This window comes from Mus musculus, chromosome 6, assembly GCF_000001635.26.
Source record: "Mus musculus strain C57BL/6J chromosome 6, GRCm38.p6 C57BL/6J".
Classification (NCBI taxonomy): Eukaryota; Metazoa; Chordata; class Mammalia; order Rodentia; family Muridae; genus Mus; species Mus musculus.
In genome coordinates, this window is record NC_000072.6 from 86013684 (window position 1) to 86157052 (window position 143369).

The 143369-nt window shown below is 47.4% G+C and overlaps 2 protein-coding genes and 1 pseudogene across 8 annotated transcripts; all 3 read left to right on the forward strand.

The window, feature by feature from the left end:
• Positions 1-2810: 2810 nt before the first annotated feature.
• Positions 2811-7313, forward strand: Figla (folliculogenesis specific basic helix-loop-helix). 2 transcript variants are annotated; one of them, XM_017321595.1, is made up of 4 exons: positions 2811-3337; positions 3610-3774; positions 4896-5048; positions 6975-7250. In XM_017321595.1, the coding sequence occupies exons 2-4, from the start codon at positions 3643-3645 to the stop codon at positions 7191-7193; spliced, it is 504 nt and encodes a 167-aa protein (XP_017177084.1). In that variant the 5' UTR covers positions 2811-3337; positions 3610-3642; the 3' UTR covers positions 7194-7250. The 2 variants fall into 2 exon arrangements, with proteins under 2 accessions (XP_017177084.1, NP_036143.1); NM_012013.2 differs by lacking the exon at positions 2811-3337 and having other exon boundaries at positions 3508-3774; positions 6975-7313.
• Positions 7314-14997: 7684 nt separating this feature from the next.
• Positions 14998-110726, forward strand: Add2 (adducin 2 (beta)). 6 transcript variants are annotated; one of them, NM_001271857.1, is made up of 16 exons: positions 14998-15263; positions 69029-69130; positions 72145-72361; positions 73221-73359; positions 79141-79292; positions 79719-79799; positions 83003-83152; positions 84893-85036; positions 87472-87570; positions 90799-90975; positions 92364-92621; positions 93672-93791; positions 94214-94303; positions 96026-96179; positions 97137-97262; positions 104794-110726. In NM_001271857.1, the coding sequence occupies exons 3-16, from the start codon at positions 72179-72181 to the stop codon at positions 105096-105098; spliced, it is 2178 nt and encodes a 725-aa protein (NP_001258786.1). In that variant the 5' UTR covers positions 14998-15263; positions 69029-69130; positions 72145-72178; the 3' UTR covers positions 105099-110726. The 6 variants fall into 6 exon arrangements, with proteins under 6 accessions (NP_001258786.1, NP_001258787.1, NP_001258789.1 ...); NM_001271858.1 differs by having other exon boundaries at positions 69032-69130; NM_013458.5 differs by lacking the exon at positions 14998-15263 and adding an exon at positions 64365-64431.
• Positions 110727-112390: 1664 nt separating this feature from the next.
• Positions 112391-134565, forward strand: Gm19596 (annotated as a pseudogene).
• The last annotated feature ends 8804 nt before the right edge of the window (positions 134566-143369 follow it).

Genomic DNA, 143369 nt, shown 5'->3' on the forward strand with positions numbered 1-143369 from the left:
GGGTCCACGCCCCAGAGGGATGCTTGTGGATTCACTCTGCAGCATGAGGCTGAGGGCTGCAGAGTCTACTTCCCAGCTGCTTCTCGCCTCACTCCTCCGTGTGCCCCAGCAGTTGTGCCCATTACTGTTTGGAGGTGTGCACTGTTGTGGGCTCGGGTGCATGTGTGCCTAGCACATAGCTGTGGAGGTCAGAAGACAAACTTGGATGATATTTTTCAGGCACCTTCCAATTTCTGAGACAAGGTCTCTCAATGGCTAGAAACTTTGCCATATGGGCCAGGTTAGACACGGTGCCTGGCTTCTCCGTGGAACTCAGAGATCCAGACTCAAGTCTTCAGGCTCCTGAAGTTGAGCACTTTACTGACTGAACCTTCTCCTCAGCCCCCCATTGCCTTCTCCTCAGCCCTCCATTGCTTTCTGAGCCTCCTCAAAGCCCTGCATGTCTTGTAGTCTTCCCTCTCAGATCTTCTGCAGATCTCAGGACTGCAGTCTCGGTCCCCCTCACCACTGTCTGTGCACCTTCCATTGCACCTCTGGAAAACTCACCCCAGCAGTCACACCCTCAGCCATGGCTCTCCCAGCTCTGAGAGCCTTCTACACAGGTGCTCTGGCCAGCTTCTGTCTGGCCCTGTCCATCTGTCTGGACAACAGCAGAGCCCCTACATTATCTGCTTTAGAAATCATCTTTGCTATCAGAGAGTCAATTTACCTCATAGGGCTGTGCCACACAAGGGGATGGGTCAGCTCCATCTTAGTCTCTGTGGCTGGGAGAGACAGCTTCTCATGTCTGCTTCCTCCTCTGTGGGATGGCAGTAGCTAGAGGAGACCCTCGTGGGGCTGCTGTGGGAACGGGAGCCACTGCATAGGACCCTGTCTGGGCTCCATCAGTGTGATTCCCAACTTGGGAGTTGGAAGCAGAAGAACTGGAAGCCATCCTTCATGACAGCAAGTTCAAGGCCAGCCTGGACTACATGAGACCCTCTCTCTAAAAGACAAGTCACTATATAGGATGGACTTAGAACCAAGTTTTCCACATAGACCCCACCATGCACGTGTCCTGTGCTCACTGTGTAGAAGATGGGCTGACTCCCTACTCACTGCACACAGAGTTCTCTCAGCCTGGCCCTCAGCAGATGGGGAGACGATGCTGTGGAGCTTTACTCTGTGCACACAGCTTAGTCCAGGCGTCTCTGGTCCTTGTCCTGTGCTGTGGCTCCCAGCCCTGCCTGAGTGGCAGCTCCTCTGTGGTCAAAGCACACAGGGCCCTGCACTGGCATTTCCTTGTGACTCATGGCTCTGAAGGCCCACTGGAGAACAAGAAGGGTTTGACCTGAGGGTCCTTGTGAGGAAATGATCTCAACTGTTTCCTGGGGAGGAGACAGGACCAGCGCCTGCGTGTCTGTTCCCTTCTCTGTCTCTGCAGAGATGCACTTTTGACCCACTGTGAAGCTGCTGGTGTGGCCCAGACAATCACCCCAGCTTGCATCTGGTGAAGGTGCAGGGAGGGCAGCCGGGGAGAGGAGAAGGTGACTCTTTACTGCGTGCCTTCTAACTCCCAACGGAATGAGCAGCTCCCCTTATTTTACTCCATTTTTATTCCCCATCCCCAAGGTGTGGGTTGACCTGCTTGTGACTCTAGTATTCTGGAATCTGAGGCAGGAGGATGACTTGTGTCCAGAAATTTAGACCTACTGTAGGCAGTACAGGATGAAATCTCAGATAAAAAACCATAAAATAACAACAACAACAACAACAACAACAACAACAATAATAAACAGTTACAATGGGGTTTGGAAAATGTAATGAAAGTGGTAAGCCAGGAAAGTAAGAAGTCGCAGCATGTAGCACGTGTGCAGCCTGAACAAGGGGAACTTCAGGTTCGGGCTCTCTGCTATTATGCTGGCAACTTTGCCTGCAGCCTGCTAGTTCAGGCTGGGGATGGAACCTAGGACGTAGCTATGTGTGTGGAAATATTTGCATGCATTCAGGAACTCAGACCCATGAAACCAGAACCCTGGGCTCAGGCACCTCAGGAAACCAACCTCCTTGGTGATTCCAGCTTGTGAGATAACCTGAAGTGTTGCAACGAGCCAGTGTTCACAGTCAGCCCCTGGCAGGTGTTAGAGGGTTCCTCTGAGAGTCCAGCATGCTCAGCCCACAGCACTTTAGGCAGTGTAGGCAGGGCGAGAGGCATTTTCTCTCCTCATCCTCTGCACTTTCACTAAGTGCACCAAAGTTAAAGTCCCTTGTCCACGGACTTCCGCCCATCCCAGGGGCCTGGCGGTCAGGACTTGTGAGGTGAGCCAGGGGAAAGGATCTTCTACTATGGTCTTTCGTGTACCGACCTAGTCCTGCCCTTTCATCTTGCATGTGGAGGAGGCTGAGAAAATGCTGAACCTGTTGATCAAAAATCTTTGAAGGACCCACTGGCCCCTTCGTGGTACCACCCTTTCCTCTCTTCCTGTCCTAGAGTCCAGTGTCCCGGATGTTAATGGTGTAAGACCTCTTGATGGTTCAGAGTCGTATGGGAGCACTCTGCCTCCCATATCTTCGCCTGGCCCCAGGTGAGTCAGGTTAAGTCATTTCAGCACTATCTGCTCGAGGCTGACACCCCTCCTCCTGGTTTCAGATGCCCCATCTAGCCTCCACACGGGTGAAAGACCCTCGGATCAGAAATCTCTGTAGGACCCACCCAGGGCTGACCCTTCACAGGCCCCCTCCTCCACCCCCAAATCTGCTCCTCCCCGAGTCCTGCCTCATGCTCCAGGAACAAAGCCCGTAGACCATGGTAGCCCTTCATGTGCTCCGTCACTCACCCAGAGCTTAAGGTGTGACAGAGAGTAGGCTTTTTTTTTTTTCCTTTCCATTATTTATTTGGCCCGAATGTGTGTGTGTGTGGGGTTGCATGCGCCTCAGCACATGGGAGAGAAGTCAGGGGATTCCTGGGAGTCGATCCTCGCCGCCCACCATGGGGGCTCCGGGAGGGAATTCAGAGGCAACTTTCCAGGCTCAGGTGCCTCAAGCTTTTTGATTGCAGACGTCCACGTGCCAGCCCTGGTGCCTCCTACCCTCATTCAGGCCTTGCAGGCCAGAGTGTAAGACCCTTTCATCATGGCCTCTCCAGGGGCTTTTCACCACCACCTGCTCCCGGCAACCCCACCCTGGCCCCTCTTCGCGCAACCAAACCATGAGCAAAGGTGTACAGCCTTCTTGACCTCAGTTGCCTTGGCAACTCCAGAGCCTCCTTCCTCCTCCTCTTACCCTCTCAGGGCCCAGACCCTCTACAAGCTCCTTCCATCCAAGGCTCCGCCTCCTCCGCAACCCACCTCGCACTCAGGTGCGTCAAGTGTGTCACAGTTAAGCTCCTTGCGCATGGGCCTCTCTCCCCCACCTCATGGCCTCCTCATGCCCCGCCCCTCCTCAGCTCATGCCCCGCCCCTCCACCTCGTGCCCTCGCATGCCCCGCCCCCTCTACCTCGTGCCCTCGCATGCCCCGCCCCCTCCGAGGCTTGGAACACCTGAGGCGCCCAGGTGCCTCTGCTGCCCGTGGTCTTGACCACCATGGATACAGCACCTGCATCCCCAGAGCCCTTCCTGGTCACTCCGCAGGCTGAGGTGCTGGAGGAGCTGATTCAGGCCCAGATGGGGCCCCTGCCCCGGCTCGCCGCCATCTGTAGGCTCAAGCGCCTGCCCTCAGGCGGCTACTCCACCACGGATGACCTGCATCTGGTGTTGGAGCGCAGGCGTGTGGCCAACGCCAAAGAGCGTGAACGGGTGAGGACCCAGGGCCACCTTATTGCCACTGCCATGCTCGTGGGTGCTCAATATCCGACAACTGTGCATTTCCTCTCTGCCCTCCTGGGTGACTTCGTTTTCTCGAGGCTTGGTCCAGGTCCCCAGTGGCCTTGTTACAACTGACAACTGCACCTCCATGTGGCTGCGCATTAAGGGCCATGAGAGTGGCTGTCTCTCCAGCAGGCCCTCCTGGACGGTGCAATTTTTTAAAAAATTATTTTAAGTTATGTTACGTGTGTGTGTGTGTGTGCTGTGTGGATACGTATGCACCTGAGTACGGGGGCTGGAGAGGGCCTTGGAGCTGGAGTTACAGTCAGCTGTGAGCTGGCTGATATCGGTGGTAGAAGCTGACTGAGCTCAGGTCTTCTGCAAGAACAATACAGCCTCTGGGTTACTGAACCACCTCTCCAGCCCTCATGGGAGCTACTTAAAGATCTATCTGTCTGTCTGTCTTAAGGGGGAGCACGATTGTGAAGTATGGAGGACAATTTCATGGAGTGGATTCTTTCCTTCAATCTTATATGGAATTTGGTGGTCAAACTCAAGGTGTTAGATTTTTACAGCGATCATTTTTACCCACAGAGCCTTCTTCCCCTACCCCCATAAATTGTAAAGGATGTAATGTCTCTTAATCTTCCCCCATTGCCGAACTAGGGTTTATGGTGGGCTGTGGTTAGAGTGTCCTCTGCTGATGGGTTTTAGTATCTCGGTCGTAATCTTTGGGTCTGGCTGTAGCAAAGGTGACCCTGGAACAGGACATGAAGAGGGAGAGAGAAGAGCACCTTTAGGCCTAGTACTTACTCCCAAAGCTCTCAGCCAAGCACCTCAGGAATAAGGGTCTGGAAACGCAGCAGGGAAAAGACCTGGTGGGGCGGAGACTTAATGGAAGTTGAGGAGAGAATGGCTAAGAATGGAGAAGAACTTTTTGCTAGTAGGCACTGGAAGAACCCTGTCGTGATGTCAAGGCTGCTCTACATGTTTTTAAACTTTCATTTAAAGAGCACAGTGGACAACGTGCACCCTCACCACCCTCTTCTGTGGTTTGGAGAAATGTCTTGGAAGCTAATGGATCAGTGAATCACCACGTCTTTGTTTTCTAGATAAAAAATCTCAACCGTGGCTTTGCCAAGCTGAAGGCTCTGGTGCCGTTTCTACCACAGAGCAGGAAGCCCAGTAAAGTTGATATCCTTAAAGGTGCCACAGAATACATACAGATACTCGGCTGTGTTCTGGAAGAAGCGAAGGTCTCAGAGGTAAATGGTTAAGAATTTAAAATAAGGCTGGGTGTGAGGTCTTACACCCAGGAGCCTGAGGCAGGGGCACTGCTATTAGTTCAAAGCTTTTCTATAATACAGAGGGAGACCTTGTCTCAAAAAAAAAAAAAAAGTAATTTAGAACAGTGGTGACCACCATTTTCTCAGCTATTTCTATATCCCAGGTGCCATGCTAGGCAATTTACAGAAAATGATTAACGTTTGTTTTATTTGATCCCAACTTGGGGAACTCAAAATATAGATCATAGTCACTGAGATCAGAAGTGTCAGGACTGTGACCTCCCCAGCACTGACCAGGACCCTTGCCTGCAGACTGCTGGTTCCTTAAGGACTCTGGTGGCTGGGACACCAGGAGAGGCTCCCATCAAAGCTCTCTGTGGTGGCTATTTCCTGCCAGATTAGCCACTAGACAGGATAGAAAGGGGCTGTGTGAGTATCTGCTGATCATGCTTAATAAGCCACGAGGCAGCAGAGTGCCACTAATATCAGAAGGGTCAGTCAGTGCGGAAACACCCAAGGCAGAAGGGGGCTCTGGTTGGTTTCTGGTCTGTCTCATGGACAGACCTGCAGGTGGATCTGTCAGAAGGGAAGGTAAGGTGTGCTGAGACAGAGGGCTCTACCTCGAAGCCTGAAGTGATGCTATTAGCCATAGGAAAGCCGCCAGGGAAGAAAAGAACCCAGGAGCTCAAGCTAGGACCATAAAACTAAGGGGAGAATTAAAAAAAAAAACCCAGGGGGTGGTGAACATCAAAGATACTACAGAGACTGGGGAGGTGATGGTGGGGGAGAAGCCAGGCCTAGCCCTTGGAAGGTGGAAAGGAAGGAAGCTGCACTCCAGCTCTTGGAGGTAGGGGGGGCCATGGGCAGGAAGTATTTGGGTTCAAGCAAACTCCAAGTCCATCTATCCTGGCAGTTTGAGAATGGAAAGAGGAGGTCAGAGGGTTAAAGAAAGCAAACAAGATAGAGTGGAAACGTTTTCTAAGTGCAGAAGAAGTGGGGAGGCTTATAGATGGGAGGAACATTCTGGAAACAAGTGTAGTAGAATTAGAAGGTTTTGGTGGGGGAGTTTTTGGGGTGTCTGCTGGGAAGGAAGGTGCTTTGACACTGTGGGCATGGATTATTCTCTTGGCCACAGTGGAGAAAGCACAGGACAGTGTTTGTGCCCTGTACTGGTTAGTTTTTTGTTATTGCGCAAGCCAGAGTTATCTGAGAGGAGGGACTGTCATTTAAGAAAGTGCTCCCATAAGATCAGCCTGTAGGGAAGTCTGTGAGGGCATTTTCTTGATTTATGTGGGAGGCTCAGCCCACTGTGAATAGTGCCCCCCCCCCAGGCAAGTGTTCTCAGGCTGAGCGTACCAGTTAGGCAATGATCCTCTGTGGCTTCTGCTTCAGTTCCTGCCCCGAATTACTTCAGAGATGGAGTGTGACTTGAAAGTTATAGACTTTTTCCTGCCTTTAATTGTGGCATTTTATCATACAGCAATTGAAACCCTGACAGGCACACATAGCTGGCTATCTTAATTTTTACTGGTGTGTCCTGTTTTGTTTTGAGACAAGCTAGCCTCAAACTTGTGATTTTTTTCTTCTTCCTCAGCCCCTGGCATGCTGGGATAACAGGCATAAGCCAAGACTAACTCTAACTCTCCCTTGCATGGTAACTGCATTGCTGAAATGCTGTGTTTTGTGTTGCATTCCTTGCAAACTATGGGTTTTGTCCATATGCTTTGCCCTTGCACAGCACTGGAGGTTAGAGAACCCAGTGGGCCTCTTCTCTCAGTGCGAACATTTTCTTTTTACACCTGAAATGAACCCTTCAAATTTAGGAGTTTAGAATCTGTTGATTTAAATCTTAAAATTATTTCTGACTGACATGTTATACTGTTTGACCGTCACTACACTCTCTAGAAACAAAGCCCTGAGGAGCAGACCCACAGTGGCAGACCCTCTGACCCTCATGTGTCCTCGACTAGAGAGCTCTTGGGAAATGCTACCCAACCTACCAGCTGTGCGAGTGGCTTGAAGAAAGAAGAGGAGGGGCCTTGGGCGTATGCTGGCCATAGTGAGCCATTGTACAGCTACCATCAGAGCACAGTACCTGAGACTAGGAGTTACTTCACTCATTAGGAGTCTGATGAAAGAGTCCTTCTAAAATAGTCATGTATAAGTTGAAAAGTTCAAAAAGCATTGCCAAGATGAGTATTTTTCATGTAAAATATAATTAAAATGAGATGATATGGGAAAGGAGTTTGCTTGCTTGGAGATGATTGTGTTCCTCAATCAATCAGTAGGCACATGGGGAGAGGGGTTTCCCACAGAGCTACACATCCCACACGGAAGGCTTGTTCCTCCTTTTGTTAAAGATTTACGTGTGCAGTGCCCACAGAGACCAGAAGAGGGCATCAGATACCCTTGAGCTAGGATTACAGGGGAGGTTAGCAGTCCAAAGTGAGTGCTGAAATCTGAGCTTGGGTCATCTGGAAGGGGAGCAAATGCTTTTAACTGCTGAGCAGTCTCTCCAGCCCCTGTAGCTTATTTCTTTTGCGCTCTTATTTAACCTATCAGAAGGCTTTCTGGATTCATGCCCCTTCAGGTGAAACTGATAGGTTGTTTTGTTTTTGCTGTCTGTGCTATAGATGGTCTAACCCATGCCCTGTAGTAAATATTGCTGCAATAAGAAAGGCTTATCACTGATTGAGTCGAGACAACCAGCACCTGCACGTTGCTCAGTGATGTGCAGGGGTGCAGTGGGTGCCTTGGGAAGCAGCGAAATGGCAGTTAAAAGTGAGCCTGGAGGCAGACTGCTGAGGTTCAAATGCTTGTTGTCATTTGCTAGCAGCACAACCTTGCATCAGCTACTGAACTGATCCCTAGTTGCTCTATATGTAGAACAGAAGTAATGACTGTATCTATCTTGTATATAAACTAACGGGGTTTCAGGAGATGTAATGTGTCTGGCACTGTACTTGGCAGGTTAGTATCCACTTAACATGGTCTTTGCTTGCTCCACCAAGCCACAGGAAGCTCAGCTCTCTATAGGAAGAGCCAGTGCTCTGCTCTAAAAGTGCCCTGTGCCTCCTGTCTACTCAGTGACCATGACTTCCATTCTGATTGGCTTTCTAAAGACTTCCTGGGTGGATGGATGCTTAGCCTTGGTGTTCCTAGTATGGCCACTTGAAATAACATTCTCTTGGAGCTGGAGAGGTTGTTCCGTGGTTAGAGCACTGGTTGCTCTCCCAGAGGACCTGGGTTCAGGACCCAGCATCCACATGGTGATTCACAATCGCACGCAACTCCAAGGGGATCTGATGCTGTCTTAAGGTCTTTATAGGTGCTGCGTGCATACAATAGCCATGTATAACTTGCAGGCAAACACTCATACACAGACAATAAAATTAACACCCTCTTGCAAGTCCATGATAGCAGATGATTCCTGTTGTCCTGTAAGAGTAGGATGGTTGTGGTTGAGAGGGAGGGAAGAGGGAAGGCTATCCCCCTGTCTATGCTAACAAGCACAGTGCTCCCCAGGTGCATACAGGTAGATACAGGGTACCAAGGCAAGACTTGAACTTATGTTCAGTTCTCCTTGGACCTTGTGAGGTGGGTGACATTCTGATTTTCGTGCCGTTCTTCTAGTCCTTTGGGCCTGGGTCAGACAAGAGTTTGGGGAGTGACGGAGCAGGCTGGGCTCAGCAGGACCACAGCAAATGTATATGCATGAGGTCCTTATTTTCTAAGAATAACAGGTCCGGAATTTTCTTCAGAAAAAGGAACAAGACTTATTTTTCTGGGTTTATTCATTGGTTTTTGTTTGGTTTTCTTTGAGATGAGATCTTCTAGGGTAGCCCCGGCTAGCTTCAGACTCTCTATCCAGCTGTCTCAGCCTCCTGAGTTCTGAAATTTCAGATGCATGCCATCACACCCAGCACTGTTAGGCCTTCTAAGCTAACCAAGAGCATGCCACTTCTATGAACGAAGACCATGCCTGATGTTCACTGGGCTTCTGGCTTCTGTCAGAATTGACTTCTAAGCAGGCTTGTAAGTAGCGCTGATTTTGTGTTAGGTACATTCTTAGGATTCATTCCTCTTATTTTAAGAACTTATTGTCCACTGGTATTTAAAAAGAGGCGTTTGTTTGTAGACAGGATTGCATGCAGCCCAGGTTGGCCTTGAACTTTTGATAGCCTTCCTTCGAGGCATGGGCATTGCAGATGTACCAGCGCATCCAACTTATGCAGTGCAAGAGGTCAAACTGGGGGCATGGTAGGCAGGCGCTGTACTGTGGGCTCCCTGCATCCTGTCTGTCTCCACCCCGAATGCTGGCTGCTGGGCATGCTAAATCAGGTCCTCATGTTTGCCAAGCAAGCACTCTTGCCTACTGGATCACCTTCTCAGCCCCTAAAGCTAGCCTTGATTTGACAACAGGATGCTTAGAAGGTTTCCGTCTATGTTATTCAAAGAGGTGACTATACTAAGTTCTAGAATATTGCCTGGGTAGCTTGACTGAACACTTTCTGGCAGCTATCAAGGTTCTCTACTGGGAAGTATTCTTTCAGGGGGCTCAGAATGTAGGTTGTGGCCTTGCCACCACGCCTAGCACTGTTAGATCTTTTAAGCTAACCACGAGCATGTCACTTCTGTGAACTTTTGCTTTGTGTAGGTAGCACTCCTCTCCTTGCCTTTAGAGAGAATCTGGAGAGTGGAATCCCTGAGGCTGACAGTGATGGCATTTGAGGGGATTTAGAGCCTGGGTTAGAAAGGGCCGTGCAAGCTCAGCAACATTCCTGGAAAGCAGGATCCAGAATGAGCATGTGAGCATCTGCTGAGGTGGGGGTAAGGGTAGCGGTGGACAGCATTTCTAGCTTCTGGGACTAGAGCAGATTTCCATACACTAAAGCCACTCGTGTGCGGACAGAGCAGGGCAGGAGCCATGAAAAGCCATGCACCTGGTCTTAGTAAGAATTGGGTTGATTTCAAGGTTCGAGAGAGATTTATTTGCAGGGTTTCTGGTGTGTGGAAGTTGGCATCACACTGATGGCAGTGTGGCAGCTGTCTTGCTGCTGTTTGCCATTTGTGATAGTGGTTGAGAATCTTAACAGCATACATGGCTACAAGTCATATTCAGACTTGGCCCACGAAACTATGGAGATGGTATCTCAGGAAAATTCCCACTTTCAATTTTGGTGTGCAGTGGCAAATTGCTATAACAGTGGATGGTTGTGTCTGAGGTAAACTGGGACAAATTCAGGAAGCACCCACAGTAGAACAGGAGCAAGCCCTGAGAGATTCGTGTCAAGCAGGTGACTGCTGTGAGACAAGTGACTGGGATACAGTGTAGAAGGTGCCTCTTGGAGCCTCTCTGATGTTCAGGGTGAGAAGCTGAATGCCCCGAAGATGGCTGCTGGACACCAAGTCAGGGAACAGTGGATGTGGACTCTGCAGTGGTTATCTGTTCTCATATGAGTGATAAGCTTTAGAGCAACCTTAGAGCAACAGTTTCACAGTTTCTGTGGGTCACTGATGAGTGTGGATGTGGTGTCACCTGGTCCTCTGCTTCTAGGTCTCATGGCATTAGCCAGGGACAACTCTCATGCGAAGGCTCCACGAGAAAGGATCTGACTTTACACACACATGGTTGTTGGCAGAATTAATTTCCTCTAGGACTTTCGGAGCAAGGGTTTCTGCTAATAACTGGTGATGGTCTGATGTTACCTCCATGCCTGATGCCAGGCAGGCCTTCGCAATATGTCTACTTAACAAAAGTGCACATGCTGGGAAGGCAACCAAGAGAGTCTGCCACAAGAGAAGACTCTTATGACTAATGCCGTAGATGGTGTCTGTAGTGGTTGGTATTCAATGTGACACAAGTTGGGGTCATTTGGGAAAAGGTACCCTCAGTTGAGAAAAGCCCCTACCAGATTGGTCTGTGCCCCCCACCCTTTTTGATTAATAAGTAATGTAGGAGGACCCAGCTCACTGGGCTTGATGCCACATCTGCGCAGGTGGTCTGGAGTGGTATAAGAAAGCAGGCTGAGCAAGCCATGGGGAGCAAACAGGTAAGCAGTGCTCTTCCGTGGCCTTTGCCTCCAGCTTCCTATTTTGAGTTCCTGCCCTGACTTCCCTAGATGGTAGACTACAAGCTGTAAGATGAAACAAACCCTTTCCTTCTCAGGTGGCTTTTGGTCAAGGCGTTTTATACAGCAATAGAAACCCTAAGACAGTGTACTGCTGGCTAGTTTTGTGTGTCAACTTGACATAAGCTAGAGTTATCAGAGAGGAAGGAGACTCAGCTGAGGAAATGCCCCTGTGAGATCCAGCTGTAAGGCATTTTCTCAATTAGTGATCAGTGGGGGAAGGGCTCAGCCCATGGTGGGTGGTGTCATCCCCGGGCTGGTAGCCCTGGGTTCTATAAACAGACTGGGCAAGCCATCTGAAGCAAGCCAGTAAGCAGCACCCCTTCATGGTTCCTGCCTCCAGGTTCCTGCCCAGTTTGAGTTCCTGTCCTGACTTTCTTCAATGATGAGCCACAATATGGAAGTGTAAGCCAAATAAACCCTTTTCTCGCCAACTTGCTTTTTAGTCATGGTGTTTCTTCGAAGCAATAGAAACTCTGAGACCGACAACATTCCACCATCTTAGCTGAAAAGTTAGGTTAGAGGCAAATCAGTATTGCCAACAGCTCATGATGAATCCCAGGAGGACAGGAACCCTTGAGGCTATCTTAGAAGCTCCATAACAAAGTGCTGGGCACCTGCTGCCTGCTGTCTCCCTTCCCTCTAGCCACTTGCTGACAGAGATGCTCAAAAGACTTAGAGTTGAAAAATTATCTTACTGCAAATCTGAAAATTAGAAAATCAACTTTTAAAGTGCATCTGTCCCCCTGGGGTTACCTAGCTGCAGTGTCCAGTTCTGATTGGGGTTTCCAGAGCTCTTCTGTCCCTGCTCAAGAAGGGCCAGGCATTGTTGGGCTTTCATGGTGACAGCTGACACCACCTCCAATATTTATGTGTGATTGGGTTTCAACATGAGTTTGGAAATTGAACAAAAATGCCTGCAACATCAGTGGGATCTCACAGGCTGCCAGTGCAAAATTGATGTATTTCCTGCTTCCTATCAGATATTTGAACAAGTCCCAAAGCCTTAGGAGAAGAGGGCCACATATTTTTTTTTTCTGCTTTGAAAATGCTGTGGTGGGTTAGGAGGAGGATCACTTTCTGAGTGAGTTAAGGAGAGCTAGTCTCTCCACTTTGTTCTGCCACTTCTGCCTTTGGAAGAGGTGTGGCCTTGCATTTGATATGCGGCTCAGGCTTGTCTCAAATGTGTGGTTTCAATCCTTCAGCAATCCACATGCCTCTGCCCCTGGAGTGCTTGGATCACAGACGTGATCTACAACAGCTAGCTTCTAGTTCTGCTTCAGAACACCCGTTCTTGTTCCTCTGGAAAGTAGAGGCCATCACAAGCTCAGGGGCCAGGGTGCTTAGCTTAGAACCCTGGCTCTGCCATGTACTAGCTGTGTGGTCTTGGATAAATTACCTATCTACTCTGTCTCAGTTTCTCCAGTGAAGAGGAGATGATAATTCTGCCCATCTCTTGGAGGTCTTTTGAGGACTGGGTGAGGAAAATGTTGCATGAAGCCTTTGGATAGTGCTGGGGTCCGAGGAGGGTCTGCTGTTAGTTTGGGGGGGACCAGTGCCCTAAAGGGAGACACTTGAATGTAATAGAGTTGGCTTGAGAGGCTTTAGGAAATGGTCCTTGATTCCCTGTGGAGATTCTGTTGAGGAAGGCAGCCTGGTAGGAAAGGAGCCTGCCTTACCTACCACTTCATGGAATTCTAAAAGGGGGCTCCCAGCTTCCCTGGAGTTCTGACAGGGAACACTGCTTCATACTTGGTTGTGGAACTTTAGACATAGGTACCAGAGAGGCAAGAGTTCACCCCTGTGACTTGCTCTGTTGTCAGATTTCGGCACAGAGTAAGAGAGACCATGACTGCATCTGAGGAAGACACAGAAACGTGTGAGAAGCTGTGGAGGTGGAGGAGGTGTGGGGATCATGGTGTGGGTTTTGGGAGAACTGCAAAGAATCAGTCATCCTGGCATCTGAGCGGCATGCCTGTGGGCTGTTCTGGGCTTGTGGTGGTGGATCTTTGCACAGCGCAGCAGTAGCGGCTTTTGTTGAGAGACTATTCATGTTAATAGTCTCTGCCCACCCCACCTCTCTACTACTGAGTATTTGGACCTTATGTATCTCAAGCAAGCACTCTACCACTGGACGAGCCCTAGAATGGCCATTCTCACAAGCCTGTATACAAAGGAACTACCAGAGTACTTGTTTAAGCTATTTGAAGGACATAGCTTGGTGAACGTTCTGTTTCACTGTAGTACTATGATAAGCACCGTGACCAAAAGCAACCCAGGAAGGAGGAAAGGGTTTGTTTAACCTACACTTCCAGGTCACAGTCTATGAGAGAAGTAAAGGGAGGAACTCAAGCAGGAACTTGAAGGAGAAACCATGGAGAAAGGTTGCTGAATGGGTCAGTCAGGCTCATACTTAATAGCTGGCTTTCTTCTGCAGGTCAGGGTCACCTGTTTAGGGAATTGTGCTGGCTACAGTGGGCTGGGCCTTCCCATACCAATTAACAATCAAGACAATCACCCCACAGACATGCCCACAGGCCAGTCTGATCTGAGCAATTCTTCAACTCTAGATGACTCTAGACTAGTGGTTCTCAACCTGTGGGTTGTAGCCCTCATGGGGGTTGCATATCAGATATTTACATATGACTCATAACAATAGCAACATTATAGTTACAAAATGATTTCATGGTTGGGGGTCATGTAGCATTAGGATGCTTAGAATCATTGCTTTAGATCGGGTCAAAACTCACTAGGACAGTGGGTAGGTGAGATGCTTGCCAGGCAAGCATGAGAACCTGAGACCTGATCCCCAGCGGGATGTGAAAACCAAGCATAGCAGCACACGTTTCTATGTCTGTTCTACTGGTTGACCAGTCAGCCTAGCCAAGATGGCAATTTCCATAATCAATGAAAGATGCTGTAAAATAAGGTGGAATGCGATAGGAACACCTGAGATCAACTTCTCGCTTCTGTACATGCATGTACTCATGTGCACATGCACACATGCCCCCACCAATGTGTACACACATGTCCATTCCTGGACCACTTTCAGAGATTTGGGTACTGTCTGACTGTGTTGGAATCCAAAGGGTTGCTGTTGGGAATGTCAGGAGAGCAGGGCTCTTCTTCAGTGGCTAGAGGTTTTTCTGGAGGCTGAACGTTTTGACAGGCGTATTTCTCAGAGCTTTGGGAGTGACTAACATGGAGTTGGAGGAAACAGGATGGAGGTGTAAGGCCCTGACTGCCTGCAACATCCTGCTTTCCAAGGGCTTTGAAGAATCCTGTCCCAACCATTAGAAAAGGCCCAGGTGACAAATACATTAGATCAGGTCATTTTCCAGGAGAGAACAGGCTCGCAGAGTTATCCTCAAGGTCACAAGGCTGGGGAGTGACAGATCTGAAGATGAATCCTGATTCCCTACTCAGCCACTGGGGTCTCTCCAGGGGAGTAGGGGATAGGGTAGAGAAGTACAAGGGGCCAGAGGAAGCAGAGGCTGTCTAGGTTACAGCAGTGCGCCCCCAGCCTAGTTAAAGATGGGGTCAGAATTAGAATCAGGATCAATCTATCTGGTTTGGAGTTTAGTCATCCAGTTGTCACTAGCTAGCAGCACTGAAAGTTACCTCTCAAAGGCAAGATGTCCTGAGACCCTAAATCAAAATAAAATACACCCCGAGTGTAAACTCAGAGCAGAGTGTGTCTTACTGGGGTTTCTCCTGAGGGACAGGTCCTGCCTTTGGCCCAGGCTGCTGCAGGGCGCGGGCGGGGACGCTGCAGCAAGCCGGGCTCTGGAGGGGGCGCTGCGCACTCGCCCGGCCCTTTGTCATCACGCACTGCTGGGAGCTCACACTTCTTCCAGCCTCCCGCGGGCTCTGGACTTGACTCTGACTGCAGCGCCCGCCTCGGGGACGCGGATCTAGGGCCTTTGTCCCGAGCTGTGGGATGCGCGGGAAGCGCCACGCAGCGGAAGAGCTGTGAGTCCAGGAAGCGGATCCCAGAGTCGAGGAGCGCTGCCCAGCCTTGCTGGGTGAATTTGGGGATGGATGCGAGACCGCAGAGTACGAGGTAGGGCACCAAAGAAGGAACAGGGTGGGCGCCACGGCAGGCGGATCCCCGGGGTGCTGGAGCCACAGAATGACAGCGAGCTCAGCTTCAGCCTGGGAGTGGCTGCGCCCGCGCAGGAGCGGACGCCTGGGTACACCTGCGGCTCTGCGGATCTGTCACATTGAGCTCTGGAGATGGGCCTGCGCGCGGACATGGGCATTCAGGGTCTGTGATGCCTGCTACACCGAGAAGGTGTAGCCTTCTCGGAGAGACGGCCGGGCCGCCGCCCTGCGGGATCCACGCGGGATGTGCGCCTGCCCAGCTAGGCGCTCTGGGGTCCAGATTCATAGGATGCGCCTGCCTGGCTGAATGCAGTGGGGCTGGCAGGGCAGATGGCGCAGGATGGGAGATTGATACCTGGGCACCCAGGGCTTGCGTTTTTATGTTATCCCAAAGCTTTGGGGGTGGAGTAGGGGAGGCCGCTGTCCCTGAGGAGGTACTACCAGCGAGTTCATCTTTAGCGCCCACCTTTTCTTTCTCTTGTGTCTCCTCCCCTCCCCTTCTGCACCCCAGGGAGGAGCAGAGAAGGCCATTCTGGGTCCCGGGTCCAGAAGGCAGGGGTCCAGCAGTTACTTGTTTTGAAATCACAACCACAGCCTGCCAGGTGTTGGGGGAAGGGAGAGGATAGCAGGGCAGGGCAGGGCAGGGCAGGGCAGGCTGCTTTAGGATGCCAGTCAGGCCTGCAACCGGCCTATTGTCTGGCTCTTCAGACACCTTTCCTTTCTACCCTCCATCTCCATCCTCTGCCAGAAGTGAATAGATAAACATACAGAAAACAAGCCTCACCCACACTCTGTCAAATTCTTTAAAAAAAAAAAATTGTCTTTATGACACACATTGCCACCTCTTCATGCCCACTCCTCCTCTGGCAGTTCGTAAGGAAGAACCAAGTGCTTCAAATAAGCTTATAAATAATAGAAATCAAATCTCAGGTTTCTGTGTTAAGATTTCGGACTAATGGGTAAGAAAGGGCTAGTCCTACATCCTTCCTAGAGCAAAGGACAGGAAGAGAGTAGTTTTGACTGCATTGGAGCTGGCTGAGCCTGTCATGTGTTTAACTTGTGCCTTGAACTGTCATTGCATGGGTGGTTTTTAAGTTATGTTTCCCTCATGAAAAGAATACCTGGCCCAACACTTGGAATAAAGGTGCTTGAAATGAGTATGGAAGCAGAAAACAATCAACATGTTAGACTTGCAATGCCCCTTCCTGCTAGCATGTGGATAACATGTCGGAGATTGTAGCTGGTGGTAGAGGGTAGGTCTGTTGAGTAGTTTTGCTCTCTTCAAATCGTTACTTTGTGGTGCTGGAGATGGGACCCTTGAACACACTACGCAGTTGCTGTACCACTGAGCGCCCCCACAGTATGCCTACCTTTTGTCCTTTGTTATGTAAAGTGGACAGATGTTCTTAGTACCTGTGGACCAGGACCTTGCCTAGCTCCCTCTGTCCTCCCTACCTAAGGTACAAGGAGTGACAAACTCTTTACTGTGAAAGAAGCACAATACTTTTTGAAAACCCACAGGCTAATCATTTTCTGATCCAAAATCTACAACAGTTTCGTTGCCAGCCCATGTTCTCTTTTTGTCATCCAGTCACCCAGTCTCATTAGAAGCGAGCTTATCCCCAATACATTACCAAACCATGTACGGGTGCTGTTAGTTCACAGGTTCTGGGCCCGGGGTAAAACCCACTTCAAACATTACTATATTGTTGGAGACAGCAAAACTCAGCTTCTTAAAATTTTTTTTTTTCTTGGATAAGTTCTCAACATGTATGTATCCTAGGCTGGCCTCAAACTCACCATCCTCCTGCCTCAGTTTTCTGATTGATGGGATGTCAGGCTTGCACCACAAGGCTCAGATAAACTGCAGCTCTTTTAAAAGTGTACAGATGGTCAAGTGTGTATGTGTGTATGTTGGCAGAGGATTTGTGTTAAGGTTTTAAATATATATGTGACATGGAAAAGTATATTTATTTAACTCCTACCTTGTTTCACAAGGGATTTGAGTCAGTTTACAAGGATTCATAAAATATAACAAGGTAACCTAGTGTAGAGAAAGGAAACAGGATAGAATTAAAGGCAGCTGAGGAACCTTCCAGAAACCTGGGGAAGGTAGCCAACCAGCCCAGATGTCTGTGTTTTATTTGTAAACATTTGTTTATTCAGTGAATATTCATAAGAAGCTACTAGATGCCTGGTTTGATAAGAACTTTGGAAACAAAGAGGTATGACATAGATGGCCAAGGACTCCACCCTGTTAGCATTTCACAACAAAAGCAAGAAGACACAGAGGAACCTCTCAAATGCATCATTACACGTTGTGATAAGCACTGTCCTAGAAAAACAGAACTCACCATTCAACCAGAATATAAAAAGGACAACTTCCATAGGGAAGCAGGGGAGCAGGGCGGCTCTGTACTCTGGGACAGGAAGACCCCATTTTCAGACACGGCACTTGGGACGAAGCTTTCCATTCTCTCCTTGTCAGGCACAGGGTGAGCTTGGTAGGCTTGATCTGACCTCATGATCTCCCCTGCCCCTGGTGTTCTGTGGTTATTCACATGTCCAGGGATCTGTGTAGTGTCTAAAATGAATCACTTTATCCTAGTGATGATTTTAGCTAATGATTAATAAGAAATGTGTTCCAGGTTGTTTTGGGGCTGGGCTTTGGTTTTGTCAGAGCAGGGCACAGGCCTGATGAGTCAGAGCATGGGTGAAGGGAGGGGAACTTGAGTAGAATGCACAGGGGAGAAAGAGGCTGCTCTGCACAGGGCATAGGTTGGCCAGGCTCAGAGGATCAGCTCCCGATGACTACTGCCAGTGAGAGAGTTATGCCAAGTGCACCTCCCATGACCAGCTTGGAAGCACTTGTTAGTAGCTACGGCTGCAGTAAGAGTGTGATATAGAGGTTGTACCTGTTGATTTTTCAAATAAATGGACTAGATTTCCATTACTGCAGATGGACTGACTTCTGTTAACTGCCTTCTACTCAGGCAAGTGGGTGTGGTGGTGGAAGTAGAGCCCAACTACCTGGTGGTAGAACTTACTATCGTAAGAATTTAGGCCAGTTAATTTGCCTCTTTGTTCTCCAGAACACTCTGATAACAACTAGGGACGAAGTATGATGTTGTTTTCCTAAGAATGGATGAGATTTACACATGGCAGTCTTGGGACACAGATTGACATTCTTTATACTAACGTGACTATTTTTGTTACTGTAAAATGAACTGGCAGCCAGTTTATGTAGGCACTCCAGGGGTGGCTTGGTAGCAGAATTTTAAATTATATCTGATTATCTTCAAGTGGCTGTGTGTTCTGGGGCTATTAGCATTGTTTTGCAGGCGTGCTGAGAGCCATGCCTGAGCTGCTGTTGCCACAGTCAAGTGCAGAAAATGACAGTGAGGACAGAAATGACCAGAGGCATCAGTTTTCCATTGTTTTGCTTTTTTGAGACCTTTTGCAGCATTAATGCCTAGAGTTACCTTGTGGCCCAAGTTAACCTCAACCTGTCCCTCAGTCTGGGATTAGAGGCTTGAGCCACCATGCCCACCTTTCCATTGTTAAAACCAGCAGAACAGTGCTCTAGTTCTCACCAAGGCGCTAGTACTCAAAATCCTATCCGATGGTGTGTGAGATGACTTAAAATGGACTGTTGTACTGTTTGTTTTCTTTTGTTGAGACACAGTTCCCCTGCACTGCTTCCCAAATGCAGGGACTACAGGCATGGACCATCACACCTGGCTTGTTTTGGCATTAAAATTTTTGTTGCATATATTTAGTGTGCCCATGTGATGTATGTGTCAGTGTCATAGGTGCCACAGTGTACACGTCTAGGACAGAAAACAGATAGTGAGAGTCAGTTCTCTTTTTTCCAACACGTGGGCCCAAGGATGGACTTCAGACCATCACACTCGTTGCTTGGTGAGTGCCCTTACCCATTGCGCTGCTTCAAAAGCCCTGTTGGCATTTTAGCAACTTAAGACTTATGAGAATATATGTATGTTCAAGTTATACTTTACTGAAAGTGCCAGAGTTCCACTGGGCAGTACCTCAAGTCTGTGAGAAGTATTGTTTCCCTTCGAGATGAATTGCTGTCCTATTGAAGCCTCCTGAACTATGCTCTAGGGCCCAGCCAGGATTGTCGAGGTATAATTCTGAATCTCTAAAAGAGATCGCAATGCTTGTGTTCAGCCTGTCTACTGAAGGGTTAGCCTGAAAGAGTTTAAGGCTGTAGCACCAAAAATGACTGTTGTCTTCAACCACCACAGCCAAGCCCCTCACACTCAAATGGCACCCATGGAATGACAAGGCCAGTTACCCTGGGCTTGATTCTAAAGGAACCACATGGGAATGGCATGCAGATGTCACTGAGTGCACTGCAAACAACACACAAAGCTCAGTGGTATCAATTAAAGCTAATTTACTGACAACCTCATTCTTACCTATCTCGTCTTTAAAGTCATCATTTTAGTTATATTAAGTTACAGGTGATGTTGCCGTGAGTTGCTCTATTTAATGGAGTGAATCACTAGTGAGTCAAAATAGTTGCTGTGTTTGCCTCCTGAGATGCCCTTTGATTTTTGACCATACACTAGTATGTGTCTTTGTGGGGTCACTATGGTATTCCTATATGTGCTACTGTGTGTTCTGGCGAAACAAAGGTAATTATTGCTTCCACCCTCTCATGACTTCACATTTGCTGCCCTCTAGCCCTGTCTTTCAGCTACTTGTGAAACTTGGAGTAGGTAATTGCAAGCTGTCAGTCATCCCTTATGGTGCCATGGAAACCAGAACTTCCTCCTTTTATCAATTGTGCTTGAAGTACCTGTTCCTAACCTCCTTCTAACCCTCTCCAGTCCACACATTCCAGCCTCTGAAAGTCACTATTGTGCATTCTAATTGTCTTTTTGAAGAGGCACCCAGGCCTGGGGAAGTGGCTCAGTTGACAGAGTGCTTGCCTAACATGCATGGAACCTTATGTTTGATCATCAGGTGTGCAGTGGTACATGCCTGTTATCTCAACACTGGGCAGATAAAGGCAGAAGGGTCAGTAGTTCAAGGCCACCCTCAGCTATATAGTGAGTCAGAGACTGAGGCCATTTTAGGCTACATGAGGCACTGTCTCAAAATAACAAGACCAAAGCAGAAGGAAAAAATGGAGACATCCATGTGAGACCCTTGAGAGAGAACAAGCAAGGCTTTTCCAAGTCTGTCTTATTTTATTCAACATAATGCCTTTAGTTCTGTCCATTTAGCAGCAGCAGACGGGTTGTCTATTTTTCACAGCTGAATAATACCCCAGAGTGTGTGTGCACAGCATTTTTTTTTTTTTTTTTAGCCAGTCATCTGTGGTTGGGCATCTAGGTTAGTGCCATATGTTGGCCATTGTGATATGTGGTAGATATAAGTGTGAAGTGTCTTAGGAAATGAAGGATACGCCACTGCTATTTTCTTTGGATCTGAACTTAGAGCAAGATATCTGGGTCACATGGTAGCGGCACAATTTTTTAAATATAGTCATTTATTTATGTGTGTGCGCCGGCATGAGTTTATGTACACCACATATGTACAAGTGCCCTGGGAGACAAGAAGAGGATATTGGATTTCTGACCTGGTCCTTGGGTCAGTCAACAGAGTCTGCAAGAGAGAGAGAGTGGGGACTGAGGGGCAAGAGACGTGAAGAATGGAGACAAGACAGTCTGATCAAGTCTCGTTTATTTAAGGGCAACTATGGGTATATATACATTTGCTGGGGAGTGCAGCTGGAAACACTTAACCATAAGTCCAGGATGTATAGGAGAAAAGCAAGATGTTATCAGAGTGTGTTCAGCTGTGGTGGGCTTCTTGCAAAAATATGCTAGGAAAACAAGTGTCTCATCAGGGTGGAAAAGTACCACCTGTAAGTAAATAGCCCGAGATGGCTTGCAGAGATGATAGCCGCTTTCTGCTAAGAGTCGGCTCCCAGCAGATTTCCTGGAACTGGAGTTAAGGCAGGTGTGAGCTGCCTAATGTGGGTGCTGGAAACCAAACCTGGGTCCTCCACAAGACTGTCAAGTGCTCTCTCTCCAGCGCCAGTTCCTCTATACAAAATACTTCAGTGTGAGGTTGGTTGCGTCTGGATGCAGAACAGTGGGCTAGTGGGTCATCTTGGACAACACACACAGTGCTACCAACAAGCAGGGCTGGTAGTGTGCTGTGTAGGGCACTGGATGCCAAGCCAGGGGTACTATGTTGGGCACTGGCCACCCAGCTGGGGTTTCCTGGCAGGAGGCTCTCAGGACTAAGTCTGGGACAACTCCAGACCCAAAACTTGGGATTTTCATGTCTTCAGTATAGACAGAATCTATCCTGAGTGTCCTTGTTCTATTGTATGCTTTGCTTTGTCTTCAATTTCACTGTGTGATAATGAAACAAAGACCCTGCCTTAAATAATTATTTCCCCAGTATGGTACTTGTTATTTTAAATTTTAGAACTTTCTTCTTCCATGTCATTTTTTGGGGGTTGTTTTTAGTTTTGTTAGCCCAGGCTGGCTTTGAGCTAGCACACTTTCCATCTTAGCCTTCTGAATGCTAAGATGACAGGGGTGAGCCACCACACCTGACTCTCCCAGGTCATTTTGATTTTTGATTTTTGTTCCATGCTTAGCAGTGAACCCTAGCCTCACCCATGCTCAGTACATACACTAGCTCCATGCTTAGCAATGAACCCCGGGCCTCACCCATGCTCAGTACATATACTTGCACTGAGCTGTACCTTTGCTTTTGTTTATTTCAAACAACACAATTGGATTTTTCTTAGCCAATATTAATAAACATTAATATTTATTGTACATGACAAATTTGTTGTTCTAAGCTTTTGCTTTACATTAAAAAATTGTAGACTCATTTCCTTGCTAATTTTAAGATCTTCTTGTTCTTGGACTCAAAGAGGTTGCATCTCTGTGGCTGTTTTGCTAACTAGTCTTATTTGAAATTTATATATATACATATATATAGAATAAAATTATATATAATGATATATCTTTCTGTCTGTTCTTTACCAGATAATGGAAGTCTTCCTACTTTAATTTCTTTCCTGCTTCCCTCACACTCACTTAACCTCTCACCGAAGGCATTTCTTGCCTTTAAGTTAGTTCATACCTGTTTGATTTTTAATATTAAATTAATTTATTTTTTTACTTATTCACTTTGTATCCTGCTCACTTCTACCCTCCCAATCACCCCTCCCACCAATCTGTTTGATTTTTAATGCCTATGCATCTATTTGGATTGGGCTCCTAACTGTTCACAGTGGTTAAATTCTGAGTTATACAGGTTTCTATGCTTGCTTGCTTTTGGATTTTTACCCCAGAGAATGTCCTGTCTTTTTGGTTCTTGCTTGTATAAAAATTAATGTTCTTTTCACACAATACTTTTGTAATTCCTCATCAAACTCTTTTCATCTTAATACATATTACTCTTCATCTTCTCAGATTCTAGAAACTTTCAAGTTATGGAAGATATATATTTGCTGTCTGTATTAAAAAAGAAAGAAACAACTCAGGGTGGGGAGATAGGTTGATGGAAAAAGCATTTCTCACATAAACATGAGAGTTGGAGTTCAGATCCTGAGAACCCACAGAAATGCCAGGTGGGTGTGACCCACCTGCAAATCCAGACCTGGGAAAGGGATTGAAAGCACAAGCTAGCCAGTTAGGTTACCTGCATCAGAGAACTCTGGTTTCAGCTGGAAGACCAGGCCTCCGTTAACAAGGTGGAGAGCCATGGAAAAAGATTCCCAAATTAGCCTTGTGCACACATACCTGCACACACATGTGTGTCCACACACTTGAAAACACTCACATACACCACATACTCACATGCAAAAGGAAAAACAAGCCACTGCTAGAAAGCCCAGGAAATTGTTAGCTCTTTTCCCCATGCAATGACTAATTGGCTGATTGTTTTTGCATTGCACACACTAGGCAAACATTCTACCACTGCTATAGCCCTAGTTCTTCAATGATGTTTATTTATTTATTCTACAAGAGATTTAAAAATCGGAAAACGTGGGAGCTGGAGAGCTGGCTTAGTAGTTGAGAGTTTATACTGCTCTTGCAGAAGATCCAAGTTCAGTTCCCAGCACCTACATAAGGTGATTGCCATCCTCAGGGAATCTGACACCCTCTGCTGGCCTCCAAGGACATGGTTCATACATGCACAGACACACACTCATATACTTAATTATAAAATAAAATAAACTTCAGAAAAAAGAAAACACAGGAAAATACATGGACTAAGGTACAACTTAATGGAGTCCTAAAATGAATGCCTGATTGACCACTGTGCAGACCATCAGTAACAAAGGGCGATGAGCTTTTCCCATTTCCTCCTCCTGCCCAGAGGTAGCCACTCCCCGCATTTATAGGAATACTTACTTGATTTCATTGGGATCCTCAGTCAGAGCAGGTCAAACTTGCTGCTCTTAAGCTTTCACGGTTGCACCATTTTGTCTTCCTGAACTGGAGACCTGTGGCATCATTGGAATGGCTCCTTCCTATATTGTGGCATGAGGTTATCAGTCTCTGGTCCTTGGGCATGCTAGGCAAGTGCTTTCATCCTGAGATGTTTCTCCAGTTCCATGGTTTTTGTGAATGGTACATGTGTGTGTTCAATCATACCAAGGCCAGGAGTCAACCTGAGCTGCTGTTGTGCATCAGCTTCTCATCTTGTCTTTTGAGACAAGATGTGTTACTGGCCTGGTGATCACCAAGTAGGCTACGCTAACTGGCCAGTGAGCCTCAGGGATCATCTTCCTGTCTCTGGCTCCTGAGTGCAGGGATTACAAACATGTTCGGCTACACCCAGCTTTCATATGGGTTCTAGGGGTTCAACCCAAGTTCTGCTGCTTACATGGGACAGGGGATGGGTCTAGATGAGTACTATAGCAATCTACAGGTTCAGTGCTCTGTGTGGCATGGACAGAGGGTCAAGGGGGAAGGGAGAAGTCAATGAAACTCTTCAAGCTCTTTGGAGTGGAGTGGTGGACCCAGGTTTTGATAATCAGAGTTACAACATGCTGGGTTGTAACCTAGTAGCTGTGAGCAAGGTTAGTGATGATCACTTCAGCTGGGGAAGCCGAAAAGAGCAGTATTCATTAACAAATGCTCCTTGGTGCAGGAGTAAATGTGGCTGACATGCTGGGTCTGACACGGGCCTTTGTCCCATAAGCTTCATGCTTCCCACCACATTTAGAACGTGTCTAACCCCAAAGCAAATCCATGTAATAACCGGGATGGTCTTAACCTGGGCCCAGCCTGGAAATGGCTAGAAAACCTTACCACGTTAGGTAGCAAATCCCTGTGGCTTTTCTCAATGGCAGCTCTGAGGACTAGCTCTGTGACACCTTGCACCCCATCTCTTGTGCTCACAGAGGCCAGTCATCTTGGGCCTTGCATGAAGAGGAAACAGTTCAACTGAGAAGAGGGGACATGTTGCAGCTTGGACAGAGAGATCATAGAGAGGGTTCCTTCCTCTTCCATGGTCACTGGTCCACAGGGAAGACTCCGCTCCCAGAAGTGACTCTATGTCTAGCTCCCAAGAAACCTAGCTAGACTCTAGTTTCTATGCCAACAAGATCACCTCCATCACTCTCAGCATGCTGGCTGAGGTCTCTTGGGTCTTGTTGAATCATGCTGTTCTTAGCTGGAGCATGGGACACTTGGGATATTTCCCCCCCAGTCTCACCCCCATCTCCAGCTCAGCCTCCCTAGGTCCACAATTGATCTTTTGAAACAGAAATGCAATCTCTTCATTCCGATGTCCAGGGTGTATACCTGACTGCCTTCCTCCACCTCCACACCCCCACCTCCACCTTTCCCCAGTTCTGCTCTCTCCCTAACAGCCCCTCCCTCACTTTGTGTCTAGCAAGTTCTCTTAGAGAGTCAGTAAAATAGACAAACTTCTGGCAAGGCTGATTAAGACAAAGAGGTGCAAATTCAGAATGCTGGAGGCAGCATATGGAACAATAGGGAAAAGATTTAAAATAGCAGGCAAGTTATCTAATCCTCTCTGTTCTAGCTCTTGACAAAATGGACAATTTTCACAAAAAAAATGTGAGCTACCAATATTGACTTAAGAAATAGAATGTGGTGTCCCTGGATGGGAGGAACCCTGCTGCAGAGATGTCAGCCCCCACAGTTCCTGCCGTGCTTCCTGGTAACCCGAAGGGATGGGAATTTGTTCCTATTTTTACATCCCTTTGGCAATTTTCTGTGGTGCTCAGAAAGGGGGAGTTAAATGCCTATGCTCAATTGTGAATCTTTTTATTGAAGGGATAAAATCCATTTGAATGTCACCAATAAATTGTTTCTCTTGAAGGACAGAATTCTTAAGCATTGAAGTATATGGAGACTTCATGAAGATAATTTCATTTAACCGTAGGCGTGTTTTTCCACTTGTTATTTTATGAGTGTAATTTTCAGCACTCTTTATTCAGCATGGGGCCCCAGAAAGAACTGGATTTTGATTTGAAAAATCTACAGGGATCTGGGCGTATAGGCAGAGGACTCTGTATCCTACCACAGAGAGGCTTGCATGTCCCTGCTCCTGCTGCTCTCGATCACAGAGGCCAGGAAATGGAAGCAGCCCAGATGTCCATCAACAGAGGAGTGGAGAGTGAAGTGTGGTGCATACATACAGTGGTGTGTTACTCAGCAGTGATGGCCCAAACTCAGGAAGGCAAAAGTGTTTCCCCCATCTGTGGGTCCCAGCCTTTAATGCCCACATGTATATATGGAAACAATTCTGAATGTAAGTAACATCTAAAAAACCCAGAAAGGAGATCAAGATCGATGAGGAAGAATGGGACAGGGCAGTGGGACACATGGACCATGAAAGAGGAAGAGTTAGTGAGTGTGTGTGTGTGTGTGTGTGTGTGTGTACAAGCGGGACACAGTAGCAGGGGCTAGAAGAGGTGGAGAAGGAGACCCACAAAAGCACTTGGCTCAACAATATCACATGGTGTCTATAATCTTGTATGATTATTTAGAAAAAATTAAAAAACATTTTAAATATCTGAAGCTGGGAATGGTAGCACATGCGTTTAATCCCAGAACTCAGAAGGCAGATGCCAGTAGTTCTCTGTGAGTTCAAGGACAACCTGGTATACATAGTAAGTTCTAGACCAGTAAGAGCTACACAGTGAAACTGTGTCAAAAAAAAAAAAAAAAAAAAAAAAAAAAAAAAAAAAAAAAAAAAGGAAAGGAAAGGAAAAGGACACTACAGGGAAAGGCTCCAGGACCCTCCATGTGGCTGGGCTTTCGTCCACACTGTGTCCTGTACCCTTTATTTAGAATCTTCTCTCCTGGCAGCACATTTCTCCTCTTTCTCTTTCCAACACCCTCACATGTGCTAAATCAGCTGCATATGTTGCCATAGCTACTCTACACAGCAATGCCTTAACCCTTCCATGCCAGATTTGCTTTCTGTTACTTTAAAACTAGACATTTTCTTCCTTTTTCACCTGTCCTCTCTCCATCAGGCTGGCCTCAAACTCCCAATCCTTCTACCTCCTGAGGACTGGGATTACAGGCATACCTTCCTATACCTGACACGTCATGCATACACAAGTGAGACAGGAGTGATGGCGTTGTAATATGGACCAGCTGTCCCTGCTTACCCCAGGTCCTTAAGGAAACTGTTAGATGTGTTTTTAAGTCTGCTGTTAGTATCTTAAAACAATCCATATATACTTCTACTTTTGAATTGCCCTCTTTACACAGTTACATAGTGGCTTTTTTGGATGTCTAGAGTGAAGTTTTTAATCTGTGTCTCTCCTCAGATCCATAATGCTACAAGCAAGTCCTTAGGATATTTTCTTAACTAGTTACTGATGGGGGAGGGCCCAGACCATTGGGTTGGTAGTCCTGGAGTCTATAAATCCAATGTGAGCAAGCCAGTAAGTAGCCCTCTTCCATGGTCTCTGCATCAGCTCCTGCCTCCAGGTTCCTGCTCTGCTTGGGTTCCTGCCCTGACTTCCTTCAGTGATGGCTACAAAATGGAAGTGTAACCCTTTCCTCCCCAGCTTGCTTTTGGTCATGGTGTTTTATCACAATAGCAACCCCAAGTAGGACAGCATATTAAAACTGCTTTGTAATTTTATAACACTCTAGTCATAGACATCTAAAGTGTTATTTATTTATTTATTTATTTATTTATTTTATTAATGGCAATAAACCTGGCTAGAATGTAGGGAAGGAGGAGCCTGCATTCACTGCTGGTTGGGAGTGCAAACTAGAGTAGCCATTAGTAAAACCTCAAAAACTGAAAAATAGAAGTACCATAAGACCCAGCTATACCCACCTGAGGTGTAAACTTGGGGGACTCTGTATCCTAGCACAGGACACTTGCTCATCAATGGTCAATTCCATTCTATTTGAAGTAGCTAGGAAATGGAAGCAGCCTAGCTGTCCAGCCGTTGATAAATGGATGCTGAAAATGTGGTACATAGACCCAGCTCTAAGGAAAATGGCATCATGAAACTTTCAAGAAAATGAATGGCTCTGACAGTGTTCTATTAACGGAGATGTCACAGACTCAGAGAAGAATCACATGCTTTCTCTCATATGCAGATCCTACCTTTAACATTTGTGTGCATGTGAGAGTGTGCAGACTATGATGCTGGACAGGAGAATGGGAGAGGGAAGCTTGAGGTGTTGAAGACGAATGGATGGGCAAGGAGCAAAAGGTCACATGTGACATGAAAATGAAAAGGAGGCTACCAGGGTGACAGGGCAGACGGAAAAGAAAAGAGCAGAGATGTCCATCAACTTGTTTGGAAATTTCCTATAATGAAATGAAATATGTTGTATGCCAACAAAAGAAAATAACTTTAAGAGGCAGGTGGATTTCTGAGTTCGAGGCCAGCCTGGTCTACAAAGTGAGTTCCAGGACAGCCAGGGCTACACAGAGAAAGCCTGTCTTGAAGAAAATAACTTTAGCTGGGTATGGCTGCTTTGTGCCTACCTTTATTCCCAGCATTTGGAAGGTAGATGTAGACAGATCATTTTTGATTTCAGAGGACAGCCTGGTCTACATAGTTCCATGCCAGCCAAGGCTATGCATACCCTGTCTTAAAAAATATTTTAAAATCTGGCTCTCTAATACATTAGCCAGGTTCTTAAGGCTGGACACAGGTTTTGTAATTCCACTACACAGTTTTAGTTGGCCAAAGTCTCACACAGAGAGACTGTCTGTTCTAAAGACTGTATTTGTTACACTCTGTTCCAGGCTGTGGACATATCAGGATTGAGAATATCAAGGAACTGAAACTCCACATGACATGTCTACTATATTTATGGATGAAATGGCATAATATCTAGGACTTGTTTCAAAGCAATATTTTGTGTGGGGTGAGAAGTGACTTACAATGGACAGTGGGTTGTTGGGGCTGGATAGATCCCATCACCTACAGTGCAGTTCATAGGACATCAGAACAGAGGGCATCACGGGACACTCCAGGGTAAACTGCCATCTTCTGAAGAACTGACAGGCCTTTAGGGTCCAGCTAAGGAACAACTGCTTAGAGTAGTTCTTTAATCTTGTCTATTTTCTAAAAATTTAAAATGTCTAATGTCTTCTTTCATTTTCTGTTTTATCAACATGAGCTTTCGACATTGAACTGTGATATTCAGCATTGCCAACTTTAGACAAAATGAGAAAACAACTCGAGAATGTCATCAGAGGATAAATTTATTAAGTTGATTTATAATGAGACAAAATCCATAGCTTCTGCAACTGGGGCATGCAGCAACAATTAAGTCAGTGACATGGGGGATCAAGAGCCGCAGCCTATGCAGAGAAGCTCTGCCTCTGCTGGGGACTTGGGTCCTGGGGGTATTACCGAGGAACAGAGGCATCCTGAGAAAGACCCAGGCAGGGAAATGAGCTGGACTTGGGGCAGACTTACTGCTTCAGGGCAAAGAAGCTGCTGTCTGTCTGTCTGTCTGTCTGTCTTGGTCATGCATCTCTGTTTGAGATTCTCCAGCACTTCTCATCTGCTGGGATCTTCTTTTTCAAATGTGATTTTGACTTTGAGAAAGGAAGATTATATCCCCACTCTGTAACTCCCGTGTCGCAGGGTTTCTGCTTCTCTTTTATAGCTATACCAGTAAAGTCCTGGAGGAGGCATTTGGATGGGGCGACCAGAATGTGACCTACCTTGTCAGGATGTCAGTCATTTGATTCTACCAATGAAAGGGCCCAGGTGGCTGTGGATTTGGCATGTGGATCTGTGAGTGCCACTCAAGGTGGATCACATGAGTCCTGGACTTGAGGCCGGGCTGCCAGCCCCACTCTATAGCACTTGCTGATTCTGGTTCTTCAGAGGTGGGTGCAGCTGCTGTGGGCCCAGATGCTTGTAGTCCTAAGGCAGTTTGTTCCTCTGCTCTATTGCTAACAGTTGCTTCTGTATCACAGAAACGCACTTTGTAATTTACATAGCTGGGCTTAATATGCCGACATCAGATTTTATCTTCTTTGGGTGTGTAGTTCTGAGAACTTTTTCAAATATACAGGATCACGTAACTGCCACTTCAATTAAGCTTCAGGGATTCTCCTGTCTCCTCCTCCCATATCATCAACACTAGAATTACATGCATAACTACCGTATCCAGCTTTATGTAGGTCCAGGGGATCCAAACTCAGGCCTTGTGTGTGTGGCCAGCTCTGCATATACTGTGTTATCACCTCAGTCCACTCATAGTTATTAATTGTTCTGAGATATGCCTTTAGAAGGAATACCACAATTTCTTAGAGATGCACCCATTAAAGGTCACATGGCCTGGGCAGAGGGGTGTGTGCCTATAATTCCAGCACTTGTAATGCTAAGGTAGGAAAATAGATAGTTCATTTCAGACCAGCTTGGGCTATGCAGTGAGAGACTCTCAAAAAAAAAAAAAAAAGGCATTTGGGTGATCTTTTTTAGATTTTATTTATTTATTTATTTATTTATACACTGTAGCTGTCTTTAGACACTTTTTCTTCTCTCTCTGGCCCTACTTGTTCCGGCCCAAAGATTTATTTATTTATTATATTTACATATTATATGTAAGTACACTGTAGCTGTCTTCAGACACCCCAGAAGAGGGCATCAGATCTCATTACAGATAGTTGTGAGTCACCATGTGGTTGCTGGGATTTGAACTCAAGGCCTTCAGAAGAGCAGTCAGTGCTCTTAACCGCTGAGCCATCTCTCCAGCCCTTGGGTGATCTTTATTTTTGAGGTAGGAATGAAGCTGTTGTGGGTATGCACGGGAAACTGAGATTTCAGCTATCTGAGTCAACACCTTGATGGAGGTATGCATATCCAACTCTTACTGACAAATGCTTTCCAAAATGACTGTGCCATCTGACATTCCTACCAGACACTACTAGTAGTGTTCTCTCTCTCTCTCTCTCTTTTTCTCTTTCTCTCTCTCAATGTGGCTAAAGCCACATTAAAATTCATGCCCTAAAGATCAGCAATGCTGAGTGTCTTTCTGAATGTTTAAGCAGGACCCTCTCCATAGGTCACTGGCTCTACCATTCTCAGGCAAGCAGGTGTGTTTCTTAGTTTCAGAGGGGCGGTGTGAGCTTGGCAGGAGGTGCCAGAGGAGTACATAGAGAGTGGCCTCAGAGGAAAGTGGCATTCAGACTAAGTCAAGAGCTGACCCAGGGTCTTTGGTCCCGTCCTCTGTGCAGGCTGCTGGAGGCCGGGCCCTCACTCTGGCAATGCATTCTGCTCTTTTAGTTCCCTCCAAGTTCTGTTTTCTATCATTTTAGTTGAGTAGGTATCTTTAGAAATATGTATCATTGCTGGGTATGGTAGTACACACTTCAAAGCCCATCTTTGGATTTGAGCCATTTGTAACTCCAGCTACAGGGGATTGGATTTCATCTTCTGACTTCTGAGGCCACCAGGCACACATGTGGTACATATACATATGTGTAGAAATTCACACTCATAAAAATAAATATTAAGAAAAAGGTATAGAAGGCATCCTGGCCTGAGAGCAGTCCTTAATTGACCTTTTGATTTTTGAAGAGAGTAGAACAGAGGCATGCAGGAAAGATGTCCAAGAAAATGAACATTTACAATTGCTTGGGATGTGCTAACAACAATAAGTGACTTGTCACTGTGGTCTGGCTGTGTACATCCATCAGCCAGTGGGTGGGTGTGCACTGGACACCTGCATGCCGTTGTTGCCCCCGGTGTGGAGTTGTCTGGCAGAATAAGGCTTGATGCTAGAGTCAGGAGAGAGAGAGCTGAGTCTGGAAACAGCAGATAAACAGTGCCGGCAGGCATTTGTTCTGCAGAAGAGAGAGTGAAGCAGAACAGGGGAGTGACAATGAAAAGCTGTTCTTGGCTAAGTAGCCAGGATGCCCCATGCTAAGGGTATGAGGGGCCAACTCAGGTGGGTAGAGGAACAGGGGTGGCCACAGACACTTTTATTCTATCATTTGGGTGACTTCTTAGGCTTAGAATGGGGTGAGGAAGGTGTGGGGCTCTGGGGACATAGGCAGGGGGAACTGACCCTTTAGAAGAGTCTATGCTGGATGCATGGTAATGCAGTATCAGAAAGGGACAGAGGGGCTTCTGGAACCTCCTCTCTGCAGTTGGGGACAAGGGTCAACTAGCTGCTCATGGAAAGGTCAGGAGGAAGGTGAGAAGAATGGCCATTAGAGGCACTGTGCCTGGGGGGTTGACCCAGCTAAAGAAGAAGATGGGAAGAATAGAGCATGGACAGCCAAGGAATAGGACACCGGCCTTCCTGTTGACTGGTCTTACAGATGATGTGAGACTCAGGTTGGGTGAGAGGCTGTGCCTGCATATGGGGGGAGAAGAAAGCGGGCTGAGTGGAGTGCACTGGACACATGTGGAGATGGGAGGCAATGTGGGGTGGCTCACTCTGTGCCTGTCAAAGCCATCAGGATGACCAGCAGGAACTGTTGTCAATAGAAAATGAGAGCAACAGCTAGGAAATGGTGAAGAAAATCACAGGAGAGGGACAGTGTCAGTCAGTGTTGTGATAAAACACTATGGCCAAGGCTACTTATAAAAGAAAGAGTTTACTTGGATTAGAGTTCATGACCAGTGATCAGAGGCTGCAGACAGCAGGCATGTGGTTGGAATAGTAGCTAAGAGCTTGCACCTTGAGTTGCAAGCAGGATGTAGAACTTACTGGGAATGGCTAGAAACCTCAAGGCCCACACCCAGTGACATACTTCCTCCAGCAAGGCCACACTTCTTAAACCTTTTCAGGCAGCACTAGCAACTGGGGCTAAGTATTCAGACATCACAGCCTATGGGGGTGGCATCTCACTCAAACACCATAGTCTCATATATACTAAGCTGGCTTCAAGTTTGTTATATAGCTAAGAATTACCATTAATTTCTGATCGTCCTGCCTCCACTTCCTGAGTGCTGGGAGTCAAATCCAGAACTTTGTAAGTGCTAAGCAGTCTCTCTACCAACTGAGTTACATCCCCAGTGTGCAATAAAGTGTTGAAGGGAGCAGACATAGAGGGATGTGGCTCTCTGGTGCAAAGGAGATCTTCAAGGAACCCAGGCAGCTCCCAGGTCCCTAGGATTGGGTGAGAGCATGGGCAGTTGTTTGCTGGGAAGATCAGGCCTTTAACTTGCTGATTCATACATCCCCAGAAGGGGCTTTGTGTAGCTGCATTAGGGAGCACGGACAGGTGTGATGGATGTGATGTTCAGCTTAGCAACCATGCACCAGAGTCTTAGTTACTTCTCTACTGCTGTAAAGAGACACCACAACCAAGGCAACATATAAAAGAAAGCATTTACTTGGAGGCTTGCTTACAGATCCAGAGGGTGGGCCTATGACCTTTGTGGCAGGGAGCATGGCAGCAGGCAGGTCTAGAGATGAGGAAGAGGAAGAGGAAGTGGATGAGGAAGCAGGAGCAGAGGACACTAGCTGGGTTTGGCATCAACTTTTGAAACCTCAAAGCTCACCACCAGTGACACACCTACTCCAGCAAGGCCACACCACCCAATCCTTCCCGAACAGTCCACTAATGAGGGACCAAATATTTAAATATATGAGCCATTCTCATCAGTCCACCGTGGAGAGTAACTAAGGGGTCGTTCTGGGCTCGATGCTTGTTCAAAGCTTGATAAAAGGTGGCTGGTGAACAGTATCCAGTTTTGCTTACCTTAATTGTCTCCAAGGATCTCCTTGTGATTCTTGTGAAGTGCAGGAGAGGAGGAAAGGCAGATACCTGTCCTCGAGGCACCTGTGTTTCCCTGTAATTTGGGAGAGAAGCCTCCCGTGTCTCCTATTTCCAGCTCTCCTCTGCTGAGCCTTGTTCTGCCCACTGGTGGCCCTTAATGAAACGCATAGGGAATGATAGGCCCTGATGGGAAGAATGCACTCACTACCTGCCACTCAAGCCTTGCAGCATCAGCGCAGAGCATTCTGGAGAGAGGAAGCACTCCATTGGAAATTGTGGGGATTTACAACATGACAGCCAAAAATCTCCCCCAAATCTCCTTGTACCTCCTGGTGACCTGCGGCCTTCACTCTTCCACAAGTGACAGGTGCACTCTTCTTTCCTCCGAATCTTCCTCTTACCCCACTCCCACCCACCTTCTGGGTGTCCCTGGCTTCATTTGGTACTAAAGTCATGGTCTGGGAGCTCCAGGCTCTCCCACCACCCCGCCCACTGCTATGGATGAGTGGCCCTGGCAGCAGGCCTGCCCGCCCGCCCTTCTGGGCCAGACCCTTCCCTCACCTCAGACGCACCACCACAGCAGCTCTTCCTCCCATCAGGGCAGCACCCCCTTTTCCTGTTCTCTGTGACCCACCTGCACGGACTTGTCTTTTCTGTGCCATCGAGGCTGCTCCGATCAAGGGTACCGTGATGATGATGTCCACGCTTACAAACATGATGAAAATTCTCAGCTTTATTTTACTAGACCAGTTGGCAGCACTGGCACAGCTGCCCTCTTTCTAGAATATTCTCTCGTGTGGCTACCAGGAACACCTGCTCCCTGTGTTCCCCTTTACCTCACTGGACATCCCTCTTCTGTGCCACAAGGAAGTTTAAATGTGAGTGAGCTACAGGGCTATGCCTAGTACCAGGGCTTCCCTGCCAGGAGCTCACCCAGGCCTTGGCTTTAGGCTCTATCTACAAGGCCATGGAGTTCACAGTCTTTGTCTCCTTTGAAGGCTAGCCCACTCCCACTGTTGCCTATAGATTATATGGGGGAGATTGTTCTAATGCAGATTCTGATTTCATAAGTCTAAGCATGGCTTAATTCTCCACGTCCCCTGAAGCTCTCAAAAGGCTTGATATAGTGCTTTTTTTTTTTTTTTTTTTTTTTTTGCTTTCTTCACACAGCATTTCATACAGGGCTGCTGCGCTGTGTGCTAGCCTCTTCCCAGACCTCTCTACACTGATGTCTTCCAGGCATCTCAGAACAAACCCAACACTGTCCTAGTAGAGTACATGGCTAACTTCTCAGCCAGTTTCTCTTGTGTTTTCTCCTGTCATCCTCCTAGTTGCTAGGACCGGAAAGGATGGGGCTGCTCTTGGTTTCTGTTTCTTTTCATTTCATCCAACCTACCAGCAGTGCTGTGGCCTCAGTCCTCCCAAACATACCCTGAGTCCTCCCACTCAGCCAGCAGTGCTGTGGCCTCCACCCTCCCACTCAGCCCCATGATGGCATCAGGGCCTGGTGCTCTCAGGAGGAACCTCCCACACGCTGGGCTCCGCTCACACCATGTGCTTACATTTATATGCATTGAAAATATAATCATCACAGCACAGCTCCTTACCGGGAACATCTTATTTTTTTGGAAAAAAAAAAAAGTGTCCATGCTGGGTAAATGAAAATGAATAAACACTGAAGCTAAGGAGCTTCGTTTAGACTTTCACGTTTATAACTTTAAAAAACAAATTTAGCCTGAAAACTTGGGAGAGAAAACTGGGGGGGGGGGAGGATGGTAGGGGGAGGAGGGTAAAGTTGCTTGCTGCCCGAGTTCAGTTTCCTGAATCCTATGGTGGAAGAAGAGAACTGAGTCCCTAGAGTTGTCATCCAATCGTCATGTGTGCAGAGATGCATGTGTGTTCCTCATCCCCTAAATCTTAAAAAAATAATAATAACCCAGCTCACTGTTTTTTTTTCCTTACACATAGCAGTCAGTACTATTGGAGTACTTAGGGAATTTAGGGAGATAGTATGTTATTGTAAGCATTCTGTATCCTTGCTGGGCACAAATTATATTGCAAATGCCCACAGGTACATGACCGAGGGGTTTGAGCAAGGCAGAACTGATGGTTTCTTTGACTTTTGAGAAGGACTGTGTGCATTTAAGGCTTGAGAGCTATTTGTGTGATAATTACTGTGACTCACCCAATGGAGGAGTGGGGAGCAGGGGTGTGGTGGAAGTGATACACCTGAGCCCCAGAACATTGTTCCTTCCCCCAGTTTCCCTCCCTCATACAGATGAGTTTGGGAGAGGTCTTCTCTGTGCTGCTCAGCAAGATTACAATTTCCTGGTTTGCTCTCTATTGCCGTGATACCAGAGTCAAAAGCAACTCAGGTTGGAAGGGACTTAGTTCATCTTGCATGTTGCAAACCATCATAGAGGGAAGCCAAGGTAGGAACTGAAGTGGAAGCCATGGAGGAACATTGTTTACTGGCCTCCTCAGCTTGATTTCTTATACAACCCAGGACACCTGCCAAGGGTGGGTCTGCTTGTAGCTGGCTGGAACCTCCCATGTCAATCAATTAGCAATTATTAAATGGCTCACAGACAAGTCCGCAGGTCAGTCTGGTGGAGGCAGTTCCTTAATTGCAATTCCCCCTTCTTAGATATGTCTACATTTGTGCCATGTTGACAACTGAAGCTAATTATGACACAGAGTATGTTAGTAAATGGTTAGTCTCAAACCAAAGCAACCACTATGGTCACAGTGCATGACCTAATTACAACAGCAAGAAACACATCAATGAACTTGGGTTATTCACATTGCAGAACTTGCTTTAAAGGAAATCATTAGTAAACCTCTTCATAAAATCCAGGTAGCTTGCAAATATATAAAAAATGATTTGATTTAGGAGTTACTATGGCCACATTGTATCTTGAGAGTGTATGTGCCTTATTTCTAAGTACAGACACATATTTAAAAGTTTCAGATGGACGTGGAGTCTTGGTGGACACATTAAGCTAGTATGCCAAGTTACAGTGGTTCTAAAACTTCAATTTTTTGCTAAGGATTTGTTTGCATATCCTAGGAAGGTGTGCTATTCCCTTAGTTCAGGGTGGAGATGGGAGTGTCAAGAACCTGGTTGGGACATTGGGACACATTGGTTGAACACTGTTCCCCAGAGAGGATGGGAGTAGTAAAAGGCTCAGAGGTCATCAGAATGTGAAAGAGCACACTTGACCCGTCTCTGCCATTCTGCTATAGCAGACACAGCTAAGGGAGACCTGTGTCTGCTCTTCAGACCCCAGAGCTGCTGTACTGGAAATAGTTAATCTGTGTTATACTCTATGTTAGCTAAGGTTTGTCTCCAGGCATGTGGAACAGAAACTCAGCCACCGAGCCTTAGCTAAACAGGGGTTTCTTCTCTGACCTAGGAGGCTAGAACTTAGGAAATAGGTCCATCACCTCACAACGGCACTAACATGCCATGCCAATCTCTGTCTTGATTAGCATGTAATGGCCTTTCCTCCCACCCCCCACCCCCATCAAACTAAGCCCTGCCCAACCTTTTAACTGCCTTCCAGATAAGGAAGAGAGGCCGTGTGAGAGAACGCCAGTGGTATTCCCATCAGACTTCTGTTTGTACATTATTGAACCAGTACTATAGCAAGTAGTTACTTCCAGCTTTAGGGTATGTGGCGTAAGCAGTTTCTAAATGGGCACCTTTGTCTCTGGTCTGACAAGACAGATTCTGCTGGAGAGGCAGAGCCAAGGAGAACACCTCTGAGGTAACAGCACACAGGCAGGTATTTCCCTGGCCAGCAGAAGTGGATGCTAACAGCCCCCCTTCTCAGGAACACACATCCTCCTGGCTTATAGATTCCCAGTGTCAGGTGCCAGGTCTGACCCTGCCAAACATTTTAACTGAACACGACTCGGGCAGTCTGAGTGCTTCTCTGAGAGCTCTCTGAATTATTCAATGTGTGCTTATGCTCTGAAGCATTTCTAATGTGGGCTAATGGAATTTGGAATTTGTCTCTCCACATACACACACATATGCACCTCCCCCCCCCTCCCCCCCCCCCCCCCGCCACACACACCAAAGGTCCTAAACATGTTCCACCATGTTGAGCATAGTCTGCTCAGAATACATCTGAGGAGCTGGGCTGTGTATTCAGGATAGCATTTAAGGCAGTGAAAAGACACCAATGTCACCTGCTCAGACAACAGTCACCACAGAGTGTCTTCAGATCTTGCTAATGAGGGGATCTTCAGCAGTCAGTCACCCCCAGAGGGGCTGAGGAGCAAATCCTTGTTCCCGGCAGGAAACACCCTGTCTTGTATCTAGGGTGGCCCGCCACAAGAGCCTGTTGTGATAAGGGCAGGTGACAGGAAGCTCCCTGACTTTTGGGTCCTCTCCTTTGTTTAAAAACAAAAACAAAACAAAAACAAAAACAAAGAAAAAAACACACAAAAAACCAAACCTCAGGCCAGGCAGGAGGACTTCAGTGAGTCCAGTATACCCCGTTTTACTCTGAACAGCCATAGAGTCAAGGATCATATGGAGAAATCAGAGCTTCCAAGAGAGGCTCCTTTTTATCAGTGTTTGACCAAGTGACACTTTAAACTCTCCCCTAGAGACTCAGAGTAAAGGCAGGGCTTGGGCCCACTCTGATAAGATCATTATGTCATCAAGCAAGATCAGAAATACTCTTTACACATGAAACATAATGCCATTGTCCATGGCTGCTGGGATTAAACATAAGCTCTTCCGAGATCCAGGGACAAGGAAAGCAGTCGTTTACCTGTCAGGAATATCATGTTAGGGTTTTTAAAGAGCCACCCAATCTCACGTTGTTATGCACTTCCAAGGAAGCAAAGGGCCCCCAGACTCCCCTCTAAAGGAAGCTGCTGCACAGAGCTGTCTCCGCCTGTCTGGATAGTTACTATAGCAACACTGAACAGAGTACCACCGAACACAAAGGAAACACCATCACTGAGCAGTAGTTCAAAAATGCCATTCTGAATTCTGAGTCATTCCTAAGCCACTGACCCACAGATACTGACCGGGAGCCCAAGCTGTGTGCAGAAGATGGACAGGGGAGGGCGTGGTTCAGCAGGAGACAAAGGCAGGATGAGAGCGAGTTGCCCAAGTAAGTCCTCCTAAAGACTCTGCTCACAGCTATGGGCAGTGGTTGGGAGCCCAGGGGGCGGGGCCTGGCCTGGCCTGCTAGTGAAGGTGCCTTAGAGCAGGGCTCCAGTGAGGAATGAGGATGCTAAAGGCTATTGGCAAGTGTCCTAGGGGAATCACCCACCAATAGAGACCTGACTGCGGGGTCTTGGCCTCCTGGCTGCTGGTCACCGTCCTTCTTCTCTGAAGGTGACAGCCAAGCCACCTGAGTCAGAATCTGTATTGTCTCTGGTTACTGGTGGTGTGACTGGACACTGTTCTCAGCTCTCAAGCTCTGTCTTCCCGGTGGCCTACTTCCTCACAGGGAGGATGAAGATTAATGGTGCCGACCTCATTCCCAGGCTTGTGAGTGTCGGCGGCAGCTGAGCCCTGCCAATGCATATTCTCCATAAACTCCAGAGGGAAGGAGGCTGAGCTGAGTGAGGGGCTGCTGCTGCAACCAGGGTGCCCACCAAAGTCACCTCTGCAACATGTTCCTCTCACCAAGGGCTGCAGAACATGCTGGAGAGGCTTATTAATTCTGCCCCAAAGATCAGAGAGAATGCTTCAAGAGGGAGGGCACTGAAAGAGGCCCATAGAAACCTGGATGAATGTCTCTCCCTTCCCAAAGACGCCTTTCAAGTGCAAAAGCCTTTATTCTAATTGGTGAGATGTGACAGGTGACTGTCATACCTGCCTGCTCACTAGCTTGTTATAATTTGACAAGAGAGTGTGTCTTATTTACAGCTTTCCTCCCAACGATTATATTTTGTATAGCCTGTAGTTTGCACCACAATGAATTGAGATTAAATAGACCTTTCTTAACAACAATCAACAAGAGAGACTTGCACGATATATACAGTCTCTGTATGGAAAGTGTCTGTTGTGCTTTCTCATAGAAGGAGTGGCAAACGGTAACAGCTGCTCTCCCTGGGGGACTGGAAGGCTGTCTGACTGCCCTTCCCTCACCCCCGTATGAGGCTTTGTGCTAGGACTCAGAAATAAAGCCCTTCCCTCACATAAGACACAGGTCTTTAGTTCTGTTCTTTGTGGAGCAAAGAGAATACAAGAACAAACCCCACAGCCTTACATACAACAGGGGTAGGAGTGTGGTGTGAAGTCTCATGCAGTTCACCTTGAAATTTGGGATTTTTTAAATTTAATCAATTAATTTTGAGACAAGGTCTCACTGCATAACCCTGACTGGCATGGGACTTGCTATGTAAACCAGCCTGGCCTTAGACTCACAGACACCCATCTGTCTCTGCCTCCTGAGTGAATTAAAGACATACACCACCATGCCCGGCTCCCTCCTAGCTCTTAAGCAAGAGATGTTTATCCCAATTTGGATGTAAGATGTGAGGAACAGGCTCCAAGGCTTATTTAGGTTCCTGCTGATAATGCTTCATGCTAGCCGCTGAGCAGTGCTGGACACACAAGATATGGGTGAGGGCAGGGCCGAGGCTGACCCCACTCACTTGGCTCTGCTTGTCACCGCTGCCAGCCTCTCCAGGCTCCTTGCTCTGCGGGTATTCCCCTAGCTTTCTGTTCTAGTTTCCTTTCTTTTGCTGTGATAAAACACTGACCAAAAGCATCTTAGGGGAGGAAAAGATTTACTTGCCTTACCCCATCCCTGAAGAAAGTCGAGGCGGAACTTGAATTCTGCTTGCTGCCTCAGTCTTGGACTCTTAGCTTGCTTTCTTTATGCAGTCCGGAACCATCCACCCCAGGAATAGTGCCACTCATAGCGGGCTGGGCCCTCCTGCATCCATGAATGATCAAAACCATCCCCCACAGACATGCCCAGAAGCCAGTCTGGTCTGGGGAATTCCTCAGTAGAGGTTTTCCTCTCAGATGACTCTGGGCTGTGCCAAGTTGCAAATCAATGCTGCCCAGGCACCTTCCTTCCCATGCTGATGTCTACCTGGCTCTAACCCAGCACAGGGCCTTTGCACATGCTGGGGCTTTGGTCAGTACTTTCCTCTGCTTCCTACTTACTCTACCTACAAGATCAGCTCACCTTCCCCTGGCTCAAGAAAGCCATCTACCTGCTTTCCTGAAAAAGCCTGGTTCTCCAACTGACAACGCTTTAATCGCTAGATATCCCATATACGATGATACTGGGACAAGGCCTGGGTGCATACCAGGACGCATTATTGACTTCATGTTTATGTACTCTGTGGTGTCTGCACAATGATGTAATCACCTAGAGACATGCTGTTCAGACCATGTCCCCACCACAGGATCCAGGCGTGGTGGTGGCACATGCCTATTGACCCCAGCCCACTAGAGGATCATGGGTTTGAGGCCAACCTGAGTTAAATCCTGAGACCCTCCCCCAAAACCCCAAAGCAAAGGCAGTGAGATGGATCAGCAGGCAAAGACATTTGCCACCAAGCCTTGATATCTGTGTTTGAGCCCCAAGACTGACATGGTAGAACAAGAGAGCCAACTCCTATAAGTTGTCCTCTGACTGCTACACATGCACAGAGGCTCATATTCACAGCACATCCATGTATACATGTGCCAGTACACACACACACACACACACACACACACACACACACACACAAACACAGACAGACAGGAGCACACACGGAGAGGAGGAAAGAGGGGGAGGGAGAGAGAATAAGGAACATACCTACCTACCTGTCTTGTTGACAGTTGTATAACTCTGTGTTGGTGTTCTAATCACTGTTGCCCAAATTAAATGGACTCCCACATCTGCTGGGAGGTTGCTTACAACTATGATAGCTTTGCCAGCTGATTTTCCCCCTCTCAGTAAGTAACTGCCAACATCTGGTAACGGCTCATTTCTTTAAAATCAATGTTCTGTTGTAGATTAAACAAGCATCTCTGACAATTATGTTATGTTTAAAAGAAAATCCTTCTTGGTGCATTTCTGATCCTATGAACTGTTCAACAGCAGTGTTAAGGCTTTTCCTCAGCTTTCACCACCGTCAGCCACCAGGGCTTCATAGTTACCTCAAGTAGCTTTGCTGGGACTGTTAAGTGTGTTTTAATTCTCAATGCTCCATAACTTATGAGCGTGAATATTATGATCCTAAAAGGCCAAATTAGGAGTTGTTTGATGTATTTTTAATACCCCAAAGATGTACAAAGCAGGTCACTCTTGTTATGTCTCATAGGTATTTATTTAGTTAAGACTTTCTCATCAGAAAAACAAGAATCTTCCTGTCTCATTGGAAAAAATGATCTGAATACTTTACTTTGGAACAGCCAATAATTTTATACTAAAAAAATCAGAGCTAGGGGCTGGCAAGATGGCTCAAAGGGTAAAGGCACCTGCTGCCAAGGCTGATGACCTGAGTTCAAAGGGACCCACTTGGCGGAAGGAGAAAGCTAACCCTGCAAGTTGATCTCTGACCTCCACATGTGCACCATGGCACACATGCACCTGCACACACACATATACACACTAAGTGAATAAATGTATTCATTTGTGCATATAAAAGAGAACTGCTCAAAAAAAACAAAAAAACCCAAGTTCTAGAATCCATCACCCAAAGTAGATGTGCCATTTAAAGCCAAGATACTGATTTGCTTGGCAAATTAAAACTTACTCTGAAGAGCCTTGCAAACCTTCTGAGAATCCTCCTTTATCTTTAAGTGCTATGCAAACACAGCTTCTTGGGGCTGACACTCTGGGTTGTTTTTATTTCAACCCTGCAAACCATTCAGAGAGTTAATAGCTTTTTTTTTTTTTTTTTTTTTTTTTTTAATGTCACATACCTACTGAAGCCATTTTCTTCTCATGTCAGCTCCAGGATTTTGAAGCCACTGTCCCCCTTGTGAATGGCTGATCCATGTGTGTGAAGTAGCTGCCTCTGTCATATGCACATGTACTGGCTAGTTTTGTGTCAACTTGACACAGGCTGGAGTTATCACAGAGAAAGGAGCTTCAGTTGGGGAAATGCCTCCACAGGATCCAGCTGCAAGGCATTTTCTCAATTAGTGATCAAGGGGAGGTGGGGAGGTCCCCTTGTGGGTGGGACCATCTCTGGGCTGGTAGTCTTGGTTCTATAAGAGAACAGGCTGAGCAAGCCAGGGGAAGCAAGCTAGTAAGTAACATCTCTCCATGGCCTCTGCATCAGCTCCTGCTTCCTGACCTGCTTGAGTTCCAGTCCTGACTTCCTTTGGTAATCAACAGCAATGTGGAAGTGTAAGCTGAATAAACCCTTTCCTTCCCCAACTGCTTCTTGGTCATGATGTTTGTGCAGGAATAGAAAGCCTGACTAAGACAGCACCTGAGGGTGTACATCCAGCAAGATGGAGCCCAAATACACCTGCAGTCTCTCTGGCACACAGCCTTCCACGAGTTAGACATTCTAGAGCAACTCGTGGTTACATACAAACCCGAACCTCACTGTCACAAAGACTGTCAAAGGATAGTTCTGAATGGTTTGCTGGATGGAGGTCTCATTCTTGTCCTAAGGTGTGACTTTGCTGTGATGTTTTGCTCGGCTGAGCCACACGTCAGTAGAGCCACACCCTTGATTCTTGTTGGACTGTGCTGCCCACAGCCGTCATAGCATTCAGGAGTTTGCTTCTTAAAATATTTTAAAGGTTTATTTGTTTCACTTTTTACATATAACTGTTTTGCCTACCTGCATGTATGTGCCATGTGTGTGCTTGTTGGACTTCCTGGAGCTGGGTTATTGATAGTTGTGAGTTATCATATGGGATCTGGGAATTGAACCAGGGTCCTCTGCAAGAGCAACACGTGCTCATAGTCTCTGAGCCATCTCTCCAGCCCTGGCAGTGTGCTGCTTTATCGCACTGTTGCCATGCCTGTGAGAAAAGAGAACGTGTGTTCCCCATGTGGGCCGAGTTCAAGGAAGGTATAGTAGCCAACCTAAACAATAGTGCATGGGTTGAATATAGTGTTTTGGTCTAGCTGCAGCCAAGAACCTCTAGAGCAGTTCAGGGGATGTGTGGGATGCACAGATATTGTTAGCCAGGTTTCCTCAGACATGAGGCTGCAGTATATTTACAGCCTGGAAAAAGTCGAAGCTGGGGCGACACAGGTGGTGTCATGTGCTTGCCTGTTTTAGCTTCTGCAGCTGGACAGAGATCTCTGCGTTCCTGTTTTATGTCTGCTTCTTTGTTCCTATGTTGCTAAAATGTGTTCGTAATTTGGTACCTTACCTTGAGGCAGCAGGTCCCATCCCATCCACAGCTGGAGGGAGATGTGAAGGCTTGCACTTCCCAGCTCCCTTCCTCTTCTGGCCTGTGCATCTCACTGTGAGTAATTACTCTTGCTAGCTGTGACCCCACTAAGGCCTCTCTCTGATCAGGGGTAGCAGTTTCATGCCACCCTGGGATCTCCATGGTGCTTGGGCTCAGCAAGTGAGAGTGGGGATAAAGATTTATTTATCGATCCATTCACTTTTAGTGCATGTATGCGCATCATATGTGTGCAAAGCCCATGGGGGGCAGGTCAGAGGAGGCATTAGATCCTCTGGAATGGTTATGAGCTGTCCTGTAGGTGCTGGAAACCAAACCCTGGCCCTCTGCAGTGCTCTTAACTGCTGAGCATCTCTCTCTCTGTGCTCATATTTTATTGGTCATAAGCTGGAAAGGATGGGGACTTTGATCCTCTCTGGTTTGACACACACTGGGACGGGTACACACTCTCCTTAACCATACACAGGCTGCACCTCTCCTCAGCCCTCACATCTCCTGTTGCTTGCCTGTCCGCAGTTAGGTCATCACTTAACATTTTTTTGTTACTTTTTCTGAAGGACCAAGTTCCTGTGATGCAGTTGTTATTTGAGTCAGGGTCTCATGTGTCAGGAGCTAGCCTCAAACTCGCTATATACTCTAAGGTGACCTTGAACTCTGATCTTTGGTCTCTACCTCCCAAATGCTGGGATTCCAGGTTTGCCCAGCACTCCTGGTTTATGCAGTGCTGGGGGTGGAACCCATTCCTTTGTTTAGCACCTTCCATGGTAACGCTGGGGATGGCTTGCAAAGGAGGCAGAACTCACTATGTTTATATTTAAGGGCAAACAAAAACCCTCAAACAAATAAACAAAAAACCTTAGACGAAAAAGGAATTCAAACAAAATCCCATTTCTCCCCATGGGCAAATACCTTTTCTAGAATGAAAAAGCATTAATAAAATGTTAATTTAGCTGTCATTTTCCTTGGCTGTGTGTTGAAATTTCTTACTATAATGCCAAAATTCACTATGCATCTTGCTAAGCAATCTGTCAGCTGTTTGACGTTGTCCTGTGAGAATGGAGGTGAGGGGGAGTGGTTTTAGTGGTTAGTCAGATCTGTACTGCCCCTCCCCCCAAGCTCTGTGATTCTTGAAGGGCTGACAAGCATATTAATGTGGTCCATTATCTGTGAATGTTATTTCTCCTCCCTGATTTTCCAATGAGGGATTATGTGTACAGCCAAACACTAAATTAATCTGGTATGTAATTATTCAATTTTTGTTATAGGATTTACTTTGGGTGGAGGGTTATACTTTATAGCACTATTAGCTTTGAACTCATAGCAGTCCTCCTGCCTCAGCCTCCATAGTCCAAGGACTAGAGGTATGGATCATCTGGCTCCTTTTTGTTTTTTGGGTGTTTTTGTTTTTGCTTTTGTTTTTGTTTGTTTGTTTGTTTGTTTGTTTTTGAGAGAGAGAATTTTTACTATATATCCCTGGCTGGCTTTGAACTAGAACCTACTCCCTGTGCCTCCCAAGCACTAGAGGACAGGCGTGTACCAGCACATCTAACCACAGGATCTAAGCTATGCTCTGATATAACTGTTGTAACTCAGAGTTTAGCTTCGTATTTATCCAGCTGATCATTTGTAATCACATCCTGTGACTTCACTGTGCTCTGTGTGAACTCTGTCTTCCTCCCACATCCCTCTTGTCATAGGCTGTTCTCATTAATGTCGTCAGAGATGTGGCTACAATAGAGCCTGGGTGGGCAGCCCCATCTCTCTGTGGTCACATGGCATGACAGACCCTGCAGTCCTAATAGGAAGGGGTGTGAGAGAGGGGCTCAGAGATAATACGGCACAGAATGCTCTGGCTTTTTAAGGAACAGCTGCCTCCTCATCGTGGTGGGAAGTGGCTAAGCTCTCTGATGGTGAGGCTTTGAGCTGGGAGGCAGGCTGGGGGTAGGTGAGGTGGGGGTGGGAGCAGACAGCTCCCCCCTCCAGCCGGGAGCTGCCTCTTTGCTGAGTGGGGAAGGATGTGTCTTTAAAGATGCTGTTCCCGCCCCTCCTTCTATCTCCTGTATCTTCTAGTATTGTCCTTTGTTTGCCATTTGGCTGGGAGGTATACACCAGCCCTTATTCTGGAGTTATCCTGAACTGTGCTTTCAGTGTGCGAGTTGACATTGGGTTTTGACTGAAAAATCTGTGTGTGTAAGGGGTGGGTCATGGACTGTCATGAGTTTCTTAGACCATTTGATTCTTTCTTTGTGTTTACACTTACTGAGAATGTCTCTAACAGTGTTTGTTTTGTTTTTAATTTTTAATTTTACCCTAGTTTTAATTATATGTATGTCTGTGTGTGGATATATGCACGAGTGTCCTGGTGCCCCTGGGGGCCAGAGCTGTCAGATTCCACTGGAGGTGGAGTCGCAGGTGATTTGTCAGCCACTGGATGTGTATGCCAGGAACTGAACACAGGTCCTCTGCAATAACCACTGAGCCACCTCTCTAGCCCCTGCAGTGCTGATCATTTAAAGGCTTCAGAAGTTACAGAAACAACTGGAATTAGAGGCCAAGCTTCACACTTAGATGTGCCAAGCCCGGGCCTTCAGCCCCACTGGCTATGGTTCTGATCAAGCTGCTAAAAGGCTGGGCATGGGCCTAAGTCCCCTTGAGTTCTGCTTAGACCTCTGTTCCAATGAAGCTGAGATTCTTGGCTTTGCCACAGGGAAAAAAAAATCAGGATAAACTATTGTGAATAGAGTTGGAATTTATTAAGAGATTCTCAACATGGATTTAAATAGAGGCGTGAGGGGGAGTCAGGCCCTTAGAAAAAAGCGCGTGCACACTGTAGTGTGGGTGTGGGTTTCTCAAGATACTGTGAGTGTCTTAGCAGTGATTCCAGAGGCTCTGAGAGCACATCATCAGAGGGCTCCTAAGGTCCTCATCCCAATTTTATCTCATTTCTACCCTCCCAATGAGTGAGGTTTTAGACCAGAGATACCATGGAGAAGATTGCAACTTCATAAGGCAAAACCAATTCAAAAATGAATCTTTTTAAAAAATAAAGAAGTCATGGGTCATATGGATTCCACAAGGGTTTTAAGATGTGTCATTTACTGCAAATGGATTCCTGTGAGACTAAAATGGAGTATGTGGGGGTCCTGGGGGGGGGGTCATACTCCTAGAAGGTCATGTGCACTTAGGCACAGTTCACTGTTCAAACATTCTTATTTGAAACATCTGTATGGAGAAGCCATGTTTTCTTCATGTTAGCAACCATCACAGCGGGTGTCAGTTGTGCAAGCGTTGCTGATGCTCACCTGGTAACTGGGGGGCTCCTTCTCCTTTCTTGTCCCCCTTAGTACTCTCCCCATCTCTCTGGCTGCCCCCAAGGAATATACCTCCTTAAACACAAAGGGCAGCGTGGAAGGACAATAAAGACTGGCAGTGAGGGCAGAGACCACCTCGGGCTAGCTAACTGGGCCCTGCTCTCTCTGGGTCTAGAGGAGAGAGGAACTGTAGCCAGCATTCTCAGGAAGAAGAGGGGAGCGAGCAGTCTCCTCAGGCAGACAGGATCAGAGCAGGGAATTTTGAGGGCTATGGCCATTTCAAGTCACAACCAGATACATATCACAGGATCCGTCTCCTTCTCTCCTGACATACATGCCTATGTGCATTTTGCTGGATAGTTTTATGTTAACTTGACACAAGCTAAGATCATCTGAGAGGAGGGAACCTCAGGAAAATGCCTCTGTGAGTTGGGGCTTCACACAAACCTGTAGGAGGTTTTCCTGATTCATGATTGATGGGGAAGGGCCCAGCCCTCGGTGGGTGGTGCCATCCATAAGCTGGTGGTCCTGGGTTCTACAAGAAAGCAGGCTAAGGAAACCATGGAGAGCAAGCCTATAAGCAGCACCCCTCTGTGGCTTCTGCATCAGCTCCTGCCTCCAGGCTTCTGCTCTTACTGCTTTTGATCATGAAGTGTTAGGTGAACTGTGAGTGAATTAACCCTTTCCTGCCCAAGCTGCTTTTGGTCATGGTGTTTCATTCATCACAGCAATAGTAACCCTAACTAAGACAGCATTCTAGGAGACTATCGACCCTGTGCACCTTCAAAGTCATGTTACTTAAGTAGTTACTTGTGTGTGTGTGTGTGTGTGTGTGTGTGTGTGTGTGTGTTTGCGAGCGTGCATGCGCGCACACATGCATGTAGGCTATAGGTTGCCACCAGGAGTCTTCCTTAGTCACTTTCCACTTTTTATTTTATTCTCTTGCTGAACCTGGAGCTCCCAATTGCAGCTAGTTTAGCTAGATAGTTTCCCCAGAGATCGAAGCCCTGTCTCTGCTCCCCAGGTTCTGGGGTGAAAGAGTCTGCCACAGTTCTGGGATCTGAGACTCACACACCCAATGCAGTGCTCACGCATGCAGTGCTGATGCTTTGTCTACAGAGACATCCCCCAGCTCTCAATTAAAAACAATTAAGAATATAGAAAAATAGGTTTTCTAAATTAAGGGATGCATTAATAAGATCTTCAGATCTGGACAACTGCTACAAGTTATACAATAACTGATCTGTCTATGTGGTGGCAGACATCAGACTGCCATGCTTACATCATAAAGCTAGAGAAAAAATTTACAAAGATGCTTAAAGATGCTCAGCTTGCCTAGGTAACTGGCCTTTTCGGTCCTCTTGGCTGGCGTAACATATACTGTAGTGGGTGAGTGGCCCCCAGGGAAATGGCTCTTGTTTTATTTATTTAGCTGCTTTGCTCCACAACGATCCAGCTCCACCTGGACCTCTGCCCTTCGATTCTGTTTCATTCCTATCCACTTCCTTTCCACCAGAGGCTCTCAGCATCTGTTTGACCACTCTCTGCCTCTCCACTCACTACCCTGGCTACTTTGACATCTACTTGGCTTTGTGCCCTGTACTCTGTGCAGGTCCTGTGTCCTGGAGGAGGAGGGCTATGCCCGTCTTGTGTGGTGGAAAGTGGAGGAATGGAGAGAAGACAGGGAGGGAGGTACCAGGAAAATGAGAAACTGGATGAGTTCTTGACATTTGCCTCCCTATGTTGAGGTTCCAGTAGGACCAAGCAAGAAAAGAAGAAGAAGGAAAGTGTGGATGGGCCCCAGGGTGGACAGAGGGTTGGAGGAGGGTCACAGCTGGGGTAGGGACCATGGGTAGCTGGCTCTGGAATGCCTAGCTTGAGTGGGAAATGAAAAGAAGATTATCAAAAGCCCTGCCTGCTTTCTGTTCCTTGGAGTATTGTAGCTGTTCTAGCAAAGGATCTGAGCTTTTAAATTTTGGGGTTGCAGCAACCGTGTTCCCATGACAACGGCATCCTCTCAGGACTGATCCAGGTGCATGTCTGCCTAATTAAAGTCTAGTCCTACTAGGCAAAGAGTCATTTTATTTTCCATTAATCATTATGCAAATTTCCTCCTAGAGCCCTGCTGCCAGTGGGAAGACCCCTCCCTTCCCTACTCAGGTGTGTCTCTGACTTCTGGTGCTGACAAAAAAAAAAAAAAAAAAAAAGATCGGTATTGTCTTTATTAGGAAAAATAGCAAAGCAGCTATGGCATGAGATGCTCTGGGAAAGCTGTGTAGTGCACCGGAGAGACCTGCACAAATATGTTTAGCATTCTAGAGATGAAATTGTCAAGTTATTTCTCAGGACCACTTCCAAATTCTGCATCACCTCTCCCTCCTTTCCTCTCTATTTCCCTCCCTCCCTTCCTTTTCTTAATATCTCATGGAGCCCAGGCTAGCGCCCACCCCCTTTTATAGTTTTTGGTTGGCCCAGAACTCATAGAGATCTTACTGCCTGTGCCTCCAGAGTGCTGGAATTAGAGACACATGCCACCGTGCCAAGCTGTGCCTAAAGTTTTTTGATGTAGCTGATAATGATCTTGATCTTTTGATCCTCCTGCCTCCACTGCTCTGGTACTGCTATTATAGATGTAAACCACCACACACAGTTTGTGTGCAGTGCTGGAAATTGAACCCAGTATTTCATGCATGCTAAGGCAAGCACTCCACCAACCAAGCTACAATCCTAACTCCAAAACCTGAACACATCTGCAGGCAACATCTTACTGTCTAGAGTAGGAGTTCATATACTCATAAAGACTTAGTAAGTCTAGTCAGCCTCCAGTGCTTATTCTTCCAAAGTTGTGTAGTATGGAAAGATGGGTCAGCATGATTTTTCAGGGCTCTTGGCATAAAAGGATAGATGTAATGTGTATCACAATGGGCCTAATGTAGGGCTGAGGGCCCGAAGAGGAGACCCTTTAATGAACATTAAAATTCATGGTAAAGAAAAAGACAAACACTGCCTCAGGATGTTCAGAGGGCAAGTACAGATGTGCCACTTAGTGATGGGAAATGATCCAAGAAATATGCATTTGACATGTTTGTCACGTGCCAGCATCAGACAACATACATAGGCACACCTGGACAGTACAGTCTGCTAATACCTAGGCTGTCAAGCAGCCAACCTGCACAATATGGAGACACCACAGTACTGAATACCTCTGTGTCTTGACCATAGCATAAACCTGATGTTTGTTACTGGTAGAAATATGATCACATGTTGTACCATTGTGAATTCCCCTGGGATTCAGAGTCAAGCAAAGACCTTAAGAGGCGCCCTCTTGTAGCCTCCTTTACCTTCTCCCCGGCACCTACATTTCAGGAACACATTGCCTCTCTTGGCTGCCAGCAGCCATCTTACCACTACCTTGCCCTCCAGTCCTTTCCATCTACCTCCTCCCTCATTGTTATTAGTAACACTGGTGTTTTCTCTCCTTTCCTATTGTATCTTCCACTACTCCTGAGTCTCTGAGAACCTCTCATGGGGACGGTGTTTTGATCTCAAAGATCTCTCTTGGCCACACCCTCCCTCCCACAAAGCAGTGGGTTCAGCCCATTGGTAGATGCTGTGGCTAAGGCTCCCATTTAGGGAATGTAAGGCTGGTGTTTTGGAGAGAGAAAGTTGGCCCAGTGCTGAGTGGTAAATCCTGTTTCTGTAGGTCCTGGTTCCTGCACTGGTAAAACTTGGTTTTCAGACTCTTGCCTTTCTGTGTAACGACATTCATTTCCCAGTGGGCTATCTGTGTGCAGCCCATGTACATGCCTGCTGGGCTGTCACAGGAGCTGCTGCTCCTGCAATATGCTAGGGCTTTTGCCAGAGAAAGGGTCTCGGAGTGCAGGGGAGCGGTGGTGAAGAGAGTGCAGGCTCCATCAGGAAGGGTGGGCGGAGGCCCAGGCTTTCTAATTCTAGAGCTAAGAGCAGACTGGTTTCCTTGACAACAGAGCTAAAGTCTGCTCATCTGCTGCTTGGGATGAGCTTTTGTGTATCTACCGAAAGCTCTGGGACTTGGGGACAAGAAGCAGCCATTTCTGGAGAAGTGCCAAGCCTTTTGTATTAACAATATTTAAAACCTTCCCAGGTGGCCTGGGGACATCAGTTATATAATCTGTACATTGGGAATCTAAGCACAGAATTTTGTTTCTTTGTACCACATTGCCCCTGACCCTTAATTTTATTTTATTTTTTTACTATGCCAGTCACATCTTTTTGATCTCATGCTTACAGTATCACTCACCAAAAGCCTCTTTCTCTTCCTCAGCTGACAATTGTGTGTATGACAAACAGCATTTGGCAAGCTGGCCTGGGCTCACACTTGCGCTTTTCAGGTGGCATCCTCAGACAAGACTTAGGGGGCCAAACCGGCCTCCTTGATACAAACCAGAAGTTTCAGGCACCATACGGCCCCATTAGCTTAGTTGGAGGTAGGGCAGCGTAGAGGTGGCACATCTTGGGAAGTGGCTTGGTATTTGATTCATAGGTGCCTTCCCTTTCTCTCCTTTGCATTATTAAAGCCTCTTTCAGAAGCATTCAGGGATCACAGGAGGAGGCAGCCAGCAGAGATTTCATACAGCCTGGGAGGGCAACATCTGCTTCAGGGAAATCTTCTACAGACTCGGAGCCTGTGGCAAGTCTCAAAATGACCTCAGACCGTGGGCTCAGAGCAGGACCATTTGTCACATGTGTGTCATGTTCTTCTGTGTCGGTGTACTATATATTTGAATGTCAAATGACACAGATGAGAACTGCAAACGAGTGGCCACGATAAGAGGGCAAATAATTAGCTGGAGACAGTGGCTTCAGACAAATGTGTCACCAGCAATGTACACACCAAACCAGAACCTTCTCCAACAGGCCTCTCAGGGAGTTCTGCTTCTTGTGACAGTCCCAGCTCCAGGGCTCGAGTGTATCTGATTCATTACTGGGGGTTGGATGACCAAGGCATCTAAAACCCTTTACACAGTTCCTTTGTCCCTTCACATTCCAGAAAGCCACCGACTGCCCAAGAAAAATATTGGGCTTATTATCTTAGATGGGGCTTGAGTTGGCAGTGTCCTTTGTCTGGAAGAGGCCCTTAACCCAGGGGCTCCGCTGATCTATTAGACAGGACACTGCCCTCTATGTCACCTACTGCTTCCCTGAGAGCCATTTGAGGATGGCTCCCAATAGTCTGTATGACCCATTCCTTTCCCCTTCCACAAAAGCTTCCAATTGCCTGCTTGGCACCCTGGGTCAATGAGACATATGTACACCCAAGTCCCATGACTCTGAGTTAGACAGAAGTCAGTCAGTCACTTGGTGATGCTGGGAGGCTGTGCGGACAAGCGTGTTGGTGGTCCCTGGCTAAACCTACAGGATAAATGATTTTGCAAACTGTAAAAAGCCTCACTTTGTATGTGTGTGTATGTGCTGCTTCAGAACAAGTTTGCATATAGCACTCTGTTCTCCTGCCCTACAGAACTATGGCTGCCTCTCACTGCAGCCTGCATCTTGCCAAGCTCTGAGCCCTGTGAGACAGGAAGACATGACAAAACATATCAACTCAGGGTTCTGGGTCTTAGGGAATATTAGCAGTTTCAATTTGCCTATAGTGATTCAGAAATGAGGAGCTGAGAACCTCCTGTGGAACTTTGTGCTGTATCTTCCAGTATGGAATCTGTGAAACTTAAGGCTTGTGGTGCCTAGCAAAGTCACAACATCAGGCCCCTGACCAGACACTACCTAATGAAGAAAGCCACTCAGGACAGCAGAGTCAGTTCAGCAGAGCCTGGCTGTGGGGTCTTCCTGCAAAGGCTCATCCATGACTTCATGGGAGGGAGGTCTCGGGTGCAGCAGTGTGATGAGAGGGACCTTGAGACATCCTCTCCTCATCAGGACCATCTTTTTCATTAAAGCAGTTCCCAGTGACTCCACTCTAGGTGCCAATATACCAGAAGACACCATGGGGATCGATGCCAGGTGAGCCCTGCCCCCTGAGAACGTCTAGTCTAACATCAGCGACAGCTCGTTCTTGTTCTCAGCTGCTTTTAGGAGTCTCAGTGCAAATGTTTCTGCCACATTCTCATGGTTACAGCCCTCTCCTGCTGTCTTCCCACATCTCCTCCCACAATGAGGGGTTCTGTTGAAATGAGAGTAGGTGGTCGCAGCCTGTCCCAGTAGTCTGCCCAGACAGACCCTTCATCTTTGATGCTTATCAGCTTCTAATAAGCTCATTCTCCCCAAGGTCCCTTGTACCATTACAGTAAGGAGACTGTATAACCCTCCATGTGTCTCCCTAGCTATAACATTCTGCTGTTCCCTGTCACGCTGACATCAGGATGTTAGGAAGAACACTATCTCATTGGGTCACATTGATGTCAGAAGGATGAGCAAACGTCTAGCCAAGTCTCCCTAGGTACTGGCTGCTCTAAAGAAGCAGTATGTGAGCCAAATACACCTCCTCATGCTCAAACGGCAGGCAGAGGGAGGGAGAGAGGGCTGTGTAGGTGGCTTGATTATGTCCTCAGCAGTAGGGGCTGAGACGGACATAGGTCTCTGCTTCACCAGCTACCCCCTGGGGAATCTTGTTCAGAGATTTTCACTCTAGTGAAGCGGGCATGTTTGACCTTGCCTTGCTCCTGAAAAGAACTTCAGGAGGAGTCAGCATGAAGCAAATTGTAGCTTGTTAAGAGAGTTTTAACAGAAAGTTAAGCATAGGGGTAAGTAGAGAGATGATTAGGAGAGGATAAGACACACCCCATATGGATGTGGCGTCTCAAGAGCGTATCCTCCGTGGCAGCCTAGCAGTAGCCCTGGAGACTACTTAGATGCTTTCCAATGTTACATGGTTCAAAGTGTGTCTCAGTTTTTCTCCAACACCACCTCTTTCAACTTTCACCTTCACATTCACCACCACCACCACCTCCTCCTCCCCCCTCTTCCTCCTCTTCCACCCCCTCCTTCTCTTCCCCCTCCCCCTCCTTTATTGTCTCCTCCACCTTCTTTACCTGCTCTTTCTTCCTTTGGTAAATGATATCACAGGTTGATTTCTGAAGTACCTTTAATAGGATTATAATTTAAACAGGTAAAGGCATGGCTCACAAGGCTACATGGGGGGTCTTTTATTATAAATAGAGATTTTCATCTTGCTTGTGAGACTGTCATAAATGCTTGGGCCTTAAGCATTGCTCACTGCTGTTTTAACAATCTTACCTAAAATACCTTTCTATAATAGAGATACTGTCTGTGTGTAGGGGTCATTCACAGCAAAGCTTGGTAATTGTACTGGAACCATTGACTCTATGGAGAGATTGTCTCCTCTGGATTTTAGGGTCAAGGGTTCCTTTTCCTTCCCATGTCTCCTCACTTTTCCTGGCCTTTAATCCTACCTGTGTGGTGATTGGATGACACATGTCTCCTGTACTTGATCCCCAGTTGATGGTGCTGTTTGTGTAGGCTTGGGAGGTGTCCCTTACTGGAGGAAGTGTGTCACTGGTGGTGAGGAGGGCTCTGGGAGCCTCATGTTACTTCCCATTCACTCTCTGCTTGTGCTTGCATTTGAAGATGTGAGTTCTCAGGTTCCTGCTCCTCCATCATGCTGGCCACTTGCTGCCATTCCCTGGCGACTTTATCCCTCTGCAATTATAACTAAGACATCCGATGAGATCTGGAAAGATTGTTCACTACTGCCTTCTATGCCTGTGGTCAGTTTGCCTGGCTGAACCATGATGCCTGCTGCCCTCAGTGCCTATGTGTGCACATGCATGTGTGTGTACATGCATGTGTGTGTGCATGTATGTGTGCACACATGCATGTGTGCATGTGTATGCACATATTCTTGTTAGTGGCTGTTTAACTTCCTTGCATTCTTGTGATTGTCTTGGCCATGGGACCACAGTGGGGGTCTGTCTTAAAGAGCATCCGTGTCCATGACCTGATGTGATGTTTTCCTTATGAGTCACCCCAACTGCAGGGAGTCACACTTGACTTTTCACACTACTCGTTCATACAATAGGCAACACTGAGATAATTCACATTTTCCATCCCAGAGCAGCTTTTCAGAAAAGAAACAGGATTTTTTTTTTCTTTTTTGACACTATCTTGCACTGGTTACAATTGGTAGCAATTGCCTGTAGGACTCTTGAGAAATTACGAAGTGTTAATTAGCAGAAGCACTGTGTATTTAAAATGCACGGCATGTTTAAATAACTATGGAACAAACCTACTTTGCAACGTTGTAAAACCATCTGGTCTGAAAATCTGAAAATCTGAGGACTTAAATTTTGCTGCATATATTAAGAAACATGTCTGGGGCCTTCTGGAAATGGTTGCTTGTGGCATTTTTTTAGTTCCCTGGATGTAGACGCAGGCTTAGAGGTGCACCATAAGCTGGTGATGGCTACAGCCTGGCAAGCTTGGACAGCTCCTCGTGTCTGGAAGCCTGTTTAAAAGATTGAATGGCAAGGCTGAGACACTGTAGGATGGCTTACACATGGCTACATCCTGTGAGGTTACACTGATGGCACTGCTGTGGCCTTAAAAGTGGGCATGCATGGCCAGAGAAACTCATGGTGGCAAGTTAAGGTTTTATCTTTCTTAAATATGAAATGGGAAACAAGTGGGCCACAGCAAGATTCCTTATATGTCCATTTTTTTATATTTTTGTTTCAAAATATATTACATGGATAAAATGTATCTTCATTATATCCACCCCAACTCCCTCTCCCTTCCTCCAACTCCTCTTAGCCCCTCAATACATCTCCCTCGCAACTTCATTTATTTTTGGGTAATAACACACTGAGTCCTATTAGCTGCTGCTCAGTGCACATAGGTGTAGGGTCATCCGCCAGGGCATGGGCAATGTACCAGAGGCCACCCCACAATGGAAAGTGAATCTCCCTCCCCCAGAAGTCATCTTCTGCCAGAGCTCCTCTGCTAGTGCAGGGCCTAGAGACCCGTCCACTGGTCTGTGTTGGATTTTTAACTGGGTTGATCTTGTGTGGGTAGCCACAGTTGTGTAAGTTGATGTGTACAGCATCCATGTCGTGTCTAGAAGAGAACATCTCAGAGCTCTCCTTCCTGCTCCCTGGCTCTTACATTCTTACATCTGCCACACATGGGCTGTGGTGTAGGAGTTGATGTAGATAGCCTATCTATGACCAAGCATTCAACAGTCTCCTGTTCTCAGCCATCTTGACAGCTGTGAGTCTCCGCATCAACCACTGCCCACTGCAGAAGTTCTCTGCATGGGGGGAGAGATGCATAAACCATAAACATTCAGAAGGCAGCTCGACATCATTGACTGTTTAGCAAAAGACATCAATAGGTTCTGTCCTAGGGCCCATGCTTCCCTAGCTGTGGTTTTGATCATGTTTAAGATACCAGGTGTGTATTCCTTCTCTTGCGGCCGATAACTCCCAGTGCATGATAGCTGGCACCCGATGGCTATGGACATGGCTTTTGTGAAGCATTTTAGAGATAGCACCGTGTATAATGGGATGTCCTGGGAGGATTGGAGGAAACAGTCTGGGGAGGCGGGAGGGGGGAAGTGAGCATGAGCAGATGGTTCATATCTGCTCACTCCGGTTCCCACTTTGGGAGAGTAACACACAGGCTATGACAGCTGAAGCCACTCACTCCTTCTCAACCTGCAACCTTGTATTGGGGGTTCTCCCACCCATCCTGCTTATCACACTTAGAGCCTGGTGCCCCAGGTGTCCGAGTGCCCAAGCTACAGTTCTAGTCCTCTTGGATCAAGTGCTTTGCTTACTTCTTTTCTTTTCAAAAGCTCCACTTGTTTATTTGTATGTGGTCTTGTCGGGTGGATGGGCATGTGTGGGACCAGAGGACAACCTGCTGGACTCAGCTTCCTCCTTCTACCATAAGGGTCTTGGGGCTCAGACTCAGGTCATCGGGTGGCATGTGGCAAGTGCCTTGACCTGCTGAGCCATCTCAGTGGCCCAAGTGCTTTTGCTTTACAAAAGCATTAAGGCGGTTGATTTCATAGTCATTTAGGAGTCAGATCAAGTTCATCAGAACTAGGAATGTAGGCTCTGATTCTCCTGGGAATTCTTCAGGCCTCCAGGAACCAGGAGCACAGAAGTTATTTTAAAATCTTTTCTATCAAAACCAAAACAAGTGTAGTGGGAGTATGAAAGCCTGAGCATGGTGCCACTGTTTCAGAATGGACATGCTAACCTCACACACGGACATGCTAACTGCACAGACGTGTGCCGATGGGACTGACATGCTAACCACACACACAGACGTGTGCTGCTGGAACAGACATGCTAACTGCACAGACATGTGATGAGGTGTATAGAATTTTGGGTGGGCACACATGTCTGAGTGGCTTCCTGCTAGCTGTGTAATGTTTTCATTTGGGAGTTCATTACAACAAAGTGGTTTTATATAAAAGAAAGGAAAAGAACAAGCTGCCTCTAGATTGACTTGCTCAAGGGCGATGAACTAGAGCTGTCAGGATCCATTAGCACTTCCTGGGTGAGCTGATGTTCAATTCAGAAATATTGACTGAGCCCAGGGACAAGTGCCACCAAAGGTCAGTGACATTCATCTCCTGCTGAAGGCAGAGCTTCCACATGCTGAAACCCTGGCCTAGAACCACAGCCGAGTGGGTCCACAGTACTCCTTAGTCTTCATATCCTCTGCTATAAGGGTGCTTCAGGGTTGTTTGTTTCTCTGGTTCTAGGAAGTGTATCCAGAACTCTGCACATGTGCGTGTCACTCCAGTGCTCTACTGCCGTGTTTGCCACTTTCCTCTTTGCTGTGACAAAAGCAGCTTAGGGAAGGGAACATTTATTGTGACTTACAGTCTGTTGTGGTGTCAGGAACTTGAGGCTGCTGGTCACTCTGTCCACAGCCAGGAGCAGAGAACTGAGTGCTGGTACTGACCCAATCTCTCCTTTTTGTTCAACCCAGGGCCCCAAGGCAGCTAATGATGCGATTCACAGTTACAGTGGGTCTTCCCAGTTTAGCCTAATCTAAGCCATTTCCCCTTATAAATTATAAATCCAGTCAAGTTGGTAATCAATACTAATGATCACAGCCTCCATGGTCTCATAACCTTTTCCTCTCTGTGTAAACCAGTTCTCCACTGAGGACTCTGGTGATGGTATTTTTAGGATCCAGCTCAGTAATCCAGGATAATCTCATCATGAGATCCTTAATTGCACTCGCTAAGACTTTACCATGTAAGGTAATGTTCACAGTACAGGAAAGCTCACAAATGTTTTGTGTGGATGTAGGAGTCAGGGAAAGGGAAGACACAGATGCCTCAACTCGACCCACCCTTTCTTCAGAGCTTCTGAAGGTGTTTATCACAGCAACAGGGAGAGTGGCTACAACAGAGGCTTAGATAGCTGATGGTTCAGGAGCTAAAGTCTATGGACGTCCTGCACCAAGGAAGCAGACACAGGCAGAGAGATCATCCGACTCCATCCTTTGGGTAAGAGCCGTCTCTGGAGATTAGGCCCTAATGTAAGTTAGTCACAAGCATCTTGCCCTCCTGATCCAACAGTCTCCTGAAGACCAGCCTTCTTAGTACTACTGTCATGGCCATTAAGTCTTAACATGAGGAAAGGACACTCTGACAACAACACACCTCAGAAGGGAGGGTAGAAGACTATTAAAATGCACTGCAGAACAGAATCCAGCCACAGACACTACCTGCCTAATTTCATTTAGTTCAGGCTCAGAATTGTTGACTTTCCCTTGAGGATGTGGGATGGAGCAGCCAGCCCAGACTAGTGCTCACTGGTAAGAAGGAGTCTGGGCAGTGATTTATAGTTTAAATTGTTAGGTTGTCAGTAAGCTACACTAGGGATGATTTAACAATAGCCCCTAAGCCCTGTACAAAGTCAGAGCTTTCTGTATGCTACCTCGTATAATCGTACCTGGGTCTTGTCCACAGTATATGAATGAAGAAACAGAGGTTAGAAAAAAGTAAACCATTGGGCCAGTGAGATGTCTCAGTGGGTAAAAGCTTTGCCACCTGATGGCAAATGTAGTCAGTCTAATGACCCGACTTGGAGGTCCAGAATCCATAGGATAGAAGGAAAGAATTGACTCTCGCACGCACGCACACACACACACACACACACACACACACACACACACAGAGAGAGAGAGAGAGAGAGAGAGAGAGAGAGAGAGTGTGTGAGTGTAAGTGAGTGAGTGAGTGAGTGAGTGAGTGAGTGAGTGAGTGAGTTTAGATATTATTTCCGGGGTTATTGGGATTACTGCCTTGGCCCTGACTGCCCTAACAAGCCAGGCTTGCCACTTGCCTTCAGTAAGCCGTTTTAGAGACAAATTAATAATATAAAGCAGAAAACAGGTTTAGACAATGTGACCACATTGGGAAGAATTAAGAGGCCACAGATATGCATAACTAACCAGTCTCAGATGAGTTGTCTGTCCTAATATTGACCCATCATAATCTCTGCCTCAACTCCTCCTACAGGGTAGTCTGACAAGTTGTAAGAGCTGTGCAAGCTCTCTCCAGATGACGAGTTTCAACTCTGCCTGGCCTTTTCTTCTCAGAACGAAATTCCAGGAGAAAATGCCAATTTCTTGGGGACCATTGTTTCAATAGTCTTATAGCCAAAGAGACAGGGACAAGAATGTCATCAGGATGGCCACACTCTGATGCTCATCGGTAGATCCAGTCTCTGGGTCTTCTTGTAGAAAGATAGTTTTGGAGTATTCCAGAATTATTTACCACCCTCTAGGGACCCTCATTTTCTTTATTCTATCCCTAAGTTGGGATTATGCAGGACAGAAATGAATGGCAGTTCCCAGAGGGATTTGGAATGGAAACTGCCCTTGATGGAGCCTCTGATGCATGCTGGTCTCCTCCCTTCTCTTCGATCTTCCATCCTTCCTCCGTGTGTGTGTGTGTGTGTGTGTTTGTGTGTGTGTGTGTGTGCGTGTTTGTGTGCGTGTTTGTGTGCGTGTTTGTGTGTGTGCTGCATGTGTGTTTGTGTTCATGCATGTGTGCTGCGTGTGTGTATGTGTGTGTGTGTGCTCCTGTGTGTGTCCTTATGCATTTCAGGCAGCTGTATATCTAGTTCCTCTTGTGTTTTCATCAACTCAGTAAATCAGAAGTCTGAGTGGTGGGTTAGTCTCCTCTTTCTTCCCGTACTAGGCAATCCTCGCCTGTGACATTGTATTGCTATTTCATAGAAGAGGAAGTGGCTTCCTCATCTGAGGACAGATAAACAACCCCTGTGTTTAACTTAAGCATGGGATTTTAAGCCTGCCCTTATCCTTGACCTCAGGACACAGCATGGGGCAGAGGCAGATATTGACAGACAGGCACCCATGCCTGCTTATAAGGCTGTTTAGGGCTGCTAAAGCCTTCCTGGTCTGTTTCTCTTTTGGCATTTCTTCATCCTTCACCTAGCAATGACATGCTTCCCACCATGGCAATATGATGACACTAATTTCTTTATAGTATGTGTGCTTGCACATGTATAGATATTAATGGTATGCTCAGAGGCCCAAGGTTGATGTTGGAAATTATCCTTAACCACTCTTCCACCTCGTTTGTTGAAGCAGGGCCTCTCAGCCAAATATAGAGTTCCCTGCTGTGCCTCATCTCAATAGCCAGCCAGCTCTGAGGATCTTGTCTTTACCTTCCAAGGCTTGAATTACACATGGGGTCCCAGCCCCACAAACACACAGAACTTATTGGGATCTGGGAGTCTGAACGTTGATCTTCATGCTTGGGAAGCAAACGCTTTACTTGTTGCGCCATCTCCATGGCTCTGATGACACTGGCTTATGATATGGATTTCTATGCTTTATCTATTCTGAGACACATTTCCCCCACATTTAAATAATCTCTGAAACTAGGATGTGTCTTCTAACCACAGGTAATACATAACCGAAGATGTTTTCTCTCTCAAGCTGTGATGTGGATGAGCAAGGTCGGGCGAATGGTAATTTTTATAGCTTACCCTCATACCAGATTTGATGCCTCCCCTACATTTCACCCCTACATCCTCCCCCACTTCTGAGACCAGCATCTGTGCTGGCCTGTGTGACTCACCTCCTGTTGTTTCCTCAGACAGGAGATATCCCAAAAGTGAGGCTGACTTGAGTCACAGTATCTGCAGCCCTCAGCTTGTTCTCCCTACTATGACCTCTTGTTTCTTCCTCTTTTTATCTTATCAATAATCTTATGGCCTCTTGGGAGTTAAGACGGAAGATTATAGTTTCTGATTTGTGGCTTCAGCTGGTTATTTATTCCCTTGAGTCTGCCGTTAGGAATCCAATGCCTCCATCAGTACAGATGAGCTCAGCTGAGGTTAACGTCTGCGCAGATGGAGCTCCTGTTTCTAAGCTGCGAGTGGGGTGGGCTGGCTCCTTCATTCGAGTGCCTTCGTGTCTCCACCCCATGTGGATTGGTCATGAAGTAATTGCTGTGGCCTTGTTAGAGCAGAAATTGAATTGCCCTGAGGTATAAAAGGTTGAGATGATTGTGTGGACATCACTGTCATTCCCAGAAAGCATATGGCTCCCTGATAACTTTTGCTAGAAGCTATTTCCCCTTAAGGTTGTATCTTTGGGGATTTGAGTCACCTTATCTGAAATTATAGTAAAAGAAAAACAAAAGTATCTTGAAGGGCATTGGGATGGCAAGGAAAATATCAGTGCCACAAGCAGGGAAAGAAAAAGTAAGGACAGAGATTCCACACATGGATCCCTGGGTCCCAGTGGGACCCCGTGGTCGAAGGAAGGAAGCTGGAGCCTGGAGCTCACAGGAATCGTCTCTCAGAGAGAAGGGAGCACGTGAGAGCATTGGTAGGGTAGGATGCCTGCTGAAACAGGCTCGGGAGCTCCGATCCGCTGATCCTCAGTCTGCCTTCCTTCCATGTGCTGGTGGCATCCATTGCCCAGAGTGTTTCCTCTGTCCTCTGCAGCCTGCAAGGAAGATGACATTTGAGAAAGAATGAGCATTCACACCTGGACTCTCAGTAACTGTTAGCCTGCGTCTGTAACTGTGATTAAACACTTGAGATCAATCAGCTTAAAGAAAGAGAGGAAGAGAGGAAGAGAGGAAGAGAGGAAGAGAGGAAGAGAGAGAGAGAGAGAGAAAGAGAGAGAGAGAGAGAAACAAAGAAACAAAGAAACAAAGAAACAAAGAAACAAACAAACTTGGGCCACAGGTGTCAAAGATTCAGACCATGGCTGAATGGTCCCATTGCTTTGGGTCTGTGACAGCATAGTACATCATGGCATGAGCTGTGACAAAGGAGACTGCTTGCCTCATGGCTGGGTACAAGAGAGAGGACATACCTGACATCCCACAATCCCTTTTAAGAGCATTCCCCATAATCTTAAAACCTCTCACCTCTTAAAGGTCTTAATACAATTTTCTCTTGTTCCCATTTGGTAAAAAAACAAAACAAAAACACCACCCATCACAAGCCTTAATAGAACAAAAGCAACTTGACAATTATGACCTCCATGTGTTAAAAGTGCATATCATTCCACCACCAGTGGCTGGGGGTGTTTGCTGTGTTCGTGCAGAAGGTGTCATGGGAGCTGCTCCCTGGAGCTCTTGGCTGGGAGGAGGGAGGGCTATGAGATAGAACCTCAAGCAGAGATGTCACCCTGGGCCAATATAAGAACATTGTGATGTTTATACTCTTCAGGTTAACCATTTTCAAGGTTTGTTTCCCTGGGCTCTTGCCTGAAGGCAAAGGGTAGACAAGGTGACTCCCTCTTTAGGGCCTGCATGGATTGCCAGACAGTGGAGGTGAGAAATGGTGACTCAGAGGGCAGTCAGCCTCTGTGGTTATCTACCCATCGCAAGGTTGCAGACCTTTTCCCTGGAGGGATCATGAGTGAAGAGCCAGGCCCTGCTAGCCAGTCTGCTAGTTTCCCCCAGCCTCTGTGAACTCAGAGCTTCCTATAAGCCTCTCTTCTCCCTCACGAAGTCTTGAAGGCCACTTGGTTTGGGGATCAATAGCAGAGGTACCTATTGTGCAGGTTAAAGCCCAGTGTTGGAGCCCCAATGTTAGGAACTGTCCACTTCCACACCACCAAAGATGCAACTGGCCCCATCCTGAGAAGGCCTTTTGAGAGCAGAGACAGGGGAGTCTGCTACTTATGTCTCCAGCAGTTGTGCAGAACCTGGCACTTGAGAGTGGTGAAGCAAAGAAAGAAGCTGTCAGTCATATGTGTTCAAACCCAGGCTCTTCTCAACCAGCTCAGAGCTGCAGATCTGGTCACTCAGATACCAAGGCTTTAGCTCCACACCTGGAAAACCAAGACACTGGCTCTTCATTGCAGGGCTTACAGAAGGCCTGGCCCAGCCCATGCAGCTTCTGAGTTTCATAGCTCCATGCACTGAATGATATCTATCATTAAAGATCTAAGTCAAGACCTTGAGTCTCTTAAAAGTCCATAGGAGCACTGAGGAAGGTCTGTTTCCCGTCAGACCTGGCCTTCCTTTCCAGACACCATATCGAGATGACCAGTTGACTGCATGTCAGCATTCATGTGTCTCTGTTTCTGTGTCTTATATGCACCCTCATTTTCAATGAATGCACACTGACTATGGCTCTTTGGATGACTGGGAGATGCCTCTCCCAGTATCTTCCTGTTCCTGGTCACTCCTGGCTTCTGAAGCTCCTGACCAGACCCATTGCTGCACAGTGAGAGGAAAGGAAACCAAGTGAGTCTAGCCCTGTGGAAGCAGCACTGGCTGCTGTTCACACTAACAGGTGAATGGGAAACTCATCTATTGGCTCCTCGGGTGTGAGGTCCTGAGCCAGAAGCTTTTAGCACTCCCCTTGGTCTCTCTAGAAGAGCACTCTCAGGAGTACCCAGAAATCAGTACTCAGGTGCATGCAAGGCGGGCAGCAGTGAAGAGCTTCCGGCCAGCAGGGTTTCAGGAAGCTGACATTGATTTTACCACCTCTTCCACCCCTCCTCTTTTCTTCTTTTTAAAAGTACTTTGGTCCTAAATGACCACAGTGGTTATTACGTGAGATGGAACATGGAAGAATGAAGAATCATGTGGTGTGAGAGACTGTGATAAGTGTCCCCCACGATCCTGCCTTTATCTGAACATGGCAGACAGGGTGTGGCCGAGTCTCTTGTTTAACTGCCCACCCCTATTCTGGGTAACAGCAGCAAGGCCATAGCCACTGCCTCTTCCATTTGTGGGAGTCTTCAAGGATGGAGGATAGGTGAGTGTGGGTCTGACGCTGGGCACAAGGCTTGCAGCAAGTGCCTGTGGCTGGCCTTGCCCATAACTGACCTGGGAGGAGGCAAGGCTGGGTTTTCAAGCAGCTGAGCCAGTGGTGTGGTGACCTGGAATGTGAGGGCAGCTCGTGGCTGTCCAGGCTCTGTGTGCCAAGCATATAACTGTCTGTCCTGATATGGAGATGCCCCAGTGACATGGTAGGAGATGGTCACCCACCTCTCAAGCCACACAGAGCTTAATCTTTAGATGTTAGCAATGTCTGGCTATATATATGGGCTCCTGTCTGTTTTTCTTGTGGCTGCTCAGTTCTTTCCAGCTTCAGGGAGCCAGTGCACCCTCCAGGGACTGTGGGTGACTTTCTCTTAATGAGGCAGGGAGGAAAATGCCCTTGGCAGTGACTTGCAGCACAGCTGTGCCTCCAGCCTTCTGGAGCCTAGAGCTGTGGAGGGCAGAGCAAAGTCCTGGTCACATTGGGAAGGGCATCCAGGGGTCCAGGGCTTCCTGAGGGAGACAAAATTTGGTTCAGGGGCTTTTAGAAAACAGGAGGGTTGTGGAGTGTGGGGTGGACATTACTTGTTTCTTGGGCCCCCTGGTGTCAGCTTTGCATGTGACTTGGTCTTGTTTGGCAGGATGTAGGATAGGTGAGTGTGGGTTCTGATGCCATGCCTGAGACTTTCAGCAAGTGCCCAAGGCTGGTTTTGCTCAGAGCTGATCTGGGAAGAGGCAGGGCTGGGCTTTCAGGTAGCTGAGCCTATGGCAGTGACACCCAGCAGAAAGACAGCTCACGACTATTTTGGCTGTGTGTACCCAGCATAAGACTGTTCTGGTCCAGAGACACCTCCCTGAAGTGACAGGAGATCTGCTGGAGTTTGTACCAGACTGGCCTTAGGGGCCATGCTCTGGGCTGTATATCAAAGGAGCACAGGCTAGGAGGTTGTGACTTATCCTCAGGGTACCTGCCAACCTTTCCCCGTAAGGAGCCTCTGTGCTATGAGCTCCCCTTGGGCCTGGGTGGACCGGGTTCTGCTTTGTTGATCTGACCCTACTTCCATTAGTGACACCATTAGTCACATGTCTGCTTAGTCAGTTAGCGTTTATCCAGCATCTTCCTTAGACCAGCCCTGTGTAACTTCTAGAACAGAAAAGCACCAAAACCAACTTCTTCCCCTTGCTAGGAACTCTGGGTAATAGCTGTTGCTGTTGGGTTAAAAGAAGAATGAAAAATATTAAGGGAAAATGAGTGACAGCTGAAGATTGGGCAGACTCCCCAAAAAGAGGACCCCCAGGTATCAGGAGGGGGTAAAGAGGAATGAGTGATCCTGTGAAACCCCACTGTCCCCAGAGAGTCTGCCAATGAATTATGAGTAGCTCAGAGCATGAGGGAAAGGGGTGGGACAGACACAGAATGTTACCTCAGGGTGTGATTTTATTCTATTGGTGGCCTCCCTAAAGAGGGAGGAGTAAAAGAGGGGAGAGAAAACATGGCTTACCATGCTTGGTTGGGGGCATGTCAGTGAGTTTGCATTTGGTTTCTAAAAGCAAATTCATAATTATAGTTGGATACTTGGCAAGGATGAAAGAAAGGAATGTCTGCCATTTTTGTAGCAGGATCCCAATTTGACTAAGTTTTGACTGAAAGAACAGGACTTAAAGATGCCAGTTCAGTGCCCCTGTTGAATAACACTGGGTTTCAGCAGGACCATGGCAGGCAGGGACCGGTTTGCAGTCTCGGGACAGAGACTCCAGCAGCCAGTTGGGCAGTGGTCAGGAGACAGGAAGGGTTTTACAGGCCACCCCCCATGGATGGCAAAGACAAAGGGACATAAATCTAGAAGGTTTCTGTGACTGAAATCCATAGGGCAAGGAGAGGCAGTCATCAAGGTTGATTCTAGTCTACTTGGGACAGTTGCTGGTAAGACAGAGAGGTGGGCCCAGCCTAGGTATAGCCATGTCATGTTACGACTAACCAAAGCCACAGTCCATCGGGCAGGCCGACATTAATACTGACATTAAGACTGGAAAGGTTCTTTAGCATTTTTGTGTCTGAATGCAGACTGGAATCCCCTGTGAGACTCTTGGTGCCTTTGTGCTGGCTTGGTGGCATACCTAGAGTGGGTGTCCCCCTGGGTGCCATGTGTTTTGGCTTGCTGAGCCACCTCGATCTGTTGGGATGTCGAGTGTCTCTTCTTCCCAGTGTGACTGCTATAGCCCACACTGTCCTTTGCTTCCCAGCTCTTTGTGGGGCTGGAAGTTAGATGTAGAGGTGTCTGGGTTGGTTTTATGTCCGTAGGACACAAGCTAGAGCCAATTGCTAAGACAGGCTCTCAATTGAGAAAACACTTTCATCCACATTGCCTGCAGGCAAGTCTATAGAATATTTTCTTGATTAATGATTCATGTGGGAGGGCCTAACCCACTGTGGGCATTGTTAACCCTGGGCTGGTGGTCCTGGGTTGTATAAGAAAGCAGGCTGAACAAGTCACTAAGCAAACTACTAAGCAGTGGCCCTCTATGGCCTCTGTCAATTCCTGCTTCCAGGTTCCTGCCTTGAGTTCCTGCCGTGACTTCCCGGTGTTTTTATCACAGCAGTAGAAATCCCAGCTAAGACAGGGGAGCTCTTGAGGCATGTACTGGGAAGCCACGGGAGCTGGTGCTGCTGAAAGTGCTCTGGCCCATGGAAAGCCATTTTAAATTATGCTGATTTCCTGCCTGTTCCAGTCCAGTGCAGCCTGACTCTGCAGTTTGTGCTTAAACAGAGTTATCACCCCAGAGTAGTTGTAAGAACTTTAGGGCCATTTCACTCCAGTCAGGGGTGACACTATGACCCTAGGCACAAAGCTGGGGTTATGCTGTCCCTGTGGGAGACAGAGGTCTACCTCCTCATCAGATCAGATCTGGGGTGAATTCTTTACTGTGTATAGAATATTATTCAGACCCGGCATTGCTAGTTCTTAGGAAGGGCATCAGAAGTTTAAGCAGCGATATCACAGGGTCAGTAATGAAGACAGGGCCATGGAGGGCATAATAGTGGTTATGATCCTGTTGTAGCTAAAATAATTAGTAAATGAAAGCACTGTTTAGCAGTCACCAGCAGGTGCTAGACATGCTAAACACAAGGCCTGGCTTTTGGAAACATCCCTAGTCCCCGAGGTTGCAAGATGAACTTCAAGTCTGGCCTTGAAGACTGCAGGGTACTGAGATGTAAAACCCCAGGCCCACTAGGTGAGCTGCAGAGGGGGCTGTCTCAGTGGGCATAGGCACATACACCCCCAAATCCATTCTTCTTGCTCCTTATTGAGAGGCCAAGTTCCAGATGGCCCCTTCACCATCAGGACAAGGAATGAGCAGGGCTGAGCCTCAGCCATGGGTGGGGCACATAGGGGAGGTTGGCCCTGGGTGAGACACCAAAGCACCTGGGGACTGGGCAACAGGACATCCAGGTGTGTGTGTATACACATGACACACACACACACACACACACACACACACACACACACACACACACACACGTCCTGCCCACCAATCTTCAAGAACCTTTGGCTCCTGAGTGGCTTCCCCATGTCTGTTGAATGTCAGTGACTTTCCCCTTCTGATGATCCCACCCACACAATCCTAGCTCAGTTCACTCCTTGCATTCTATGTGAAGTTCTTTCTAGTCCAACGCTTTCCCACCTTCCTAGGGTGTGGTATTCTTCAGGATGTTTCTGTCTCTGGGGAGTGATCCTCAGACTTCTCACCCTAGCACCAGAGAGTACAGTGGCTGTCAGTAAAGCGTTTTGGGAGGCCTTGGGCAGGAGTTCTCCTGGTAACATACTCTGCTTCTCCCACTCTCAGAACAACTATAGTGGCTCCTGTAGCTTCCTCCTGCTCCTCCCTCTCCTCTTCCTCCTCCTCCCTCTTCTCCTCCTCTTCTTCCTCCTCCCTCTCCTCCTCCCTCTCCTCCTTCCTCTCCTTCTTCCTCTCCTCCTCCCTCTCCTCCTCCTCCTCCCTCTCTTCCTCCCTCTCCTCCTCTTCCCTCTCCTCCTTCCTCCCCTCCTCCTCCCTCTTCTCCTCTCTCTTCTCTTCCTCCTCTTCCTCCCTTCTCCCTCTCTTCCTCCCTCTCTTCCTCCCTCTCTTCCTCCCTCTCCTCCTCCTCCCTTTCCTCCTCCTCCCTTCCCTCCTCCTTCCCCCTCTGCAGCTTCCCCTCCTTTTTTTTAACCTCTTCCCTTTCTCCTTCTGCTGTCTTCCTCATCTCCTCCTCTTCCACACTTCCTTTTTCCTCCCTCCTCCTCCCTCCTCCCTTCCCCCTCTCTTTCTCCTTCTCTCCTTCTCAGGCCTTCCCTCCTTTCCTTCTTCCCTGACTTCTTTGTCTCCTTCCTTTCCTCTCTCTTCCCTCAGCCTGCAACAAATGGAATCTTAAAGGAAGTTTGGTTCCAGTTATAAAGGCAATAGAGTCTTCTTAACATGGTAATGGTCATGATTAGCTTTTAAACACTCATTTCCCAGCAACTGTGGATGAGTCAGGTAAAGAGCTTTGCCTGACTTAGGTGGTGATCAGTGAAGCCGAGGTACTGATGTCTGCACTTTTTTTTTTTTTTTAGCAGTTCCTACCTGGCTGTGTGAAGTGTGGCTGTGCCAGCCCTCCTAATTGTGAAGACCTGTCTCTGAAGACAGAGACTGGACAGGCCCAGTTCAGCCTACTGGTAAGTGGTCGATGGCTTTTGGAGACCATAGGGGAAGTTTACTGAGAGTGATGATCTAGACATTCAAGATATTGCTCTGAACTCCCATATCAGACTGAGAGATACATAGAATATTGTTAGCACTCCATACCCGGTCCCATCCTTAGATGTGCTGGAGCCCTCTGCAGCACCCAGAGACATTGACTCCAGGAAAACTAGATAGCCAGTGCTCTGTCCCCCTTTATCAGCTGTTCCTGTTGGTGGGAAGTCCTTTCTCAGCCCCCCCCCCCCAGGAAATCTGTCTGTAGTTTCCCTCTGCCAGTTGACTCCCAGACCAGAAAACTAGCCTAAGCTCTCATCCCACAAAGTGACTTGCTATGTGTTTGGGGGCAGTGGGAAGGAGCAGAGGAGTGCTAGACAGAGTTCCAGCTGAGTAAACACAGACCTCATGAGCCTCTCAGTGGATGTCTGAACATGAAGACAGTAGCACCCACCAATAGAGAGGGCCTGGGTATAAAAATCATGGTGGAGAAGAGAAGTTGCTGGGACCTACAATCTCATTTTGCCAAGGAATCAATGCCTAAGGTAACAAGACCCCTATGGGCACCTGTGGAGCCCCAAACCACCTTCATGTCTGTATGGCATGGTTAGAAGCATATGAAGAGGGGAGGGAATCCTGTAACCCTTCCTTAGATCCAATAATTTATTGGAATGACTCTAAAACACACCAGAAATGCTTTGTTTGCAATCGTGGATTCACTATAAAGGCACAAAGTCAGGGACAGCTGGTGGAAGAGATGCGCACACAGGGTCTAATGTGGATCATTGCTCCCAACATGTGGTCCTGGTCACCACGCCCTGGTGTACAGAGCTGTTTCCTAAATCAGGGAGCTTTAACACAGATGCGTGGATCATTTGTCCTTTGACGGAACTCAGTCTCTAGCGGGGAGAGAGGGTGGGGGTGGGGTAGGGAGAGAACAAGAGTGTGAAGATGAGAATGTGTGCGTGCATCTGGTCTTTCTGGGTGGCCAGACTCACCCTGGACGCTGTCTGAGGAACCACAGGGCTCAGCTATTTTAGAACAAACTTGGGTTTCCTTGAAAGGAACTCAGAACGAGTAATAGAAAGTTCTATCCTTCAGACATTTAGCAAGTTCCAAAGGAGTTTTGAAGCTTGGTACAGAAACTGAGGCAGCATCTCTGAAGCTTGCTCTCATCATGTCTAGCCCAGAGATCTAACTTAACAGCCCCGTGGTCTCTGGGGTGGTGTGCCATTTCCCTTGCCGTGCTCCTTGTGTTAACAGAGCTCAACACTGAATTGGCTTCTTGAGCTAAACACTTCATTATGGTTATTTAGTGTGCTCCTGCTTACTGATGAATCCCAGACTCTCCTTATCAAGTTCCTAATAGCAGAAGATTGCACCCCTTCAGTGGCACCTAGTAAGACTAAAGATGAACACACACACACACACACACACACACACACACACACACACTCACAAACACTTTGCTTTCCTTTAACTGTTGCTCAGTGCAGTTAGGTGAATTGGCCAAAGACCACGTAGCTAAGTGGTGTTGCTGAGATTTGAACCCAGGTGGTTTTATTTCAGTATTGCTCCCTTATCCACTAAGCCATCTTTAGATAACTAGTCGCCACCAGCACTGTGGATGGAGTTGCAGAAAGGATGCCTTGCTTTACAGAATCCCTGTCCCATGGGGACAGAGTTAGCCATCCTTTTGGAAGCACATGTAGAACCATGGCCAGAGTCATGGCTGGGCAGCTATGGCCCAGTGCCTTTCTGTAAACAGAATGGACTGAAGTCAGGAGGGCTCAGGACCACACCATCCCAGGCACAGGGATGCAGAAAGCTTGGTGCTTCTGGAACTGGTGGCTTAGAGTCCTACAAGGATGTGTGTCAGGATGTAGGTAGTTCATGTATCCATGATCATACCAGGGTACGCACAAGGCAGGGCTGCTTGGTTCTATTTCAAAAACATCCAAGGTTCAGGGCTTTGAAAGTGCTGTGGAGATTGTCTTGGTACCAGGGAGAGCAGTGGTATCTGAGTGGGGAGGATCCATGGGAGGACTTCTGCTGCCCCATCCATGTCTTCACAGCTTGGATGGGCTGTGTCCTCTGCACCTGTCTTCTCGTTCCTTCTTACCCCAAAGGTCTAGGATGAGCTGGCTTCGAGCAGCATGGATGCACAGTGTCCTTGGAAGGAGCCCAGTGGTCATTCTGCTCACCCCTCAATGAGAGATAGATAAGATGAGGCAGAGAGGGGAAGAGACCCACTGAACACCTGCAGGTGTCAAGGGACAGAGCTGTTCAAAGTATAGAACTGATTTCCAGTCCAGACCTGCTCACCTGAAATGGGCCCCAGCCGAAGGCCTCTCTCTCTCCATTTAGAATATACATGAGGCCTGGACAGCACAGGCCCAACACGAGGTCATGAACTTACTTAAAACACTGAGTTTTTTGGTTTAGGGTGTTGGGTAGAGTTGTCTAGCATGCTCCACACCAAATGAGATGCTTCCCCTGTTCCTGGAAGTAGTGTTCTTTTGTGAATTTCTGGACCATAGCTTTTGAGGAGGCCTACAAAAAGAAAAGGGTATTTATAGAATTTGGGATGCTGGGCACAGACACCAGACACGACCTGGATGAGCAAGTGCTTTTCACTATTAACTACACCCTGGCCCATCATAGCCCTCTTCATCATTTTACTAAAGTACCCATGTGTATCTGAATGGCTCCTGCCTGACTCTGTAAGAACTCAACACAGAAAGACTCAAAAAGGTTTGCAGTCCATATTTACACTCCACCTAGGAAGTCTCCTCTGACATCCCAGTGGATCAATTAAACTGGACACTTGTTTGCACAGAACCTGATGGTGCATTAGCGCCCCCTATGGGTCATCATCCCAGGAGGTGACCTGCCTTCTCACTTGCAAATAGCCACAGGACATGGTGAGTCACACCACCCTTTGCTTCAGCAAGCAGTTGGCCCACTGGTAGCTCACCCTGTCCTTCTTCTACAGGGTTCCAGGAGTGGATTGAAGCCTTAGCAGGACCATGAGCGAGGACACGGTTCCCGAGGCGGCCTCCCCGCCACCCTCTCAGGGGCAGCACTACTTTGACCGGTTCTCTGAAGATGATCCTGAGTACTTGCGACTTCGCAACCGTGCAGCTGACCTGCGACAGGACTTCAACTTGATGGAGCAGAAGAAGAGGGTCACCATGATCCTGCAGAGCCCTGTGAGTGGGCAGGGCAGGGAGGGCTGGTTTCCCAGAGACTCAAAAGACCGGTGGCTCTGTCTCCCTGTCCCTCACGCAGGGTCTTGACAGTTTAGGCTTGCTGAACAGGATGGGCCTGGCCACGTGGGTATTTGATCTCTTCTCTGTCTTAGTTAGGGTTGTACTGCTGTGAACAGACACCATGACCAAGGCAACTTTTACAAGGACAACATTTAATTAGGGCTAGCTTACAGGTTCAGTACGTCACAGTAGCAGGCACCGCAGAGCCCCTCCACTCCTTCTCCGTCTCCTCCTAGCCAATCAGTAAGAATCCAGATGTGTGAGAAGAGCCCTGGGTGTGCTAACATGTGTGTGTGTGGGGGGGGGGAGGGCATACTTTCTCATTCGATTAATTCCCTCTAAAGAGAAGTCCTGCCATGACTGGTACAGCCTTGGCTGTGGCTCAGATAGGAGGGAGCTGGAATCTGGACTAACCGCACAAAAAAATGGGGTCCAGGTTCTTTACCTGAGTCTTCTTGAATACCTACCCTGCAATCTGAAGAGGCATCTGGGGTCCTAGTGAGCCTGCATTTGGGGATTCCTCAGGGTCCTTGGCCTTTATTGAAGAGCTGGAAGAGCAATCCCCTGGCTACTTGCAGGAGCAGTCCTCCTGTGAAGGGGCTGCAGGAGGGGAGGGAGTGGGTGGAGATCACCCCCTGTGCAGAGCTCAGCTCCTAGGGACCTGCAGGGTCCTTAGTTCTCCTGCAAGGAGCTGGGCACCAATCCCTGGGGACCTGTAGGGCCTCGCTGTCTTGTGAAATCCTGCTGGGCCCTTGGCCCTCCGTGAGGAACAGGGCACCAACCCCTTGGCCTGCTGCAGTCTTTCAGGGAGGAGCTGGAAGGCCTCATCCAGGAGCAAATGAAGAAGGGCAACAACTCCTCCAACATCTGGGCCCTCCGACAGATCGCGGACTTCATGGCCAGCACCTCCCACGCAGTCTTCCCAGCTTCTTCCATGAGTATGTGGGTGCCTGGGTGTCTGCCAGGAGCAGAGGAAGAGGGCTGTGGTTGGGAAGGGAGGAGAAAGTGCCGGATGCAGCTTGGTTGCTAGGCAATAGCCAAGCTGCAGTTGCATTAGCAGGCCTGGGCAAAGAGATGCCTGGCTCTGCTTCTGATGTTGCTGTGAATTAAAGACCCATAGGAGAATTGCTCATGATGCCAGGGGTGGGAAGGGTAGAGGTGACTTCAGGGCATGAGAAGAGGTGAGTGGAGCCAGGAGACCAGCCAGGATGATCATCGTTGAGCAGTAAGAGGAGCTGTGACTATGTGTGTGTGGGCTCCCTTCCTGAACTGCAGCTCTTCCACAGCCTGGAAGTTGCATATGACTCAGATGTATAGGGTGATGACCACAACTAAGGACGCATTTGAGAAAGAGAAGCCAAAACCCACTTCGTTGTGTTTTGAGAACTCCAGAAATCACTCTTAGCAATATTTTGATGTATCTTTTTTGGTTTAATATAGATAGATTATTGAAAGCAAGAAAAAGATATATTTTAATGGTATATCAACTAAATTTTTGCATTGTAAATAGGGTTCTGCAGTAATTTTTGTGGCTGCATGCTGATGAATCAATCATTCCTTACTGGAGTTTTAGATTGTGTTCATCTCTTTCCTATGATGGAGCACAGTGTGGTAGGCATCCTGGTAAATAAATGTGATGCTACACGCACAACTGTCTTCTGAAGATAAATTATAATAAGAAAATGGCAAAATGATTGGACTGTCTTCTGAAGATAAATTATAATAAGAAAATGGTGAAATGCTTGGACTGTCTTCTGAAGATAAATTGTAAGAATGGCTGAAAGAATGCAAATAGGAGCTAGGAAGCATTGCACAAAGCAGATTCTGTCCCTTCACCATCCCGGAGAAAGAGATTTGCCAACCTTGCTCTCAACAGAGTGTGGTGGGCGTGGCCCTGCTTCCACCTCGGCTCAGACTGTTAGTTGCTGTTCCTCCCTTCCCCCTGAGACAGGCTGTACCTAAGCCTTCATCTGTGCTTTTTTATAGCAAAATGTCTGTTCCCATGCTTTGCCAGTTTTCCTATTAGTGGGCTGTGGATAGGTTTTTAAATCTTTATAAATTTATGCTATTTCCCTACAACCTGTCAAAAATATTACAATCATTTCTCATTTTCTCTTTTGACTTTTAATTTTGCTCATAGCATTTGTTATATTGTAGAATACATTGTTACAGAACAGAGCCTCTGTTATTTTCCTTTGTGTCTTCCACTGCTGGCCACCTGCCTAGATAATAGGTCAAAGGGCCATAGCTAATCACCAATTTATCTTAATCTCTTGGGCAAATTTATTCTATAAAGTAATTTTGGAGTTACTTTGTCAAGCTCTATTTATTCTCCTCTGCCTTAAAATAATCCTTCTAGGATTTTGGTTGGAGTTGTGTTGGGATTGACTTGGTAGAGGAGTTGGAATTCTTTATTTTTATTTTAGAATATAGTTTCTGTGGGGGAAATGTGTATGGTTGGTTCTAGAATATTCTACTTAGTGTGTGGGAGATAATTTTAAAATATTTTCAAAAGCTGATTTAGAATATTGAGAAACAAGGTATGTTTATGCTAGTCCTGTAATATCCACCTGGAAAGCTTACAAGTTATTTTCATATGATCTGATGATGTCTTAAGCCCATCCAGGAAATAATATATAATTTGGTTGTTATAAATGAATCTTTATTCAACTTTTTCTTGAATATGCATGTACACATTATCTTGAGTTTTAAAATCATTTTATTATTTCATTTATTTATGTGCATGTGTATGTATGTATGTATGTGTGTATGTATGTGTGTAATCATACATATGTTTGTGAGTGTATGTGTGTGTATGTATATGTATATATGGAGGTCAGAAGTCAGCCCACAAGAATTGGTTCTCTCCTTCCACCATGGAAGCCCCTTGGCAGCAAAGCACTTTTCCCCTCTGAGCTATCTTTCTGGCCTTGTGTTTTTATATATAGAAAAATCACATTGTCTGCAAATATTGACATTTTGCCTTAGTCTGCTAGCATTTTGCCTTTGGCCTTATTTTTTCTAGTTTTCTGGTTATATCCCCTCAGGCTTTGGAATGACGTTTAATAATTTAGAGAGTAGTCATCCTTGTCTTGCATCTGACTTTAATGGAAATTCTGTCATCATAGAACTTGAGATCATTATTCTTTATCATGTTGAGAAAATGTCTTTTTTTCTAGCTCATCATAGCTTTCTGTTCAGAAATAGATTTTGAGAAATAACATTATGCATTTGGGGTACTGATCCCTTTATGTCCCCTTGAGCAATTGTCACAATGAGTTATAGTGACAGATCTCAGAATACCAGGCTCTAAATTATCTCTGGTCCTGTGTGTGTGTGTGTGTGTGTGTGTGTGTGTATACACTCAAGTTCACATATAAGCATGTGGAAACCAGAGTTCAATCTTACAGGTTGATCCTTCAGAGCAACCCACCACATATTTTGAGAGAGGGTCTCTCACTGGCCTAGAACTCACCACATAGATGGGCAGTCCCAGAACTCCTTCTGTTTCTATCTCCCCAGTGCTGGGATTGCCAAGTGTGTCCCAAGATACTTGGCTTTTTTTTTTTTTTTTTTTTTTTTAATGTGGGTTCTCTGGTGATTGGTGATGAACACAGGCCCTCCTTCTTGACGGCAGCTTCTTTACCAGCTAAGCCATCTTCTTGGCTCTAGTTCCTTATTCTGATACACTGTTGTGGGTCTTACTGTTAGACTTCTGTTAAGGATTTAAGCACATATATTCTCATGTGAGGGTGAGCAGTCCACTCTAGGGCATTCAGCCATGACTTGAATCATGAGCAGGGAGACTCTACTTTTCTCCTTGCCCTGATGGAGTTTAAGCAAAGCAGGAACATCTCTCTCAAAGGCTTACAGCTCACTTTCATAGCTATCCAGATCTAGAGCATTTTCAGAGATTCTTAATGCTTACCCCTTCAGTTTTTACCTGGCATTTAAATTTTTATTTTGCTGCTGTGTTGGCAAATTTTGATCATATATTTTATATGAAAATATCTATGTTGATGGATTCTCTTTAAAATGAGGTGACTTACAATACACCTTTTATTGTTAGGTCTTGTGCTGGGTGGTGGCTGGGTTTTATGCTGGCTTCTACTGTACTGTGTTCTCAGTTTCCCTTATTGAATAAATCATATTTATTTATTCATAGGTCTTACACACTAATTCTTGAATTTATCAGTTCTTAATTCCCCCCCCCCCCCCCCCGATTACTAATTCCTTTTCCAACAACAGGGATCAAACTCAGAGCTTTGTACCTGCCAAACAAGCACTGCTTGCCCAAGCTACAGCCTAGGCGTTAGTGGGAGGAGACAGGGAGCAGAGGCTAATCACATAGTTCTGATTGGCCAAGATGTTAACCCTCATGCCTTCACCTCACAGGGCTGGGGTTATACATGGCCTTTACCACATCTGGCCAGCTTTGGTTTTGTACTTACTATTTCCCATACTATTTATGTTCCAGTTTCTTATTGCTATGTTAAACACCACAACCAAAAGCACTGAGAGCAAAGGGTTTATTTGGTTTACATGTCAGAACATCATTGAGGGAAGTCCAGGCAGGAACTCATCGTTGAAGGGCAGGAACTAAAGCAGAAGTCACGGAGGAGGGCTGCTTACTGGTTTGCTTAGCTTGCTTTTTGAATAACCCAGGACCATCAGCCCAAAGGTGACCACACCCACAGTGGGCGGGGCCCTCCCACATCAATCATTAAGCAAGAAAATGTACCTACAGATGTGACTGTAGGTCAATCTGATGGACACAATTCCCCCAGATAAGATTCCCTCTTCCTGGATATGCCTACATTTGTATCCATGAAGCACAGCTGCACACACACATGTTTTGATGGGCTGGCAGTGAACCATAGCTGCACACACATGTTTTGATGGTGCTGCAGTGAACCACAGCTGCACACACATGTTTTGATGGGCTGGCAGTGAACCACAGCTGCACACATGTTGTTTTGATGGTGCTGCTGTGAACCACAGCTGCACACATGCCAGGCATACACTGAGCAGCAGCCCCCCTTGGTCTGTTTTTTATCCCTTGAGCTGTCTTTTCTCATTGCCAAGCTATTGAATGCTTATTCTTCTATAGATCGGTCAATGTCAGCCTTCATAGAATTAGAAGTTCTTAAGTTCCATGTCAAGGGTTCAGTGAGAGCTTTTTGCAACCTAATATAATTATTTTAAAGTGATCTATAGTTAGAGGCAGTCTCCAGGACACTCAATTTAATTTATATCTCCATTTTCATTGGATTTTGTCAAAAGTGAAGGTTGGTCCATCCATTTCATTATTGTTCATTTCTCTTTGTGCTTAGCATATGTTTTACTTCACGTTTTGTTTGTTTTGAGATGGGCTCCCACTTTGACATCCTGAGTGCTGGAATTACAGAAACATTTTACCATACCCAACCTGGTCCTGACAAAATAATACTTTGATAATGGTAATATGACCTTTAAATTTTTTACTTAACCAATGCACTTTTAAAAAGAAAATGTGGTGTGCATGTGCATATGTGTGTGCATGCATGCATGTGTGTACATGGCGAGTGTGTGTGTGTGTGTGTGTGTGTGTGTGTAAATGTATGCCCCTGACATAGGTGCTGGGAACTGAGCTTAGTCTTTGCAAGAGCAACAAATGCTCTTTACCACTGATGTCTCTCTAGCCCTTAGCTTGTACACCTTCCTCTGCTCCCCTGAAGCTCATAGGCAGTGACCATCATGGTTAAGGGAACAGACTGCCCATCAGCTCAGACATCTGGGGTGCCCTGAGGACAAGATTGCTAGGCCCCTCTCCCAGGGGCCCATTTCCAAATCTCTCACTTTCCCTCAAATTCCTAGAGAAAAGTGGCATATGATTGCATGGCTATCTGTCCTAATAGAAACAGACACACGCCACCAGACATAGCAGCTCTCTAGCCAGACTTGGCTTCTGGGGTCTGAGTCTCTCAAACATGATTTGGGGGAAAGTTGAAGAAATGTCTTCATGGTTGATGTGGCTTTCTATGTGCCTTGTTTCCAAGCCACAGAGGAAGTTCTGTTGTGTGGTCACTCAAAACACAGCGACAACAGGCGTTCTGTCCAGTACCTCTGACACCTCTGTACACTTCCACTCAGAAACCATTCTGCATTTACCTGATCATTCTGCATTTACCCAGTCATTCTGCGTTTACATGGCCAAATGCTCCTCTTTAGGGTTTATGGCAACCTTGGCATTCTGAGAACTCTTTGTTCATGGCTTTGAGCCTTGATATGGCTTTGTTTATTTTGTTTCCTTAAGACAAACTCTCCTATAGCCCAGGCTGGTCTCAGACTTGGTCTTTAGCCCAGGATAATCCCTAACTTCTGGTCCTCCTGCCTTCACTTCCTAAGTGAGTGCTGAGTTACAGATGTGCATCACCACCATGTCTTTATGCAGTGCTAGGGTCGAGCCTATGGATGAGTGCACGTTGGTCACGCGCTGATCCTCCAAAAGCAGCACCAGTCTCAATGGAGCAGAGGGCTTTGCAAGCCGCACATGGCCACTCTACAACCTTTCTTCCTCTAGGTGTGAGTCAAGGGCTGCTTGATCCTCTGGCAGGTGCAAATCCTTTACCATGGTAGCATTAGTCAGTGAGATCTAGAGGGGCACAGAACAAGGACCAGGCTGGCTGGTGGGGACTCTTGTCCTCAGGGAGATGCACTGTCCCCTCCCATCCCTGCAGACTTCTCCATGATGACACCCATCAACGACCTCCACACTGCCGACTCCCTGAACCTGGCCAAGGGGGAGAGGCTTATGCGGTGCAAGATCAGCAGCGTCTACCGTCTCCTGGACCTCTACGGCTGGGCGCAGCTCAGTGACACCTACGTCACGGTGAGGAGCAGGTGCCCTGTGCCCGTTTGCCCATCCTCCTATCCCCACAAAACCTGAAGGGAAGACTCCTGACTCTTTAACCTAGGACCAAGCACTGTTAGTGGCCCTAGGTTAAAATCCACTCACCTCTTCCAAGCTTGCTAACCACAATGGACATCAGGAGAGACAACACGCCCCCTGGGTACCTCTTTGGATGGGAACCAGCTCCTGTATCCAGGGCCGTGCCTAACTTTTGTGAGAGTCCTCTGGAAGCTCCATTTCCACAGTTTAAAGAAAGACTAAACCTCCTCATCTCTCTGGGGAGGAGGGTTCACTGGAGGAAGCCTTGGTGCAGTGAGTTCAAGGAGAAAAGGATTTAAACAGCATCCGAGGAAGTATCTGTTTTCCCTCTCTGCTTGGCCTTGAGTCTCTTATCTGTCTTCCCAGCTGAGAGTGAGCAAGGAGCAGGACCACTTCCTGATCAGCCCCAAGGGGGTTTCCTGCAGCGAGGTCACAGCCTCCAGCCTGGTAAGTGTGCCAACCTTTACTAAGATGACAGTACCCATCTGACCATGGAGGGACAGGTCATCTCCACGTTAGAGCCTACTGCTCTGTTCCTTGAGGGACTCGGCTCTCCCTGGGCAGAGAAGATGTATGGCCACAATAGGTTCCTAAAGCATGATGTGGTTGGGGTGCAGGCCACAAACACAGCGGGAGGGAGGACAGAATGGGCCTGGGATCCCGGGTAGACTCCTGGCTTGAAGTTAGACCGCATGTCATGAGGAAAGCTTCCTCAGATGGGGACACACTTGTTCTCAGAGCAGGAGATTAAGAGACTTGCAAGCATGGCTCAGCATCTGGAATCTGGAGGTGGAAGCAAGGCAATCTGTTTTCTTTGTTCACGGATTGTCTTAAACAGAGGTGTGGAGGCCAGCAGACATCAGGACAATTGCAATTCTGGGCTTGTGTGCTTAGTGGGCCTGCTGATCAGCTGGGCTGGTGGCTGAGGTTGAGTATAGAGGTTGAGTATAAGAAGCTGGTGGGGGGGGGTTCCCTGGGGCAGAGGCAGTTGGTATTTGGCTGCGATGTGTTCAGAAGGGGGAATCACAAGCAGGAGGTGGTCTGAGGTATGGGCAGACCCTGCAGGCTGTGGAAGTCACTCGCAGGAGGTAGTGTAGGGTGTGGACCGACCCTGGGATGCTGTGCACGGAGGTACAGCTCCTACCCTAAAAGGGGGGAATGTGGTTGAGGAGGAGGAGAGGAGCAGGTGAAATCACGAGGTGCCACTCCCTGCAGCGTCTCACGATGCGCTTCTTTTGTAAATGTACACAGCAGCAGAGTCCAAGCCTGAGCTCTGGGGAGGTCCTCAGGGCTCTCATCTCCACAGAGGCACCAGGTGGACTGGCCACCGTCTCACTAGGTTGTGGAGATTCTTGAATGACCCAAGTCACAGGTGCATTGATGAGATAAGGGACACATGAGCCACTCAGAGGAACAGGGAACCAGGCTGAGCACGTGCATTTGTTTTAAGGATCGTGACCTGGAGGAGTTGTTGTCACACCCAGCCAGCGTCATGCCCCTCCTAAGCCAGGAACCCACTCCACAGAGAGGTTTGCAGTGGGCCTGTTGGATGCTACTCCTGTGCTGTTAGCACACAGTACAATAGTGTGCCCATCCCCATACCACGATGTCACTGCCCTTTGGTCCCTCTTTTGTCTGTGGAATTTGGGGAATGGGGCATGAGAGCATTTGTGGAGCTGCCTTGAGTGTTAGAGTCTGGTTGTCATAGGTGCTTCCTGTTTTGAGGGCCAACTTAACAGTGATTTTCCTTCTTTCTCCCTCTCCTCCCCCCCCCCCCCCGCCACTTCTTTCTTTCTAAGAAACTAAAATCTCACTTGTTAGTGTGTAAAGTGTAATAATATTCCTGTGAGCCCAGGGCAGCAGAGTGCCTGAGAACCAGAGTGCATGCTCGCCAAAGTGTCAGGATATCAGCTCTCAGCCTGAGTCGTGACCCCGTATCAGATATATACATTGCAATTCATAACAGCTGCAAAATTATAATTTTGAAGTAGCAACAAAATAATTGTATGGTCGGGGGGTCACCACAGCATGAAGAATTGTACTAAAGGGTCACAGCATCAGGAAGGGTGAGAACCACTAGGTTAAGAAAACCTTGCCTCAGAATCTAGGTTTCTGTTGGGTGATTTGGGTCTCTGTGAGGTGGACCTTGCAATGTGCTGCGAGGGTTGGTGGGGACACCTTGAGGATGAAATATCTTACCATTTCTATGCAGAAGGTCACTGTCTTGTACCAGTCAGCAAAAGCCCTTCTGTGTGTGATGTTGGTGCTTTGTGAATCCATTTGTTAAGTAGGAACACTAAAACCAATAGCAACATATTCATTCATTCTCTCCCTCCCTCCCTCCCCTCCCTTCCCCTCCCTCTTGCCAGCTCCTTGCTGGCAGGTCTAGGTGAGAGAAGAGAGGTCCCAGTCCTGTGGGGGTCTCTCTGGGGCTGAGCAGGATGGCGAGTGTTGATGGCCCAAAAGAAACACACCTGGGCTGTCTGTCAAAGCAGGAACTCAACTTTATGGCGTCAGCCTCTCGATTATATAAGTTTTGAACATAGGAAGGGGGATTTTTGGGGGGGGAGGGTAAGATGATGTAGGAGGTGGGGAAGGGTGACAGAGGGTATGGAGTGACTGACAGGGCCAATGGCAAAGCTCTACACCGGCAACGGCTAGGCAGAGGCAGGGCCAAACAGGTCTTGCTGAGTCACCCGATATGGAAGTGACTGAGACAGGTCTTAAAACTTAAGCCAGGCTTGGGTTTGTCCTCAAGGCCCAAACCAGAGCCAGAATGGGGCCCAACACCCTCTATGTGGTGTGTGTGTGTGTGTGTGTCTGAGTGCATCTGCATGTGTTTGCACATGCATGTGTGCATATGTGTGTGCACATATACACATGCATACATGTATGTGCTCTTTCTCCCACCAGCACTCACTGTATGTGTGTCTATCTCTTTCTCTTGTTTGCTCATTTGATCTCTCACTCTCTCTCACTCTCCTCTTTCCCCCTCCCACTCTGGTCTACCCCTTCCCTATCTCCTTTCTCCTCCCCCTCCATTCTCCCTTGCTGTTCCTTCATGCACATGTTGTGTGTGGCATTTGCTTGTCTCTTGAAGTAGAAAAAAAGCTAAGAAAGGGACATCTTTCCATTGGTCCCTTTTCTGTGACAGGTGAAAGGTGTTCAGTATGTCATTCTCTTTACCTTTGTATATTAAGATGTTTCACAAATGAGGTGGCTCAGCTTAGACATGACTTCCTCTGGGAAGGTTTCTGCAGGCATTCAAGATTCTTCTTAGCTGCTTCTAGAGGACTCTAGCACTGATTCTCTTCTAGCTCGTTACTGGGAGTGGATATGTGGGCCACAGCCTGGACATCATTTGGGAAATTGCTAGAAGTATTATTTTTTCTATGTTTAGAAACTATTTTGACAGTGTCTGAAACAATGCATAATAAAGTCTGAGAAACAGCCCCACCACTTTCCCTGCAGAATCCACCTGCCACTCCTTAGGACTCACCACAGGCAGGACTCCCTGTTGCTGTACCCCAGCACCAAGGCCAGCCATTGCTCCTGTTGTCTGGAATGGTGGATGTGGGCCAGGGAATGCACTGGGCCCATGTGTGGAAGAGGGCAGGAGCCCTGAGTCTGGTCTCTTCTTTACTGCCTAGATTAAAGTGAACATTCTGGGAGAGGTGGTGGAGAAGGGCAGCAGTTGCTTCCCGGTGGACACCACGGGCTTCAGTCTGCACTCAGCCATCTATGCCGCCAGGCCCGACGTGCGGTGTGCCATCCACCTGCACACGCCTGCCACCGCAGCGGTGAGTAGTGCCTGGCTTCCTGTGGCAGCCAGCCCGGAGTGCCTAAGTTTCTCCCTGAGCAGATATCATCTGGAGTATAGCCATGTCATCATCTAAAAATTCTGGAAAGGGGGCAGAGAGATGGTTCAGTAGTTAAGAGCTGCTCTTCCAGAGGACTTTGCTTCCATTCTCAGCAGCCATATGGCTGCTCACAGCTGTCTGTAACCCTAGTCCCAGGAAATTTGACACCCTCTGTTCTGGCCTTTGCAGGTACTGCATGCATGTGATGCTAAGACAAACATGAAGGCAAACACCCATACACATAAAATAAAAAATAAAAATAATGATAAAAAATTTTTGTAAAGATCTGGAACTCAGGCCAAGAGAGTGAATTCTCAGCTTAGGACTTTCTATTCCAACCCTCTTTCCATATACCAAGGTCTTGGTGTGAAGTGTGGGGATGTGTATTTCACAGACTCCCCTCTGCTGTGGCTACAGCTGAGAACTCAGCCAGGCAACTGCACCTTCCAAGTGTCCACCCACGTCACTGTGGTTGGGCTTCAGGCTGCCCTGTCCCCGCACGACCCAGCCCTTTAGAGGAGAAGCAAGTAAGCTGGTGGGGAAGTGAGCCTGCAGACTTTCCTGTAGTTCCAGACAGCTGAGATCTGGGGAAGGGTTCAGTAAAACGGGGAGAGAACAGGGCACAGGTAGCACCTGAGGCCAGCTTTCCATGTGTGTGGAGGACGCTGCAGTGTCACTTGGAGAAACAGTAGACACTGGGCATTGCCTTGGCTGGCACCAGACCTGTAGGGTTGGAGCACATAGCAGTAGCCTGTTGATTTCTGAGGGAAACACACGGGTCATGGGGTATAGACATCCCTGAACTGGGACCAAGACACAATAGGGTGTTTGTGTTGAGGGTCTCTGAAATCTCGGGCTTATTTGGGGCAGTGAGGCAAGATCAGGAAGGCCCTTCCGCACCTCACCATGCTATTTGTTTTTCAATGATAAATGAGGTAGGGCTCTGCGTTGGTTTACTTTCCTGGTGCTTTGGTAACACACCATGGCCAGAATCAATAGGAAGCCAAGAGCTTGTTTTAATCTTACAACCTGCAATCTCCATCATTCAGAGGAGTCAGGGCAAGAACCCAGGGTAGGAACCTGGAGGCAGAAACTGATACAGAGGCCGTGGAGGTACTTTGCTTACTGACTTAGTCCCTATAGCTTGCTCAGCCTATTTTCTTTATAGCATCCAGGGCCACCAACATCAGAGTGGCACTACCCACAGTGAGCTGGGCCTCTTACATCAATCATCAAAAAAGCAAACGGCCCACAGGCTTGCCCAAGGGCCAACCTGGTGGGAGTATTTTTTTAATTGATGTTCCCTCTTCTAAAACAACACTAGCTTATGTCAAGAGTTTTAGCCTGGGTCCTTACACCTACCCTGTGCCAGGGCTATACTCGGGGAAAACATTTCTGCCAATCCTACCCCCTCACAGAACAAAGCTGGGACCGGGCCAGTACCCTCCTTGGTGTGCTCTGCTCAGCTGTCCTTACAGCCTTGGAGTGATGTGCAAGAGAATGAGAAGCCCTTAGAGTCCTCAGGGAGAAAGGCCTGCGTGGTACAGGCTTCTTCCTCCCCATGACCATCCCACACTCCCTGGCCCCAGAGCAGGGCTGGCCTGCTGTGCTCTGAGGAGAGAGGACCAGGGCACCCTGGTTCTGGGCTGTAGTTGCTAGGCAACTATTGTTTTCCTGTAGGTGTCAGCTATGAAGTGCGGCCTCCTGCCGGTCTCCCATAATGCCCTGCTGGTGGGGGACATGGCCTACTATGACTTCAATGGGGAAATGGAGCAGGAAGCTGACCGAATCAACTTGCAGAAGTGCCTTGGACCCACCTGCAAGGTTTGTTTCTGGGGGCGGGGGTGTTGCTGTGGAGTGGTACTGTCAGACGCTGTCACAGAACTGGGGGAGACAACTCAAAGGATTAAAAAAATTTTGAAAAGCTTCAAAAATCGGGTAGTGAACAATTGAGAAAGATGCCCAGTGTTCACCTCTGATTCAACACACGTGCACACACGCACGGGCGCACAGAGAGAGAGAGAGAGAGACAGACAGACAGACAGACAGACAGACACAGGCATTAGCATCACAAAGGCATCATGTATTTATTGGAGAATATTTGTTTTGTAGACTTTTTTTTTTTTAATTGTATAGCCCTGGCTGTCCTGGAACTCACTTTGTAGACCAGGCTGGCCTTGAACTCAGAAATCTACCTGCCTCTGCCTTCCGAGTGCTGGGATTAAAGGCGTGTTTTGTAGACATTTTAAAAAGATTTGTATATGTGCAGCGTATGTGGAGGCCAGAAGGGGGCATCATATGCCCTGGAGCTGGAGTTGCAGGTGCTTGTAAGCAACCTGACATAAATGCTCAGACCCAAACCTGGCTCCTCTACAGGAGCAGAAAGCACTCTTAACAGCTGAGCCATCTCTCTAGCCTCCGATTTTTATTTTATTTTATTTTTTAGAAAGAAAGCTTTTTGAAGCCACTTCTCCCACATTGCTCTGAGATGTTGATGCATTCTCTAAGACTTTTCACATATATTTATAAAACCAGAAAATCAGTTCTCTCTCGCCTAGCAATGCACACTAAATGGTTTTGCATGTCTCTGTTCTCTCCATCACTCAGCAGTCCCCTGTATTTGAGCCTTCCAGGGGTTGCTTTCCACCCCAACTCATACCACCAGGTGGAAATATTTTTAGCTAATCCTTGGGGCTTGAGGAGGCTCCCCTAGACACTTCTAGAGGATACACTTTTGAAGTCTGACTTCATTTTGCCCAATTGCCTCCCTAAAAGGTTATCCCTTCTGCTTTCTTCCCTGTGTCTAATATATGGGTTATTTCTCTACAGTCTCTCCAAATCCATGTGCTGTATTAATCAACTAATTCCACTTATTAGTTACCAACTAGTTAAAAGAGAGCAGAGCTGCAGTGTTGCTTGGCTTAAGTCTAAGCACTGTCTTCTACTAGCACATCTGACTGGAAAAGAGCTGTGAGGCAGCCTCACTTCTCATGAGCCCCTGCTTCCTCATCTCTGCTTTGGAGGAGGAGCCCTGCTGCCCTAGCAGCCCCAGGGTGTCCTCAGCAGTGTTAGCTAATAGCACACCTATGTGGGCTGTGGCAATCTAAGGGAGGATGTTCCCTGTGCTTCTGTTTATGCTCTTGAACTCTGAGCTCCTTCTAAGTCTCTGGCATTAGGGAGGAAAGAACTTCATCTATTCTTAGAGAGGATGTGGTGCTCTGAGCCTGAGCCTCAGCTCTCTGCAGGGAAGCTTGAATGCATAGAGCTTTGCCTCAGTTCCCACTTGGCTTTGTCTGATTTCAAGCTTGCTGAGGGTCAAACCAACCATGAGCATTTCTTTCAGGGAAGGAAGTAGAACTTGACCTTTGGGGAATCTTGATCTTGATCAAAGCATCTTTCGGGTCTCTTCACGATTTTTACTCACTGGCCCAGCCAAATCAGAAACTTTCCCCCTGAGAACCCCAGGTCTGGTCCAGAGTCTGTCTCCAGTTGGCCAGGAGAATTTCCAGTTCTCCCAATTTCTCTGTCCTCATTTGAAAAACTGATTTGAGGTAATCTGAGGATGTCGGAGCCAAGTCTGTGGAGCACAACCCAGAGGTCCAAAGAGAAGATAATACGGCTGCCTGTTTCTGCAGGGCCACCTCTCAGAGTGCATCCTCTTGGATGTTACCAAAGTCAACTAATTTACTGGCAGAGGCTACCTTTGAGATCCAAGCCCTTAACTCAGCATCAAATGAGTGTGCTCACCTAACACTCAACAGCCTCTTCAGACTTCTGAGTTCTCTAAGCCACCAAAGCATTGCCCAAAACAGTCACTCAAGCTGCACTTAATCGGTTTAAAATGCCTTTTCTGTCTTCTGCAGTTGGGAGCACTGGACTCCAACCAGCCTTAGGTTAGCAGTGGGGTTGTTGGTTAGAGGAAGAGCAGTAAGCTTGTGGAGGGGCTCCAGGCTGGTATACGGACTTGGTCTTAGTAAGATGAAAGTCTCTTAGGAGTAAAGCTTTTTTTTTTACTTTATTCACTTAGTTTGTGTTCCTGGGTAGGGGAGTTAGTTTAGGCTGCCATGGCTCATATTGAGTTTAGAGGACAATCTGCAGGAATCATCTCTCTCCTTCTACCATATGGATTCCAGGGAGTGAACTTAGGTTTTCAGACTTGGTGGCTGGTACCTTGCTCCACGGATCCATCTTGGCTGGCTGGTGGATGGGGGGTGGGGGATTTCAAAGCCGGGTTTGACTGGTTCTTTCCTCCTCCACAGATTCTGGTGCTAAGAAACCATGGCATGGTCGCCCTGGGTGACACCGTGGAGGAAGCTTTCTACAAGGTCTTCCATCTGCAGGCTGCGTGTGAGGTACAGGTATGTGAGGTGCCCTGGGAAATGAGCTTAGGAGCTGGCTTTGATGGGGGTCCTGGGAACTGTAAGGTCCTGACCTCCTAAACTGCTTTATCACCCTGCCTGTCACTGCTTTCCTTACACTCCTGCCGTTTCCTGCTTACAATGGGATCTGTACTCTGGAAAGACCATCACAACATCTAATTGGCACTACTCAAATCTAGGGGACCTGAGATCAGGATGGGGGAAACCATCACCAGGCACATAGAAGCCACACCTGGTCATCTGATGTGGCTGTTGCACCAAGCTGTACTAGGGGACACAGAGAAAGGGTGCTCTCGTTTCGCCAAGGAATGGGATGGAATGAGAGCAGGCTGTACATGGGCAGGCATGGAAAGAGGAGCGACAGTGAGCCAGTCAGTGTTGTCATGGCAACCCGAACAGCCAAGCTACCCTTTAAAGGTATATAGGGAGCCAGCTCATATCTCAATCCCCTCACTGGGAAGGGACAGTTAGTTGGGGAAGGTCAATGACCTTGGAGCCCATGAAGCTCCAGGAATGCTGGTTTACAGGCAGCTCTGTGGTGAGGGTCAGCCAAGAGCATGTACAATGTGGTGTCCGAGTTGGTGGGATAAGGGGTGTGCTCATCCAGCCTTGGATAGATTCATGACCAGCCCTGGCTGTGTACCTTTGAGGCAGAGATGTGCCCTCTACAAGCCGATTGTCTCCATGTTGGCATGGGTCAAAGCTGACTGGGAGGAATGGCCTCTCCAGGCTAGGAGAGGTGGTGACACTACAGAGGCTGCGGTTCTAGGACAAGCCAGCTCTCTGTAAGTCCCACGTGGTGCCCTCCTGCCTCACTCTGGCGGGCCAGGCAGAACAGCACTGAAGGAAGGGTCGCTCCCTCCCTCAGTGTCACTTGTGGTCAGCTCAGCCCTGCCACATGAGGGAGGTGGGAGAGCCCTGTGGTACCCTTACAGTGGAGTGCTGCAGAGACGATTGTAAGTCTGGAGATGAATAAATGTTACGTGGAATGGAGTGGGTGAGGCGCCCAAGAAACAGCAGTGTTCAGAATTAGACTCTGAGGCCTGGATCCAGGTCATGTCTCTGATGTGGTACCTTCTCCCTCAACTAAGAATTCTGACCGATCTGGCTACTGACTGGCATCAGAACTGGCTGAGCCTTCATGATCAAGGGAAGACTCTCTCTGCCTTTCCTCATACTGAACTGAAAAGGGTTCCCTAACACGCCTTTCCAGAAGCTTCCCTGAGAAAATAGCACACAGGAAAAGCTCTTCTCTCCAGAGCTATCTCAGCACTCTGCACAAATGGAGAGTCACTGCTGTGTCCCCTACACAGTGAAACGTCTTCTCCCATTTCAGACCTCAGAAGTGGCCCCTGGGCAGTTTAACCCCCTGACCTGTAGCCATAGGGCAGAGCTGTTCGTTCTGGTCATAACAGCCTCCTGGCTGCTGTCACCTGCTCAGGGCTAGTTTGATGTGTCTTTGCTCTCCCACGTCCCTCTGGCAACCAACCCAGGAAAGGGCCAGTGTCTCCTCATCAGTTTTATGGATGGAGAGGCTTCTAGAGGGAGGGGATGGACTAGAAGACATGGAGGAGCAGAAGCAAAGACTAAGGCATCAGTGAGCGCAGGGTCAAGGCCTGCAGCTACCGCCAGGATTGCACTCTGGTAGCCAGCTCTGAAGCTTCATGTCCGCCAAGGGCCCTGATTCCTCCCTCAGTGACCTTGGTGGACAGGGGAATGTGACTGTGGCCATGTCTGTGGTCCAAGCCTAGGCGCCTGCTCTGCTCTCCTGAGCACAGTATATTCTTTGCCTATTGGTTTAGAGTTCTGGAAAAAAGTGGGTCATTCCTCACTGAGAGGCAGATGGGAGGCACAGGCAGTTCTTCCCCATCTGCTACCCATCGCCATGGAAACTGCTGGAAGAAGAGATGGAAGGAGGCAGCTTGGGCAAGGCTGTGGGTGCTCTCTCCCTTCTTCCTTCTCCATTAACAAACAGTCCCAGGGAGACTGCCTTTCATTATCAGAGTGTTAAATTAGCAGTAGCATCCATGTGCTGCACCTGAGGCTGCAGAACATTATAGATGCCTTACCATCACCTTAAGAGATTCCTCACAAGGTAGAGCATTGCCATATTTACTTGATGGATGTGGAAACTGAACACAAAGATGCTAAATAGCTACCCAAAGTCACAGGGTGAGGAGGTGGTGTAACACACCCAGCCAGCCTGGTACCCACTCAGGCCTATCATTTACACACACCCTAGCACTGTCTCTCCAGGGCATCAAGGGACAGTGGGGACAGTTAAAGACATGCATACATATATCCTGAGTATAAAGGCACTGGGAAGTGTTGTGGTGTCCTCCTGTTCCAGGGTGATGGGGCTCGCCTGAGGAAGTCTGATGAGCTGACCTCCACTAAGCAGGGTTAGGGCTGTCTATTGGTGCAGGAGAATGCTCAAAGCTCATATGCCTGCATCTGTCGGTAAACTAAATGGATTCCTTTATCTCTGGTTGAAACAAACACCACCAAAACCACAACCCAAACTCTCAACCCATCCTGAAACATCAGGCACTGCAGATTAGATCATCAGAGTATGGCTCTGATAAGTGAGCTTGTGTGCAGACATCAGTCTTCTCGGATGTGAGGGTGTGAGCACACTGCTGTGTCAACGTGGCTTAGCTCTACCTCTCTCTTTCTCCCCAAAAACCCAAACCTGACTCAGGACATCTGAATGGTAGGGATGCAAATTGGGAGTGGAGGTTAGATGTGTGGATGCTTTTAAGGTTAATCTAAATTGCCCACATTGTACACACACCTCTGTCCTAATTGTTAAGTGTGCTGCCTGAAGCCACCTGCACTGCCCCCTCTTCTTCTCTGAGGCATTATGACCTAGGTACCATTTAGTTCTCTGGGGTGCTACATCCTAGGTACCATTTTTCTTCTCTGGTGTGTTGTATCTGGGATGATGAGCATTCGGTCCTCTGTGCTGTCTCATCCAGGGTTTTAACACTTGTTATTTCTTCCTCTCTGGGTTCTCCGGGAACCGAGCCCACAGAGGGGTTACTGACGCTGTGCTCCATGACAATGAATGCTCCGCAAGTGTTCAGATATCTTCCTCTAGTTCCCTAGGCCTTTCTGGAGCCTGAGTTCTCTGTGACCCCACTGACCTCTGGTGCACACCACAGCAGTTTCAAGGACTCCACACACCCGTGTGCTGATTCTCCGCAGGTGTCGGCTCTGTCCAGTGCTGGGGGCACTGAGAACCTCATCCTCTTGGAGCAAGAGAAACACCGGCCGCACGAGGTGGGCTCTGTGCAGTGGGCCGGCAGCACCTTCGGGCCCATGCAGAAGAGCCGGCTGGGAGAGCATGAATTTGAAGCCCTCATGAGGATGCTGGACAATTTAGTGAGTGTCTTGGTGCTGTCCTTCAGACCGCTCCATGGAAGCTGAGCCCCCATAGCCAGACATCTGAAAGCACTGGGGATGCACAAGAACCACCTCTGTCATGGTTTAGTTAGTGAAGGCCTCTGAGTTTGTGTTCACTTGAACAATAGCTGCACTTTCTCCAGTACTTGCCTTTTCTCCCTCTGCTAAGTGCTGAGACATCCTCACGTCTGCCTATGCTCTCCATGGGATGGATTTGCAATGAGATGTGCTTTTGGTGGTGAGAGGGGACTCCTGGCTCTGTGTGCTGAGTCATTGTTTTCAAACGAAGCACCAGGCCTTTGCGGCTAGCTTCCATAGGAATTGTTTCAGAGCTTTGAGAGAAGCAGACAATTCTATTTAAAATTTCAGAGAAGAAAGAAAGGAGGGCTCTAACCCGATCAGACTTCACTGTGAATGTTGGAGAAAGGTGCTGTGAATGAGCCAGCACTTCCACCAGCTCTATACAACTCAAGTTACTATCATAAGTAACTTGAGTTTTTTTTTTTTTTTAAACTAATGTGTAAGGTAGCATGGGTTTCCTCGTGGCAATATCACACATGTATAGCCTTCTACACAGTTCTCATTCCTCCCAACTGGCTACTGGCCCCACCCATTGTCCCTCTAGTTGTCCCTCATCCCTTCTCAGTCCCCACTTCTGCTTTCACATGGCATTATACATCACTCTCTGTGTCTTGCTCCTTTAAGACCTCTTCCTCCCCCAATCATGGTCCTCTTTCCAGTTTTAAGACTTGCAAGCACACATACACATGTGTACACATGCACATGTATATAAGGACACACACACTTATGATTTTAAATCTGTTGTTTGTATCTTAATGTTAGCTACTTTAAAAACATATTGGACACTGGAAGTTTAGCTCAGTATAGACTGTCTGGTATTGCATGATGTGCTAGGCCCCAGCACTGCAAAATTATACATCATCATCATCAAAAGCAATACTACTTACAAATTCATCAAAATCATGAGCATTGAGCAGACCTCATTATTTTTTTAAACTTTTGTGTGCTGAGAATTAAACTCAAAGTTTCACATGTACCAAGCAGGCATTCTACCAAGGAGCTATACTGCCCAGCCTTTTTGTTCACACTTTGAGACATAGGCTCACTAAGTTACCCAGTTAGCCTTGTGCATGCTCTGTAGCCCAGGCAGACCTTGAAGTTGTCATGCTCCTGCCTCAGCTTCCTGAACAATTGGGATGACAAGCCTAAGTGACTAGGCCCATCTCAACTTGAAAGCCCTGTAACCTAGGCCTGGCTGCTCAGTTGTCTGGTGGATATTTGGGGTTGACAAGTCTGGGTGTAGACCTCTGTCCTCTCCAGCACCTGGTTCTGTTTTGTCCTCTTAGGGCTACAGAACAGGCTATACGTACCGCCACCCCTTTGTCCAAGAGAAAACCAAACACAAAAGTGAAGTGGAGATCCCAGCCACAGTCACTGCCTTTGTGTTTGAAGAGGATGGAGTCCCAGTCCCCGCCCTGCGCCAGCACGCCCAGAAGCAGCAGAAGGAAAAGACCCGCTGGCTTAACACTCCCAACACCTACCTGCGGGTGAACGTGGCTGACGAGGTGCAGAGGAACATGGGCAGTCCCCGACCAAAGACCACGGTAAGAGGGAGGTGGGGCTGGCCTGAATGGGGAGGGTTGCACTGATGGGAGGCCAGTCACACAGTTTTCATCCACCTTCCTGGACGCTGTGCTCAGGCCCAGGGCCCCTAACACCCCTTTCTAGTGCCCCTGTATTGAGGTTTAAGGCACAAGGAGCAGATTTCTCCAGAGGGTAACAGGATTGGGCCACTTCCATGAGCACAGATTCAAGAAAGATTGGGGTCTCTGTTTCACCCCATACCCACAGGGGGCTTTGGGACATTCCTGGGCAACATGCCAAACCCTGGGCCTGAGGTCTGACACAAACCTAGGAGAAGGACAGGTTGATCTCTTTTCTCTCTCCCTTTTTCTCACTCACACCGATCTCTATTTGATTTTTTTTCTTTCCCGTTTTTCATAGATAAATGTTTTTTTTTTTCTTGGCATGTATGTACATGGGTTCCCATGTATGTGACTCAGGTTGATGTATGGAATCATCTTCAATAGCTCTTCTATCTTATTCTTTGAGAATAAGCCCATAGCTTGCTGATATTGTTAAACTCACTTAGGATCCCCTGTGTCTACCTTCTGAGTTATGGGTGAGCCACCACACCCATCTGGGTTCCTGGGGATCCAAACACAGGTCCTTGAGCTTGAAGGGCAGGTTCTGTAACCACTGGGCCATCTCTCCTGGACCAACTCTATTTGATTTTTTTTTTCCATTAACAAAAAAGTAGCCACAGTCAATCAGAATAGACCTCCACCAAATGCAAATCCAGTTACCTGAAAGAAACTGGAGCCCAGTCACAGCCTGCCCAAGCTTCAGCCCTGGTTTGTGTGTGTGTGTGTGTGTGTGTGTTTTGTTGTTGTTGTTGTTGTTGTTATTGTTTTGTGGTCCACCGGCCTTCCTTGATGACTGCATCATCTAACACTCATCTTGGCTCTGATACAAGAGATAACTCTGAGCGACTTGTAGACCTTCAATGCTGGTGGGTGGGGCACACAGTGGGAGGGCCTCCCAGTGGGAGGGGCCCCAGTGGACCACACCCAACTCCTTACTTGCCTTGTCAGTGGATGAAGGCTGATGAAGTGGAAAAGTCCAGCAGCGGCATGCCCATACGGATTGAAAACCCAAACCAATTTGTGCCTCTCTACACTGACCCCCAGGAAGTTCTGGACATGAGGAACAAGGTGAGCCTGCTCTCCTGCCTGCTTTTCTGAGGGACCCTGGGATCCCAGAAGTACAAGCCAAGTTCCTGGGTTAGGGGAACTCATCAACACCCCTGGTGTGAGACTGTATTGATGACATCCTGGGCTCAGTGCCTCGTGCAGGACTTACACAGTCCTATGGTCCTCTGTGGCCCACTTAAGGAGCAGGGCACTTGCTTTACACATTAGGTGTGTCTAAAAGACATGTCCACAGAGTGGCCTTTTGTGAGCTCAGAGTTGCTCCAGGCCAGGTATGGAGGCAGCCCTCAGGAGGGCAGATTGTATTGGAGCAGAGAGGATAGACTGCTAACCATACAAGACCTTATTCAGACTCATCACAGACCTCACTGGACATCAGAGAGCCCTTCCATGCTCTGACCCCTTTTTCTCCCCTTTCCACATAGATTCGAGAGCAAAACCGACAAGACATAAAGTCAGCCGGGCCTCAGTCTCAGCTCTTGGCCAGTGTCATCGCAGAGAAGAGCCGGAGTCCGGTACAGCAGAGACTGCCCCCAACCGAAGGGGAAGTGTATCAGACTCCTGGGGCTGGGCAGGGGACCCCTGAGTCCTCAGGCCCGCTCACCCCATGATCTTGGGTGCTGGGCTTTTGCTGCATAGTGAAAGGCCACCACACAGGTGGCTGTGAGGTCCAGGGAGGACAATGTTGGCTCACTCCTGAGTGCACTGGATAGAGAGCAACAAGGAGCAGCCCATTTGTTCATAGGAAGGCCTCTGGCTGGCCCCACACCTCCCACCATGGGACTTCAAGAGGGCCTCTCTCAGTGTCCTGCTGAATTCTGGTGGCCCAAGTGTCTCTGACCCCTGGGTTGGATATAGCAACATCAGGATACAGTGAGGGTGTGTGGCCAGGACCACTGTGCTATGGGGTGGGAAGGGTAAAGAGTAGCCATACAAACCTAGTTAGAGTTAGAAAGCATGACGTCATTGTTTCTGTGTTTGATGGGATGCCATCTTGTCTAGGGCTTAGTAGCAGATGGCATTGCAATTCTGCCTTGTGTGGCATCGTGGCTGTTCATAGCTTGTGGCAAAGGGTGTGACACTTTCCTAGACAGTGTCTAATGGGAAATGCAGAGGCCCATTACTCGCTGTAGAGCACGTCAGTGTGATATGGATGCAGATCAGACAGCAGCAGGCTGCGCCCTCACAGCTGCCTCCTGACCTCCCACAACTCAGCCAAGTTAGTGAACTCTGAGCATGCCCGTAGGGTCAAGGTTAGAAACGGCCTGTGATCCAGAGGGATGAAAGATGAGCACAGAGCAAGATTGTCCAAGAGTAGCTCTATCCTTCACAGCAGGAGCTCTCAGTGGAATCTCTCATCCTCCTTGGGATCTATCTTAGACTCACTCGCCTTTGACTCTGAAACCCGTTGCATTAAGCCTATGGTTGTTTCTGAATGAGTGAAGCCCATACGCGGTAACCAGAAACCCTGGTTGCACTGGGCTCACCTCCTCTGAGGTCTCACTCTGCTCTCCTCCCCCGAGAGTAAGTGATGCCTTCAGATAGGCTTCAGTGAGGACACTGGAAAAGGACAGCAGGGTCTGTGGTTCAGTCCTCTATTGAGCAAGAGGGACCAGATGATTCAGAGCCAGGGATTCAACTGAGGCGCAGAAAAGAGGTTCTGTCAGTGCCCCTACCAGGGCCTGCAGAACGAGTAGATGAAGATCCTCGATGCAGGTCTGGCCTCTGGGTCACCATGACTCCAGGATTCACTACTTGGACTGAGAATGCTGAAGCCCCTGTATCTTGTTGTTTTAATGCTGTGTGTTGAGGCTTGCACTGCTGTTGGGGGACAGGGAGGGACAGTGTGGGAGAGACTGGCATGCCGCTTGCTTGAGCCAATGCTATGCTTGCTAGACTGTGTCTGACTGACTTTGGGCCATCAAATGTATGCACAGCCATGGCTTGGAAGTGTCCGTAGATGGGAATGCAATAAAGGTATGTCTTCTGCTTGGGAGCATCTTTTGATTTCATTTCAAGGGCAGAGGGTGGACCAGGGCAGGTACAGAGTCTAAGTGTTGGGAGGATATAGCAATGGAGAGAATGAACAACCCTACCCCAAGGCCCCAAGCTTGGTTCCAAGGAGCTACATGTCACTCACTCCTCTAGCAAGACAGCTGACTGCCACTTGAGAGAAGCTCCAGCTTGGGCCCCAGCACAGCGGTCAGAGAGCAACACACACTTTGGTTGACTTTCAGTCTACAGAGAGCCAGCTGATGTCCAAGGGCGATGCAGATACCAAAGATGAATCGGAGGAGACGGTGCCCAACCCCTTCAGCCAACTCACTGACCAGGAGCTGGAGGAGTACAAGAAGGAGGTGGAAAGGAAGAAGCTAGAACAGGAGCAGGAAGGTAAACCTGTGTGAGCCAGAGCTGCGGGGTCTGCCAGCACCAAATAGCATGCCTGCTAGCAGAATGTAGTTAAACATGATCTTAGCGCCTCAGAGTTACACAGGCAGGCACCTTCATGATCTCACTGGCCTGCTCACTGGCTATGAAGGAGTTAGTGCTCGTAAAGTATTTAGAATTGTGCCTTTGATCACAAGGAAGCTCAGTAAACAGGTCAATGTTGGCTGCAATGAGACTGGTGTGACAGTCACATAAAGTCTAGAGTGAGTCTACCAGCCTGGTAGCCAGAAGTCTATCAGCTGATACCCCTCTCTTTGCTTCAGAGTCTTGAGTTCAGCCAGTTCCTCTGTGTTGAAACTCCTGGTATCTTGATGTGCTGGGTCATGCTTTGTTCCCTTCTGGGCTAGCCTGAACCAAGTCATCTATATCTCAGGCTCTACCTCAAATCTCTCTCTGCCTAGGAAGGCAGCCTCTCGTCCTATCCACTCTGCCCAAAGGAGTTGTCTCCTCTCCTTGCTTCAAGAGCACTCAGGACCTGAAACCCCAGGGGCAGGGGTGGGGCCCTCCACCAGCACCTCTCTCAGGAAGTTGTAAGCTAGCTGAGTTAACTGGTAATCTAGCCCCTGAGAACAAGCCCCAGGTGACCCTCTGGAGAGCCAGCGGTGGGGACTCTGCCTCCATCTGTGCTTGTGTTGCAGCACCAGGTCTTGTCCACACATGTTACTCTCCTGCTGCCTTACTTTCTCATGGGGGCAGCCGTGTGGTAGACAAGACACAGCATTACTCTGATTGCCCCCTTTTGGCCTCCCAAGAAGGGGCAGAGGTAAAGCTGAGCTAAGGAGAGCCCAGTAACTCTCCAGCCAGAAGTAACTAAGTAGAAAAGCACTGGGTTTCACATTTGCCCCACCCATCTTCTCCCTCTGTGACGTGTGTGCTAAGGTGGGTTTCTGTTACTTTCAGGGGAGAAGGACATAGCCACAGAGAAGCCTGGTTCACCTGTAAAGTCCACACCTGCATCCCCAGTGCAGAGCCCATCAAAAGCCGGGACCAAGAGCCCAGCGGTCTCTCCTTCCAAGACTTCAGAGGGTGAGTGGAGCTGAGCGGGCTTCAAAAGATGCCTGTGTGGGAGACAGAATGGTCTGTACACTGCAGAGAGCTGCTGTTAGTTGGTAAGAGTTTGTCACGGGGAGGACAGCCTCACTCCCATGGGGGACACTTCCTCTCTGACAGCTCTACGCAATCTGCTCAAGATTCAATGTATCTTACTCATGAACTATGCTAATGTAGCCACAGCCCTGCCAAGCAGAGGTAAAAGGCTGACCCATAGCCTCCCTGCCCCTGCTGGCCAGTTGTCCCCCTTCCCTAGCTGGCCAGTTGTCCCATCCGGTCCTCAGATATGTTGATGTTAGGAGGATCTCATTAAAGATGAAAGTTCTGCTCTGTCTGGTCTGAAATGGGGCCTTGAGACTCTGCAATTCTCAGGGGAGTGACACCTAATGGTGTCACCGTCAGTCTTGACTGTGCATTGGAATTCTTTGGTGAGCCTAGGTGGTTCTGCTGCCTGGGGCCCACTGTCAACCTTTCTCTAGGGCAGTCTAAAATATGAACCAGCTGAAAACATTACAGAGGCACTGGTTTAGACATTGGAATTTCAGGCCCAACCAAACCGCTAGTTTTAGCAATTCCGAGATGCCCATCCTTGCCTCAGTTTCCCTGTGTATCAAATGGAATTATTAATGCTTTCCTTCTCACAGTCCTTCTGTGTCTTAGGGAGTATTGAATGGCAGCATACTTTGAAAGACTAAGAGCATAATTTGAACATAGGCTCTAATTATGATTGAGACACACATAGTGACAATATTGTGTGGTCCCTCACCACCTCCAGGCTGCTCTGCTGGGTCCCCTAAGAAAGAGGGTACCCTGTGACCCAGAGAACAGCCTCTGCTGGGATGCTGGGATCCCTTCCTCAGTGAATGGTCACATGTGTGATTCTGGTAGCACCTCCACCCTGAGCTTCTTGAGTATAGACCTAGCCTTGCTGGAGAAAACCAATCTGCTTGAGGCCAGAGCTCCAAGTGGATGTCCCTCCCTCCTCTCCACTGGCTGTGTGTGTTCATTGTGTCTCATCACGGTGTGTTGTCTTCCTTTCTCTTCCCATTTGTGCTTTCATCAAAGGACTTTCCTCCGAGTCTGAATACTTGTCTCTGTAGTAAGTATAGAGAGGCCACTTCTTAACTCACCTGGCACTCACAACAGGGAGGGAAGAACTTTTTAAAAGAAATCTGTTTCTTCCTGGGTTTTCTTCTTGCATCTCACAGCCCCACCTTTGGGAAGTCTCTTAGATGTCAAATTCATGACCAATTCCACCTGTGCTGTGCATGGACTAGGCTTCCTGAAAGGTACATGGACACATACACACACACACACACACACACACACACACACACACACTCACACACTCACTCACACAAAACAAATTTCATAAGGAGGTATAGGGAACTTCAGGAGGGTGTCATGGTTAATAGGAATTAATCATTGGTCCTGCTTTGACACCTTTAAGGAGCCTCTTCTAGAACTCTGAGCAGAGCCTGGATTCTCTCTCTCAGGACCCCAGAGATGTATGCAGAGGATCTGGGCTGTCTGTCCATTAGCACGGGTATGTAGGCTTCAGGAAAGAAATACAAGGAGAACCTGAAAAGGGCTCATAGCAGAAAGGGGACATCAGGAGATTCTGTTCCTGAGAGGCATGAGTGTGGAAGGATGGAACTGTCATTCACCCACTACTGGGCATCACACTCACTGTGGCTGGAGTTCCGGTTCTCTGTGGTGCAAATCTACCCCCTCATGAGGCCCACTGTCCTTGGATTATAGGGTAACAAAAGTTATAGTTTTCTCTAAAGATGCTTTCTGAGCCACAGACAGCTAGGAGCACAGCTACCTTGACACAGTGTGATGTAGGTGTGAGCTGCAGTGTGGGTGGGGCTGGATGTCCTGGACCAACTCCTTGGGGTACACAGGATGGACTCCTGCACAGCAGCTATGAGCCCACACATATCCTATCCATTAGATCAAGGGTGACTGTTTCCATCTGTCACTGTGCTCCAGGTCCTCTCCTGCTGTGTCTCTGCGATGTCACTCCCATCTATGCTCCCAATCTTAATCCAGCACCATCAGCCTTTCTAAGCCCCTCCCCATCTGCTCACCAGGACACTTCCTTTTCTTTGACTAAGTTCTAACTGATGCTATCGCTACTGACCCTCCCCACAGGGAATACTCAGGACTACAGACTGAGCTGCAGAGAAATAGTTCATGTTTCATGTCAGATAGTCACTGATGAATCCATCATTTCAAACAAGCCACTCAAAACACTTGAGAGGGCTGGGAAATGGCCCAATGGATATAAGGGTTTGCTGTACAAACATGTGAAATCCAACCAGGCACGGCAGGCCCTAATCCCAGAACTCAAGAGGCAGAGGCACAGGAGCCCCTGGATAAACTGGCTAGTTGATCTAGTCCATCAGTGAGCTCTGGGTTCATTTGAGAGACCCTGACTCAATAAGTAAAATGGAGACCCATCAAGGAAGACAGCTGACATCAGCTGTGGGCCTCCACAGGAAAACAGGTGGGGTGGGGAAAGGGGAGAAAATGACCAAAATTTCCATGTGCTCACATAAATCCATTCTTATTATGGACTGTGTTCTTTGAATTCCTAGTCCTTGATGCTGCCGGCCTCCAAGACTTGGACAAGTTAGCTTGGTAGCATCAGATCACTATCCAACCATGGTCCACAACGAGAGCTAGTTCTGTGGGTTGGCTGGAGTTGACTGGGCTTAGACTAATGGATCTTCATCCCTGCGTGATATCAACGAAGACCATAGTCAGCTATGAGCATGACTGGGCCAGGACTTCCAAGATGGTGCACACATATGACTAGCACCTTGGCAGGGACAGGAGGAAGCAGGCTCAACTGGGACACTGTGGTAGCTGATTGGTCTCTGTCTCTGCCTCACTCTCTATTCACCCTTCCTCTCTTGTGTGGTCTCTCTACATTTCCATTGGTGTCATTGGTCTTATCCATGGTGGCCTAGGTCTCCTAAAGCTGCTAGGCAGAAGTTTCTAGACCTTCTTGGGTCTTTGGCCTGTAGCTCTGAAGTACTTCCCTGTATTCTGATTGCTACCAGAAGTCTTGGGGCCAACGGGGGCAACATGAACCTGCCAATGCCTAGAGGCTCTGCACACTAGGACCTGATCTATCCCACATGTCATCAGTATATCCAGTACTGGGGGGACTGATTCTCAGCCGAGGTGAAAGGAGCATATTCTGAACCCAATGTCCCACTGTGCTGCCAATGGTCCTTTTATGTCAAAATGGCCTGATGACATGATTTTACACACACACACACACACACACACACACACACAGGAATTTAGAGAGGTAGGGGTGTAGCTCAGTGGTAGAGCACATACCTAATATGTGTAAGGCAAAATAACACACACTTATACACACACACACACACACACACACACACACACACACACACACACACACGCACGCACTTTGTGACCCACTGACTGCCTCAGGGACCTAACATGGAGAAAGATTGCATTTGCACAAGTTGAATCTGGATCCTTCTTTCAGGCACTGATATTCAGGAATTTAAGTGAGGACAGAAATTGGTGCAGATCTCTGTGGGCCAGCCTCCTGCTCATAGAGCCTCAGAGGCAGATCTTCATGCTGGCCTTCTGCCCCCTGCTCTGTGCTCTGAGTGCCTCGTGGGCCTTTGTGATCCTTGCAGCATGGTACCCCAGCCCTGTGTCAGCCCCGATCATGAATGATACTTACCCCCCTTCCACCTTTAATGAGCCTTTTCTTTGGCTTCTGCATGCAAAGGTGAAGAACATTCTTTTCATTAGGGACACATGAACCGTGCATGGCAGTCACCAGTCCTGCATGCACTGGGATGTAGACCAGGGTTAGTCTGGTTAACCCTGAGTTCAGCAAAACCCACTTCCAGGTCTTCCCATCATCTCCCTTCCTGCTGCTAAGTGGCAAGCCAGGCCACTTATCTGTCACGCATCAGGTGAAGTCATGTGTCTTCAGTCATGAGCATATTCCTGAGGTTAGATGAGGTACAGACTCCTCCACAGACATGCCAGCGATGAGGAGAGGCCAGGGATCCTCTATGGAACCTGTGCCTGACCTCGCTCAGAGAAAGGCTCAAGCATGTAGTTCCTGATCAGGAGACCTCTGCACTTAAGTGAGAGAGATTTGTGTTCTGAATGGAGGACAAAGTCAGCATGTGCCAATGTAAGATGAGCACACGGCAGTGGGCTTGAGGAGGGCAAGTTTGTTGTTAATCTCAGTGGAAGTGTAATTGAACCCAACTTTAGGGAGATATGTACTTGGGACGGTTGGGCAGGAGTGGGCTGGGTTGTGTTGGGGTGGAGGCCAGGAAGCTGAGAGTGAACATTCCTGGAAGGGGAGCCTTAAGCGAGTCTCTCCAGCACATCAGAACCAATGGGACATGTGTAACTATGGAAGGGAGGACATTGCTTGATAGGACCATGGAGACTGCATATTCCGCTATAATGTGTAAGCTGCAAACGAGGAAATCGGGTGGTTTCATTCATCCTCAGCCAGAAGGTCTGAGAACTGGAGTTTTGGTAAAGCAGAAGACAGATATCATAACCGAAGAGGCTCTCCCTTCTCCTGCTGGTTCTGTTGGGCCAGAAATATTTCATCAACTATTAAGTTATTATTCCTTAACTCAGCCATCACAATACACAAAGCCATCACAAGGCCACTGGTGGGAGATAAAGTACTTGTAAGCTGTGGGTAGCAAGGAATCAAACCCAAAAGGTAGAGTTCAGGGTAGCTCTGTGCCTTCCAGCAACAGTCTTCTCCCCGCCCCTAGTCTCTGGAAGCCCCGCCCCCAGCCTCTGGAAGCTCTGCAACTCTTTACCCTGCAGCCCACCCTGGTCTAGGAGTGGCCTCCCCACTGTCCTGAGCCCAGATTTGCCCTGAATCATCCACTCTCCCTATTCCTCCTTTTCCTCTCCCAGTTTCCTGGTTTCCTCTTTAGACAGAACTTGCAACTTTATAGTCTCTGTTCCATCTACCAAGTGTCCCCTGTTCCATGAGCACGCCCACTCAAACAAACATGAGTCCTACTGCGCCCATCTCTTGGCGTCTCTCCCAGCTACTCTTTAACTTCATTTTCTGGAGCTGCTCACAAGGGAAAGACTTGCTCTCAGAGCCAGTCCTTGGTGTTCCCCAGGTGCTTGTACCTGCCCCACCTCTCTAGCCAACTCTCCAGTGGTCTCTGTCCCTATGGGGTTGGGTACACTGGCTGTGCTCTATTTAATATTGCTTTCTTAAGACAGCACACACACCAGGGGCTGGGGCTGTAGACCTGCTTGATATAGGTGAAGAGACCTGGACAGGGACCTGGGAGAAGGCCTGAGTTATAGCAAGGACATGAGTCATCATGAGGGCAGTAAATGAGAGTTTGAGCAGAAAGTAGAACCCCTCTAGCACACAGTGAGGATCATCTTAGGGGACAATATCCATGCTAGGGGCTTGAGAAATGTGTCTACAGTATGTCACCCAAGTGATGCTCCTGCTAAAGAGTTGTAAAAAAAAGGGGGGGTGGGGGTGGCTAGAGAGCCAAGAAGCTGAGGTGTGTGTGTAGGAAGAGTAGGTACAAAGGATAGCACTTGGGTGGGCAGGGATGTTTGCATGTGTGGATCCTGCCTGACTTAGAAGACTCTCACTGGGATGGATGTGACAGGATAGGGGTGACAGTGTTCGAGGTATTCAATTGCCAAGTTCACCTAGTCACTCATGCATTCCGCCATCTGTGGATTGCACAGACATTCCCCTGGTGCCTTCCAGGGGCTAGGCTGTGATCAGCACAGCCTCACCCTCAGTTTAGAATGGAGAGATGGTGTGCTCAAATAGACAGGTGTGATCACCTCACCGTTGGGAATAGAAGTCTCTGTGATGGATGCAGAAAGGATGGAAGTGGGCATAAGGTCAAGAAAGACACTGAGGGAGACCAGATATTCAAACGCATCTGTTATATAAGGTTACACTTGGGGAACAGAGAGGCAAGAAGGGCCTTCTCCAAATAGTACAACCTGGGGTGGCCAAGAAGGGACGAGGAAGTTACAGTTGAGGAGACCAAGTTGAAGTTTGGGGTGAACCAGGAGAGGAAAGAGAGAGGATCGCGCCCTAACAGATTCATGACTTTGAGGTACATTGGCAGGTGGCAGTCATAGGAATGCACATGGAGATGAGGGGACCAGAGCTCAGGCTCTGGGAGTCAGGACTATAAATTTTGACAGGCTCTAGTCTTGAAAGTTGGATGGATGAAAAGCAGCAGCTAGTCTCTGAAACTAAAAGGGGACACACCCTCAGGGGGGTCTAGGAAGAACTTTGGCATGTCACCTTGAGGAGGAAGAAAGCATCTCACTGTAAGATCTTTTCCAGGTTGTTAAGTCAGCCAGTCCTGGCTGCTTTACATTCACCCCCATCCACACAGATTATAGTCACAAGAGTCCTCTGTGGAGTGAACTCTAGGATATTTTTTTTCTTCAACTACTTCTGTAGCATTGGCTTCACCTTCCTCTGTTGCTCACATTCCCTTATAGCAGGGCATGTGCCAATCCTGGTGGTGATGTTCCCACTCAAAGGTGCCCATGATCATACCACACACATGTACACAAACCATACACACACACACACACACACACCTACCTCACAGATTACATACATGCATGCATATATAATCTATACCAAACTCAAATGGTCACCTCTCACACACCAGGAGGCCTCTCAACCCATGATGAGAAGCCCAGACCTGAGCCTGAAGTGTGCTGCCTTCTGTTCTGGCTGTGAAATGGGAGGAGGAGCCAGGCAGTCTTTCATTAACTTTCTATGTTTCAGAGTCTGTGTCATTATAGTCCCCTCCTTCCTCTTCACACAAGATTTTCAAAGTCTGCATAGTTGGGAAGAAGGGACAGCTGGAGACTTTAGTGCCTGGGGTCTGAGCATGCTTCCCTTAAGTGTGGGACCTGGTGATCCCAGGCAGAATAGAGACCTGAGCCCTGGCAGCCACCGAATGAAAGGACCTCCTTGGACTGATGATCCTATTATGGAAATGTTGGGTCCCTCCTGTTCCTCATCTCTGCCCCTGGGGAGACACTGGGTTCATAAGCTCCCTGCTGCTGTTTAGGTATGAAGACCTGTGATCACCATGTCTTGATTGGTGCAACCTGGCTGCTTATCACAATGCTTCCACTGAGACAACCATGCTGCCCCTAGCTGTTCTCCTCTCTTGGGTGGGCCTCCTCATTCACAGTGAATTAAATGCTTGTTCAAAAACCAACATATATTTCAAAATGTAGACAAGGACCCAGAGTTACCACCTGCGCAATGGGTGTTCCCCAGGCAGGTAGTGAGAGGTGAGAACGCCACCCCTCCTCTGTTCCAGGATCCTTACTCCCACCCCATGCCAGCCTGCACTTCCCTGGCTCCAGACCTCCCTAGAAGTGGTTCTGTTGAACACTCGCCTTCATGAAATCTTACAGGTTGGGTCTTCTGGTCTTTTCCTAGATACCAAGAAGACAGAAGTCAGCGAAGCCAACACAGAGCCTGAGCCAGTGAAACCAGAAGGGCTGGTGGTGAATGGGAAGGAGGAGGAGCCGAGCGTAGAAGAGGCCCTCAGCAAAGGACTGGGCCAGATGACCACCAACGCTGACACTGATGGCGACAGCTACAAGGACAAAACCGAGTCAGTTACCAGTGGCCCCTTGTCCCCAGAGGGCTCGCCCTCTAAGTCACCCTCCAAAAAGAAAAAGAAATTCCGAACCCCCTCGTTCCTGAAGAAAAGCAAGAAGAAGGAGAAGGTGGAATCCTGATTAGTGGCTCTGTGGGTCCTGCTGCATCCCTGCCCTCCTTCCTTACCCTTCTCCCAACTCTGCCCCTGGAACATAGGGCCAAGGAGGGATGGAGGAGGTCCTGGGATCACACTCAGAGGGGAACTTAGAGCCTGCCTTCCCAGAGCAACCAGGGGTCTTGTCCATAGTCACAGTTAGTTGGCAGCAGAGCCTGCCCTAGATTTGAGCTTCCTGATTCCCATGGCCATGGTCATGCTCTGCCCTGTTTTCAACACTGCCTAGTCTGGGCTGCCTATGTTAGGACACCACCTGCCCACCTGAGCCCAGGGTAGGAAGGCCAAACACCAGGCAAGGTCATGGATGCTCACAGACCAAGGTTTCTTCTGAATAAGGTCCATCTCTTCCCAGGAATCCTGCCTCCTGCTGATGGAGCAATCTCCACAGCAAGAAGCCATGCTTCTCTCTTCCATTTTGGGTCCCTGGCCCCCCCACAACCCCAGCTCAAAGTAACCAGGCAGACTGATCTGTCCCCGCCAATAGAAGTTAATCTTTGATCCCCAGGCTGATGGCTTAGCTTGCGCTTTTCCAAACACTAACCCTGAGCTTTCTCCATGGAACCCATTGAGTGAGTGATGGATGGAAGAACTCTAAGAGCCAACAGATAGAGGGCAAGCTAAGTCGCCTAGTTGGGGGGGGGGGAGAGGGGGATCACCAATCTATGAGCCCAGGAGCCTGATCTGTCTGTATTGTGCTTCTCACAGGCTGAAAAATTAAACCCAGCTGTAGCTTAAGAAGTCTCATGCTCAGGGAAGAAATTCTGGGACATCCAAATCTGTTGTTGCTGGCATTGAGTTGTGTGAGGAGGTCAGATACCCCTTTGGCTTTGCATGCTATGCAGGGCTGTATCTGCCTCACTCTTGCCTGGCAGCCAGGTGTCCCTTGGCCTTCCCACATCCCCAAGGGCTCTTGCCCACAGACCAGAAAATCTTGCTCTTGGCATCTTGACCTTGGCTTTTTGGGTCCCAACTCTGAGTCAGAGGGTACAGGAGAGGATGGTCAGAAATGAGTCCTTTGGGGTTAATTCTCTCTCACCAACTCTTAAAGACACGGCTGGCATTCCCAAGCCCATCACTCTCTTGCATCCTGAAGCTTGGCAATAGGCAGAGCTGTTATTTTAAACGCCAACACTGGTTTCCCCACCCATATCCTCCTAAGGAGGAGTGTTGGTTAGTGAACACTTCTGGCTCCAAGACAATCCATCTTCCTTAAAGCACAGTGTCTTCAAAGAGCGTTTCTCTTTTTTCGTCCTGATCATTGTAAAGGTATTTTGGAAGTTTCTTAGCTCATCGGTTTTCACTTTGCACACATGTGTCTACAAGCACTGCGCGGGCTTTCCCTTCTGCCTTCTCAACTGAACCCTTTCAGGGATAACTGACTTACTGAGCAGGATGCGAAGACTCGGTTTGAACCCAGGACTGTCTGAGCCAAGTCCTGCCTCTTCCCAGCTGTGATGAATGGACAATGGCTTTGGCCCATTAGCCATCTCCGCAGTTGGTCTTGGCTGTGGAGTATTAGCACTGGAGATGAAGGTAGAGAGGCCACCTGTGGTCACGGTCAGTGGTGCAGGCAGCTGTGGATGGTGGGATGTCTCTGCCTCTGACAAGGGAGAGCTGAGCCCTCTGGTTGAAGCAGGAAATCCCACCACAGTCGGCTGTCTCTTGAACAGAGCTGAGAGGCTGGTGCAGATCTGGGGCTGCTGCACAGACCCTGTTTTGCTCTGCTTTCTGGCTGGGTCAAGTCTAATGAGAGACAACTCAGTGTTGTTGTGTACAGATGCTCAGAGACTTCTACTCTCCTGTAGGAGATGCCTTCTTAAAAATAAGATTTCACATTCATTCATTCATTCTCTCTCAGCATTCATTAGGCATCCATTTTATCAGCCACTTTTAAAAAGATGAGAAGAGTTGACCCTGCAGAGGCGGCATTTGTGTGAGCCGGTGCTGAGAGATAAAGTTGGTCTGTGGACTCTGTCCAGTGAGCTCTCTTTACCCATCCCTGTTATGTAGCACCGGAGCTTGCTTAGGTTAAAATGTCAGAGCTTTCCCTGAGCATCATCCTTCCAGATCATTGATGGCTGATTTGGTTTTTTAAAAAGAGAGGAACTTCTGGGGGAAAAAAAAAAGTCAACAGAGGCAGATAGATGTGGGAGCGTGGGACTCCACACTGTGTCCTTCTGGGCCATGCCAGAGCATTTTGTAAAAGGTGACAGGGAGTGGTTCACATCCCGGGTGAGCAGGCCTGGGTCTTAAGAACCCTTGTAGACAGTGTGAGAGATCTGAATTTTACCACATTCTGGACACTGAGGACTGTTAATTAGGGTAGAATCACAAGTGTGTTGTAGGGTCCCTTTGGTGGCTGAGGGAGTGTGTACAAGGGAGGCTGCTGGCCATCTCTCAGGCTGTATTCCCCCCTACTGCATGGTTAAAACACCTGAAGAAGTTTTTACTGAGCTAAATTGCTGGGTCCTCAGCCTCAGACCCCAGTTTTCTTTCGGATTAGATCACCGGAGAAGTGTAAAGACATTTTATCAATTTTCTTCTTCCCTTGCACATAAAGGATGTGGTGTGCACAGCCTTGAGGACTGTAGAAGTGGCTGTGTGTCCCACACAGGACATTCCTTTGGCTCTGCAAACACTGGTTCGAGGTTTGACTGGTGAGGAGGGATCGTATAAGCTAAGGGCTTGTTTCTCATTGAGCCACTGTAGTTCCTACAGAGAAGGGTCAGAGGGTTGAACTGGTGCTACTGTGTGACCAGCTGACCGGAAGAGTAAAGTGGCTTCCACAGCCTATTTTTACACACTGTAGAGTGCTAAAGAGAGAGACAAGCCACACTCCTCTAGAGTGTGGATGGCTAGACGTCATACACTGGGAGTGGTTGTGGTCTGCGACTATCCCCCAAACTAAAAAACAAAAACCCCTGCCCAGAGGTGTTCTGCACCACAGCCTGAAGCTGGCCTGTTCTCAGCTGACCCAAGGTCGGTTCCCTCTTAAACCTTGGGAAGAGCTGGCCAACACTTGGGAATGAGTGTGAAGTCCTTGCTCTGTGGATAGAGGGCCTGAGAAACATGGGTGAGGACCATGAGTCTTTCACATTCCCCATTGTAAGGCACTGCTCTGAGACACCCACTCATGAGACAGTACCTGAGCCTAGCCCCTGTGGGATGGCAAGGTGACCAGATGGCAGATGCCTGGCCTTGTGCTAACAGGGCCTCTGCTCTGGTTGACGTGAGCAGAAATGCTGTCATGGATCTGTAAGAACCATTCTATTTGCTCCTGTGATGTGAGTGTGGATGGCTAGACCTAAGTTTGGACATAGTAGGGAAGGTTTGTTTAAGGACAGGACACAGCCCTATTTAGACTAGTGTGCCAGGCCTTTTCATAAATGTGAATTGTATGTCTTAGTTCTGGGCCAAATGTCATGAGTTCTTGACAGCCAAACAGGACTATTGAAACACCCATCCCTGTGCTCGTTTTACACACATTGCTCCACAAATACCCATGGGCTCCTGGCATAGTTGCCATCCACTGAGGACAGAGGGACCATGAGGCTTATATCCTTGCTTGTCACTAAGCCCAACCGAACTCTCTATGATCCCATATAATTCAGAAAGACTGAGAAATGAACAAAATGCTAGATACCCACTCTCATTTCCCACAGAAAGGACGAGGCACCTCACAGCTTAAAGTGCAGTAGGGATTCATGCCTGAGATGGGTGCTTTAACATGAGAAGGAAGGGTCCAGAGGCAACTGAAATTCATGAAACACGTGTATGTGGTTTTTGCATGCACACCCTCTTTCTCCAAGGTGAAGAGGCACCCATAGTACTGTGATTACTTCCCAGAGCCCTAGCTAGCCAGGATGCAGTGCTCTTCCTGTCAGAAACAAGAGGCCACATATAAAGCTCTGTTCCCAAGGCACCCAATTGCCCCCCACTGGGGAAGCCACCTTGTCCAGAAGTCTGTGGGGATCCCACACAGTGGAATTTACTGCAGTGGACAAAGTGCCTTTTATCATAGTCTTTGCACTGATAGTGCCCTGGAGAAGGCAGGCTTCTTTTCATAGGAACAATGTGCAAAGCAGTATTTGGGTGACCCTAGAAAGTATGGAAGAAGCCACATTCTGCCTCATTCACATGTGGGTGACATTAGACTTTTGCCAAATTGACTTTTGTGCTGACATGGGTGAGGACCATGAGTCTCTCACATTCTCCATTGTAAGGCACTGCTCTGAGCCACCCAATCATAAGACAGTGCCTGAGTCTAGCCCCTGTGGGATGGCAATGTGACCAGGTGACAGATGCCTGGCCTTGTGCTAACAGGGCCTCCGCACTGGTTGACGTGAGCAGAAATGCTGTCATGTATCTGTAAGAACCATTTGCTCCTGTATTCTCCAAGATTCTCCCATAAATTGGGTGATCAGTTTGAGGACATAGGGTCAGAGATAGAAGAGGCTCTTCGTGCTGGGAAGGCTCAGGCGCAGGCTAGCCTGAGAAGGCAGTCTTCCATGGGAGTCTGAGAAGGCAGTCTTCCATGGGAGTCAGGTCCTCAGCTCCTCCCCTCACCCACCCTGTCCTAACCCCCCCCCCCCAGGGGGAGGCTGGACCCTGAGGGCTCTTCCCTAGCTCTTGGGTAGAAATGACATCTCAGGAGCTGAGGGGATGGTGAGAAGGGTCTAACCTCTCCTCCCTCCACAAACCATCCTGTGTATCTTTTAAGGACCCCTTTAATATGAATCAGGGTGGCAGTTGGACCTAAACCCAGGGGGTCGCACTTGAGACACATCAGGAACCCTTATAAGATGGTAATGCATTTGGGGATGCCTCATTTCCATGCCATCTTGCTCCTGTGGGTCTCTGTTGGTGAATCATACCACAGGATTGTCCTCTATAAATTTTTGAACTGCTGGAAGTGATGAGTCCCTAACACTTCCCAAAGTGTGTGACCCATCTCTGTTGGATATTTGGGGCTCTTGGGGAGGTGGGAGTTAGAAAGGGGGCTCGGGTACCTCACAGGACCCATGGGATGCAGGGTCACAGGAACCCAGGCTGGCCAGGGAGTGCAGTGTCTCGTAAGTAATGCTGTGGGTGGTTTTGGTGAACTGTCTGTCTGACAATCGTCACATGAGCGTATGACTTACTGTCTTCCCTTGTACATAGGCTGTCTGTGTTTGGCTTTTCCTAGTACTGTGAGGTTTCCCACAGGGATTCCATGTAGTACTCTGTGCTGTGACAATGCCACTCTTCCCCCAAGATCACACATCATCCCCACAAATGGTTCTGCCTTTCTCTATGCTAACACATGGAGCCACTGAGATGCAGTTGGGTGGTTAGGCTCTTGGATTTTATTTTGCAATTTTATATATATACATATATAATATATATATTTATGGGTTGGTTTTATATGGTTTTCTGTTTGAATCTATGAGCAACAAAGCTTCCCTTCGATTTTCATGAGAACTTTCCAAAGGCCTTTTGCTGCTTTGGTGTCTGACTGTGTTTGGGGTGGACTCTGCTTGTGGGTTTCTCTGTGTGTGCCGTTATTTCACCTGCAGATCTTACCCTAGTAAACCAGATGTGCTTGGCTTCCCAATGTGTGTGACCCATCTCTGTTGGCTACTCGGGCTCCTGGGGAGGTGGGAGTTAGAAAGGGGGCTCATGTATGGAAATGTAGGTCACACTGGGAACTTAACCTGTTTTCACATATAGAAAGCTGACACGTGTATCGCTGAGTTCTGGTGTGGGAGGGGAGGCAGTGTTTCTGAGGAGGAGACTAGATGGATTCCAGCGCAGCTGCAAGAGCTGGGTTGCAGTGGATGGGGGGCGGGGGCAACAGAGACAGCAGACCCTGCATTTGTGGGTGTGAAGGCCAGAATGGAGGAAGACATTACAGTAGCAGAGGGTGAGGGAAAGAAGGAGCGCCTCTAAAAGAGTGAAGGGTGTGAAGCTGGGGTGGAGAGTGGAAGAGGGAAAACATCATTTTGCCCTTTTCTACCTCTACTAAAAAAAATACAAAAAGGCACTGGGAGAGATAGCTTCGTTGGTGAAGTGTCAGCCACACAAGAATGAGGACCTGAGTTCAATTCCCAGCACCTTCATAAGAAACTGGGTATGGCTAGGTGTGCCTGTAACCCCTAGCACTGGGAAGGTAGAGATGGATTTTTGGGGGCTTGATGGTCAGCCAGTTCAGTGAGAGATGATACCTCAAGAATAAGGTGAAAAGTGGTTGAGGAATATGCCTAATGTCAACCTCCAAACTACACATGTGCACACTCATGTGCACACGCACACACACACACACACCAGGGGCGGGGATGCCCAGCCCTTATTGAACATCCACACACATAAGCCAGGTACTATCTGAGCATAGCATCTCATCTTAGCACTGTAAGCCCAAGGGTGAGTCTGCTATAGTTTACAGATGAGGCCATGGGCTCTGAACAAGGGGACTTCCTAGGTCTCAAAATTCACATCTGGTAAAGCCCAGATTCAAACAGAAAGAAGCCTTGCTCTTTCCACTACATCCATGGTCCCAGGACCCCAAGTCATGCTCCACAAAAGTTACCTCTGTCCTCAGCCCAAGCCTCTGCTGCAGGCAGGTCTATTCCACACCCGGCACCCACAGCCAGAGTCCCTTCTTCCTGTGTTCCCATCTGGATATCCTGAAGTTCCCCATCCATGGGCTCCTATGGACCACGCCCTCCTGTTCCAAGCTGCCAAGTGCTCCTATGCTGAAGTCACCCTGAGCAGGTAGCACGGGGGGGGGGGGGGGGGCTGGGCTCCTGTTCCCATAGCTACGGTCATTGATTAGTTCAGGGTCAATGGTCATGCGCCACTCCACTTTGTAGAGCTTGCTGTGGTTTAAGATGGTGACAGCAGGACTAGAGTGATGGCTGTGTGACTAAGCATTTGCTCCTCCTCCAGAGGACTCACATTTGGTTCCCAGCACCCACATCAGGCACCTCCAGGGGATCTGACATCCTTCCCTGGCCGCTGTGGGTACCTGTATTCATGCCTGTACCCACACACATGACTTAAAAATAATAAACCATCTAAAGATGGAGACAGGGACCGCTTCCTCCTCATGCTTCCCCCTGTAGTTACTGGATGGAAACAGAGGTGCGCCCTACTGACTAAAAATATAAAAGTGAAGGGGCGTGTCCAGTGCAAGGGAGGAGCCAGAGTCTTCAGGCATCTTACTGCAACCTTTGATTAAAATATCCACCATGTCTTAAAGCAGGACACAGGCAGTTGATCATGAATGAGGAAATCATAAGGTATGTCTAGACTTGGGTCCCAGGGCCACTTATGAACACCAGCAACTAGAACTCACATAATGAAAAAAATCAGTATTAACAACCCAGCAATTAAAACTAGTTAGTGAGCAATTAAATGTACAACTAAGTCTAATGTTTCATTCACAAACCAAATGCAGACACTTTCAGAATAGTTATTAGAATAAACAGAAATGATAACTTGGAGGAAAATGGAGGTAAAACATGATAAATTTCTCATTGAGAAAGGAAATTTTTTTCTATTTTTGGATTTTTGAGACAGGGTTTCTCTGTGTAGCCTTGACTGTCCTGGAACTCACTCTGTAGACCAGGCTGGCCTTGAACTCAGAAATCCATCTGCCTCTGCCTCCCGAGTGCTGAGATTAAAGGCATGCACCACCAGAGCGAGAGAGAAGGGGGGCTTAGGGGCTCAGTGGGCAGAGCCTCTGAGACTGATGAACTGAGTTCTATCCCTCGGAACCCATGTGGTGAGAGAGAGAACAGGTTCCTACAAGTTGTCCTCTGATCTCCACATATACACTGTGGCGCTCCTACCCACAAAATAAATGTTTGTTTTTTTTTTTTTAAATGGGTTTTTTTTTTTTTGTAATGAAGGTAAACTAAATGAGAATGTAAAGAAAAGAAGAGAAATCACAACTTTAGATGAGAGATTTTATGCCTTTTTATCCCTACACCAAGTAGATAAAAGTATACATTAATAGGTAAACACACCTGTGTGTGAATATAGCAGGTTTCATTAACAATAAAAACATATTGGCTTAATAGATATGCAAATAGTCTATAAATCAGAATGCACATTTCTTTCAAATGGCTGTGGAGCAGTTATAAAAGAAGGAAGAAAGGGAGGGAGGGAGGGAGGGAGGGAGGGAGGGAGGGAGGGAGGGAGACAGACATGAAGAAAAGAAGGAAAAGAAGAAAGAGAGGAAACAGAAAAATGGAAGGACCAGGTAAGTAGCCCAGCCCCTCCCCAATTCAATTCACTACCACTCCCCAAGATCCCCACCAGATGGCAGCAGCTCCTTGCTTTCTGGTGTGTGTGTGTGTGTGTGTGTGTGTGTGTGTGTGTGTGTGTGTGTGTGTGTGTTTTCTTTTTTAACTCAGTAGCTTCCAGCTAAGCTCTCTTTTTTTCCTCACTAGCAAAAGGACTAACTGAAAACTTTGGGCTTCCTCACTCACCTCAGAACACACCTGAGTACCACACATTACCGGGTACCCACTTGAGGACAGCCACCCCAATGGCTTTAGCTCAATCTAGACAAGGTGCAAACCATTACACAGGAGCCAGTCTCCAGAGGCATCTCTGGTATGGGATGAGCACTTAGGTCGCCTGGGTCAGGCCTTAGCTTCTTCTTCTGTACAACAGAGAAATAGAATCAGAACATGGGGGGCCCTGTGCAGAGACCCCACAGATGCCCAAAGCCCTGGAGGAGGCCAGGTCACACTCTGGGAGTTAAGGAGAAGGGAGTGAGTCTTTCCAAAGCTTGACCACATGCTTGCTGCTTGCTGGGGAAGTGCTTTGTTGTAGGGAGATAAGACAATGTCTGCCCCTGCCTTCTCTGATGTAGGACAGTCAATTGGCAAAGAAAGCTCAGAGCCTGCTGATTATATTGATCTTATGATATTGATCTACACATACCAGGAGTCACTACCATGATCCAAAGGTAGCAGTGGCTCTGGATCCTGGTCACAGTCTTCATGGTGAGCCATCTAGAGCTCCCTGGTGCTGGCTGAGGATGGGTGACTGCACAGATGAGAAGCAGTGTTGGGTCGCCCCCGACTCTGTTGTCACTGCCCTTCTCTTGCTCCTTCCTGGAGGGTCACACAAATGCCTCTCATGACAACCAGGGTGACCCAACCCTTGGATACATTTTCCCCCACGGATTGCATTTGAGAATACTACTCGTGATGGTCCCCACATCACGTAGGTTGGCCGTGTCCCTGACACTGGGCTTGCTTCTGAGAGACTGTTGGAGGTCACTGTGGCAGTTTTTTTCTCTCCCACTGTGGGTGGTGGGGTTTTCTGGCATGGCCTCTTGCTCTGGCCCTGCAAAATTCTTCTCCTATCTATGAATATTACCAGACCAACCACTGTCTCCCCTGTAAAGCAAGGCTAACAATGGTTCCCATCTCACTGGGATTCTACTATACCAAACACACTGGGCTGTTCTGAGCTCACAGAATAGAGTGGAACAGGAAATGTGTGTTAGTTATTGTTATTATCATGCCACAAGCACCCCTGGGTGTACATCAACAAAGACTTAAAAGAAAAAAGGAGTCTGGGAGTCCTGTCGAGCATTAAATTGCATCTGTTCAAGCCTGGCCCAACCCTGCATATGAACCACAAAAGGATTTTTGAAAAATCTTGCCTTCCATCTTCAATTCTCACTAGCTACACAGAATATTCGACAGCAATTTGTCTTGCAGAAAATTGACATAATGGGTAAAATTAACTCTCATGCCCAGTGAATGGGACAAACTTTGCTACCATGTATGAGGGAAACAGCCGTGTCCTTGGAGAACTCACTGCACTGCCTCCAGGGGGCACACTCACCCATCCATGCAGAAATGTCCCCAAAGAAATGCTAATTTCCACACACCTCTCACGTCACATGCCTTGCAAAGATATCTTTTGGATCTGGCCTTAATTACCTAGTCAAGCCCACCTGCTAGGCTCAGGACACCATGCTGGGTCGCACACAGCCTGTGTTTCTGTGTGCTATTAACCTACCCTTTGCCTGACCCTCCTATATAACACAGCCCCCTTTGGAACTGCCTCCTCCCAGTGACCTTGAAATGAGTGTGGAAGCCCCAAGAACAAGTTTATTCACAGGCCGGCCTGCAGGGTTCTGCCCACCACACATTACTGTCAATCTTTTCAATAGCAAAGAAAGAAAAGACTTCCCGTCCTAGTTGTCACCCCCCATCCTGCCCCTCAATATTTTTAAGTGACTGTCATTGTCCCTGACCAGACTGAGGTTAGAACAAGTTGGCTTTCCTAGACAGATCTCAGAAACCACTGCGGGGTTTCAACAGGATAACGTATTAATCTAGGACAACCAATGTTGTTCCTCCCATGCTGTCAAGTCCTCAGAAATCTCAACTAAGCCTGGGCAAGCACCACTGTCCAGGAAGTGAGGCTCATGGTGTCACAGCCCAAGGGCTGTCCAGGAAGGTAGGATGGGTTCCAGGGACAGGAATTTTGTTATATTCCCCATTCTACTCACCATTCTATGCCACCTCACATTCTACTCTGTAGAGAGTCCTGAAATCTGTGGCTAGATGTTTTTACATGTATAGGAGCTCCGGCTAGCAGCCTGTGGGCTGAGCAGTCTCCCTCCTACCCCACAATGCCAAGCAGCTGACCTGCAAATTGGGAGCACAGCTCTCCTGAGGCAGATGGCACCCTCACACCACATCTTCAATGACTGGCAACTCACAGGGCACTACTACATATTACCATTTACCCCATTTGTCGTTTTTTTTTTTAATTCTATTTTACTTATTTGTGTGTTCATGGTACCTAAGTGTCTGAGTATATGTGGTGTGTGTGCCTGTACATTCTGGGAGGCTGGAAGAGGCACCTGTGAGTTCCTGGGGACATTGTCTGCCTGTCCCTGTGAGGCATGGGCTCTCTGAACCTCAGCTAGGCTGGAAGCCAGTGAACCCCAGCCATCCTCCAGCCTCACTCAGAACTGGGGTTCAGGCTTTTGGGGGGATGCCTAGCTTTTATGTAGGTGCTGAGATCCAAACCCCTATCCCCATGATCGCAGAGCGAGAGTCTAACTGCTGAACTGTTTCTCCAGCCCTTATTTCTTCCATTAAAAGGAAAAAAAAAAGTTACTGAACTTTCTTTGGGGCAGGGAGCACGTGCCTTGCTGCATGTGTGGAGGCCAGAGGGCAACCTGCTGGCTCTCTCCACCACGTGAGTCCTGGAGATAAGACTCAGGTGGTTAGGTTTGGAGGCAAAGTGCCTTTATCCACTGGGCCATCTTGCCAACCCCAGTTCTGTCATTTTTAACATAGTGAATTCGGGATAAGGAACCTTCATAAGAACCACACTGACAGGGTTGAGGGTGGACCCCATGCCATTCCTGGGTTTAGGTCAGTGTTGGTTCTTAGGGAGCTGAGATGTCCTGCCAGGGTAACAAGCGCAGGCTCCTCCTCCTCCCAGGGCAGGGAGGGGTAATTAGTGTGTCTAGGAGATTCTAGAGATTTGGATGAAAGGAGGCTCAGGCTGTCATTACAAGCCTTCCCCTTATCACGGCTTTTAACGCCTATTTTGGTAAGACATGACAGTTGGTCCTGAGGTCTGATTGGGGTGGCTGCCCTCATCTGAGGGAGCCCCTTGTGCTTTCCGGGTAGATTTTTCCCTGGGGTAGCAGAGGGGTCTCTGGGAGGAGGCCAACTGTCTGAACACATTCTGAGAAGTTCATGGTGAGCTGTCTAGACTTCTCCAAGACTTCCTTGAGCATTTCTGTCTTGGGTGCCTCCCACTGCTTGCTCCTTGAGAATGAAGGTTCCCAGGCAAGGTGATACCAGTTTACACACAGCTATGAACCATTGTTTTTGGAAGAACTGGTGTATCTTGTCACAACTGAGACGAGAACTGGGAGCTGGGGGTGGGGGTGGGGGGTGGTCAAGACAAACTTCTCTCTCACAATAACAAGAGTGAGTCACTAAAGAATGATTCACAATTATCCCAATGGCTTTCAAATAAATACCCAGGGCCACCCGTGACCTCCTGCTCTTATCCCCAAAGCCTCTGGGTTCAAAAACAAACAAAAAACAAAACAAACAAACAAACAACAAAAACCCCAGCATATTCCCACCCAGAAGACTGTGTCATCCAAACAATGAGACCACTGTCTCTTTCTTCCGTGACAGGAAAGACACCCATGACTACAAGCTCCTATCTGAGTCACTGTGGGCTGGAGTGGGTCATCTGGAGCAAGAGGAAGGTTATCAGTCATTGGGTTTCGGGAAAAGCTAGACCCAACCTGAGAGACAGAAAGTGAGCATCTTGGGACAACTGTAGCCCCCAATCTTCTAGTCACGGCTGGGAGTTCTGGGGTATGAAGGAGGCTGAGGTGTGAGAAGAGCTTCACAAACACGGAGTCTTCTCAGGGTGATGAGTGTTGCTACCCAGAATGCACTCTGAATCGTTCAGAGGCAGGGTGGATGTGGCTACCCAGAATAGACTCCTACTGTTCTCAAAAGTGTTGGACATTGCCACCCAAAATGCCCTTGTCTGTGTCTTCCCAACAGTAGGATGGAGACCGATACCCAGAATTCTCTGCATTCTGTCTGCACTCACGAGAGGAGGGATGAGATGCCCAAATCCTGGAAGGTCTTTTTAAAAAATATTTTCCCTGCTGCCTTTTGCCAAATTTAAAATTTCATCTTCATCTACTATGTATCATTTATTCCATTTGTTTAACTCTCAATGAAGTCTGTGTTTTGTTTTAAGACTCTATTATTTAGTTTCATGTACATGTGTGAGTGCAGATGTGTGGGCAGAGACCAGAAGAGGGTGATGGAACCTCAAGCTGGAGTTCAAGGCCACTGTGAGTCCCCGGACCTTGGTGCTAGAGATCTGGGTGCTAGGAACTGAACTAAGCAGAAAATTCTCTTAACCTCTCTAGTCTTGATCTCTGAGTCTTGTCTTCTTTTTGAGATATGGTTTCTCTGTGTAGCCCTGGCCATTCCAGAACTTGCTCTATAGACCAGGCTGGGCTTGAACTCAGAGATTTTACTGTCTCTGCCTCCTGAGTGCTAGGATTAAAGGCCTAGCCACCTCTGCCAGGCAATCTGCTTTGTTGACAGCTGATTTAAAAAGCCTTCTTTGAGCTGGGCGTGGTGGTGCACGCCTTTAATCCTAGCACTTGGGAGGCAGAGGCAGGCGGATTTCTGAGTTTGAGGCCAGCCTGGTCTACAAAGTGAGTTCTGGGACAGCCAGGGCTATATAGAGAAACCCTGTCTCGAAAAAAACAAAAAAACAAAACAAAAAAAAAGCCTTCTTTGAAATGTAGATTGACTCCCTGCAGTCTTCCTGGGTCCTCTTCTTAGCTAGCTGAGAGAGCCACTTGTCAAGGACTGTGTAGAGAGTTGGGTAAGCCCTCCTGACTGAAGAGAAGACAGTGGTGCCAGGGAGAGGTAAGCCTGCCATGCTAAGAACAGAAAATCTGTTTTTCATACTGTTCAAAGCTGACTTGTTTCCCCTTCAAAATGTACATTCAAGTCTGAACGGCTTCAACTTATGGCCTGGCTTTCAAATAGAGTCCTAGCAGATGCAGTTGGGTAGAGCAAAGCCAAGCAGGACAGATGTGGCTCTAATCTAGCAGGCAGTGTCTATAATACACAGTGCAGCACAAGAGACCACTCTGGGGAGACACATATCCCTCCAGACCTAGGGGGGAGAAGGCAGGTGTGGTTGCAGGCAGAGACCAGGATAGTGCCAGGGAATTCCCAAGGCCACTCGACAGGAAAAGAAGGATCCTCTTTAGAGCATTTGTGGGAAACAAACAGCCATACTGCCCCCTTGATTTTGGGGTGGTATCCTCCAAAACTGTTAGAAAGCACAGCTTATTTTTTATAAGCCACCCATGCTGTGGCAAATGCACACACACACACACACACACACACACACACACACACACACACACACACACACACAAACACACACACTTCCATACATTGTGAGGGTACTAGATTCCATTCTGGAGTCCCCTGAGTGACACAGATGAAATCTTAAGGAGGGACCCACTCCCTCTTAGTTCCATGTGTGAATGGTATCGAGCTAATAGCTGTTGGGTGTATCCTGTGATGGGTTTGGGCAGATGAGCAGGAATCCCCTCTCAGGGAGGGGGCCTTCATATCTCAAAGGCAAGGTGGACATAGTCTGAAGCCTGGAGCAACGGTCTCTGTCCAGCCTCCCAGATCAAACTTCAAGGCCATCTTTAGGCTGAAAGCCAGACTTCAAAGTCTAAAGGTTTCTTACAAAGTCAAAAAGGAAATCTCTCCTGCTTTCTGTTCCTTTTTACTGTATTTCCCAGATTTCTTTAAATGTGGTTTCAATGTAATGAAAAATTATAATGGTTGGGTCATGAATGTTTCCCAGAGGCCCATGTAGTGAGGACTTGGCCACAGCCCATGGTGCTGTTGCAAAGTGGTAGTGTCTCTAAGTGGAGGGTTCATTAGAGAAAGTTACATCACTGGGGTGTGTTGCTGATGGGGATACTGGTACCCAGGCCGTCCTCTTCCTGTCTTTGTTTAGCCCATCATGAAGTAAATACCTTGTCCTTTGCCACCCTGTACTATCACCATGATATACTCTGGCACCAACAATCCCAAAGCAACATGGCTACACAAGCAGCATTAGGCCTTGAAGGCTGACACAGGAAACTTCTTCCCTTGAGTTCATTATCTTGGGCATGTTGTTAATGCAGCAGAAGGCTGACTAATACCACTGACACTTAGGATGTTGTCGAACTTGCATTTAAATGCTTTCTACTTACGTATCACTTGTTTGCCTCCATGTTTAGTGTAAGGCACATTCTATACTAGTATATAATATAATATAATGGCATGTTTTAATACCTCTATAGAAAACGAGAGGCTCGCTTAGGAAGAGTTGCCAATATTTTCCATGCCGTACATTGGGCATCGCAAAAGGCAGCACAGCCTTAGAGGCAGACACTAAACACCGGCTCCTCAGAGGTGCTAGTCTTTTAATGTTTTCTGATAATCTTTGTTTTGTTGAGGCACATTGTTTCAAACATCAAATTGATCTGGGAGAATACAACACAGCTCCCTTCCCACCTGTCCCTACTTTACACGTGCTGGGTCCTAACAGCTGCCACTGTGAACTGTTGTCATCACCAGACTGCACATCTCTGTGTTTCTAGCTCATGTTGTGAGAGCTGCTGTCTTGTCCTTGAGCCACAGACTTCCTGTGGTGGTAGATGAGAATCTGTCTCTCTTCCACCACCCCAGTATCTTTACTTCCTGTCCCCTCCCCTCCATGTAATTATTACAGTCCTAGGCCAAATCAATGGTCTCTGCTAATGTTGTCATGCCTGGACAAACATTACTCACAGCCCAGCCTTGCCCAGTGGTGAGGTTTCCTTCCTTACTTTTTGTTTTTAATCTATAGTTAATAATTGCCTTCTTTTTATTGACTTAATTTTTTTTAATGTATTTTTACCTTCCAGAAGTTACTCAGAATAATTTTCTGTTTAAAAAAAAAAAACTATGAGAAGCATGAACCTTTCCTCTTTATAATCTCCCCCATGTATTTTGCTATAGTGATTGAAAGCCCATTGACACAAGCTTTGTGTCTCTAATGTTGCTACTGAAAAAACCAAAGCAATTCAGATTCTTCTTTTTTTTTTTTTTTTTTCTGTCTTCTTCCTCTCTGAGAGCTTGTAGGATGTTCCCGTTGCCCTCACAGTTCTGAAGCTGTGTAATGATGTACCTTCGTCTGGATTTACTGTTAAGCAATTGGCGAGTCCCAGAAGACCATTTGCGTCTAAAGAGTCATGTCCGTTGGTTTTGGGAAATTCTCTTACGCTGTTGTTGATGATTGTTATTGTCAATCTCCTCTGCTCTCTCTTAAATTGCTACTGGTCATATTCGGATCTCGGATTTCTTCTAGTTACCCTCTGATGTTTGTACGTCATCTCTCCTGCTTTCTGTTTCTTTTATTGTATTTCCCAGAAGATTTCATCCAATGTAGTTTCAGGTGTTTCTATTGAGTTCTCATTTCTCACATATTTAAATTTTCTTAAATGCACACACATATACTAAAAACTAAAATAAAATTTTCTGTACAAAATATTCAGCATTGTACAGTCTCCTAATTTTTATTTTCCACTCCCCATTCCACTTTTTCAGTTTCAACATTTTGTATCCTTTGCATATTTTTATTCATCCTCCCCTTGTGAGTATTTTTAAATCTTTTACATGTAGAGACAGTAGATATATTCAGTCGGGCACCTTAAACCTGGAGGCCCTTGTGGCTAATTTCAAACTACAATTATAGCTAACTTTTATTGATGAATTTGAATGATTTGGTTTTACTTTTGTGTCATATACCTGGATGTGCCTTTGGAGACCAGCAGAGAGCATCAGAGCTCCTGGAACTGAAGTTTCAAGTGGTTGTGAGCCACCTTGTGGGTCCTAGGACCTGAACTTAGGTCCTCTGCAAACACAGAAAACACTCTCATCTGAGCCATCTCTCCAGCCCTTCATCTTAATTATCGATTATAGTCACCCACCCACTCTCCTAACTCCCTCAATCCTCATGCAGCTCATAGGAGGAAACTCACTGTGACTCAGCAGGGAAGCCAGAGCATGCAGAGGAAACGTGCCTTGTACAAAGTTTCCCATTGAGGAAGAAAGGAGAAACCGTTGGGATTGAGACGCAGAATTTAGCCTGCACTCTGTCTCATCTCAGAGTTATTACAATCCTTTCTTTTCATCTAAAGTTTGGTTACCAAAGACAAAGAACATGAAAGGATTCCCTTCACTTCTCATCTAGACAGATAACAATGCTTAGCAGAGCTGCCGCGTGTCAGGCTGTGCACAATTCCCATTCAACGCTCAGCATTCTCAAGTGGTAGTTATTAATTGGCATTAAGTGGTAGTTATTAATGGGCTGGCAAGATAGCTCAGTGGATAAAGGTGCTTGCCATAAGTCTGACAACCCAAATTCAATCCCTAAAACCCACCTGGTAGGTAGAGAGGACAGACTCTCAAAAGCTGTCTTCTGACCTCCACACTCATGCTGTGGTGAGCATCCCCTCACCCCATATCACACACAATAAACAATAACTTTTTTAATTACCACTGAGGCTCAGGAGCCTTAAGGAATTTGCCAAATGTTCATGTAACTTCAAAGCCAAGGAGACTCTAAGCTATGCTCAGAATTTTGGGAAGTGTCTATGGCCAGGGCAGAACAAAGTGTGCTGTGTCCAAACACTTAGCAAAGTAAACATTCTGTGGCTCTTCACTCTAGTTGTCATCTTCAGGGGTCCAGGTATGCATATGGGAGAGATCGCCTTTCTCTGTGTCCATAGCAATAATCTTCTCTTTAGGTTTTACCATTTTAATATTTTAATTTGGTGCTGGTATTCTTGTATTTTAATCTGTCACTGTCACTTATTTTCTAGTAGTGACTATTTTTCTTCAGTTCAGTTATGCCTTTTAAAAAGTTTTGTGTGTGTAGATTTGTGTCTCTCTGTGTGTGTGTATATATGTGTGACACTATGCCATGTGTGCGCAAGTGTGCTTAGAGGCCAGAAGAGGGCGCTGGATCCCCTGGAGACAGAGTGCATGCAGATAGTTGTGAGCTACCCACCATAAGTGCTGGGAAACAAACTTGGGTCTTCCGCAAGAACACCCAATGAGTGTGACTGAGGTGCACTCATTCAGTCACTGGCTGGAATTGCTATGAAACAAATGTGTTGATGGGCCTAGGGAACAAAGTTGGGTTCTTGTTCCATCACATTGCCTGTGATAAAAGATCCAAAGGGTGCTTCTCATGGGAGCCACACTTTCTATGTTCTATACTTATAAAAGAATTGTATTTCAACCTGAAATTTTGTGGTTGATAGTTTAGCAGGATATAGAATCCAGAGGCAAATTAGTGTTCCCTCAGAACTTTGAAGGGTTAAGTCCATTGTCTTGTGGGCTAGAGGGATTGCTTAGTGGTTAAGAGTGTGTACTGTTCTTGCAGAGGACCTGATTTCAGTTTCTAGCATCCACACTGGGTAGTTCACAACTCCCTATAGATCCAGCTCCAGGAGACTCCACACTGGCCTTCGCTGGCACCCACACAGGTGTGCACTTACATACATATACTCATATATACACGTAATAAGTAAAATCAAACATTGAAATCCATTGTCTTCTAGAATCCAGTTTCTGATGAGAGCTCTGATATCGATCTGACCTCTGTTTCACAGAATATGTGTCTGTAGTTCCATCTGTCTATCTTTATCTCTTTTCTTTTAAAATCCATATCTCTGCTTTTAGTTAGCTACCTTTGAACTGTAGAAATGTGTTAAAGATGTGTATGACTGACAGCGCTATATGAACTTCATGTGTGTGAGGTTTATGCATGTGTGTGTATAAGTGACATGTGTGTGAGTGACACACGTGAAAGCCTGAGGACAACACTGAGGGTGGCTGCTTTATCATTCTCCACATTACCCCCTTGAGACAAGGTCTCTCACCCACCTGGAGCTTTCTGCCCTTTGGCTCAGTACACCAAGCAAGCCTCCAAGATCTTCCTGCAGCTACCTCTCCCAACACTTGGTAGCGGTGTATGTGCACCCAAACTCTGCATGGGTCTTGGAGATTCAAATTCCAGTCTTCATGCTTATGTTCCAGATACCCTTACCCTCTTATCCTCTGGGCCACCTCCCACCTGGACTTTTTACATTGGAAAATGATTTTCTGTTCTCAGCAAAGTGTTTTAATCCTGCATCTGATGTGCTTCCTGTTTCCTTGCTGGGTAGCATCTTAGTTGGATAACTGACTTTCTGAATTGATTCTTTAAGCTGCTCGTCTGTCCCGGAGGGTCCCCCTGGGGCCTCGTGTTCTGGAATATCGTTTTGACTTCATCTTTTAACTATTCTCCTAATCTTTCTTATTAGTTTCCTTGTTGTCCCATCTATGGACACCCTGCTTTTGTTTTTGTGTGTATCTTCACAACATCTCAAAAAGATCCTAATTAAAGACTTGGATTTCAGTTGTTTTTGCTTCTGTGTTGAGACAACTCTTCCGTGGACTGTTTGCACACCTCTGTCGTTTCACTCACGGGGTGTTTGGCTCCTCCCTGGGGATTGTCCCATCATCCATAATGATAGAGAATGGTTTTGGTCTTCTTCCAGAGCCATCACGGGGTTCCCTCCCAGGGCGTGTCTGTTTTTCTCTCCCAGGCTCTCTTGGGATGGGTGTGCTGACCAGAGGCCTGCAAGGCTGGGGAGTAGCTCCTGGGAACTAGCACACAGATTGCCAGCCTGAGGATGGGGTTCCCCAAGCGCATACACAGACCTCTCCTCCCAAGGGCTCCCACTCTGGCAATCCTCTTGGCCTCAAATGTAAATTCAGCATCTCATGAGAAGAGCCTTGATGTGCAGGGAACAACGGGGCTTCCTGTAGACAAGTTTCTAGTGACACTGCAAAGGGTAGGGGACTTTGGAGTAATCCCTTTGGTTGGGCTCTTTCTTTCTTATACCTGCTCTGCATCCTCCTACCAACTGTGACAGGGGCTTGAGATGAGAGAGCGTGCAGAGGGGGTGATGGCTTCTTCCTTTGCTGGTGCTTCCTCTTGCATATTCTGGGACATTTTGTTTTGCCCTGTTTATTCATCTAACATGTGTGTATGTGGGGGGGGGCATGCTCACCCATGCATGTTCACCCATGCATGTACTTGTGGAGCCCACAAGTTGACACTGAAAGTCTATCTCTTACTTTTCATCTTACTTTGGGGGATATGGCCTCTCACTGAGCCTAAGGTTCACTGATTGGCTAGTCCGACAGGCCAGCAAACTTCTGACATCCACCCATCTCCAACTCTCTAGAACTTGAGTAATGGACACATGCTACCACACCTGGCTTTCATCCAGAATAAAATAACGCCCCAGATTCTGAGGATATGAACTAGAGTCTTCACTTTACCCACTGAGCCAAATACTCAGCCCTTACTCACCAAATATCTGACACTTTCTTTTACTCTCTAAGAAATATTTTGAGGGTTGAAGAGATAGCTCAGCAGTTAAGAGCAGTGACTGCTCTTCCAGAGGGCCTGAGTTCAATTCCCAGCAACCACATGATGACTCATAACCACCTGTAATGGGGTCCAATGTCCTCTTATGGTGTGTCTAAAGATAGTGACAGTGTACTCACATACATAAAATAAATAAACAATTCTTTTTTTAAAAAGGAGAGAAATATCTTGAAGCCAAGCATGATAGCACATATCTGACATACCAACACTTGGGAGGTAGAGGCAAGGGGGAGCAGGAGTTCAAGATCATATCTTTAGATTCATAGAAGTCCAAGACTTACCTGAGTACACGACAAAACAAAACAAAAAGAAAGAAAAACAAAACAAAACAACAACAAAAAACGAGGGAAAATAAAACAAGTCAAAAAGAAATGTGTTGAACCTTCTCCCCTACCAAGGACCTCTTTCCCAGTTCTTCTATGGTACAAGTTTATGTTGGCTGTGATTTTTCTGAATCTTGAGTGGAAAGGCGAGAGACTGCATCCAGCCTGGCACATTGAACTCATAGCCTGGCTCCATCCACAGCACATACAGAGTAAGAATCCTGCTGCTTGCCACATCTCACTCCTCACACCCTAAACACTATCCTCTCCTCTGGAACCCTGTGACAGCCTCCTCTCCTCTGGAAGCCTGTGACAGCCTCCTCTCCTGTGGAACCCTGTGACAGCCTCCTCTCATCTGGAACCCTGTGACAGCTTCCTCTCATCTGGAAGCCTGTGACAGCCTCCTCTCCTCTGGAACCCTGTGACAGCCTCCTCTCCTCTGGAATCCTGTGACAGCTTCCTCTCATCTGGAAGCCTGTGACAGCTTCCTCTCATCTGGAAGCCTGTGACAGCCTCCTCTCCTCTGGAACCCTGTGACAGCCTCCTCTCCTCTGGAACCCTGTGACAGCTTCCTCTCATCTGGAACCCTGTGACAGCCTCCTCTCATCTGGAACCCTGTGACAGCCTCCTCTCCTCTGGAACCCTGTGACAGCCTCCTCTCCTGTGGAACCCTGTGACAGCCTCCTCTCATCTGGAACCCTGTGACAGCTTCCTCTCATCTGGAAGCCTGTGACAGCCTCCTCTCCTCTGGAACCCTGTGACAGCCTCCTCTCCTCTGGAACCCTGTGACAGCCTCCTCTCCTCTGGAACCCTGTGACAGCCTCCTCTCCTCTCCTCTGGAATCCTGTGACAGCTTCCTCTCATCTGGAAGCCTGTGACAGCCTCCTCTCCTCTGGAACCCTGTGACAGCCTCCTCTCATCTGGAACCCTGTGACAGCTTCCTCTCCTCTGGAACCCTGTGACAGCCTCCTCTCATCTGGAACCCTGTGACAGCTTCCTCTCCTCTGGAATCCTGTGACAGCTTCCTCTCATCTGGCATTGTGGAGCTCACATGTTAGGCATCTTCATGCTCTGGGACACTGGTTTCAGACTGGCCTTCCCTCCCCATTCATAGTCTCATGTCATCAGACTGTGCCTTTCACTCCCTCTGTGGACTTCACTTTGTCTCTTCCTGTGATCTTGGACGTCCTGGTTAGTCATTCCTGGGTCCATACCCTTGACCTTGTCATTACCAACAGTACCAATTTCAAGCACCCATTCTGACCACCCTGTGTAAATATCACCTAGCCTTGGGACCCAAACCCCAGCAGTTCTGACCAGCTCTTCCAGTCTGCTGATCTACAACAGTCCGCAGCTTCTGCTCTCACTCTATGTCTTGCCTGGACTTCTCCTCCACCCCTCTGCAGGATAGAAAGCAGAGATCAGAAGGAGCAGGAAGTAGAGATGGGAAGAAGTGGGCTATAGACCTCAAGGCCCGCCTATCAGTGGCCATCCAGCAAGAAACTTGTACAGTTTCTTTGACTTTTCAAATCAGCTCCACCAGCAGCTGGAGCCCAGATGTTCAAGTGTATGAGCCTGCAAGAGACATTGCAGAGTCAAAATATAACAGTGTAAAGTCCAAGATCCAATCTTACAACTTCTTTTTAAACTCCCTCATTCTCTTTCACTCTTCATAGTATATCACCAGAAGGGGAAAACAAAAGCAAAAATAACAAAAACAAAACCCACCTATTTCAACCATTTGTCTCTGACCACACAAAATATTTGAGGAGGGTGGCTCTAAGTGTGAGAACACACCAACGGGAATTTCACCATTCTGAGTCTTACCTTTGTTGGTCAGTTCTACAGCTGGGGCATGACAGCTCTGCTCTTGCAGAGATCCCAAGTTCCCAACATTCACATCATGTGGCTAACAACAACCTGTATCTCCAGTTCCAGAGGATCTGATACCTCTTGTGGCCTCCATGGGCACCTGTATACACATATCACACACACACACACACACACACACACACACACACACAAATAAATCTCTTCAAAAATAAAACAAGTAGGTTTCTTGTGAAGTGGCACACAGTTGACCATTTGATATTTTTTTAATAAGTCATATTTAGTTATTTATACTGTTTGGAGTGATGCCTAGTGTTTGTGTGTGTGTGTGTGTGTGTGTGTGTGTGTGCGCTCGCGCATGGGTGCACTCGTGCCCAGAGGCCAGAGGAGGGAATCAGGTGTCTTGCTCTACCACTCTTTTCCCTTATCTCCCCACCCCATCTCCACTGTGCAAAGTCGCTTTTTTCTGACTTCTGGGTCAGTCACTTTCTTCCAGTATTGACTGATGCTAAGCCACTGCTGCCCACATGCATGGCTCCAGAGTCCTCTGTGCCTCCTGATCCCTTTGCTGTCATGCACCCTGCCCCGCCTTCCTCCCTTACAGCTCCCATCAAGGTTTTCTCTTTAATCTTGGTTTTATCAGTTAGGCCTGCTAGTATCTGGAGTTTTTTTAATTTAATTTAATTTAATTTAATTTTTTGTTTTGTTTTTCTCTTGGACTTGTTTATATTTAGGTAGTAGTTTATCATTGGGGGGTCTCTAAAATATTTGGACCTATGCTTTCATATATTATTTTTATAATTTTATTATTTTTATAATATAAATTTATATTTTATTATTATTTTTTGTGGAACTCTTGAACTGCATCTCTTAAAATATTTCTCGTATCCAGTTCTTCCTGTTCACCTATAACCTTTCCCAGGCCTGCACCACCAGGGGGCGTTTTCCAGCTCTCCCTTCTCCCTGTCTTTCCTAAGAGCCTGTGGGGAAAACCTCTGTGAGTGAGTGCTTGTGCCTCTGCTGTCAGACCCTGCTTGCCCAGATCCAAGCCCACAATGGCTGCTGGCAGTTGGTGATGTGTTTTGCTGGTCTCTTCTTAACCACTCGCACCTGCTGTTTTGCTTCTGTGCCCCTGCTGGGCCACAGGTGATGGTTACTGGGCCCCAGCTCTGCTCACAAAATCTCTTTTTGGAATTCAGGCAGCTAATTGGCTTGTGGTGTCAACCCTCTGTTGCAAGAAAAGCTGTGGGTATATAGCCGTTCAGGGTATGGTGATTCTCTCTCTCTCTCTCTCTCTCTCTCTCTCTCTCTCTCTCTCTCTCTCTCTCTCTCTCTCTCTCTGCTTTCTTTCTTTTTGTTGTTGTTTTGTTGATTTGAGTTTTTGCTTTGAGACAGGGATTTGGGGTACCCAGACTGACTTCCAACTTCCTAAGTAACTGTATATGACTGTGAACTTCTGATCTTCCTGCCTCCACCTCCCTAGTGACATGCATCACCATACCAGGTTTCCTGATGCTGGGGTTAGAGCCCAGGGTACCACCTATGCTAGCCAATCACTTGACCAACTGAGTAGCATCCCTGGATCCCATTTCCCCACTCTGTAAGTGGAAATTGCATCTCCTCTGCTGACACCACTTTACATTTAGGATGCCAGCCAATCTTGTTCTTCCATGAATGACCATTTTCCCAACCTCCTGGACAGTGGTTACCACGCCCCTTCTCCTGCTGCAAGCTTACTGTCAGCTGACAGATCGAAAGAACCCTTCACCATTTCTGCCATAGACACCTATCCACCTTGTGTGCACCGCCTCCTCCCTGAGCTGGGATGAGTGGCTGCCATCAGAGGAGGGGCTGGCAGCCTTGTTTGCCCATCAGATCCTGGTACCCAGCTTCCCCAGGACACTGCTCAGCAACAAAAACCTTATTGTCACTTTCTCATATTTTCTGGATTATTCACATTAGTTAATATTTATAAAATATATTCAATCAAAAAAAACCAATTGTTGCTCACATTAGTTAATATTTATAAAATATATTCAATCAAAAAATACCAATTGTTGCGTTCTTATCTTCCTTGGCTACTGAGAGTTGTCTGTTCATAGTCCTCCCATTTTTCTTGAATTCAATCAGACCTGGATCAACTCAGCCCTCTGACTGAACAGAACTGTGCAGATGAACAATGATCCCTGAGTCACTGGGTCTGAACTTATTTCTCAGTCCTCACTTTAGTTGGTCATACATCTTCATTTGCCCAGACAGCCCTAGTCTATGTCCATGTCTTTGCATAGTTAAGAAAGCTTTCTTTTGATCTTAATAGTGTCACACAAAGGATATTGTTTATTACCCACTGTCCCTATCAGGTGACACACTTGATTGACTGGTTGTGCATGTTGGGGTGTATATGTGCCACAGCATGTGTGTGGAGGTCAAAAAACCACTTGGGGGAATTGGTTCATCCTTCAACCATATGTGACCAGGGAATGGAGCTAGGGCTCGGTGGAAGCACCTCTACTCCCTGAACCATCTTACCCACGCAGCTCTCTCTCCCATAACACATCACCTTCTATTTAGCCTCTGGACACCTCTTCCTTACCTTCTCCTCCTCATCACTGTAAAGCCCTAGAGACTAATGGTACAGGATGTGCCTCCTCCAGCCTCACCTGTTGGGTGGCATTCACTACTATGTTTAGTTCTGTGATTGCGAGATTAATGTATTTACCAACTGTCACCACAAAAGCAACACAGAGCAAAGAGACCTAAAATTCCCGTGACTTAAAACCACAGTAATTTGTTTCTGTGTGCGGGGCAAGCTGGGCAGGCTAAGCAGGTTGATGTGCAGGCACCAGCGTGGGCACAGGGTTGCCCTGTGTGTCCCAGGATGGATGGACTTTGCTTGTACTGCTTTGCACACCTTAGCCTCCTGGTTCTTCCTTGTCATGTAATAGCACCCGAGAGCCTGTGCCACACTCTTTAATGTGCATCCACTCAGACAGATACCTGAGGCCCACCTCCATGTCCCCTTCACTGACTGAATGAAGATGAGTTGTAGATCAGCTGTCTTTCTTGACAAAGTACTTTTAAAAAGCAACTTAAGGGAGAGAAAATTGATTTGGACTATTCCAGTGAGACTCTGTGTCAGAGGCCTCTACAGGCTGCACGTTCTGTGCCGATGAGCTAGCCCAGCAGGTAAATGGGCTTGCTGCCCTGCCTGGCGATGTGAGTTAGATCCCCAGAACCCAGAGTTCAGCTCCCACAAATTATTCTCTCACTTACACACATGTCATGGTGCACAGACATACATGTATGTGCATATGCACACACACATACAATAAATTTCAACAATTTTAATTTGTATAATTTATATTCTCAGAATGATGGCATTTCATTCTATGGCCATTTATAGAAATGGAGATCAGGGCTGGAGAGGTGGCTCAGTAGATAAGAGCATTTGCTGCTCTTCCAAAGGACTCAGGTTTGATTCCCAGCAACCCCATGGCAGCACACAACTGCCTGTAACGCCAGGTCTAGAGAATCTGATGCCATCTCGAGCTTCTGTGGGCACCAGGCACACACACACACACACACACACACACACACACACACACACACACACACACATGGAGTGTATTTACATGCACTCATACACATAAAATAATAATTTAAAATTTCCAAATTATCAAAAGAAATGAAGGTGTACCTCATAGGTCTCCTTCATGCGTTTTGCCTTCTCCTCCCCAGTATAAGGACTGAACCTGGGGACCCACACCAGCCAAGTCTTCTACCAAGTGACTGTCATCCCCAGACCTCTTGAGATTTACTTAGTCTCTTAGATTCTATCCCTGCAGTCTCCTGGCCAGCAGATGATGCCTTCCTCCTGCCAGGCTCCTCAGGGAAGAACGTTCCAGACTCTAGGGAACTTGGTCTGAGAACTGGGAATTCTTTGTCCTGGGTTCTGGCCATCCCGGTTCTCCAACAGGCACCTGTTGGGCTGGCATTTCCTGGCATGCACCCGTGGCAGCGTATCTCTTTGTTGGCTGACTTTGGGCTAAAGGGAGGTTTGTTGCTTCACGGCCAGGTATGCTGGGACTTAGCTCAGAGGAGAGAAGGGTGAAAACAAGCTCTTGAGCAACTTGGACTAATAGAGTCTTAATTAGTAAAGTGCACTTAACTTTTGCACTGCCAACCCAAACAGGCCGGTGTAGGCAGAAATTTTTTGCAACCTACTTTTAATAAGGGTTCAACCACTCCTCTAGCCAACCATGCAACAGCGGTAGTGAAGAGAAAAGTTATTAGGATATGGGAGAAGTGGACCTGTTCAGCAATAGTTCTTTGGGAGCAAGCTCAATCTTCTTTGGCAACAGCTCAGTCCTGTAGCAAACACCAACTATGACTCAGCGGCTGCAGACCAGTTCTCTAGACAGGCAGACACCACACACGAACCAGCAGCTACAGTCCTGTCCTTTTGGTAGGCAGACATCAGGCACAAGCCAGCAGCTGTAATTCAATCCTGAAGGAACTGTTAGGCTCGCCAACCAGCCTGAGGTGAGACCTTGGACGCAGCAAGCTGCCACAGGAACCTCACAAGCAGTCCTTGGGCGAGATTCTCTCAATGGCAGCATTATCATAAGTTGAGCTCAACAACGCTATGTAAGGCGCACCAATACGCGTGTGTCGTTATCGAAGAATAGTGAGGCAGAGCAAACCAAACCAATGCTCAGTGCCTGTCTCTCACTGTCGGTGGGGTCATATTTATACTCCTTTATCCTGGGTCCTTTTATGTGTTTGCTTTTATGTGTTTGCTTTAGCAAGATGTCCTTTCACCTGTGTGCCCCATCAAAACAACATTTGACATAACTAACTTTCCAAAGAAATGTGAAGTTTCCACTTCACATTCCTCTTTCTGTCCAAGAATTGTCCTTAAGATGGTCATTAGCAATCTGTACACAATAGAAATAATTGTAAAAACCATCACATTTTCAATAAATGGAATATGTACAATACAGTCAAATAATCTAAGAAAACAACCTTATATACAATACTTCAAACATAACAATTTTAAAATTCCATCAATATACAATACTTCAAACAAAACTACTTTAAATTTTTATCAATCCCCGATCATAGCCAATAATAATCTTCCATCCTAGATTATAACAATTATAATACAGGAGTATCTACCAGATCACCTCTAATTTCCTTATTTGCTGTCCCTAAAATTTCATGAATATTAATTTGAGTGCTCCATTGTTGTAAGATCGCTTTCCCATAAGCTTATGGGTATGTCAGCCTCAACTTCCCCGTTTGCCCTTTGGGTCCCACACAGGTATTCCATCAGATACTTAGTCTTATTCGTGATAATTTACCAATTTCTATAAATTGTGTTTAAACCTTCTGAGGTGGCCAATCTGGATTCCAAGACTTTTGGGAAAGTATACTAACACCAGCTCCTGTATCTACCAACCATTCTATGCCCACACCATTCATTTGTACCATTCATTTGGGTCTCTGATCATTGCCAGTTGTTTTCCAGAACACATGTCTCCCAGTGCTCCCAAAGGCCCCTGTTCGTTCAATGGGAGCAGCATTGCCCTTGATATAAGGAAATAATGACAATTGAACAATTTTATCCCCTGCTTCAATTTGCATCTCCTTTTTCACATTTGCCATGATTTTTATTTCTTCCTTGCTATCCCTATCAACTATATCTGTACAGACAGTAAATCCTTGAGAAGTTAATCCATTTCTTCCCAAGATGATTCTGCCTGTCCCTGAAGGTAAAGAACCATGCACACCAGTGGTTAACTTATAACCTTCAAGCTTTGGGGATAATGCAAGAGAGTTTTCTGTGGCCAGATCTGTAACATGGATAAGATCAAAAATACCTAATTTTCTTGCCTTCTTGGTACCTCCTGAATTGGCTCCTGTCTGGAATTGGAGTGCTCTGTTTCCTGGCTCCAGACTTGCCTGAGAAGGAGAGGAGAGAAAGAGACACCTGGAAACTGAATGGTCAGTAGAAGTGACGTCTCTGCTGTTACCAAAGGAGCCTGCTCAACTTTGATCTTCCAAAATTTACTTCCTGGGCTATGGGAGATGTCTGCAAAAAACACCAGGAAGTTTAGGAAGGATCTGTTTCAAATGCCTTGAAAGTCCTAGTGATTATTCTAATCTCTGTGAACAAACCCTTGCCAGTCCTTCTGTCTTTACATTCACAAAACTACCAACTCCAGGGGAATTTAGATGGTGTATTGATCAGTTGGCTGTAATAAATCCTGTAGAAATAGACTGTGACGGTTTGTATGTGCTTGGCCCAGGGAGTAGCACTATTAGGAGGTGTGGCCTTGTTGGAGTAGGTGTGTCACTGTGGACGTGAGCTTAAGACCCTTAACCCAGCTGCCTGGAAGTCATCCACTAGCAGCCTTCAGATGAAGATGTAGAACTCTCAGCTGTACCTGCACCATGCCTGCCTGGATGCTGACATGTTTCTGCCTTGATAATGGACTGAACTTCTGAACCTGTAAGCTAGCCCCAATTAAATGTTGTCCTTATAAGAGTTGCCTTGGTCATGGTGTCTGTTCACAGCAGTAAAACCCTAACCAAGACATAGACCCAGAGGAGATTCGTCATCAGGCTTCCTACTTAAGTCGGTCTCGAATAGATAAAGACGTGAAAGACAAAAGACAAAAAGCCATTGAAGAGTATTTTTTTACTAAAGATGTCATTGTACCCTCTCCCTGGACTGATCATGATGGAAAACAGCTTTCTGAGCTTCATCCCAGGAAATACCTAAATAGCAATAGTGACTCTCCTGTTGAGAAAAAGCTGACTCTTCCTTCTGAGAAACGCCCTGCTCCCTGCCAGACTCTGCTGTCTCTTCCTATAGATTTTAATTTTTAAGCTATATTAGGCTTTTTTTTTTTTTTAGAAAGGATGGCTTTATGAACCAATCTCCTGGGAACCCCAGTTCTTCATCTCTCAGAAGAAAGCTTGGTTTTTGGTGTGAAATAGGAGCATCTCTGACTCCTCACCTTCAGCGTCTCCTGGAAGTCCTCCCAGCTGTGCTCGAGGCTCTCTTGAGAGATAGTTTTCTTCTACCCCCAATTCAGTTTGGGGAGCATAACTACAGGCCCACCAGCACTTCCTGAGGTGGGCAACTCAGCCTCCTTTGCTGACAGGTGTGGGTTAGGGCCATAAACTGTAATTACTACTATTCATTGAAGGCCTGGCTGCTGCTGTACCCCTGGTGGCTGTTTTGATTGGTCAATGGACTACAGGCCAGCCTTGCTTTTGGCTGTGTGCCATATAACTGCATCTCAAAGCACTCTAAAAACATTCATTAACCTCATTAACACCCCCCCCCCCCCCGCACATCCAAATACTGGGCACCATCAAACCTTTTCCAAGACTCTGAAAATGCATTTGCTTTAGACTTGGTAGTGCTTGACTTACTGAAGGCAAGGACCAGCCTTCCTCAAGTCTCTCAAGCAAGTCACCCTCTGATCCCCAGACCATGGTCAGTCTGCTGGTCACCTGGTCTGCCCCTCTGTCATCAAGCCCAGTGCCTGCCTGTCCTGCCATGCTGAGACATCCTTTGTGAGGCAGTCACCTCCCTGTTTACTAACTTCCGTTTGAGAAGATAAGATCTTCCCGATCACGTCACCACCCCTCAATCATCACGTCACCATCCCCCAGTAGCTGTTGATCAGTGTCTTCACCAGGTCACCCCTGTGGTAAGAGGAAATCTCACCTTTCTATCACCATGACACCCAGGTCTGAGGTCACAGGGCTGGGCTGGGTATGAATGTGGGAGAAAAGGTAGTTTTCTTCCCTTTATATTTTCAGATTTTTCTCATTCCCCACCCCAGAGGGGGGAAAAAAAAACAGAAGAAAACCCATAGAGTACCCAGATGTTAGGAGACCCCTCAAGTACTCCCCGCTGGTGTGCCTGAGGCAAGCCTACTGCTCTGCCACACCCATGAAACCGTGGCTCACAGCAATCCAGACCTCATGTGTAGGGAAGATATTAGAAAAATCTCCCTGCCAGCTGTCAGGCGAGCCCCTCAGAACACCAGGCCCAAGCCCATGTGCACCCTACCCCCACACCAAGCCCCACACAAAAGCTACAGTGCAAGCCAGATTCCTGGAATGTTTGTGGCTTTCCTCCTGGCTTCCACGAGTGACATCAGGCTGACCTGTCCAGCTCTGACAAGCACCAGGGATGAGACCAAGCTAAGCACCCCTCTCTGCTGAGTGAGCAGAATATCCCCAGAAGTGGTTTCACGGACTATGAATCACCTGAGCCCAGGATGTGGTTGCATTTCCCTCACACCTGGCTTCTCCTCCAGGATGGTGCTCACTGGAAGCCCCTCAGCTTCTGGGGGGCTGAACGAGGGGCAACTCGGCAACCTCTGAGGACTCAAGACCTGCTGCTGGGCTCTATGTAAGGGCTTCCTGGCTTCTTGCTCTCTCCTTCTTTTTCTTACTCACAGCAGAGCAGAACCCCCAGATGTAATCAGCCCTTCACAAGCCAAGTCACAGGGCCCCCACTAATGGAGGGAAAGCAGTTGCCCCAGTAAACTCCATTTCCGGGGTCCTCAGCACACGGGCAGGCATGCTGTGGAGGCTCTGGGAGTGCTTCCCAGCTTGGCTAGAGGTGCAAGGTAAACCACACACACACACACACACAATCTCCATAGATGGGATGAAGCTGGAGTTCCTATGGGAATGACTTAGACTGGTTCATAAATGGGGCACTTATTTGTGTCCCACATTCATATGTGAAAGCTCTTCCCTCCCCACTGGGGCCTATGGAATTAGTAGAATCCCATGGAGGTGCTTTCACATATGGTGTGTGTGTGTGTGTGTGTGTGTAGACCGAGGTTAGTCTTAGATGTCTTCTTCAATTGGTCTCCACCTTATTTTTTGAGACAGGGTCTCTCATGGCCTGAAGCTCATTGGTTTGGCCAGTGAGCCCTGGAGATCCTCCTGGCTCTGCTTTCTCAGCACTGGGATTACAATAATGAGCCACCACTCAAAGCCTTGGTCTTCATGCATGCACAGCAAATAGTTTATTGACTGAGACATTTCTCACCTGGAATTAATGTTCTTACACAAAGGGTGCACAAGGCTCTCTCACTGGGTCCATCAACCAATTAAGACACAGCCAAAAGATAGCTATGAATGAATCAGGAATCTAAGGGCATGAGTCAGTTTTCCAGCATTCAGAACTGTAAGTAGTAAATCCCTTGTTCATGGATTATCTACTCAAAGGCATTTTGTTATCACAGCATAAACAGACTAAGGCAATGCGGTCCTCTACCCATAAAGAACGTGAACTCTTAATAAAGGCAATGACAGATCACTCCTCATATTTAAGTCTTAATCAGTTTTATTACAACAGAAAAGAGTTACACTGTCAAACACCCTAACAGAAAACAACAAGGAGAGGAAATTCAGCTATGGTTCTAGGTTATTGCCCATTACTGTGGAGCAGTCAAGGCAGGAACTCAAAGCATCACATTCATAGTCAAGACCAAAGAGAGAAAGTTAGCTCACTCTCAGCTAACTTTCTCCTCTCTTATACTGTTCTGGAAATGCTGCTACCTAGGGAATGGTGCTGCCCACAGTGGGCTTAAACTTCTTACATCAAGAAACAATCAGGACAATTCTCCATAGATATGTCCACAGCTCAAACCAAGGTAGTCAGATTATTATTGAGAGTCTCAGGTGATTCTAGGTTGTGCTGAGAGCACACCTAGGAAAATTACACAATGCCATTCACATCTGTAAGCTGTCTAACTTGTGGATTTCGATTAAGAGGGCAGCTAATTGAAATTAACAATGATGGAAAATTCAAAGCAATAGCCATCTTCTTTGTGGTAGACTAAGGTTTCTGGTTGTGGGTTCATGGCATCACATACAGCATCAAGAGTCACCCAACTGATCAGAAGTTCTGAAAGGATTTTTTAAAAGAAAAATATTTGTGTCTCCTGTTCACCTTCCCCTTTAATGGCTCCAAACTAGAAATAGTTCCAAATTCCTTAATTTCTGTTTCTTACTTTTCTCATAATCAGACATAAGTCTGACAAGAAGCCACTCAAGGGAGATAGAATTTGTTTTGACTTACAGTTGGAAAACTCAGGCCATCATAGCAGGAAAATAACGACGACGATAATAGGTGAGGTTCTCCAACCTGTGGCAGCAGGTATGACAATCCCCCAGCTATGGCAGCTGGTGAGAAGAGGCTCCCCCAGCTGTGGCAGCAGGTGTGTGAGGTTCCCCAAGCTGTGGCAGCAGGTGTGTGAGGTTCCCCAAGCTGTGGCAGCAGGTGTGAGGCTCTCCCAATTGTGGCGGCAGGTTTGAGGCTCCCCCAGCTATGGAAGCAGGTATGAAGCTGCCTGCTCAACTCTCTATAGGACAGGGTGTGGATAGGAAGCAGGCCCTACTATAAGCTCCAACATCCCCTCTACCCAGGAACTTACTTTTCCTAACTAGTCTCTACTTCCCAGAGGTTCCCTGTCACATTCTGGGAATCAAGTGTCTCACACATGAGCTGGGGGGTGGGGGACACTTTACCTTAGAATCCTATTGGTTTCTGTGATGCACTAAATGTATTCTCTCCCCCAGTATGAATTTGTGTGTTGTCATCCTAAAAGACATAGATTGCTTTCTCTGCTCTTCCTGGGGGGCACTTCCTAGGCATTGCACAATGCCCGACCCCTAGTAGGATCTTCCATCCCTTCCTAACCCCAAAGACACCATTGTAAAAATACAAATCTTCAAACTAGAATTAGATGTTTTGGATATCATGTATGAACAAAGGAGTTGGGTGCTTTCCATGCACCATAATCCTGGCCAGCGCTATGATGATGAATCCTAATTGCCAACTTGCTGGTTTGACAATAACTTTAGGAGACACACTTCTGGGTGCCCAGGTGACACTGAAGACTGGAGAAGTTAGAAGTCCTACTGGCATCCCTCGTTTGGTGATCTATCCATCTACAAGTTTTGAGGCTTCCCTCTGCCTGCTGAAATGACTGTGTTGAAGATCTTACAGGAAACCTCACAAGACTAGCTGTCTCATGAGGGACAAAGCATCCATGGGGCAAGCCAGGTCACAAGAACTATCCAGATTTTCACTACCATGAGTTTTTCTTCTAATCTCAAATCCAAGCCTTCTCATGTCAAAGAATTATCAGGGTGAGAATTTGTAACAAAGAGGTATTAAACAGATGCATCTGCAATAAAAAAAAAAAATACAGATCTTCCATTTTGAATAAGAACAAAATGGTGTAATTCAGACAGACCTAGATCCTCTCCAGGACACCAAGAAAATCTCAGAGAAGCTTTAAATCTATAAGTTCATAATAATATTAAAGTAAAGTAAAATAAAATAACACTAACAACATTCCTTAGGATCCTAGGGAATCAATTTATTACTTAGAAAACTAGTAAACACATATAGGCAGGCATACACACACACATGTGAGCACACACACATACACACCACAATAATAATACAAAGTAAAATATTTGTAAAAGAATCCGAGAAGAAATGGATGAACCCACTGTAAACAGAAGAGCCACATGGCAGCTTCCTAAGGAACCCCTAACTCACTTGCCTTTAAAATGACTTCAGGTAGCCAAGCATAGTGGATCACACATTTGATCCCAGCACTCGGGAGGGAGAGCCTTCCTGATCCCTCCTTAGCAGAAGAAGGAACCGGCCCAGGTCCTTATGACATCGACCAACAGCCGATTCTTGGGCAGCCTGGACCTTCAGACCTTGCTGGGCTCCTGGGTTTGCCTGGATAAACAGTAAATTAGTTAACTGTTCATATTGTTGTGACCAAATACCTAATAAGAAGCAACTTAACAAGGGAAGGTTCATTTTGGGTCACAGTTAAGGGGATGCATACCATCATGGTGGCAGCTGATCCCATTGCAGTGAGAAAGCAGAGAGAAATGGATGCTGGCGCCCCCAACTCACTATCTCCTTTTCATTCAGTCGGAGGTTCAACGCACAGAAAGATGTCATCCACACTCAGGGTGGGCTTCCTTCTCCTCACTTAAGCCAGTCTAGAAGCTCTCCTACAGAACTTTCCAGAAGCTTGTCTCTGTGGTGGTTCTAAGTCCAACCAAGCTGACCATCGCAAGCTAGCTCAGGCCTTCTTTGAAACAGACCTGTGTGGTACATTGCAGCCCCCAGCTTTGAATATACCATCCATTCCATTCCCTCGTCTCTCTGTAGCTCAGGACTGCTAGTAGAAATGGCTTGTAGATCTCCATTGCTCAACAATTCAGATGTCTACTTGGAAAATGGGCAAGGCGACCTTGCCATGTTGATCCATTGTGGAGCTCAGCCTTTCTTGGCAATCTCCTCACAAACAAATGACTGAGATTTGGCTTTCTCTTTCCCCTTGAGACTCAACCCCACTCAATGGCGAGTGGGCCATCTATCTTGTCACCACAGAAACTGTCATGCCTTGAACACAGCCCGTCTTCTCTGGACCTAGACTCTCCCCTCCTGGGCTGACGTCAGCCTTGCCCTCCCTGAAGATCCCACAGGCTGGAATCGTCAGTGGTTGTGGTGTAGGGAGCAAGCAACAGATGTATCCTCAGCACTGTGTGTCTCTGATGATGTGGCCCAAGAACCCTTGGGTCACCAAGCCAAGTGCTGAGTTGGCTGAAGTTCTTACAGTCGTGGGGCCAGGCCTGCGAGCCAAACAAAGAGGCACATTGTCCGGGCAACATGAGCCATGTTTTGCTGGGGAAGGTTACTAGTGGGACTGCTTATTGTCATAGGGCCTCAATTGATTTTGTGCCCAAGCAGTGAACTACAGGCAATTCACGGAATTCCTTCCCTTCTTTCCACAGTAATTACAGCTCTCAAACCATGTATGCCTGCTACTGGTGTTTGCAAACAAGTTGCTCACAGAATGAGTTCCATATTAAAATCATTCCCTCTGCACCATTCCCAAGATGTTCTCTCCTTGCTGTCTTTTGCCAAGGGCAGACTTGTATTCTGACTCCCATGTCACCCGTGGGAACGTGGGTGAGGCTGACGCATCAATCCCATGGAGAAAGCTGCAGAGTCCACGGATCCAGGCTCCACTGAATGCTCAGACCCGACTGACAGCCCTGCAGCTTGCTCACCATCAGCCTTTCTCCAGGGTCCCCACCCCCTTCTCTTCAACTCAACACTGAGCTCTACCCAGGAGAGGCCAGAGGCCAGTAGCCAGCCAACAGAGGCCTGAAAACCTTCCTAATGTGAGACACTGGTCTTCACTTCATAGTAAGAGCACTGGGACTTAGCAAAAGCAAAGGAGTTTGTTTCATAGCCAAGCAAAGCTGGGTGTCAGCCTAGGGGAAAGGCAAGAGTGGTTGGCACCCTGATCTGGATGGAGCCTTGTGGTGTTTTGTTTGTTTACAGCTTTTTATAGTTTCTAGTCATGTTTCCACGTCCCCTGAATTCCTCACTGTCTGAGCTCTTCAGTGAGGTTCCATCTTCCTTATCTCCAGAAAATTCCTCCTCCTCCATCTGGGACTCAAGATCCCCTCTTCTGATAGAAGGACTCAGTGGCAGACTGCCTGTAACTTATCAACCCTAGGATGACCTGAGAACACTGAGACAAACAGACACTGGCTCCCAGCCAGGAAAGACAGAAAGACACAGCCTCCTGCTTGTCTGTGGTCCTCTGATGAGCTCTGAGCTTACTTCATATGGAAAGTGGTCCATCGTGATATATTTGTGAACTACTCCCTACCTGAAGATGGGCCCCTGCCCCTCATTTCACTAGTTCTCCAAGCCTGGAGGACTAAGAGGCTGCGCTTGTGGGGAAGTCCCTCCCTTGTGATCCACACTGACCATGGCTCTGCAGTCAGCTCCTATACTTTCTTATACCTTCCATATCTTCAAACTGTCTCTCCCATTAGGTTCTTTCCCTTCATCATAGCATACCAAAGTCTCTCAAACCCCAAACAAGTACAAATGGGAGCTTGCACACACACACCCTCCTTGCGTAACTTTCTCTTTAGTCACTGAGCCCTAAGACACAGCCCATGCTATGGCTCTCTACTTCTGCCCCCTGCGTCTTCCTCAGCATCCAGACCATACATTCTCCAGTGTCTCTAGACAATTTCCCCAAGCTTTCAGGAGGAAGATGCTTGGGAATCCAGGGTCCTCTGGTCACTGAGGTGACCTCTTCAGGATTGGATGCACAAATTGCCTCAGACTCTCCTTGCTTGCAAGGGGCAAGTGTCTCCTTAGGATCTCCCCATTTCTCTGTCATGTTCTGTTGGGGACACCTAGAGCCAGCCCTGGCCATCACCCAGCCGTCTTCACATAGCTCCCCAGGTACCTAGCATTTACCATCTCTAATGCTCACCTGTGGCTCTTCCCATCACACCCAGCCACCCCTTCCTGCATCCCCAGCCATGCTTACTGTGTTCAGTCCAAAGCCATGAAGCACTTGAGTGGAGAGTCGCCATACATAAGACAAACCCAAGACCGACTTCTGCTCCTGTCGATTTCGTTCCTAGAATGTGGCCTTTCCAGCCCTCTGCCTTTTTATTCCCATCAATGATGCTTAAGTGTATCGGATTGCTCAAAACCACTGGCCATATTGCTACTGGAATCTTGTGACACTTCTGTGTGGCAGGAACAGTCAGTAGTTCTGTGTGACACTTTTAATGATGCATCTGCCCTCTGCTTCCAGGAAATAGGTGGCCATGTTTCTCACTCCTCAGGGGGCAAGATTTGAAGAAAAAAGCCCCTAAAGTTTATGAAGTAGTGAGAGAAAACAATCTTTTGTTCTTGGAATCAAAAGACTAGAAGCAAAACGGGAGAGAAATTGTCACACTACATGTGTGGGAAAGGACTGCGCTTGCTTAGAATAAAACGCTTTCAATACTGAAGCAAAGGAGCAAACAGTTCAACTAGAAAATCAGCAACAGCCAGGCTGTGGAGGTGGCTTAGTGAGTAGTGTGTCTGATGTGTAAGCATGAGAGTTGGGATCACCGGCACTCGAATAGAAGCTAGGCATGGTGGTCCACACCTGTAACCATGGTACCTTAGCCACAGCACTGTACAGGCAGATATGGGAGGGTCCTGTGAGCTTGCTGGCTAGTCAGTCTAACTGAAACGGTGAACCCCAGGTTCAGGAGAGAGGCAGTCACCCAAACTAAGGTGGACAGAGAGAGGATGATACCCAGTGTTGATCTCTGACCTCCGCATGGGCACACACAGGTGAGCGTGCCCACACACAAGTATACACACATGCATGTAGCACACAGAAGGGGAGTGTAGGAAGAAAATGTGCAAAAGCCACAGAGAAACGGGTTCCTGCAGAGAATGCACACTAGCAAGTGAGCACACAGAAAGTGTTTACTGCCACAGTCAAAGCAATGCAAGTCAAACCCACAGTGAGTGTCATACACGCTTTACACAACAGCCAAATGCTGGCAACACCAAGGACTTGCTCTGATGTTGAGAAATGGTATTGCTCAGGCATAGGGGACGGAAGAAAAAAGATTCAGTTGCCCAGAAAGATGTTTGATTTCAAGCAATTTTCAAAATTAAAATAATAAAAAAAAGTATTGAGCTACCATGTTACTTGGTGCTTACACACCTGGGTATGTGTCCCGTGAATATTTCCATGAGGTCACAAGGGAAAGAGAGATAGAGATCTAGTGACGACCTGGGCCTATCACCTCCTGCTTGTCTGTAGCTTGGATGAACTCTAAACCCACCTCATACTGAGAAACGGATCATAACAATTTATTGCACGCACACACACGCACCCATCCATCCGTGCACGTGCCAATTTTCCCAGTGTAGCAACATTCAATAAGCCCTCATTTTCTTTTCTGCTTTCATTCTTAACTTGGCTTTTAAGATTATATGATTGAGATGGGTGGTCAAATCTGGTGTGTTAAGAAGCAGACTGTGACTCCCAAGTCTTTAATAGGACCTTACATTAGCTAAACTAGAGCACTCT

Coding starts and splice junctions, on each gene's coding strand:
- Figla (NM_012013.2), top strand. CDS start 3,562: ATGGATACAGCACCTGCATCCCCAGAGCCCTTCCTGGTCACTCCGCAG. Junction 3,775..4,895: donor ACGCCAAAGAGCGTGAACGG/GTGAGGACCCAG, acceptor TTTGTTTTCTAG/ATAAAAAATCTCAACCGTGG. Junction 5,049..6,974: donor AAGAAGCGAAGGTCTCAGAG/GTAAATGGTTAA, acceptor TACACTCTCTAG/AAACAAAGCCCTGAGGAGCA.
- Add2 (NM_001271857.1), top strand. CDS start 72,179: ATGAGCGAGGACACGGTTCCCGAGGCGGCCTCCCCGCCACCCTCTCAG. Junction 72,362..73,220: donor CCATGATCCTGCAGAGCCCT/GTGAGTGGGCAG, acceptor GGCCTGCTGCAG/TCTTTCAGGGAGGAGCTGGA. Junction 93,792..94,213: donor TTCTGGACATGAGGAACAAG/GTGAGCCTGCTC, acceptor CTTTCCACATAG/ATTCGAGAGCAAAACCGACA.